At 38.2% G+C, this 137,136-nt stretch overlaps 2 long non-coding RNA genes across 2 annotated transcripts; both read right to left on the bottom strand.

Annotated features, from left to right (window-relative positions):
- Positions 1–39,961: 39,961 nt before the first annotated feature.
- On the bottom strand, positions 39,962–93,735 carry LOC123626355. Its single transcript, XR_006730819.1, has 3 exons — positions 93,684–93,735; positions 41,919–42,028; positions 39,962–40,025 (listed from the first exon to the last, which is right to left on the bottom strand). It is a non-coding gene; the product is annotated as an uncharacterized LOC123626355 (long non-coding RNA).
- Positions 93,736–93,778: 43 nt separating this feature from the next.
- Positions 93,779–98,629, bottom strand: LOC123626354. The gene is made up of 3 exons (XR_006730818.1): positions 98,342–98,629; positions 94,264–94,445; positions 93,779–93,830 (listed from the first exon to the last, which is right to left on the bottom strand). It is a non-coding gene; the product is annotated as an uncharacterized LOC123626354 (long non-coding RNA).
- Between the last annotated feature and the right edge of the window lie 38,507 nt (positions 98,630–137,136).

Below are 137,136 nucleotides of genomic sequence, written 5' to 3'. Positions count from 1 at the left end.
AGTTGTGTGTCACACTCCTGCACGCCAGGCTGTCGTGTCAGGCCTGGAATGGAAACAGATCATGCAGCGAACATCAAGTGTGAGTAGTGGGCATTCGTTGTTAATTATCCCACTTTTATTTACTGATTTCTGACTTTCTGAATGGAGGAAATATCCGGGCATGGGGCTATTGCACTAATGGCATTAAAGCCCTAATGAAATATTGATTTAAAGCAGGTTTCTCAGAGGTTAAAATATCCATTGGCTCTGCGTAAATAGCACAGAATGGAACAAAATGCAAAATGCCGCTTGATAAGAATCTCAATCCACAAACTACTTAAATTCAGAGTCTTTGGAAGAAGCATACCTGAATGTATCAACTCATTACAGCAAAATATCTTTAACACCCACTGAACAAAGGCAGCGGTTCTGCGTCTTTCATCTGTCAGCTCCTTGTGTATCGCATCTCCATTTCTCAGTCACAAATGTCACAGGTTTTTTTTTTTTTTTCCACTTCTGTTGCAATGAATTCAGAACTTTGATACTCTGCGTCTTGACATTTGGCCCACTGAGAAAATGTACGGAACCTCGTGGCTTCCATGGGCATCACGTCAGGAGCTGCTTGTATGGGCAGATGCCTCGCAATGTTGTGCTAGTTGCCGTCTTAATTATCACAGAAAAGTCTTCAAGCACAAAAGGGAACATCACATCTCGCCCCGAAGAGCCCTTGGCGGCACAGGCAAGAAGAGAATCACCTTAAAGAGCCTCGAGTCACAGCCTGCCTCAGCTGCTCGGGGCTTTGGGCAGGGCCCTGTGCTCATAGGCAGTTCATTTCCTGACATGAGCGGGATGAGGGTCTAGACACGAGACAAGCACATCACCACGGTTTATCTCGCCCGGGATCCTGCGGGAACCCCTGCCATCTGAAGCACACTTCTACCCGTGTGCCCTTTCAAGTCACACTTTTGAAATATTCTCAAGATAATAATTTAATTTCCTTAGAAAGCAATCCCTTGCTTCTTTCTGTCTTTTACTGATGATTGCATCTGACAGATGGAGGCTCAGATATCAGATTATTATGTCACAGCTTAGTTATTTGTCAAAATATATTCTTTCCTACCCTTCATATTACCTTTAAATTGCACCATATGGGGCACGGGCAAGATACAAACCCTGCATACAAGAAAAGTTATAAAGATAAAGGCAAATATTTTCAATGACACAAATGTCACATCCACAGATTACAAAAGCAATTCAATAAAACAATGGAACACATGTGCATGTGAGCGCGCACGCGTGTGTGTGCGTGTGTGTGTGTGTGTGTGTGTGAGAGCATGTGTATGTACGTGTGCACACTCAACTTGCAGGAAGCTAGAGCAGGAAGAAATAGGAAGAAACGGTGAGACCATGCTTTTCTCTGCATGTTAAAGCAAACAAACACTCAAAAATAAACAAAAATGACAGCGGTTATTTCTGCACTAGAAGGACAAATCACGTTAGTTTTGTAAAGACAAGCCCAGATGCATTTCTTATGGCTAAAAACATGGTGCATATTTTAAAAAATACATGAAATTTTACTAAATTTCAGGATAGGTGTTGCTTTGCATAACACTTTAAAAATACTGTGTCATTTTTGAAGCAACGTTCACCATGTTAAAATGTATTACTCAGACAGTATTTCATCAGTGTGACCACCTGTACAAAACCATGGGCTTCGGGGGTGCCGTGTGGGACTAGCCCGGGGGGAGAGACGGCAGAGTCGGGATCAGCTGTGTAATTTGCAGATCCCGGCGAAAAATGAAAATCAGGAGTCCCTTGTTCAAATTATTGTGAACTTCAATACGGGGACAGCAGAGGGGTAAGAGGAGCCTGGGGCCCTTCTGACAAGGGGCCTGTGCTGCTCCCTGGGAAGCAGGCACAGAACTTTCCCAGAACAGAGCCCAGTTCTGTAGAACGGACCGGGCTGCCAGATCGAAGGCAACCTCGAAGGTGAGGACCAGGAAATAACTGCAGAGACTTTGCTTTGTAAGAGAGAGTGGCGCAATTTTCATCACCAGTCATGTTAATGAATAAAAAAAACAGCTGGAGAAAGAAACTACAGGTTGAGTGTCCCGAATATGAACATGCAAAATCCAAAATGCTAAAAAAGGCAAACTTTTTCTGAGTGATAACTTGAGGCTCAGATGACAGGCTCATTGGAGCATTTCAGATTTTGGATTTTCAGATGAGGGATGTTCAACTGGGTAAGCATATTAGCCAATATTTCAAAATATGAAAAAAAAAATCCAAAATTTGAAACACTTCTGGTCCTAAACATTTCAGATAAAGGATATTCAACCTGTACTTAACCAGCCTCATGTGCCAGACATCACTCTTCTTCTCATTAAATTTTCACACGTACTACCAAAATCCAAGAGGACAGTTTCCTTTCTAATTAAATCTACAATAATTTCTGGAGACTCTAGGCACAACTCCCATAACTTATACCTCCTTTTAGCTAATTTTCATTTACTAAATTATTGAATATCTAATCACATTTAATAATGTTCTGAGTTAATCCACTCATTATAAAATGCACTATGATTTATAATTTTGTATAGAACCAAGATGTATCAACGTAGCATTTTGTTAGTTATATACATAGTTGATCTACCTTGGTTTTAAACAGACTTGTGACTGTTCTAACTTCTTAGGTATGTTATTGGACTTCCATTAAACACCAGCTGAGAAGTTTGTATTGAATGACGTCCATAGATCCTAGGAAGTTTATCTGTTTATCTAATATACACACACACACACACACACACACACACACACACACACACACACACTTTAGTTGCACTGAAGGTTCAGCAAGATTCTTCATTAAAATAGATCAATTTTTTTCTTGGGAAGATAAAAGTAATTAGTGATCACTAATGATTTTATTAACAATGGACTGCACATGGATATGGAAGTGCATTAACCCCTTTATGGGGTCCTAACGTACCTAGTCCCTGTGGATGTAGCGTTGGAGAAGCATTGAACGACCTTTCTCATCCACTTGCTGGAATGAACTGGCTGCTGCAGGCAACCTGCTCTTGCAGGAAGGAGTTGATGAGCCGCAGGCTGGGAGCCGGCCGTGTGGGAGCAGGCTCAGGGCATCCTGGGGCAGGTGCCTTATGCTTGGGCCCCGTGTCCCCCGTCCTTGATCGCGTGCATTGCTCTCTCAGTTCTTCCTTCTCCCCACCCCTTCTGTGTTTACTGAGAGTGGGCTGGATAGTTTTGTTCTCTGCTGTCTCTTTCATCTACTGTACAACCGTGGTTGGGGAAAAGACACAGGACATAGAAAGCTATGCTTTGTCATGTTTCCTAAAAATTCTCCCCCACATTAGCTGGAGAGAAGCACAGCACTGTGAACCACGTCGAGCTCGCTCACCCTGCATTTCTTTCAGTCCAACTTCCACAGTCCTGCTAACGTCACCAGCTGCCACCTTGAAGGTTTTCAGTGCCTTCCACTGGGAATTAAGAACACAGACAGTTGGAAAACCCTGGCACAATATTCTTTATATCTCTGTCGAGAGAGGCTGGCAGAGCCGGAGGTTTGGACCGGAAGTGGTGATGAGGAGAACCTGGGACAACTAAATGACCACTGAGCTTCTAAGGCAAGAGAGGCTCATCCTGCATGTTTAAGCATCCTCCCGATGCAAACGCCTGGTAGCTAGTTCAGCTCTAAATATGTCGTAAAGGAAATGTTCATGCCACCAAATAAAGTGAGAAGGACGGATTTTTAAAATATGTTCACATGTTTGTCAAATTTTGAAATGGTCATAGATTCCTTGGTGAAATAACCTTGAGGAATAGTTAGTATTGTGACTCCCTCGGTGGTTTGCCATGCGTGTATGTCAGAAGTTTTAAGGAACTCACCAATAAATAGCCCTGTTTAACTTTGTTTAACCTAGCACTTACCAAATTCATTAACCAGAAATCCCTTTGCTGGCTTAATGCTTATTAATACATTCTGTGCACCACTGGCAGAAAGAATGGGGATGTGATTTTTGTCTTAGACACTGAACAGGGAGAATGAGATAAAAATGGTATTAATTGCATAGAGACAGATGATTAGTTTTGACAGAGACGACCCTGAGTGCAATGCTAATAAGAGCTGACACCCATTAGAGGAAGCATTTTGGAAAGCTCTTCTTTCATTTTCCATATCCTTTAAAACGATATGGGCAGGACCTGATACCATCCAGGTCTGGCCCATCGTCCTGATGATTCTGGAGGTGCTAATTTCTATCATGATTTATTTTCAGAAGTCAGAACTGAAGGATAATATGGAAACGCTAGTTGATAAGACATTAAAAAGAGAAAAAGAAAGAAAGAAAAAAGAGAACCAGGGTCCGCAGCCGTGATTCTGTTCAGACATGAGAGCAGGCTTCTGAGCAGGCTCAGCGAGGGCTGGGCCGCCTTTGCACCAACAGCTCACTCCCTCGCACGAGCGCCTGGGCTCCCAGGCCGCCAAGCTACACTCACTTCCCACCCAGACACCGGCAATTTCAAGTTTATCCATCACCCCAGGAACTGTGTGATTGGGGGTTCAAATAGGGTTTATTTTCAGGATAAGCCACTCCCTCTGGCTTTTGTCACGACCTCCAGGGCAGGATCTTGATTCTGCCAAAGTACCTTCCACAAATTTGAAGAAGTTGAAATAAATCCTGTCATCAGCATAGTTAGTTACAGCAGGTGCCGTTTCTTTTTTTCTTCTTGTGTTTACCCATCCTCTGTTCACCCACGAATCCACCAGGCATCACTCCCACTCTGCCAAGTGCTGCCACCTGGCATAACTGACACAGCTATCCCTGGATAGCTAGTAATTTAACACCCCTCTATAGCCATGTTCCTTAGATATCAGTGCAGCTTTTGTTGGGTATGTGAGAATATGACTTCCCCTTTAAAAATTCACGTACTTCTCACATCATTTTCAAAATCAAGGGTCTCTGGTGTACTTTTGTTACATTTATCCATGTCTTGGGAAGAATCATAAAATGTAGAATAAGACAAATCACCTGGCTTTGATAGACCCCTCTATGCTGTGTGCCATTCTGTTAAGATCCTGCCGGTCGGGCTTGCTGATTTCAACTCACCGACGGCCACTGGCCCCGGGGGGACAATCTGCCCCACACTTGACGGATGCAAAGTCTCCATGTGCTGCACCAAGAACAAAAACAAAACCAGTAAGGTAATACCAAAGAGGAGGGTGGTGAGTTGTTTGTGTTTCCGCTCAAGAGCACAGGTGTGTGTCTGAGGATGGTAAAAATGCACATTTTGCCACCTACGTAAGAAATCAAGTCCAAATCTTGGTGAATACTCACCAAGATATCAGTTTGCTCCTGGGATGTTTTAGAACAGTCATTGTCATCCTGGACTGAATATTGAGGGGTTTTAACATATGCTGAGACCTTGGCTTCACTTCCCAGAGGTTCTGAATCAATTGTTGATTTAAGTTAATTGAGTGCTATACAGGTGTCGGGATTTTTATAGTATCTCCGGGTCATTCTAAGGTGCGTCAAGGCTGAGCCCTGCTGCAGAAACTCTCGGATTCCGGTCGTGCACAGGACCGGCCCCTTATCCAGGCAGGTTTCCCACCTCGGCTGAAGCAGGAGGGCCCGGGTGCGTCTCAGGTTAGCTGTGTTCAGTCGTTAATTACGGGGCGGGCTGGTCCCTTCTCTATAGTAGACCCTTGAGGCCGTCCCCTGGTGGTGCCGACTCTCTCCAACGCCTTCCACACCTTCACGCTACGAATCAGCTCTTCACATTTTATTTTCAGTCTGTCAACCACCTTTTCCAGCTTGGTCGTAGCAGGAAGACCAACATTCAATACCAGCCAGACTTAATTTAAAAAGCCTTGTTTTGAACTTCTTGTTTCTGGTCTGAAATACACACAGCTTGGAAGTTGTCACTCCCTGCAGCTGCACAAACTGAAAATCAACAGATCTTTACAAATCCCTCAGGGAAGTGAGGTCACCGGACAGACCACCCCCATGAGAACTGGAGAGACAGGCGGGGGGTTACAGAAAACCACAGACCAGGAAGAGAAAAACAGTGCCTTGGCCCACCAGGGATGACTTAGAGGGTCTTGACCGATTGAGGGAGTCTGAACGTGGGCTGTATTGGAAGATTAAAACCTACAGCCCCACACCTGCGTATTCTCCAGCAAGCGGCCTCACCACGTGCTCAGGGTGAAAATCAGAGAAAAATAACTTAAGAGGGAAAGTAATCATTTTGTTATCTGCCCAGAACACTTCGTCATCATTAGCAAAAAAATTGTCCTCCCAGAAAGCCTACAAAAATCTGAGAAAATATTTTGAGATTATACTAAAATATGAAATAGCAGTTTAGTCACATGGAATTTATTTTAACAGAAATATCTCTTGTTGCAAATAGCATCAAGGGAGTGTTTGTAAACAACTGGGTTGGTAGTGAAATAGGAGCTTCTGAAAATTCATTCTAATTAGCATGAGCATTTTATTATTGGGCACTTTTTTAAGGTTCTTAACTTTTTAAATAAGTAAAATTAGAGACAATATCACTATCACCCTATGCTTTCTAAAATATCCATAATTTATAAATATTTGGCCCTGGTAATAAAACACATTTTATTGGTGTGAAACGGCAACAGTGAGACTTGCAGAGGATTTAAACTAAGTGACAGGAGGAGCTACGGGTTTTCCTGCAGCTGCTGAGCACACAGTGGACACTGGGAAAGGGATTCCTTCCCAGATCGTTCACGATGGGTCAAACAGGGAAATTCTGCAAAATAACAGAACTTATGTACGGTTCAAAACAGCCTTGCAGGGCGTCAGGTGAAGGCTCAGTGAGGCACCCCCACATCCAAGCCCGGTAAGCTCTCCTCGTGCAGGTCTCAAAGGTATGATATGGGAACGGGACAAGGTTTATTCCAACTCAGTGTAAGATAATTAGGACCTGATGCATCCAGAGTAAAGAGACCTGGATACACAAAAAGCAGGAGTACTATTTTGGGTAAATAAAATGGAGAGTAGATTATATCTGGGCCTGGTCAAGGTGTTATCTCCTCCACTGGACTGTAACATTTTCCAGACAAGATCATAACACCTGCGCTCACTGCTTCTCAGGCGTTGTTGTGAATGCAGAGTGCAGCCGTGTGTGTGTGTGTACCTGGTAGAGGGAACAGTACGCTAGAGATTTAAATGCTTTTTCTTTTATTACTCTATTTAATGTTCTACACAGGGCTCGAGGTCCTGTGTTTGACACTGTTTTTGGAACAGGTAAAATCAAGTTATAAAAGGCCTACAGGACTGATTGAACACGAAGTCCAACGTGGGCAGACTCAAGGGGGATTTTTGTTCCAGGCCTTTCTTAGTTGATCCACAATTCAGATCTGAGGACCTTTGTCGACTGTGCTTGGTGGGAGAGAGCGGGTCTCATGAAAAGAGCGGGGATTTGGAATTAAAAATAGGGCCTTGAGTTTCTGTTGGATTTCTGCTGTTCCCCTCAGACCAGGCCCTTGACGTAGGCAAGAGCGGTTTCCTTAGGTCAAATGAGGAAAATAACGTCATAATGTCTTGGCTTGTGTGAGGATGGGCTGAGGTAACATAACATAAATGAAACTGGATTCTGAATTGAAAAGTGCTAATGACAATCATTCTAACCTTTTGTAAAGTCCGTCCCACTTAAAGGTTGATAAAATGACCCTATTATTTTGGAGTTCTGTCCTGTTCAATACACTGATACATTATTATTAAAGAGCTTTTAAAATACCTATAATGGATTCTTGGCTGTTAAGACTTAGTTAACACAACAAAAATGTTGCATTGCTTTTCTTTCTTTTTATGTGTTTTATGTAGGAAAACATTCTGGGATTCAGCAAGATCCAAAGAAATGATCATGCTCATGTGTTTCATCATATGTAAATCAGCATCATGGCCAACTATTCCTAGATTTCCAACTCTTGCTTTAATTTAGCCTCGTTTATCATTACTTTTTAGATCAGTCTCTCGTTGTGCTTCAGCCCACAAGCTGGTGAGCTAATGTATGAAGTAATCTGAATTAATGTAGGAAAACATTAGAGCTGTTCATTGTTCAGGTGTGAATGATTTCCCAAAATACGGACATCTGCCACCTTCCTTTTACTTGGCAATTGTGTAAATCTGCAAAGCCATCGTGTTGCTCGGCGCAATTTTGATATTGGGTTTTCAGACATGTATGACTCTATTTCTCTCCAGATGTCTGCACATTGTCATCGTGTCACCTACAGCTGAGTGTGTTTGCCAAAGTAGCGTATTTTCTCGTGTGTGGGTTATTTGGAGTCTTTTCCATCCCTTTCTCCTCCGAAGCCTGTCTTTTATAGAAACTCTACCAGAAAGAAGAGAGGCACGAAGAGAAACAAATCATTTTGTCTCTCATTCACCACTTTGAAAATATCCGACAGTGTTGGCTAAAGTAATCTTTTAAATTATTTATGAACTTGAATTATGACTCATTTCCCAGGCACACATTTGAAAAGTAAGTTAGATAGGTAGGAATATATCAATAAAAACTGAAAATATAATTTAAATAGCATGTATCACAAGCAGAAAAACTCACTATTATCTGTTATTTATTAAGAATCTGAAATTTCCTTGAAAATAGGGATTTCTCCTATTTTTTCTTTTTTAAAAATTTTTCTGTATTTAAAAGACTAGACTCATTTTTAATTGCTAATAAATGGAGACATAAAAATCCTCGATCAAGCTACCCTGCACCTTGGCTGGCACACAGGCAAGCACGGACACAAACACACGCACACACACAGCCACATTCTAACTTCTAGGTCTCGGTTTTTAGATATTTCAGACTCAGTGCCTGGGGTGGTCAGTAAAATGGGATCTAAAGAGAATGGAAAGCACGTGCCCAGTCTGATAAAGTTTGGTCTTTATTAATATTTAGCAATGGCTCTGAGATTATACAAACCCATGGAGATGGATGGTAGATTTTTTTTTTTCCAGAACATCTGAAAAATACAGCATTTTATTTTAAACTAATTTTTTCCCAAATATATATATATATTTTAAATATTCACAAAATGAGCCACAAAAACATGCCTGTCGGCTGCAGTGCTCACGGTCTGTGTGTAAGTTCCAGTTTGCTGGTCAGGGGCACAGTTTTCCTGCCCAGTCTCTGACATCCATGCTCTCCCTGCCTGCACACGTTTCTCTATGAACTCAAGCAATAAAATCACTGTTTAACTAAAAAAAACATCTGGGCTGATATTGGCATCGGCAGGTTTCTCATCTATTCCACACTCACTGCTATGCTTTGCCTGTCTTTTTGCTCTTAATCATTTAACTCACTTTGCCTGTCCCATTTGTATTCCCGCATGGCATTTTAAGCCAACCTGAGTCCTTTTTCCTTTTAATATCTACCTATGTATCTGTCTATCTATATCCATGTATATTTCTTATAAAGTGATGTGCTTGGTTTTAATTGTTTCTTTCCATGATTTTAGCATCACTTCATTTTGTCACTTTTCCTATAAAGATTATACTTTCTATTCTCTGTTTCGAAGCATATGTTCAGAGCCACACATTTTCCTGCTGGCAATTTGGAAAGATAATAGCCTAATTTTTTACAATAATAAGCTTTATGGATATAAACATTTTACCCCAAATCTTAGCACTTTAGAAAATAGGTATAATTTCATACTATTGAAGAGGAGAGCATTTGTTATTAACTTCCTCACAAGGCCCCTTCCCTTCCATCTCCGATTTGTTTTTAAATTATACTTAGTTTTAGTTATTATAGAGATTGCCTTTATTATTTAAAATGCTAAATTTAGTCTTTAATTCTTTGATATCTAGGCTTAGGTAATGTCATCTAATTTCTACAAACAGGAAGAATTAATACACTCACATTTTCTCTGATCTTTTCTGCCCACCAGAGCGTTTTGCTAGGAGGACTCTCCACCCTCCTCGTTTTCCTTAGCGCTTTAACAGACACTATTTCATTGTCTTCTACCATTAGTTGCTACTAACCCGAAACCTGAATCCAGCTTAATTTTTTTTTCAAAATTCTGAAATTGCTTTTCTACCCAAATACCTGGAAGAATTTTCTTAAAGTACTACTTAACCAGATAACTGGCCACTTCTAAACTATTTTTGTTCTATTTTTCTCCCTAGTCCTTATTTCTGCCCCCCATTACAATCAATCCCCAAATCATATAAATTCCACTTTGCTGTGTCTACCTCTGGAACCCAAACGCCTTGAATTCCTCGGCTACACCACCCCTGCAACCAATAGAGCAACAAGCGTCAAACAACTTACTGGTGTGAAGATCTGTATTAACTTTTCTGATCGTCCCAAACGTCTTCAGACGGTCACAGACATTGTGAACCCTTCCTCAGCCACCGAGGGCTGCCCCAGTTTGTTCTCACTATGGACAATCTATCTGCGTTTTAAGGGGGAACTTTAAGTTTTTAAGGGGATCCAGGCTCCCTCTGGGGTGGTGGTTTGAGTTTGTTCCCCGACGTTTTCCCCCTTTCTTCTATTAGAACATTTTAGCTACCAAACACCTTTCTTTCTTAGATCTAGTGAAATAAAATATTCCCATTTTTATGAACCTAACTTTGTAATTACTTAGGCCTGGACATAGAGTTTATACCTATTCATATCTGTCCAGTGAAATCTTTTAGACCACAAGGCTTTTGATCCAAGACCCTCTCCTCATTCCTTCCACTGTCTTCCTCTCGGGTGTCCACTACTCTTTCTAGAGGGAAAACCATTTTCTAAGCCACAGCCCTCGGCTCTCTTTACCTAAAACTATACTCCATGATCCTAGCTGCAAATTAAGTTCACCTGAGAAATTTCCCTTAAAAAAATCTGAACCCCACCCCAAGCTCCCTAAGGGAGCCTCGTTAAAGGTGTGGCCGGGATGTCAATGGTGTTTTAGGTTCTCTAGACGGTTCCAGCGTGTAGCGAGGCCACAGTCCACAGACGACCACTGCTCCGTGGGGTCTGCTCTCACTCGAATTGGACAACAGAAGAGATATATACAAAAAAAAATATTATAAAATAAAGACAATACAAATTTTAAAATACAACAAAAGCTAGCTATAAAATTTAAAACTACTTCTGAAATGGTGGAGTGAAGACCTCTGTAAATGCTCTTCTCTATAAAAACAGTGAGAATGGTGGCAGAATGGTCAAAGGCAACTTTTCAGAATCTTGGATACCCACCGAAGGCTTGCAGCCCCCTGAGCGCTGTTCCCTGAGGAGAGATGGCGGGCTGTTGGTGAACTGACGAGTGTTGGGGCGCTTTACTCTGCCCTTTTATATCCTTCCTCACCGTTCCGGGGTTAACTACAAAATCCTGAAAACCATCAGCTGCTGGAGGAGGCAGGACGGGTGTGGAGCTGCCCAGACGCCTCATTCCCAGACAATGCTCACGTTTTGACCCTCCCGGAAGCTCCCAGGAACGCCCCGCTCACAGGGCCTGTCTGTGCTTGACCTCACACGGTGTGCACTTACCGAGAAGCCCTAAGCCCAGGACGACTGTCATAAAGAAACAATAGGCCGAGGAGCACAGGACTTGCGTATTGAAACCTGCAAAAACTGCTGAAAGGAATCGAAGGAAACCTGAAGGAGTGGAAAGACAGCCCGGGTTCACGGCGTGGGCGACTTAGTGTTGTCGAGACGGCGGCACATCCCCCGGGCCCTAACGATTCCGCACAGTCCCTCTACAGTCCTCAGATTCGCGTTTTGCAGAAACCGACAGTTTGATTCTAAAGATTACATGGAAATGTACAGAGCCCAGGAGTGCCTGCTACGGTCCTACAGATGTATAAACAAAACGGACAAACTTTCCGATGTCGAATACTTTACATTCAAGCAAAATGTATGGAATATTAGATAAATACTACGGAGAAAAATGAGAAGTCAAGAAAGTGTGCAATAGGGTTTCCCCGTCAGGGCAGGTGGAGCTGGTACTCACCTAGTTGTCCATAAGCCTTAGGCTGAAAGGGGAAAAGAGTCTTTTCCTAAACCAGAAAATTCAGGGAAATAGGCAACTGAGTTATTAATATTTAGTGTGAAAGGGCTAACATCTCAACATATGCATACCATAGCATCCGATAATTTACTATTTGCTATAGGAAATACATCATTAAAAAGTAGATTAATAATGATTGAGTACCTACTATGTGCTAGATATTCTGCTAAATAACTTACATATACTAAATCACTTAATACTCACAAAACCCAGGAGTATAGGCACTACCATTATTTGCATTTTCTAGCAGAGGGGATTGAGTTTTGGAGAAGTAGCACGACTTGCCCAGGACAAACGGCTATCCAGGTGTAGGGATGGGATTTTAACCAGGTGGCCACTTCGAAGACAAAACCCCCAACCGCTAACAAAGAGTCATTTATTAATATTTTTTCTACACATCTTCTTATGATGTTCTTATGATTGAAAAGCCTTTTCTCTTAGTTGATCCACTAACAAAAGGTGACAATTTAGTAAATTTACCAGCTACTCTTTTGATGTTCTAGTTATCACCAAAATATCCCAATTACTTACCTATGAGACATTTCCATCCTCAAAGGATGGCGATTGAACATTAGAAGTTCCTCCATCCTCAAAGTCCCCTCGCTGTGTTGATCAGAAAAATCTTGATCTCTCTAAAATTAAAAGATTAAACAGGTATAAGTATTTAATTGGAGAACATCAAAGAAATAGTTTCTGAAGACTTCATCATTCTCTCAACATTAGACTAACAAGCCCTTTTAACTTTTTTTGAAAGAAAAAAAACCTCCTGAAATAAACAAAGTGTTTGCTTTGTGTTGTTCTTGTTAGTTTTTTTTTTTTTTAATATTTTTTTAAGCAGGGGATAGGATTAAACCAGTCTGTGCATTTTAAATGGAAATAAAGCTGCCATCACTGGGGAATTCTGACTTGATCTCCTTTCTGGAGAAATTGCCTTACCTCCAAAATCCTTTACTGGTCTGGCATTCAATTCTAGATATTTATCAGTTACATCTCTGTCTCAAACATACACACACACGCAAACACATACATCCTCTGCATACAAAGAACTTTAAAAAATTGTATTTTCAATTACATAAAAATAACCATTCTTAGTTTAGGTTCATTGAGGAAGAGTTAAAACTTTCACATAATAATTATTTACCACAAAATTTCATTTGTGTATTTCTCAACTCAGAAACATCTAGTCATTTGATTTGTTAATTTTAAAAAATTTATGGTATTGTCATGCTGGGCTGTCACCTAGTTTTGTTTAGGGATGCCACTTTTCATTTTATTTTTCAGTTATTTAAACTGAGTTATGTAAAACTGAAATATTAACTCAGTTTTCCTGACCTGAATTTCTTTACCCTTAACTTTATGATTTTTCTATAAAAAGAAGCAGATTTTAAAACTGTTTAATTTTGAAATAATTACAGGTTCACGGGAGGTTGCAAAAATAGTACACAGAGGCTCACAGACTCTTCATTCAGCTTCTGTTAATGGTAACAAAAGAAGTGAAGTTTAACATTGCATGTTATCTGTCATTTTTATCGCTCTAGAAATTTGCTCCTGAGTTTCCTGACTTTTAGGCAAGTTATAAATACGGTACCTGAGGACTAATGTGTGAATGCAACATGGTAATAAGAAACATTTTTAAAGGTATCTAATTAAAATATGTCCTCCAGTTCTTCCAAATATAACTCTAATTAAAGCCTATGCAAGTTATAGACACACAGGCTTTCAGATGCACAAGGCAGTTTAAAAAGTATAGCTATTTTATCCTGAAAAGTAGCTCCTACATCAATGTATTATCACAGTAGCAGAGAAATTGTTTCCAGCTGTCTGTGGCTGAGTGCAACTAACAGAGACCTCTGCAACTTTGGAAAGGGCTTTGTGAGGCTAATTCTATTCAATACAGAATAGTTGAGGGCAATGTTTAAGACAGAGAAATAATGTAGACAGGAGTAAAATGCAGAGTGATCATGCACATTTGCAACCAACCAAATAAACAAAAGTAACCAGCAGTTACCATGGAAAACGTGATTCAGCAATGTGGTTAAATACAGAAATTTGCTTAAGAATTAAAAAAAAAGAAAGAAAGAAAGGAAGAAAAAGGAAGGAAGGAAGGAAGGAAGGAAGGAAGGAAGGAAGGAAGGAAGGAAGGAAGGAAGGAAGGAAGGAAGGAAGAGAAAATAAAAGTAGTGTTGACCACTGAGCATGGCAAGGCAACCCTCAACGTTGCAATGTTCTTTCTTATCCCAGAGCGCTCCAGTGTGCTGGCTGCCAGCTGGGGCTTTGGACGTGGACGGGTCTGGTGCACTCCATACCCCTCTCTTTTCATCACTGTGCGAACTTGGCCACGTGGCTGCATCCTCTAAGCCTCACTGTTCTCACCTGGAAAATGGGACCCTGTGTTAGGACGTATGCATACGTTTGTGGTGGGCAAGAAGAGGCACAGGGCAAAGACTATTTAGTGTAACTCCTGAGGTACCATAAGCCCCTCGTCAATGCAGCTGCTCTTACCGTTTACAGTGATTCTATTTATAATCTGGATGTTAGTCCTAAGGGCTCCGTGACTCTTAGGAGGATCCTGTTGCTGTGGATTTGTTTAAATGAATGTCATGAAACAATATCTTTGCTTAAATTCCGTATGTTTAACATGAAAACAAATTTATGCTGGAGTGCGATGAATAGGAAGGACACGATGGTTTTCAGCCTGGCCCTGGCAGGGTCTCCGTGGGGTTTGGCACAACCCCTTCCCCCGTGGCTCCAACGTCCTTGTCTGTGAATAACAGCGGAGCCCACTCTCCTCCTCTGTCTTTCTCGTTTTCTCTCTGATTGGAATTTACAACTGATGTTCGAACTGATATTGAAAGAGGTTGATTCACGGGGCATTTGAATCTATTAAATTACCTAAATTGCCTGGAAATCTGAGACAGTATTTCTGTTGTTTGTGTTTCTTATAATCCCATATCTAGTCCCAAATGTCTGTGAATATTACATCTGCGTGGGAATAGTTGTTGAAACTTTGTAATAATCACAATGAAGCAAATTTGTGGAAAAAAAATCAGGTCTGCACAAGAGTAGAGGGAATCGAATAATGAACCTCAGGTGCCCTAGCACTGATTTAAATTTTTTTTCAAAATTTTGAATAAATGACTTCAATTTTTTTTTTACATTTGACTCATGTATTCACTTAAAATTTTATCAAGTATTTTTAATTGTTATTTTCAACTGACACATAATAATTGTACATATGTATGGGTACAGTGTGATATTCTGATACATGTGTGCAACCTGTAATGATCAAATCAGGATAATTAGCAAATCTATCACCTCAAACACTTATCATTACTTTGTGTTGGGAAACATTCAAAATACTCTCTTCTGCTTATTTGAAAATATGCAGTAATTTGTTGTTAACTATATTCACCCCATAGTGCTGCAGAGCACTAGGATTGTTCCTCCTTTCTGTCTATGGCTTGGTACCTGTTAACCAGCCTCTCACGATCCCACCTCTTCCCTGTGCCCTTCCCAGCCTCTGGTAACCACTATTCTACCCTCTACCTCTGTGGAAGCAACTTTTTAAGATAATTTTTCATAAGGTATTTAAAGCAAATACCAGATATCATAACATTCTACTCTTGCATGTACCCACATGTATATTTAGAAATTGGACATTTCTTACATGAACATAATATACTTATTAAATTAATAAAATTAACAATAATTCGTTGTTATACATTCCATAATCACATTTTTTTAACATTTCTAATATTATGCTACTTTAACATTGGTTTGTTTGAATCAGGATCCAAATTAGTCTACCACAATACCAAAATTTTTTTAAAATAAAGGAAGTACCTGAACATAAACAAGATATTAACAGAAAATCACGACTACAAATACAGGCTAGAAGCTCTGCTACACAGCTTCACGGCAGAAAGACCTCAGGGTGTAATATGGCATTCAGCCAGGAGGGGGAGCAGAGAGCCGAATAGCTTTCTTTCCACCGCGTCCTCCCGCCTTGGTGGTCACTGAATTTGGGGATGAGAGAAGGTATCTGTTGGGGGTAAAGCTCTGGAAAAATGTAATAATATAATTCCTGTTGGTTAAAATAACAAAAAAAAGAGAATTTAAAAATGGTAAATGAGTGGAAATTAATATTGATCAGCAATAAAATTAATTAAAAATCATACCTTGTGTAGTTATGTGTAGATAAAAATTAAATTCCTGGCACAGGCATATCTCCCTGTGTTGTGCTTTGCTTTATCGCGCTTTGCAGATATTGCATTTTTTGTGCATTGAAGGTTTGTGGTGACCCTGATTAGCAGTTCTGTTGGTACCACTTTCCAGCAACATGGGCTCATTTCTGTCTCTGCATCACATTTTGATAATTCTCACAATATTTTAAACTTTTTCATTACTATTGTATCTGTTATGGCGACCTGTGATCAGTGGCCTCTGAAGTTACTGTTTCGGGAGCCGAGAACGGCCCCCCACGGAAAGCAGCAAACCTCATGGATAAATGCTGTGCGCGTTCTCACTGCTCCACTGACCGGCCCCCTCCCCACCCCCTCCCTCTCCATAGTCCTCCCTAGTCCCTCTGACACAACAACATTAAATTAGGCCAATTACTGACCCTACAATGGCCTCTGAGTGTTCAAGGGAAAAAAGTCACATGACTCTCATTTAAATCAAAAGCTAGACGTGATTAGCTCAGGGAGGAAGGCATGTTGAAGGACAAGACAGGCTGAAAGCTGAGACTTTCACACCAAACAGTTAGCCAAGCTGTCGGTTCAAAGGAAAAGCTCATGAAAGAAATCAAGAGCACCACTCCAGTGAACACAAGAATGATAAGAAAGTGAAACAGCCTTGTTGCTGATATGGAGAAAGCTCTCATGGTCTTGATAGTCAATCAAAGCAGCCACAACATTCCCTGAAGCCAAAACCTAATCCAGGGAAGGGCTCTAACTCTCTTCAAACCTACGAAGCCTGAAAGAAGTGAGGAAGTGGCAGAAAAGTTGGCAGCTGGCAGAGGCTGGTTCATGAGGTTTAAGGAAAGAAGTTGTCTCCGTACTGTAAAGTGCAAGATGAAGCAGCAGGTGCTGGTGGAGAAGCTGCAACAAGTTTCCCAGAAGCCCTAGCTCAGGCCACTGATGAAAGAGGTTACAGTAAACAACAGGTTTTCCGTGCAGGCAAAACAGCTTTCCGTGGGAAGGAGATGCCATCTAGGACTTTCATAGCTAGAGGGAAGAAGTCAAAGCCTGGCTTCAAGCTTCGAAGGACAAGCTAAATCTCTTGTTAGGAACTAATGCAGGTGGTCACTTTAGTTGAAACTAATGCTCATTTGACATTTCAGAAATCTTAGGGCCCTTAAGAATGATGCTAAATCTATTTTGCCCGTGCTCTAAAAGTGGAAAAACAAAGCCTGGATGACAGCACATTTGTTTACAGCAGGGTTTATTGGATACTTTAAGCCCACTGTTGAGACCTACTGCTCAGAATAAAAGATTTTTGTTTCAAAACAGTACTGCTCATTGACAGTGCAACTGTGCATGCAAGAGCCCTGATGGAGACGTACAAGAGATGCATGTTGTTTTCATGCCTGCTAACAAAGCATCCATTCTGCAGCCCATAAATCAAGGAGGAATTCCAACTTTCATGTCTTATCCTTTAAGAAATACATTTTGTGAGGCTATAGCTGCCAGAGATAGTGATTCCTCCCAGGGAGCTGGGCAAAGTCATTGAAAACCTTCTGGAAAGGATTCACCACTCTAGATGCCACTAAGAACATTTATGATTCACGGGAGAATGTAAAAATGTCAATTTTTACAGGAGTTTGGAAGAATTTGGTTACGACCCTCATGGATGCCTCTAAAGGGTTCAAGACTTCAGTGGAGGAAGTAACTGCAGATGTGATGGAAAGAGCAGGACAACTGGAATTAGCAGTGGAGCCTGAAGATGTGACCGAACTGCCACAATCTCATGGTAAAACTTGAACAAATGAGGAGTTGCTTCTTATGGTGAGCAAAGAAAGAGGATTCTTGAGGAGGAAGCTATTCCTCCTGCAGATGCTGAGAACACTGTTGAAATGACAATAAAGGACTTAAAATATCACATGAACTGAGTTGATAAATCAGTGACAGGATTTAAGAGGATTGGCTCTGATTCTGAAAGCAGTCTTGATAAAATCCTATCAAATGCACCGTACAGAAAATTCTTTCATGAAAGGAAGAACCAAAGCCGCAAACTTCAGTGTTGACTTATTTTAAGAAGTTGCTACAGCCACCCCAACCTTCAGGAACCACCAGCCTGGTCCATCAGCAGCGTCCACATCCAAGCAAGACCCTCTGTCAACAACAAATTATGACTCACTGAAGGCTCAGGTGATCATAGCATCTTTTAGCAATAAAGCATATTAAGATATATATTATACATTTTCTGAAGATATAATGTGATTGCACACTTAATAGACTATAGTATAGTGTAAACATAATTTTTATATGCATTAGGAAACCAAAAAATTAGTGTGATTCACTTTACTGTGACGTTCACATTATTGTGGTGGTCTGGAACAGACCCTGCAATATTTCTGAGGTTTGCCTGTATCGCCTTCATTCCAAAAGATATCAATTACTTTAAGATTTTGAACTCTCTTTGATCATCTGTTATTTAATAGATATTTATCTGATGTTTGCTCCATCATTTCTAGAACTAAGTATTTTGAAACTTGTTAGAAAAAATTTAGATAAAATAGTTATAAATGACAGTAATTTTGACCTTATCAACTTACTAGATTTTTGCACTGCTCATTTAAAATAAAGTCATGTTCATTGAAATCCTAATGGTTTTTAAAACACCCAGATGCTGGAATAAAAAAGATAATTGTGTTGATATATTTACCTAAGTTTCTTGGATTTTGTCAAAAGTTGGACTAACTTTTTATCTTTTTCTAAACTCACACAGTGGAACCTGGCAAATTTCCTGGGTTGACTGACATTTGAAATCCTGAACCATTTTTTTGTTAACACCACATTCTGAGAATATGCAACAACACAAGTTGTTTTGAAACGATCATGTTGTAACTCAACAGAGACAGCAGTATTAAACCTAGATAGTTATCATAATGACACGTAATTCAAACAATCGGGGTAAAGCATTATTATTTTCCGCGTCAAGATCTGCAACCCCTTAAAGAATAGTATAAATACTGTGAATGTGTATAGTTTATGTTATCTCTCACTTACTAAAAATCCATCACAATCTACCTAAAACATGATTAGATGATCACAAGGGACTTTGGTTTTACCTTGTTATGTTTAAATAAATGAAAATAATTAGTAATAAAAATCTACACAGAGAAAAAAGCATCACTGGAATATGTTCTTCCCTGCAACAGAATTATTGCTGTGCAGTATACAAGTAGCAGGCACTCCATAAATGTTCACCATAATCTCCATGTGAATAAGATTTTGCTTTGTTTAGTGTAGTGCCCTTGCAGCTAGAATAATATCTGGTACCTAGTAGGTGCTGCATAAACTTCTCTTGAAATGAATAAATCTTAGCATAAATACCTAAGTTGCTAGAGTTGAGATGGAGAGAATTCAGTCATGTTGAAATATCTTTTGGTGGCAGAACTGCCAGAATTTTTGATATATATTTGGAAGAGAAAGGTAAATAAAAAGGAACCAAATAGGTTTCTATAACAAGATATGAATTTTGTGACTAAGTTGATAGGCACATTAACTGAAATGGAGAACAGATTTGGGTAGGGCTTGATATATTCAGTTAAAAAAAAAGAGACAGCCATTCAAGTGTAAAGGATAGTTGTAAAATAAAATGTGTCTTTTTGGAACCCCAAGGCAAGGTTTTGATTGGCATTATGGACTGGAGAGCTCTATGCCTACGGATACTGTGTCAATCTGGCAGAACTGATGGAATCTGTTTGTAGCGAGTGTGTGTAAAAACAGAGAGAGAGAGAGAGAACTCCCCATACGACTCCTAGAGATTGAATTAAAAGTGTGGATGTTCTTTATTCAGGCAAGCTAAGAGAGATCCTTAAATTTTCTACATCAGGGTTACTTAAAGTTGTCCACAGAATTCACAAGACCTGTGAACTTGAAATGGGGAAGTAATTGCATATTTATGTTTGCTCACCTTTGACTGGCAGGCACCATTCCTTCCAATTGTGTACACAACAAGCTTCAGACATATTACCAGTATCTGTGTAGGGTACCAATAAAATTCAAAGATATTTTCATATTATGCTGTAGGTATTTTAAAATAATGTTTACACTCATCATTACTCTGAAATTCAGGTATTATCTCCAGGCTATGAATTTGGATGAAAAGCCTGCAACCTCAGTGTTTATTTATAAGGTATTAACAACTTCAACCTTGAGAATTAAAGAATAAAAATGGGAAAGTTTCTGTGCTAAGAGACTGAACTATTTTTGCTCTCAGGTCAAGTGTCACTAACACAGGAAAGATGTCTGGGATGGGATGGGATGCCCCAGCCAGGGCTGCACCACCAAGCACTTCCGGGTCAAGTTTGTCCCCTGCTCTCACTTTACTAAAATTACTCCCTTCAGGGTTCGGTCTCAGTTTGAAATTAATTACATGTCCATTACTGTGACTATTTTTCCCTCACCCCTGCCAAATCAGCAAATCCCTAGGGCACAAAGACTATAGAATTTTGCTCTACATTGTATCTCGTAATATAGTGCAGTACCAGAAGTAAACACAGATATGTAATTTAAAACATTAAATACATTTGGCAAATTAGTAAATAATTCATTACCCACCACCCAACAAAAAGAAAGAGAAAACCCAGGCAAACAAAAGAACAGCATTCAGAGCTTCAAAATGGACCAAAATATCTTCAGGAAAATTCACTGAGGAAGAAAAACAAAATTATATATACATACGCATACATACACATGTACGTGTGTGTGTGTGTGTGTGTGTGTGTAGTCACTAACAGAAATGAAGACAAAATTTCAAGGGTAAATAGTTTTTCTGACATTGAACAAAACAAATGGGAAGTTTTATCACAGTGTCAAAGCACAAAGCATACGAATCAGTGTTGCTCAGCTACCTGTAACCCAGACCACCTCTGACTGACATCAGATCAAATCCCTCCCTTTCCCAGTTGAAAACTGCTGATTTGTAGACGCTAGAGTGTATCTTTCAAGTATCTCCAGCAGCCAAGAGCATTTTAAGATGATCATTTTGTATGGAATCAGTTTCACTTTTTACTTTCCAAATAGGCTTTATAAAATTGACCCCAAATTTTCATTCTATTTCTTCCCCTCACTAATTCCAATGCGACCCTTGTCAGGAAGCACTACTCTCAGCATCACCATAAAAACAGAGAGGAACGTCGCTGCAGCGGTGAGTGTTTGAAGCATCTCAACAGGGTTGAAAAAGTGAGTAATAACCAATGACAAACAAACAAAGTCATTTACCGTCTCCAGATTTTATTTTTCATAACTACAAATGAAGGAGGTGGGGGAAATGATTTCAACAGTCGATCTGGGGGTTTCGAGAGGGGGTTTCTCTCCTACACCATGTTAGAGAATCAGTTGTTATTTATTTGGTCTGCAATCATTCCTTCCCATATCTGTGCTGAAGGCAATCTGTAAATTTCAAGTCTCTTATTGCTTTTCTACAAATTTTGAGGGATCACTAAAACTTTAACGTAAACTCCTATTTCTGGTATTGAATATTAGCTATACATAACCTTTAATAGCAGACTAACATAGTTTTGGAATTTGGAAGAAATAATGCTACAATTTTATAGCTCTAAAACAAAGCAAGCAACCAAGAAAGGAAAGCCTGAATACGTTTTGGGTTTGGGAATGTTTTCAATCTCCCTTTATTCTCAGGAATAATTTCCAAACATGGAATTAAATGGATGAACTGAGACATAGAATAAGCTTTTATGGAGATTGGTTATGAAACTCATGTAGAGTCTAATCATTCTTTCTAATACTCATTTTTCCACCCACTAAATCATTACCTTCATTAACAGTGATTAAAACTAAGCCTCAAAGCTGGCAGAGTTGGACGAATTCTCACATCTTTCTAATGACTATAGTCTAAAGCACCCTCCTGGGAAAATGAGCTCTTCTTAGAGCCTGTGGACACAGTGTGGAGCGTGGAGGATGACTCACAGTGCATGTGGACGTAAAATAGGGAAAACATTCAAGTCTAGTATGCGGTGTTCCAAGTTCAGTTTTTTAAAAATGCAACGCCTAATGTATGTTTATTCATAGATCCTAATTTCAGGTGTAAAAATCAATTGATATGTTCAGGTTTACCAGAAAACATGATGTAGAAGATAAAAATGGCAATCATCACTCATTTCTTTTGGCTGAAGTTAAGATCCTGTATGTAGCTGCAAAATTAATCACCACTGTATTTGAGAGATTGTTGGCAAATCTTGAATGAAGTGACAAAAGTGGCTGCTCAAACGTTTTAATAAATTGTGGGGAAATAGTCACTGGTCCTATGATGTAATATTATGTGTGATTTTTTTTTAAATAAAATGTGGAGGCTAAAACATACTTGCTAAAAGAACAGTGAATGTAGAGAGATTCTGTTCAATTGTTAATGATAGGACGCAGGGACTAGTTTGGAACGATAAAATTGTAAGTTGACTTTTTTAATCTCGGAAATTTTACAAATGTCTTAAAAGACATGACAGAAGAATTTGCTTCTTTAGTAAGTCTTCTTAAAATAGCTGAACTATTCTGAATTACCTCTTTATTTGAGAAAACTGACTTAATGTAGCTGTCATCAAATAGTGATCAGTGAACTTGGAACTGGTAATGATAATTGGAGTTAAGAGGAATCTTAAAAATAAACACATCAAAAGGGAATAAAAATCAATATTAAAGAAGCAAGAATAAAGTAACTAAATTTTGGAAAATGTTTCTGATTGAATATATATGTATTTTATCTTCACATATCTGTTTGAGTATCTATAAAGGATTGAATATGGCATGGCTATTAGAAAAAATCTCGTATGATATTTAAAACATAGCTTTTTACTTGTCCTTTGTATCTTGTCCCTAAAAACTAATTTCTAGAAGTTATGTCCCAGAAAGAGTGAACAGCTTCCCTGAGCAGTTATCATATGATTGCTCCTCATCATGATCCCAGTTTGCTGAAATATCAGGCTTGGAAAACAGATGTGAAAGAAAACTCTAGCATGTGTTTTCTCTTTTACATGAAATGCTAATTTGGAAATACTACTGCTTGACCCAATTGATGCCATAGCCACAGGGATTAAACAGAAGTTTGTCAAGGGAGGGAGAATTTACGACTCAGTCTGCACGTTTGCCAATTCCATTATACAAATTTAAAGACGTGAAGAAATCTGTGGCATCCTGGGCTTTGTATTCAAACAAATTGCAAATAAAATAATTTCTTAGGTTCGCCATGGTTGGAACGTTTGCTTAGCTTTTAAACTGTAATCCTGTAGACCAGAGAACAAAATGCAAAGCACCACTGTCTAGTTTCCACTTCTTTAAAATGGTGCAACACTCCTGGGCCCACCTCGGTCAAAGAACCGGTGTGCAGGCCTGGAGGCTGGGCAGAGCAGCCTAGGAAGGGAAGGTTTGCGGGAGCTCTGGAATGCAGGTAAGTACTGAGAGAGTGGAAGGGGGAATTTGGGTGAGACAGGGCACAAGACAGGCAGGAAGGAGACCCGAGCAAGCCAGACCAGCAGGAAAAGTCCTGGAGAAGGTCAGATGTGTAAAATCAAATCCTTTTCCCCCAGGCTTTGGTTTTTGCCTGAAAATGAAAGCTTTGGAGAACAGGAAGACACAGGACAAGTTGAAAAGAAATAGATAAAGAGAGGAAATAGGAGGGAACAGAAGAGAGGAAAATGAAAGAAGAGATACTGATGATTAATCCAGATCTTCCCTCAGGCTAGAGAAAGAAGGAGGCTTAACAAACAACGGAACATGCATAGCTTCTCCGGTCGGAGGAGGGCAACTAGGGGACTGTTTTTAAGCAATGGTGTTTGGCATCATCTGGTGATCAAAAGGCGGGAATAGCTGCAAAGCAGAATTTGTCCAGGAAGTAAATGGTGGGGGGTGGACAGTGGATTTCAAGGAGTGTGGCTGCGTGCAGGAATTTGGAGGAGGCATCACGGGGTGGAGAGAGCAGCTGAGGAAGAAAGAGCGAACAGGGGGGTCCATGTGTGGAAAAGAAGCCTGTGAGGAAAGATTCCAAGGCTGTAGGAAGCAATGAGAGAAGGCAACGCACCCAGATGGAGGGGTCTTTATTTTAGGCATAAGTAGATGTTTAGAAGTTGTGCTTTTTGAAGATCTAATAGATATATGCTTATAGGACTATTTCATGCTAAAGATTAGATTTGGATGATACATATTTTTTACCTAAGAAACACACCTGTATCTAATTCCATCCCTAATGCCTTTCTGATAGAATAAGTGTTTCTTTGAGGACATTTTTTCTTTCCCTCAGCAGCAGGAAGGGGATTTCGGTCTAAGGTAGTGAGATGATGACTAGGAAGCCTATTCTTGGACTTGTAAAGTCCTAGATTTGGGGGATATTGTTTGAGTTACAAAGCAGATGGCCCAGGGTGGACTCACGAAACAAAGAAGGACAAACGATACCACTGTGTGATTAGAAGAGCAGTTCACTGCTAAGAACACTCCCTTAAAACGGGATACTTTGGAAAACCTAGGAAGTCAGCATGAGTTTAGGGATAAAATTTGAAATACGGACATGATGACTGAGAAAGAGGGTGGCACTTCTAAGATGCCAGGAAAGGACATAGACGTTAGACATTTTATAACTGTCAAAAAACATATGACAGCTTGCTGTGGTTACCTAGGCCACAGAATGGGTGCTGAAGACGTTCTTTTTGTTGTAAATGCTCTGACTGTGTGAAATATTAATAAAATGGCCATGAGAAAGAACTTGGAAGGGATAGAAATAAGTCCGCCAATTTTACAAAGCAAAGTATCTGTTACCCTCCACAGAATTAAATAATGAAGGCCATGGAATGGATGAAAGTGAACACGGACTGAAAAATCACAAACTCAAGGAAAGTTCCTGAAGGGACTGTGAGCGAAGGAGCGAGGGCCAAGTAGGAGTGAGGTCTACACTAATCCGTGAGGGGCTCGCCCGGCAGGAGAGGACCAGAGCAGGGGGAAGGCAGCGACCTGGGGGGGGGGACGCTCTGACGACTGTCTCAGGATTAAGAGAGAAAAGGGGTAGAAATAGGCCATCATGGTGAAACACCAAGCAAAATAAAAAGATCTATTTAATGCCAGGTGTCGCAACTAAAGGACGGTGCGTAGCATGTTAAGTAGCTCAGGAAGGGAAGATGCCTTTGAACAGCAACAGGGAGGCTCTGAGGACACTTCTGCTCCTGACACAATTCAAAGAGAACAGATTTTTTTAAACAGAAAGACTTGGGCTCACATTCTAAACTTTTGTTTATTAGTGGCTTGAAATTGACCAAAGCTCTTCTCTTTGCTCAACTGTTAGTGTATTAATGGGAAAATGGAATCACTGTAACTAGACTAAAAGACTCTTGCTAGAGACAGTCGTCCAGAGGTTTGCAGTGATTAGTTTCACGGACACATGTGTAATGTGGCTGGTCACTGGACTATGAATTGAGAAATAAGTATGACAAAATCTGTGCCTTATAGCACTTAAAATCTAGTACTGGAGGCAGAAGTGTTTAATGTGGAAGGAGTGGTAAGTGCTGTTAAGCAAAAAACAAGAGGAAAAGGAAAACTGAAGAAAGATGCTATTTTAGCTAGCTCTTCTAGGAATTTGCTGTAAGGAAGTTCTGGAAAACTATGTGTGTTTGTATGTATGTATATTTCCAGATTTGAAATCAATGAGGGACTCTTAGGCACAATATATACAATAATACTATATAAGGCTAGAAAACTGGTAGACTGAATTGAAGAGAAGTTTTAGAACAAACTAAAGGAAATAGGAATAATTATTTTATTAGAATAAGAAAAAAATAATTTCATCAGATGAACAATGATTGCTGTTTTAAAAGTCATCCCAGATGAATGGAGGGTGAAATACACTGATGCACTCACAAGGTTAAGACGTGGTATTGCGACCAAGTGAGAGAAAAATTCGGGTCCTCAGAGTTGCGCGGGGGGCGGGGGGGGGGTTGGTGAGCACCGGGGGGGCTTCCAGTTGGTCTGAGCAGCCCTGGACATGCTGACAAGACAAGCTCAGTGCCTTTAAGTGAAGTGAGGGCAAAGATGAGCCCATTGTGATATTTTAAGCCACTGTGGTTAAATCAAATGAAATGGGTGATTGTGGAATACAAGAAAACAGAGCAAAGATGTAAACTTAGTAGAAGTTGGTTTGGGTTTTGGAGTCAGACCTAAGATGGAATCAGTATTCTACCATCTGAGAGACCTTAGAGAACTCAGTTAAACCCCACCCCCAAGACTCAATTTATTCACCAGTGAAATATGAATTTAACAACTACTCAAAGGTGTTCTGATGAAAACATGGACTTCTCAACATAAAGTTATGAAAGTCTTGGGAATGAAGCTTTTTTTATTGTCACTGTATGCTGGGGAGCAGGGGTTGAGAGTGGTGTATGGGAAGGTGGGTGGATTGTTGGTAATTGTGATGATTACTTGAGCAGTAGAAGGATCTGTGAACATAATACAAAGACGTGCCCATGAGAACGTCTTGGTTAGGGTCCCTGTTTGACCAGTGTTTCCAGGTACCAGCCACGGTGCCCACAGGCGGACATTTCACCTATTAATTTTTTTGTCGGTACAATATGGAACATCCATGATCATTGTGATGTTCTTTGAAATCCTTAGAGAACTAGACTTCAAACTTTGTTCTGTCATTTTTACTGTCTAATTTCTGCCCTTAATCAGGCATTTATTTCCTAGGTCAGAAGCCAGAGGAGGGGTAGAAGACAAAATGGATCCATGTCAGTTGGTGTTTTATCTTAAAGAACTTTCCCCAAAACTCCCCTCATCTACATAATTAGAATGCATTGGATGCCCTTTGTTGCAAGGGAGATTAAAAAATGTACTCTTGGCTGGATGTGGTGGGTCATGCCTACAATCCCAGCACTTTGGGAGGCTGAGGCATGAGGATTGCTTGAGCCCAGGAGTTTGAGGCTGCAGTGAGCTCTGATTGCACCACTGCAGTCCACTTTCTCTAAAAAATTAAGTAAACAAAAAAATAAATGCTGCAGTCTTTAAAGGGCTGCATTACGACCAGGAATGAGGCCAGAGCCAGGGTTCTCCTGCTGAGGATGAGTGAATGAATGGAGAGAGAAGTCACCCGAGGCTGTGCCTCAGAGCTTTGTCCAACTGTGTTGAAGATGAACAATTGAAGAACAAGGGAGTGAAAGGTTTGGGCACACTTTTATAAAGGATGACAGCACCAAAAATGTGGGAACTCATGGGAAAAATAAATGCTTGGGGGGTGAAGCATGGCTATTATAAGGCTGGTTACACAGGTTCTGCTCAGAGTCACCTGGGATCCCCCCAAGAAAACTCAGCTCCCTGAAATGGGCTATTTGGTCACCAGTCAATGAGGAGAGAAGTAAAACACAGGACCACTCAGGAATATAGGTCAGAGATGGTCCATAAACTTTTTATCAGTGTGCTATTTTTGTTTATTAAGAAAATAGGGGATAAAAGCAATGGACCATCAAACTTCAAACTATATCTTTCTGAGTTTGCAGAGGAGGAAAATGCACTTCAGAGGAGACAGTATGTTCAAACAGACAGGAAGTCGCACACAAGCAACAAGATCCTAAATAAAGAAACCAAAGCACTTATTATTCAAGGAAGATTTATAAACATACAATGGAATGGAATTGATAAGAAGATACAATATTTTAGAGGCTGAAGGAAACAGCTAGGATAAAGTAAATAGTATAGAAAATGTTTATACAAAGTCCTAGTTAGAGCCATTTTAGAGTTTTAGAAAAATAGAGAGTATTTGTATATAAAAAGTGTAGAAAGAATAAAACATATGACACCCCAACCATATACTCACACATTGTTAGTGTGAAGAGTTTGAACACAATGCATAATGATTTTGAGAAAAAAATGACCATACTATTAATGTAATTATAAAGAATGTTGTGGCCGGGCGCGGTGGCTCACGCCTGTAATCCTAGCCCTCTGGGAGGCCGAGGCAGGTGGATCGCTCAAGGTCAGAAGTTCGAGACCAGCCTGAGCGAGACCCCGTCTCTACTAAAAATAGAAATAAATTATCTGGACAACTAAAATATATATAGAAAAAATTAGCTGGGCGTGGTGGTGCATGCCTGTAGTCCCAGCTACTCGGGAGGCTGAGGCAGTAGGATCGCTTAAGCCCAGGAGTTTGAGGTTGCTGTGAGCTAGGCTGATGCCACAGCACTCACTCTAGCCTGGGCAACAAAGTGAGACTCTGTCTCAAAAAAAAAAAAAAAAAAGAATGTTGTCATCTTAAAAGAATAAAGGATCATAATTTTGGAGATCAGTGGGATTCTGGAACGTATGCCTTCAGATAAGTATGTGGAGGAAGGACGTACACCCCTACATTCATTCTACAAGTTTTAGTTCTAACTTAGTGATGTGTATACATACACACATATAAAACATTGTCACAAATTAATAATAATGAAACAAATGACCCAGTAAAAAATGGCTACTTTTAGCAGACACCTTATACAAAGATATATGGATGATAAATAGGTGCATAAGAGCATACTCAGCATAATTAACCATTGTGATGGAAATTAAAACCATATTGGGATATTACCACTCATCAATTAGAATGGGTAAAGTTAATGAAAACCTAGTCACAACAAGTATTTGGAAACATAGGAAGGAACAGGAACCCTAATACAACGCTGGTGGAAATATATAATAAAATGGCACAACTACTTTTAAAAATAGTTTTGCAGCTCTTTAAATTTTAAACTTAAAATTATAAACACAAGTATCACACAATGTATCATATAGCTATTCTACCTCTAGTAATTACCCAAAGCAAAGAAAATCACACGTCCATTTGAAGGCTTCTACATTAATGTTCATAACATCTTTATTTGTAATAGTCAAAACCTAGAAATGTCATTCAACACGTTACACACAGATGGTGGTATGCATATGGAATAGAATCAAACTCAGCAATAAAAAGAAGGAACAATGAATATACACAACATGAATAAATCTTAAAATAATTATGTTTTGTGAGAGGAGAAAAGAATGATATTAAGTGGTTTTATTTATTAAACTTCCAGGTAATGCAAACTAATTTAAAGTGACAGAAAATAAGTCAGTGATTCGGCAAGAGGTGGGGGAAGATTTGGAGGGAGGGGTTCCAGAGGGACACAAGGAAACTTTTGGGGGTTATATAAATGTTCATTGTCTTGATTGTGGTAATGGTGTCAAGAGTACATTATGTCTCAAAAATTATGAGATTAGACATGTACACTACATACAGTTTCTTATAGATCAATCACACTTGAATAAAGCTGTTTAAAATAATCTATTTGCCAACAAAATAGACTCACTGTGCATAATGTGAAAGCCAGTTTTTTGCTGAGCCTGCAGACTGAGGTTTGAACCTTGAATTATGTCAACTTTTTAAATATATTAACAGACACTGGATTTTACCAGGTTCATTGGCACCATCTTTGTGCTATCTACTCATCTCTAAATCCTGGTTTTTAAGTGTAAGATATAATTTTCTTTTATATTTGAACTTTTACAAAGCCTAAGAAGGAACTCTGAAGTTCTACACAGCTGGGAGGTGGTGTTAATTAGACAAAACCTGGCACTTATTTATAGTCTGAAAGACTGTCACTTCTAATCAGGTTCTTAAGCAAAAGTTGTTAATTGACTATAATAGGTCACATGTTCCTTGGGTGTTGTTTTCCTTTAAACAGTTGTCGCCTCATTTTGCACAAATAATATGGCCAGGGTGACGGATTGAGTTAAGCAATAGTCTAATCGTATAGCACTTACTGCATGTTAGGTGCATCTAATATATTTAGAATCCCCAAGGAGGAGCTGCCATAACCTCCTTTTATATTTCCTTCATAGAACCATATTGTGGGGTCTGAAAGCAGCAACAACAACAAAACAACGCTTCACAGGTTTCTACACGGAGTAATTTCTGATTCTGCTAGAATTTTAAGTTGAAAAGATGTGCTCTCAAGTCAATACAGACTTGCAAACTTTGCAAGCATGCACATAATACCTATACGTCTTGGATTTTCTCTGTTTACACCCTCAATTAATCACGATAATTTTGATAATTTGATGTTACTTCTATAACAAATTTCCATCAGTTTGTAAGAATTTTAAGCTATAGACCATCCACTGAGTGGCAGGGACTGGACAGATGGCGATCACTACCCTTATCTCTTGCAGGTCTCCAGTGGAGTGTTTATTTCACAGTCTCTTTGCAGTTTGATTGGCACCAGGTGCCGGGAAAGGCCACTGGGATGTGAAGAGACGTGGTGCATGCCACCTTCAGGCTGCCGATCAAAATCTGAAACCAGATACCAGGCTCTTTGTCTTCCCTTGAGCTGCTGAAGCAACAAAATGCAAGCAAACCAAAGCCTCAGTTTGTGGCTTGCAGGAGAGCTGCTGCACCTCTCAGAATGTTTTGTGAGCAAGAAATACACTTTACTACTGTGGCCCCACCTCCAAATACCAGCACGTCGAGGATCAGAGCTTTAACATATGAATTTGGAGGGAGCACAGTTCAGTCCATAGCAGTCTATTCCTGATGCTCCCACCCCCAAAATGTCCTGTCATTCTTCCATGTGAAATGCATTCATTCCATCCCAATGGCCTTTACCTATATTAACTGATCTTGGCACCCTGGTTGAAACTCAGCTGACCACATGTACGAGGGTTTATTCCAGGATCTCTGTTCTGTTCCATTCCTCTGTATGTCTGTTCTTATGCCAATACCACACTGTTTGAATAACTGTAGCTTGGTGGTAAGTTCTGAAATTGAGGAATTTGAGTCCATCCTCCAACTGTGTTCTCTTTCAAGATTGTTTTGGCTATTTGGGGGTCCCTTGAGACTTCATATTAATTTTAAATGAGTTTTTCTATTTCTGCAAAAAAGGTCCTAGAAACTTTGACAGGAATTTCATGGAATCTGGAGATTGCTTTGGGTAGTATGGACATTTCAAAAATATTGTCTGCCAATCCACGAACAAGGGATATCTTTGTATTTTCTTTAATTTCTTTCAGCAACATTTTGTAGTCTTCACTGTAAAGCGATTATTGATATAGGTGGGTTAACATCTAGTGTATTTGTTATTGTTTTCTATTTGTTGTCCTTATTTTTGTTTGTTTGTTTTGCCTTCCACAATTATTTCTGCCTTTTTGGGTTTTAGTTGAGCGTTTTATATGACTCCATTTTCTTCTCTGTTTGCATATCAATTATACGTCCACGTTTCCTTTTTATTATTTCAAAATATTAAGGGGGTACGAGCATTTTTGTTACATGGATGCACTCTTTAATGTTGAAGTGAGGCTTGCAGTGTGCCCTCCACCAGGAGAGTGTGCATTTTAACCAATAGGTAAGTTTTTAACCCCCACCCCTCTCCCATGCTCCTACCAGGATCTAGTCACTGAATTTGGGTTTCTAAGGCCAGGAACTGTGTGAGATGCTGCTGAGTTATGACTGGCTGAATTTGCCTGCAGTGTTATTGCTGCATTTATTCACTGATGTAAAAGATTTCAGTTGCCATACACACACTTGAAGGAATATAGTTCATAACTTTTATGTTCTGTGTACCGCATCATACATCCAGCTCAATACCTTCTGCCTTAACGTTCACTCTCCTTATAAAAAAATATGATGCACGTTATACTAGAGCACACACAACCTAACTTGGGTAATTGAGGTTGAAACATATGGCAAGCAGTGCTGATGAAGCGCTCAATCGTTCCCCAGGTAGTCATGGAGAGTATTTAATGGGGTCACGTTCTAGCTCTTCTATCATTGGTACCCAAATGCTGCCAGAGAGTTATCTACAAGTGACCACTGCATCACCTACAAATATCTGTAATGGAATCATTTGCCTCGAAATAATGGAGCTTAGATGAGTCTAACAATCTGCACAAACCGTTGGATAGACCATTTGGGATGATTTTCTGATATTTTTTGTAAACATGGTTTCAATCATTTTATTTACCTATGGTGGTGTCAGCTACTGCGTTGTCTTCGTTTGACTGAATAATACAAGCAGCCTAACTGCCGAGAGCGAGCGTGCCTGCTAGGTCAGGCCCCGTCCTGGCAAATGAGACACCTTCTAATCACGTAGGAGTCCTGGGCACTCTTCCTTCATTCAATTTCTTCACCGCTCTAACTTGACCTCCCCCGCCTCATGCCTTCTCCTTCCTCTCAGCAATCCCTTTTACTTTTAATTTGTCACTCCCCTTTCTCTGACCTGTCCCTATTATCGACGCATTTTCATTTTCTAAAGAGACGTTGAAAGCAACATCGGTGTCAGTGAGTTTATTTATTTCTTTGGCTGTTTTGTATCGACGTTACTACAATAACCTCCAAAATATGACTTCCAGATCCCTCTGGGAAAATGTCCCTCTCCCACAGTCATATCTAAGGCTACATATATCTGATGAGAAGGTTTATTGGATGATTTACAAATGATAGAACAGGGGCAAGGTATGTTCTAATGAAATTCCATGTCAGTTTACGAGTAAAACAAAGGAAAAGTAGAAAGTCTTCACATGGAATGTGTCTTATTTTGTTCTTCAGTAAGGCAGTTGTGTGATGCTTTTTGGACCAAATACAGACTGATCACTAGCCTTCAGAGGATGTTTATCTCGGTGAGCTGGCATTTCCTTCCAGTTAGATTATGATGTGTGTTTAAACACATCAGTTTACCGACAAAAACATTAGTCCAATCATAAAATAACTCCAAAATCTAACAAAATATGAGAAAGAAATATTAGTCTACTTAGTTAAAAATAATTGTAGTGTGGAAGAAGAATATACACATGTATAAAATTGGGTGTAATTAAGGATGGGTTAATAACCACAAATATAGAAAAATAAAGGCTTATGACCTTTTTCAATTTTGTGTTCATGAATTTGAAAACCTGGATGAAATGGATGACTTTTCAAGACACTTAAATTAATATTTTATGTTCCTGAGAAATCATTAAAACTCTAAAGAAATATTACTTGGGAATAAATTGAAATAGTTTACAAAAATCTATCTCCCTGCCTTGCCCCCCAATCAATATGCTTCTTATCCCTCTTGCAGTTAGGCAGCACAGCATGAGCCTACGAAGGAGTGAGGAATTTGGGCAGGCTGGCAGCAGAGTGTGCAGGAGAAGCACCGGGGAGCTTCCGGGCAGAGGGGAGAAGGACCTTGCTTTTCATCCATCCTGAAGCGTAGGAGAACTGGCATGAAACCCTGAGGCTCTGTCCTCACCTTCCCTGGCACCCCAAAAGCCACCTGTTCCAGCAGGCGCCCCCATCAGTCTGTGTCCCAGAGCAGAGCCGCCCCTGGACCATGTGCCTTAGGCATGAAGGTGAGTAATAAACGAACTTCTCTCTCCTACAGCTCCTGAGATCGTGGCGTTGGTATCACCTGGTCCCTTCGGGCCAGTACATGGGTTTTTCACACGTTTGCCCCACGTCCAGCAAGAAATGCCTTGGCAGAGCACTTCCGCATGTCGGAGTCGGTAATGACGGCCTCGGTCGTGCCTCTCAACACACGCAGCTTACAAATCACGTGGGGAAGTGGCTTCTGAAGCTGCTCACGAGCTGTACGTGGTCACTTCCCCCCAGAACACCCCGCCACCTACTCTCGCTCAATAGAGCCCACCCAATGGTGCTTTCTCCTTTGTCACCCCTTAGTCACCTTATTTTCCCCTATTATTTGAGAGGATTGTCATAAGATCTAATCCAGCAGCTGAAGCTTCTCCTGCCGATCGTAACTTCGGTTCTCTTGAATCCTCTGAAAGCCGCGGGACTAGACAGATATAACAAGTGAATTTGCCCTGGGGTGTTCATATTGGGGAAAAACATTCCCAATTTCAAAATTAGCCTGTATTATAATAAGACATTCATCCTGTGAACAAATACAAAAGTCTCCCCCAGAGGTAACTGATTAGGCCCCCTGGGAGGAGAAACGCAGCAGGGTGGGCTGGAGGGAAATGGTGGGTGTCCAGCGAGGAGTTACGAAGGTCCCCTGTAGATGCCTCTTCCGTGAGTGACGCCTTCTTTCAGAGAAGTGACTCTAACTGCTTCCACTGACTTCTGCCGGTCAAAACATTTCGCTCCTCTGGCTGCGATGAATTGCCCAAGAATGGGCCTGTGATCCATCTCATCAGCGTCCATCCCTGGAATGAGGAACCTCACTTGGATCTGCAGCTTATGAACCTGGGACCCTCCGGACAGCAAGTGCCCTGGCAAGCTGTCTGCAGGGGAGAAAATGAAGCGCGTTCATGCACGGGGAGAAGAGGCCCGACTATGGAGAGTGTTCAGGCCCATTCTCTGCACACCTGGAGCTGCTCTGGTCCCTGTTCCATTACAGGTGGCTTTGACAGGTCTTCATCTCTGTGAGTTTTCTTGTTGTATTTTTGATAACTTTTTCTCAGCTTATTTTTCTTGTGTTGCTTTTTATTTAGAATTGGTCTCTGGTGTTTAAAATGGGTTTTCTGACTAATGTGGGCCATGTGCAACAATATTTGAAAATGGAATAAAGAAAGCTGAAATAAGGTTTGGGGATGGGTTACAGCTCTGAACTTGTCACTGTCATTATGGAGCATTTGAGTGAAAGTTGCAGATGCCGCAATACTGGGAGAACCATCCAAACTGGGTTCTGTGCTCTTCACAGCGGAATCTCTGGGATAGCACGGGATGCAGAGAAACCAAGTCTCCTATTTCTCTAGACTCATTCCAGCCTCCCTAATTTACTCTCTCACAGCTCTCTGTTTTTGTTACACAAAACCCTAAATTTTTTTTTGTGTATTTATCTGTTTAATATTTTCCCTTATTCCTAGAGTAAAAGGTTAATGAAGGAACAGGCTCCAAGTTTTCCCACGATTGTGTTGTTTGGTCTACTCATGTAGCACAGGGCACAGAGAAGGTGCACAGCACATTTTTGCCTTAGGAATTAATCACAGACATTAATATGAGCAGGCACTGGAAGCACAAAGAGCAAACGCAAAAGGGAACTGAGCCCTGACAGCAAATAGGTGAGAGATCCTCAGATGTCAGAGTCTCCGTATGCGCTATCGGCGTGGAGAAGCACAGGACCAGAATCGACAGGCAGCCTCCCGGAGAACCGTCCAAACTCATTATAAAGGACAACATCCCATGTCTCTGATTTTGTCTTCAGATGATATAAAATATCTTGGACCTCATCACAGAATATGACCAAAAAGAGACGGGGTCATGGCAAACTGGAGATACATAGGTTAAGTTAAGGTGATAAGTTAGTTAGTACTACTTAATTATAGTTCATAAAATAACTACAGATGTAGAAGTCTCAGCAAAATTACTGGATAGAAAGAGAAAGAAAAACAGGGAATTGAAACCGGTGACTTTGGAATTCTGTATAGCTTTCAGCAGGGTCAGATTTTCTTTAACTGTGAAGGAGTCATTTGGAACAACAAGCACCTGTCTGAGGACTGACGTCACCTGTGCAGGGACATCGGGGCCCCGTCTAGAAGTGGGCATCGTGGGCTCTGTTCTGCGCTCCATCATCCGTTAGTTATATGCCTTTGGGTAAGTGATTTTACCCCGCTGGGTCCATATTTCCTTACCTCTAAGATTAAATAATAAATCTAGATGACTTTCCTCTCTTTGTGATTTAATACCTCATGACAAATAGTTGACTCAGCACCGCAGATACTGCCTTCCCCTCTACAGCCGGGGCTGTACTCGTCACAGCCGGGATTACGGGAGGGAGACTTGGTGGAGAGAAGCAGAGTCTAGTGAAGAAAGAAAAATGTTTCCTGTTTCCCAGACATTACAGACGTCACAGGAAAATGGCTACATGTATTCGCTGCCTTAATGTAGCAAGTGGGGACTGTGATGCCACTTTCTCAAAATTTATTGAGGTTTATTATTTAATTTAAATTATTTCAGTTAAACTAACAAGCCAAAGTAAGAGTTTTGTGAATAGGTGCTTCCTCAGGGTGGAACCTGTAGCTTAGGTTGTGCAATGAATATTAAGAAATAGAAAGTAATAAAACTCAGGGGAAAGCATAGCACATTGGTTCTCAGAGTTCTGAAAATTTCCCTGTTCCTAAATACTAGATCACCTCCGTTTTTTGATGCACTTAGACCACACAGAAAGTAAATGTAGAATATTTTTAGATTTGGCGGGAATCTGAGTTTAAAGTATGCTAATTTTTATATTTTTCTAAGATGTACAACATCTCTTGCGATTGATGGGAAGGTTTAGGGGTCAAAGTTACCAGCAGAAAGTAGCAGTTTTATTTGCAACCGTGGAGAATAAACAAGAGTTGACTAAGGAGGCACAGTAGGATTACCTGGGATTACCTGGTGCCTTTTCAGTGCTCTGTGGAGGTTGATGAATTTACGGTTTGCGTGGTATCGTATGCAAGAAAGTTTATCTCTTGAAACTTCTAGTACAGGTCGGAACAAGGTGGGGAACTGGATTATTAGATTCAGCTGAGACTGGAATTTCTCTGCTCTGTCCCTGCTACGCAAGGACAGTGAATAAGGAAGTCGGAGGTGCTGGCCAGAGAGTATGTCAGGAAAAGCCTCACAGAGCCCACACTGCCCCCAGGTGCGCGTGGAGGAAAGTGGAGACGGGAATCTGCTAACAGACGTGCATGAAGGATGGCATCTGTGGGCTGATGGCACAGAGACAATTTTTAACAAGGATGGGTATAGATTTTGAGTCATAAAGGAGGAAGAATAAATGGTTGTGGCCACAAAGGCAGCTCTAAATATAATAATTCACAAAAGATATCAGTCTAAATGATCAGAGAGAGAGAGTACGAATTGGGGTCCTGGCTGAAACCACTGGTTTATATTTAAGCAAGCTGAGGAAAAAATAGAATCTAAACGATATCCTCAAAGCTAGGATGGATCATAGCTGAGACTTAGTACCAGAAATACCTGCTCAACATTAAACTTTCTCCTATTACATACTACTTAGATTTTGTTACTCAATATAAACTTTAAAGAAGTATCTGCATCGCTCTTGGCTCTTACACACAGAAAGGGATCTTTTACTCTTTTCAAAAGCGCATTCTCAGTAGAATTAGTAAAATATATGTTTTTTGTAACAAAATGAACCTGTTTTGGTTTTGAAATATTATCCATTTCGGTGCTGATATGGTGTAATCTGCCTCAGCAGCAATGGGCACTAAGGATGCCAAGGTGAGACACCCCACAGCGGGCAAGATTTTACCAACAAACTGAGTTTGCACATCATCATTTGTGTTTTGCATTTTTACCAAACAAATCAAATTGCCGGTTTGAATGTCTTACTAGTATAGTATCACCTTATTTAGTTTATATAATTTAGGCAAAAGGAAAACTATCATTTATAACTAGGGAAGCCTTATCAAGGACACACAATACTTCTGTATGTATATACTCAAAGAATCATCACTCTTACTTGAATTTATCTGTCAGTAATAAAGACACCTGTTTGAGAATTGTGGCCATAACCTAAAAAAGAATATGAAATAAGAAGCAGGAAGCAGTACAATGGGGAAAGAAAAACCACAAACTGACTAGTCTTTTCAATAAGACGCCTGAATTAAGTTTTGCAAATCCTGCCTCACCTACCTGCCAATTTATGATCCCAAATTAATAAATGTATAGTAATAAGGGTTTTTTTATTAAAAAAATCTTGATATTCTTTATATATCTTCTTAAACCTTGCTCCTGATCCCAGCACTAGTTTTAATTTGGCTGAAGCTGCCTTGAAGATGAAAAAAGCATCCAGTTTTCTGAACCTGTAAAGTTTGTCCTGAGCTTTATTTCTAGTTCTGAATGACTCAGCACAATCTCTTCTCTGGCTTAGCACTTGAATGGCATTTTCAAAGGAATGATTCACTTGATGTCATTACTTTTTATTTTCAAGGAAATTCTGATGACTGACTATTCCACAAAGTGAGACTCTGGTTCTGTGCCATGTATTTGTAAAGTCTGAGTATACTTAAAAAAAGAAAAAAAAAAAAAAAAAAAAAAGGAAACAGAGAGTGTCCCTGGTGTTGTAATCAGCAAGAAGGACAAAGTCAAGCTTGGATTAAACACTTTGTTTCCTGGCATTTTAAGCCACAGAAAATGTTTCCACTGGTGTTCTATGAATTTTGGGGGGGAGGGTTGGGGCTTTGGGAGGGGAACATATTAATAGGAACTTCTCTTTGGTTTCTCCAAAGGGGACATGTGATCTTATGCTTGCTGGTAATGTCATAGGAAAGTTAAGCAACTCTTGGATACTTTAATACAGTTTTCATCTTCGTTAGGTTCCAGGCTGGCAGATTGTTTTCAAGCTCTTTCCTTTTATATTGAGATGATGGCAATCGAAGCAGAAGGGGCAAATCAACTACGGATGACAGATAAGAATGAACTGAGAGACCCACAGGACGCACAGGCTCCGGGGCTGCACTGCCAGGGAGAGAGCCCATTGCCTGAGACTTAGCTCATCTCCACTGTGAGTTGTGCAGATTGACCTCAGTTTTGCCCTTTGGTCTATTTCCAGATTTTAACATGCATGATTGAAAGGTAACTGCGAGGCCAGCCCTTTGTAAGGCATCTCCTTTTAAACCAAACATTTATGTTCATTTTACCATTTGGTAACCCATCACCATCTTGGCGTGCTCAGCCTTTAATTTTTTCATGGTCCTTTATGTGTTGATTTTTATGTTAGTTTAAACCCAGTGGCAACTAAGGCAAGCTAAGTTTTGGTGGCATTTAGTTCAAACAGTTGACTCAGGATTCTAGTCACTTAAAATTCCTGAGGCTTTTTTTTTTTTTTTTTAAATTAACTTTCATTAAGCCTGATTTATTCCCTCCCTGTTTGCATCTACCCACAGTGAGATGGGTGGGAGCTGGTGTGGGAAAAATCGAGGCCTAGAAGTCAATGCGTTCCCTCAAAATGTTACCTGAAGGAAAGGGGCATTTAACAGAGCACAGTGCATGGATTCAGTCAAATTAATCTACACACTGCGGTGAACCGAAAGTCCTTAATAAACAGATTACGCACACCTTTCACGACTTTCCAGAAGCCACTACATCTCTTTCTTGTAGCCCAAATAACTCAGTCTCCATAGATGTAATTCCAATAATGAAACATATTAGAATGTGTGTACATAATAGGATAGAATATAAAAGGAATTCTATCTTTTAGAATTAATATTTTCAATAAATTTAATTTTGGAAATCCATGCAAGTCTTTAATTTCTTTACCCAAACAGTAAGTACGCCACTTAGGAACCCAGAAAACAGTCTTAGTAAAAGTTGGTATTATCCTGTTTAGACTTAAATAATCACTTAAGTTTTACTTATTTCACATATACAAATCAAATATTTTTTATCATCAGAGAAGATTGCTGAATAATGAAATTAAGTTGGATTTAATTTTTTACCTTAGTTTAAAATTTCAAAAAAGAAACTCTCAGTCAAAACCTTTATGTGCAAAAATGCCTCTAAATTATGCATGATAATTTACTTATTTCTTGATAAGCCTTCATCATAAATAATCTAAAGTTTCAGCAGATGAGATTGTGAAAATTTTACAGGTAACAGTAATCAGATAGAAAAAGAGATGTGATGCTTCCAACCAGCATAGCTGAAAAGTAGACTTTTTCTTTTTTGAAAAGCACAGTCCAATGTGGAGTCCCCCAAAGCCTGGCATTTGCAAGCTTTATAAAATAATGATAACAGGTTTGAAAACCAGTGATTGTAAACTTTCTTACCTGTTTCTCCTTATGAAAAAGTTTCTGATTTCATGGTTGAAAAGTAGTAATGTTTTCTTGTAGAAAATCTGAAGAACATAGAAAACACACACATGAAGAAGGCAGGTCTCCCATGACCCTTACTTAGAAATCCTTTTGGCACCCTCGTCAAAAACCGTTGTCCAACTTTGTGAGTCTATTTCTTCAGTTGCACAATCGGTTTTTGGATGCCAAGGCACGTCACTGGGGCAAATGAGCCCATCAAATGTGCCTACTATGACATTAGGAAAATGCAAATTAAGACCACAAAATACTACTATACATCCATTAGAATAGCAAAAATTTAAAAGACCAACAATATCAACTATTGCCAAAGTTGTGGAACAATTGGAACTCTCATACACTACTGATGAGAATTTAAACTACTGCCAGGCCTTTGGAAAACAGTTTGGCAATTTCTTAAAAAATTAAATGTACACTCACCATTTGCCTTAGCAATTCACTTCTCTGTATTTATCCAAGAGAAATAAAAACTTACGTCTACAAACTATTTGTATACAAATATTTATTCATAATAGCCCAAACTGGAAACAAATAGAATATGTATCAATGAGTGAATGGATACACAAATGTAGTGTATCTATGCAATAGAATACTATGTAGTAATGGAAAGAACGAACTGCTGACACTTCTAACAACTGGATCAGTCTCAAAATCGGTTTGCTAGTGAAGGAAGCTGCTGAAAAGAGGGTAAAAAGAGTATATAAATTCCATGTATATACAATATTAGAAAATGCAAACTAATTATTGGTGAAATAAGGCAGATCTTTAGTTGCCTGGGACTAAGTGGAGAGAGGTTTGGACCACAAAAGGGCCCACGGAATCTTTTGGTTGGCGGAAGGGATGTCAATGTCTTGTACCCTGTGTATGGTTGGTGGTTTCCTGTGAGTGCATGACTCAGACTCAATAAACTATACACTATTATAATTGATGCACACTATTATAAATTATATTTCAATAAAATAAAATTTTTAAAAAGCAATGCCAAGGGGAAAAAAATCAAGATACAAAATTGAATGTAATCTCAAATAATAACCATGCAAAAAACCCGGGTCTGTGAGTGGGTAGATAAGGAATTAATCAAAATGAAGACAGTAATTCTGTAACATTAAGAATGATTTTTTTTCTCTGTGTTCCAACATTTAAAAATATTTTATAATTTTAATAGATATTAATAGTAATGCAGTTGAGAACATCATGGCAGAACATTTAGTCCTCAGCGCTCTGATGGAAACAGTGTTTGTTCCCGCACTGAGGTGGTGGGGAGATAATTTGGCTGAATTTAGATTGCTTGTGATCCTGGTACTAGAGGGCTCTGTCACAATTTGTCTCATGGATAGTAGAACGGATAGGACTTTTGTCTCACATTCATGCATCCTTAAACTAAATGTTTTCCCCTGCTAGTTTTCTCAGGATCTCTGAGACCCATAGCTGCTATGATGTGCTTTCCTGATCCTTTGTTCTAGACAGAAGCCTTAATTTCTGCAGCTGAGGACAGATGCTGAAGGCTCACAGCTGACCTCACATGGACATCACCTGGCCTTTCTTCAGGAATCGACCTCAGCCAAAAAGCACTTCTTTGCTCAAGGTTATGTTTTCTCTCTGGGAGCAGCCTGCAGCCAAAGACTTTTTCCGGGATAGGGTATATGATGCCTCAGTTTTGGGCAAATTCCAAGAGCGATTCAAGCTCTGGATTCCTCCGTGAGACTGGCTGGGTCATTTCTTACAACGGCATGGCAGTTTACCTCTATGTGACCAGCCTGGCCCTTTTGCTATCACTGGAGTGTTCCTCAATGGATTTCCTGCCAGAGTATCCCAACCTCAAGTACTGATTCCCAGAGAGTCTCACCTAAGACTATACCAAAATGGTCTGACCAAGAAGACTTCATAATGAGATTTTAAAGACGTATCATATCTCTTACCTATTGTCTGGCTATCACTGGTACGAAGTGGACTTTGGGCCCCTCTGCAGCCATGCGGTTGTTAGAACTTCCATTGGGAGAGACCACAATTTCCTCTGCACCTGAGAGCTCTGTGGGGAGTAGTAATTAAAGGAATAATGGCATCAGGTGATTCTTGATAAATGCTATGGATGTGCTGGCAAAAGGAAAGAGTGATTAATCACCAATTTAAGGAAAAAGTGACAGTCATTTGGACACCTCTGCTAACATATAAATAGAACTCCTGTCCCCTGTAGTTGGATGGATCAGGACAAAGCCTTAATTATAAGGGTAGTGAAGCTCTGGACACAGTTGATTTGTCAACTGTGGCAATGCTCTATACCTAAGCCAGGGCCCTGGATGGGAAGAAGTAGGATTCTGGGACATGGAATGGGGACATCTGGGTCAATGCTCTAGAGAACTTTGAACCTCCAGATCCCACTGGATTTCATGAGCCTGCAGAACGGCCCCACTTCTACCTATTAAAGTCCTGTGGTCCACGCCTCACAGGTTTGAAGACAGTGCAGACAGCGTGTGCTCCCTCAGGACCTGCCCCCCCTCCCCTCATCTCCATCGGAGAATAATGAGGGTCAAATTACAAACCAATCTCTGGGGAATGTATTGACCCCGGAGGGGGAAAGATGCTGGGAGGAGCTTCAGAATATAGCTGATATGGACCCACAAAAGCCAGATTGTTAGATAGTTCCAACACTTGGAGCTGTTTTGGGCAAAAGCAGCCATTATTGCTTATACTAGTCATCTGGGGTTGCTGTTAAAAAATACCACAAACCAGGTGGCATAAACGGAAATCTATTTTCTCACAGTTGTGGAGTCTCCTGATCAAGTGTCAGGGGGGTTGGTTTCTTCTGAGGTCTGGGGTCTCTTGGCTTGTAGCTGGTCACCTGCAATCTCTCGCTAGCTGTTCTCTGCACATGGCTGTGCCTAATTTCCTCTTATTATAAGGACAACAAATCAGGTTGGATTGGTGCCCACCCAGGTGCTTCACTTTAATTACCTCTTTAGAAACCCTATCTGCAAATACAGTCACATTCTGAGGTACTGGTGGGTAGGGCTTCAAGGTATGAATTTTGGAAGGAACATAATTCATAACCATGCCAAAGTGAGGCATATTTTGCACAGACAACAGACAGTGTTAAAATCTTTGATATCAGTGTTGTCCACATTAGGGATCCAAGCAAATAAACCAAAATCAGTCTGGATTGGATGAGTCGCTAAGACACAGAACGCTTCTAATACGACTCATGGGGATCTATGCTGGGCGTCACGGTGGACCCCTGAGAAAGGACAGCAACAGTCGACACAAGGCCACCGACTAAAGCAAGATGCACAAGGTGGTGAACCGTCTAGGTCATGGCAGCCCTTCTCAAGCTCATGTTAAAATGCAGAGGTTTAGGATTTTCAAAATTGGGGAGGGGATGAAGTGAGATGCAGAAAAAAATTAGTAAACTCCCTTAGTGATGGGGAAAATACAGTACTATAGAAGACACATTTCATTAAGTGTCAGAATGAACAGCTATAATAGACTTGTTAAGGATATTGAAATCCTAGTTTAAATGATTATATTAAAATGTTTTAATGATATGTCTGGTAGTATTAAATTAAACTAGTTGGTGTTGGATTCATGGATTCATACTTCTTAAGTTGGAAAGAAGAAAGGGAGAGGATTTATCAGCTGTAATTAATCAGCATAAGCAATGAATAAACATAAAGCTTTTGTCTTATTTGAATGTACCTGTTATTCACTAATATTTAAAACATTTCAACAGTGATAAAGTATCACTTGATAAACCACAGTGAAGGCAATTTTCTGTTTCAGAAATTCCTAACTTCAGGTAAACACAAGAAAAAACATTTTGAAGTCCTTTTAAGAGACAACTTGAGAAAATTAACTTAACTGGAGTGATTTTCTTTAGCAAGTCTCAAGATTTAAAACATTCTGTGGCAAGTTTACAAACCAGCCAGATTAAGCAAGCTCATAGTGTTGGCTTTTGGTTAAGGAAGAATATAGTTTCACAACAGACTTTGCCAACTCCTACCTGTGATACCTGGGTTGAGTTATTTAATTTCCTAAGCCTTAGCATTTTCCGTTTAAAAAATGGGCATCACTCAGTGTTATTTTGATAATTGAATAAATTGAAATACAGCACCTCGTGGGATGTGCCTGATTGAAGTGCAACTGCTTTTATTATTAAAGTGTATTAAATAAACATGACTTCCAATCTTTTTAGTGTATGATCTTAAATATCTATGTTTGTTTAAAGCTGATCTAATAGGTGCCTACTGAAGTTTGTGTGTCTCTTTTTGTAAAATGTGATCTTAATATGTAAATGAGAAAATCCTAATTCCTCGGTGAGGAAGATAAAAGTGAAGAACACAAGGTTGAGAATCTTCAATGTTTGGAAAATTCTGCTACTGAGATACAGGCTTTTTATCCATGTCCCTCAGGTCTTATTCCTCGTAGAACATACCAGTTAACACATAAAAAATACACAGGTGCTTTGAGTTAACAGCTGGGACCAGGTAAGACACGTGGACACATTCCCCTGAATGCTTCCTCCCTGCACCTGTAAGTTCCTTTCCTGGAGGGTGATGTGTAAGCCACGGGTCGCAAGGGTAAAACTTAAATAAGGGAGGAAGCATTTGCTCACAGCAATGTTCATCAACATATTCTTATATTTAATAGGGAAATACTGTAAATTAGAAATAATGTTGAATATATTGTTGTAAGTTCACTTAATATAAGAAATCTCCTAAAGCTATTGTAGAAGGAATTGATATTTTCACAAAATCACATTTACACATGAAATACCATCAAAAGAAATATGCAACTACATGTTTGAAATTTTCTAGAAGGTTATCTATCCAAACGTTGAGTGAGTTTTTAAAATTCATGCAGTTATGTCTTCCTGTTATCTAATTTTTCCATCCTAAAACATATTCTTCTCTAAGATAGTATATTATTACTAATAAGGACATAAAAAAGATATATTTATGTACTGTCTTTATGAAGTTTCTCCCTTTTTGAACACTCTGAGATTTAAAAATTGCTCTTGCATGAAAAAAAAAACTTTCTTTTCCAATAAAAAATTTATAAGGTTTCTCTTCTCACAGAGTCTCTGGTGACCCAGCATAAAGTTGTTCACAAAGACATAAACACTAAATGCAGTTCTTGCCACAATCATCATCTTTTGCAGAATTTGTCTCTGGTGTGAGTTCTTTGAACTTGAGGGTGTAAGCTCAAACGGAACCTTTTATCCCACTTTCATATATATAAGCTTTTTTCCCTCCATGGGATCACAGTTCCTGACCTAATCCTGATCTTTAAATATGCTTTTTTTTTTCTCTATGGGTGAAGCATTTATGGAATATAGTTCTCAAGATTTATTTCATGGTTTCATGGGTGACATGAAAATGCTCACTTCTCCATTGCGGATTGTATTACAGTTGCTAGACCCAGGGGGTTGCTGTCCTACTGTGCATCGAGACTGTCCATTATGACTGATGTGAGCACCTTTGTGTGAGGGAGGAGTTTGCTTTGCATGTGGAAAAGGGCCGACCTGTGAGTGCTTCTGTGCCTTCCCTCCTCCAAACATGTTCTAATTAGTAAAATGGCAACTGGTTTTTGCACATCCGTTTGCATAGCCTTTATTCCCAAAGCCTTTTACAGTATAAATCCTTGAGATTTTCAATTTCTGGAGTCTCCTTTGTGGAGACGCATTCCATTCCTCTAATTTCTAAATACATGATTTGTATTGATTGTTGGAGAATCCTTGTCGAAGTATCAAAATGCAGTTCTGGCTCTGAGACATCTTTGGCTTTTAGAGGTCTCAGTGGTCATTTTTAGACAGTCTTGCCGACAATACAGATCAGCGTGTTCCAAACAGTCAAATCCTGGTCCCAGGTGATTTGATTTCCAGGGAGGTTTTCACTCCATTTTTTATAATTGCCAGACCTCATTGTCATCCTCTTTTCTAAGTTTACTCTGCACTGCTTTCTGAGAACTCTACATCTCCCTATTCCTCCTCAGTAAAATGGATGGTGTGATCTGTAAATTTTACTAATATTTGGGTGGCAGGCAAATCCACAGGAGCATAAACTCTTGTGGGGGAAAAAAGCCAATTAAAAGAAATCTAATAGGTATTTTCTATAGAAAACACTCTACTAGCATATCCCTCAAAATTGAAAATATTCAGAAATCAAAAAAAAGGAAAACATTTTTGCTGTTTTAAGGTAATTCAGCCAATTACAGTTTACAATAGGAAAAGTATTTAGCTAAACTCAAAATTCAGATTCCGTAACTGATGATTCTGGCTGTCCTCCCCGTCTTCCTCTTCCTAAGCTTTTATGACCTCACTTTTATGAGGCAGAATAGGGAGTTCAGCTGCACATCCTGGCCTTGCCCTGGGAACCTGTCCCTGTTCTGTCTTGAGGTCCTGCCTGGAGCCCACTGAAGTGTCTCAGGGTCTTTAAACATTTCCCTCCATCCTCACTGACTCCCTGCTGAAGGGTCCACAGCTGAAGCAACCGGAGTCTGCTGGCTCCACTGAGGCCTCGCAGGGCCAGGCCCACCTGCACTGCCACAGCCCCGTCCCTGGGAAGGTGCAGGCGTCTCTACCCCTTCTCACCGGGTTTTCCACCTCATGCTTTTGGCTGTGGTGTCCCCTGGGCCTATATTACAGCACTTCCCTGGCGATAGGGTAATTCCCAGTTCTCAGTCACCTTCTGTGCCTCCTTTGAGGGCCATGAGAGCTCTAGCTGGCGAGCTCTCTCTGCTCTGGAGACAGAGGGAGTGCTGGGGCTGAGCGTGCGCTCTGGGGTCTCTCAGGTCCCCTGTCCAGAAACATCACGTGGCCATTTCTGTTCTGCAGGTGGGTGGTCTCCCCACAGAATCCCAGCAGAGAGTGCAGGCAATGTGCTCCTGACCTTGAACCCACAAACTTACCCAAGTTTCTAATCCCCCTGAAACCCACTGAGGCTTTTCAACCAGGAGCGAGTCACAGGAGGCAGGTCCCACCCGACCTCTTTGCCTTCTTGCTTTCTTCTGCCAGGATTTCCACACTTCTCCACACCCAGCCTGCCACCCAGAAAGGGCTTTCTATGAAACTTCCTCAGAAACCTGAGGAAGCTGGTCTTTTTTCCCCATATTTTTCATCTTACTGATGCAGTGATTACAGGAAAAACTCTATGACCAGTTCACCAAACTTCTCTCTTGATGTGTAAAGTCCGGCATGGACCATTCCTTTCTCACGAGTTTTATAAGATGATAGCCCTTTTCAGAGTGTGTAAAAATCCGCTTTAAAAGTTAAAGAGGCAACATGACTTCTTTGCTCTTGGCAGGGTGCTGTCCTTCTCAAGAACTAATGAAGATTGATAACACTTTGTGAATTCTACCCATATAGCTTAAATTTGTCCAGAAAGTCCCCGTTCACAAATTCTGATCTGCTTCTCTCACTACTGACATCTATTCATTAAACAGCAAATATGTACAAGAGCCCATGTTCCACGGCTTTCTGGATTCTGGGCTATGACAGAGAACAACAGACAGAAAATATAAAATACTAAAAAATCCCCCAAAACTACTCAAGCAATAAAAATGTACACAGAACCAAAAAGCCCCAAAGATTTTAAGCAAGTAAGAGTCCACATATTAAGACAAACTAATCTTTGTCTTGTAATCATGAATAATTGCAACCCTGAATTATAAAATTCCATGATTTCAGAGTCTTATATAGACATGATCCAAAGAGACCTACAATCTATGTGATATGCTAATCGTTGCCAGAGTTATTAGACCATCTCTAACTATCTTTATTTCCCAAGCTCTTATAGGTTTGTGTATAACTTTCTGTTTCCATCATCTTGCTTCATATGCACAAATATTTCCATAAATAATGGTTGATTTTCCTTTATGTGTGATATTTCCTGGTTACACTGAATTTTGTATAAAAGTTTCATAATAGAATCAATAAATGTCAGTCTTTTCACATATTTCATATATATTACTAATATAGATCTATCTAGGCAATTCATTTTTTTCACCCTCTTTACGAAACTGCCACAATGAACAATTACTTGTTCACGATGAATACATATATTTGATCATTAAGTGCTTCCCGAAGTCTATTGTTGTGAATTATTTCTTAATTTGCACCAAGACTCCCATGTTTTTAATTAACACCATACTCAGAAAATATACCACAGAAAAATACCAAACAAAATTAAATGCAGTTTCAGAAAAGATCTCCTAGGATTACTTTTGTTATTTTTAACCATTTGTGGAAGCCTCTAGCTTATTATAAGAACAATGATGAAAGGCTGAGTAAAATGTAGTTTTATTTCAAAGATAAAATTCTAAGAATGAGGAGTCATGAGCTAAAATGACCTTTTCATTTCCCATTAATGACTATTCTTTATGTTATATCTAAATACCATTCCACATTTCCCAAGGAATTTTACAAAACCCTGAATTCTAAAACAGAAACAATATTTTTTCCTTTTTTCATAGATTTTATCAAAGTATAAACTTTATGTCTGAATAACTCTCCTAAAATCGAGAAGCTGCCCAAACTTTCTATTTAGTAGTGAATGGAGCTTGTCTGTCATTATCCTAGTAATTATTTCATGTATTTCATTAACTATTTGAGGTAGACAGTTGGGGTTACAGGGGAAGGAGAGACTTGATAACAGAAAAAAAAAAAAATCTCAGAAGCAGTTATTCTTGGATTTTCCTTACAGAAATTCTGTGTTATTATGTCTGATTTTTACTTAAGTATGTGTAGATCAGTGATAAAATGTGTCATGAATCTTAATTACCTTAGTAGAGAAAAATAGCCGCTCGGTACCTGTTTAACCTGTCACTCCTAAAGGCAGATTCTCTGGAAACTATTGTTTAATGTGGCAGAGGGACTCTGAGCTGCATTGAAATGACAGGGAAAGGCTGGCTCTCATTGAGAACGAGACCTCGATGGTTACCTTTGGAAATAAAATCACCAGGCTCAACCGGTCTGAACCTTACAAAAAAGGCCAATGCACATTACCCTTTGGCTGAGTTAAGTTTTACGAGTCAACACAACAATTTTACTTAGGAAGCCTTTTCTTAACACTGACTCTAGAAAAGGTGCTCATTTGCATAAACGTTTGGAGCAGCATATATTAAATTGTCCCTACAGACAGTTCTCCACCTCAGAGATATGAGACGTTGAAAAGTTGTGGATTTTCTTCACAATCATGTGAGTTAACAGGCTTAAATCTTTAGCTATGAAGAGTTTTCTGCTACTTAATATAAAGGGATACATATAAGTCATATGCATAATGTTGTTGACTCAGATGATTTCTAAATGTAAGAGGTATGTATTTCTGATTCATGTCATTGCAATCATTTTCTGGAATTGCAATTGGAAGCAGCTCTCTTATTCTTTACTTTTGATGGCTAAAACTGAATGAAATTCCATTATCACAAAAATAGTGTTTCAATTTTTCGTGTCCTGGTACTTTTCAAATTTGAACTGTTGCCCTACCACTCTCAAGCTATTGTGTTGTCTAAATCCATTGCGCTGAGAGGCTCACACAATTGGGAAGCGTTTTCATGAATATGTAATGAGCCGTGTGCCCCAGCTGAGCACTCAGAAACAGGGGGGCAAAATTAAAGTTGGGTTATTGCTCATCTCTTGCCAAACATCCTCTCCCCTGTTTGTTTGGTTTCCTTTGAGATTTGGGGATGAACAGAAAACACATCACCTGTTGCCAGAGAGAACAGGCCTCCCCCAAATCCTTCCTTTTCTCGTAGCTGTTTAAGAAGATGTATTGTGGAAGAAAAATTAATGAGTAGAATGTAACAAGAATTTTAATAAATATGTCTCTCTTAAACTTACATACATTATTTTTAAGTAGTGATTTGCAGAGGCTTTTTATTTTACTAATTGGTTTTGATTTGTCTGTTGCATTTATAATCTTGCTAGTGGCTGTTTGTGTGTGGTTTATTCTACAAATTGAATAGTGATGCCCATCTATAAATGGAAAGGGTTATCATATACATACTCCAGTCATATTGTTTATACTTATGCATTTAAGTTTGACATTCTGCAAAATTGACCTTGCTAAGCCCTTCACAAATATATTTTTTTCCTGAATATGTTCCATTTATCTCAGAGATGGAGAAAATGACTTCTGAGAACCCAGCAAACTTTAAACCACTGACTTTGCCAAATGATAATCACTTTTGAATTTTTAAAAAAAATTCCTTCTGGAATAGTGTGTCTGAATTATATTGTTATTGGCAAAAATAATTTTAGTAGTGTCGAAGAAAGATTAACCAATTCAGAGTGTATATATAATCTGTGCCACAACTTCCATGGGAAATAAGTTAGCTCTTTCTACAAAGACTTCATCGTACATTGCTGCAACAAAGGAAGAAGCACCAATAGCATTTTGGCACTGGCTACCGTGGGCACCTCTTTTTTTCTTAATTTATTTTTGCATGTTACATGTGGGTATAAAACTCCGAAATTTAGCAAATTGATGGAAATACACTCAAAGTACCTTAAATTGTTTACTGGAACATTTAAAATGGATACCAAATATCTTACTGAGAATGTGACATTTCTTCCAAATGACAGGTAGAGGACACGATTGTTTATTTATTCAACAATTATTTATTGATTACTTATGCTAGGGGTTATGGATACAAAAGTGAAAGTAGGACACAATCACTGCCTGCAGAAGACCTCAAACCAGGTCACACAGATCGACACAGCAGAAGGTGATAAATTATTCTAAGGGCATCATTAGAGAGGTGCCCAGGTTTTCATGGGAACACAGACAGCCAGAGAACACAATTCAGGCTGAGGAATGGAGGGCAAGGGAGGAATTTCTGAAAGCGATGCCAGAACTAAGTCCTTACAAAAAGGGTGAGTGGGTGTTGTGTAGACCAAAAACAGGTGGGTTAGCATTCCAGTAACAGGGGGCAACTTCAGCAAAGTCCTATAGTAGGGTCCCTCACAATCGATGTAGAAAATCTATGCAGAAAGTCACTTATGAATGGAGACAGGAGCAGTGGCCGGATCACTGAGCACAAGGCTTTTAACTTTTATACAAAACTGTTTTGTTTTATTTTCATTTAACTTTGATAGTGACATGGGCAGGTGCATATTTTCGGCAGATGGTTCCAGTGGTTGGCTACACAGAAAGCGTGACTGGATGCAGCAGGTCCACCTGTTTCTGTAGGTGCTGTGCCAATAGAACTAGAAACAAGCACGAGGCCCTGAGCTTGGGCACTAAACGTGGAGATAAAGAACAAAGGGTGGAGCTGAGATATATTTAGAATGTTGTACTGTGAAAGCTCATAAATGATTAAAAATAGCTTGTGGGCAGGGCAGGTTTCCTGAAGGCAAATGTGTCAAAGTTAGTGACTTGTATTATGGTTAGGAAGTGGGGTGTAGTGATCTCAGCCCCTCCTGAGGCCATACCACACTCTCTGCCGAAGGAAAATTGACGAAGACTATGGGACCATACACTTTGGATGAGGAATGACTGATTCTCAACACGCAAGATCCAGTGGGTACTAGTGATTCCTTTGATGAAGGAACTGGTAGTTTATGGACAGAAGCTACCCTAGGAATGTTTTGTGTAAGTTCAAGCCCATTTCAATTCGTCTCTTCAGTCTTCATGGCGTAACTCAAAGGCACCTAATCTCCCCAAGCCCTGGAGGCGTGGAGAAAGTGATCGAGCCAACGTTGCATGGTCGGCAGTGTTGAAAGAATCCCTCATGTTGCCAACTGTCAAGTCATCTGCCCTCTTCATGCCCCCAACACAACGTCTGCTGTAACCACACAGTTCCTGAATCTCTAACCACATCATTCACAAAGCATCACATACATCATTCTCTTTCATCTTCTTATTCTTTTATGCCTCTTTTTTCTCACAAAAAGCCAACCCTCATAGTTTCCTTCCCGAGATGAACAGCATTCAGCCTTCAGTCTTCCTTCAAAGACTTTATCACTTCAGTCAGTTCACTGCATCATGGTTCTGACTTCGTTTAAGAATTTCTGGAATAACTTGTTTTCTCGTCTATGGAGCAAGCCCTACTTAGTGTTTAATAACAATTACTGTACATGTGATGTGTATTTATACCTTGAAGAGTTTATTTTTTAAATAAGTCTATAATTTGAAATGATTGGACAAATTAGTTGAATGGTTTAGATGCATTCACTCAGCAAATTTCAATTAATTATTTCAGTATGATTCGTTGATTTGATATATATCAAATAAATATCTTATCTAAGCAGCTATTCAGTCTGCTTAATTGGATACCTTGAATTATGTCCAGAGCAGGAGAAAGGATAAAACTCCACACGAGGGTTAAAACGGAGAATTGATTGTATGCATTTACATTTGTTATTCCATAAATCTCCTTAAAATACATTAAGTGAATTTTTCAAAAGGCAAAACTCAACAAAGACATATAAGTGGAGAGGAGACGATAGCAAAAAAAAAAAAAAAAAGAATCAAATAGAGAAAAGAGATGGAAGAGTAATAATTGTTTCAGTAGATTCCAGAAAGCAGAGTCAGAGCTGGCATTGGGAAAGGCTGGGTAGCAACCGTGTTTTTCTGAAGAACTACCAATTCTCTGGAAGTTGGAATAGGAGGCAGGGCTATGAACAAAGATTGAGTGAAAGTTTGAGCAGCAGTTAGGCAGCTCTCCCTCCCCTCAGCTCATCATGCCAATCTCTGTCCTCGATGTCAGCAGACGAGCAGAGCATTATTTTCTGGGCAAGTCGAATCTTAGGATTCCCAGACTTCAAGATACCAGGACTCATGAGTGGTAGTAAAAATACTTTCATTTTAAAAGTAGAGGAATTAAGTAAAAAGTGTCCTCATTAAATGTTGAGATTCCCCAAATCCTTTCTCTAATAGGATCCTAAACTTTGACTGTTATATTTTTGAATCGTGAGTCTGAGATTAGCAGAGTCTTATTCACATATAAGTGATGGCAAATTATGAAGGCACAGACATCAAAATGAAAGACTCAACATTTATATTCTTTAATTTAATTCAAGATATAAGATGGTTTTCATTTGGTACAACTCAATGTACCAATCTGCCTTCATTTTCATGATTGCACTAAATGATTTCACAAGTACTTAAATGAAATAACTTCTTCGCAACTGCTGGAATTTGGAAGCCGTTTCCAAAGACCAAAGAAACTCTTGGATTTTGAATGAGTTCTCAGGGGTCTCAGTGAGTACTTGGAAGTCACCTTAGTGGTGTCCATGGGATGTCTTTCATAAGCAAGTGTGGGGCAATCTTGAGTGTTGTCTAGAACTATTCCAGCCCTACAGCAATTCCACAGCAAAGCTGTGTTCACATCAATTCTCGATAGGGACAGCCAGTGACACTGTTCACTCACCCTGATTTTTTAGATGCAGGTGAAATAATGAGGATCACTAGACTTCATCTAACTGAAAATCAACAGGGATGAAGTGTTGGTGACACTGTACACAGTTGTCTTTCTGAAGCGAAAATCACCTTGCATTTGAAAAGCAAAGTCACAAAGTGAATGGAATCTTTAGTTTTTTAAAGACGAATTCTAATATACAACATATTAATTATGGAAACTTACTAATTCAGGTGAGATGTCATCTCACATCTGTTCAAATGGCTTTTATCAAGAAGATATAAGATACGTGTTGGCAAGGATGCAGAGAAAACGGAACCCTAGTTCACTTTTCATGGGAATATAAAGTAGTACAGCCGTTATGGAGAACAGTTTGGAGGTTCTTCACCAAACTAAAAATAGAACTGCCATAGGTTCCAGCAATCCCACAGCTGGGAATATATCCAAAGGAATGGAAATCAATGTGTTAAAAGGCTATCTGTACTCCCCTGCCCACTGCAGCATTATTCACATTAGTCAAGATATGGAATCAACCGAAGTGTCCATCAACAGATGAATGGATAAAGAAATGTGTCACAGATACAAAATGGAATACTATTCACTGTTAAAAAAAACAGCAACAAAATTTTGTCAATCCAATTTGGAAGATTTGAGTCCAAAACAGCAGGGCATCAGTCTGACAGTCCAATCTACCCCCATGTTTGTAGTGAAACCATTTTCAGAAAATTGACTTAGGACTAAAAAGAAAGAAGTCGAGTACACAAATCATTAGACAGCATCACTATGGAAACCTGTGCTGATGAACCTGAGTCTTCACCTCTGATTGAGAAGGAAGTTCCAACACCTACCCTTCCACCCCAATCTTTTTCCTATTTGCTTTTGTAAAAATTTTCATTAAAATTATTTTAATTGACAAATCATAATTGCATTACATTTACAGAGTACAATATGTTTTGTTATATGTATATAATGTGGAATAATTAAATCAAGGTAATGAAGATATTCATAACCTTCCTTAACATTTTTGTGACAACACATGTGAAATTTACCCTTAGTTATTTTAAAACAATATATTAATGTTGACTATAATCACCCTGCTCTGCAATAGATTCCAAAACTGATTCCTTCTGTCTAGGTGAAACTTTGCACTCCTTGACCAGCAGTTCCCCAGTCCCCCATCCCCCACCTAGTCTATGGCAATCATCATTCGACATTCCATTTCTATAATTTCAACTTTTAAAAAATTAGCTTCCACATACAAGTAAGATTACACAGCACTTCTCTTTCTGTGCCTGGCTTATTTGACTAGGCACAATGTGCTCTAGATACATCCATGTTGTCCCAAATGACAGAATTTTGCTCTTTTTTAGGCTTAATAGTGTTCCGTTTTGCTTATACACAACATTTTCTTTATTCATCTGTTGATAGACACTTAGGTTGATTCCACAGCTTGGCCAGTGCGAATAGTACTGCAATGAACAAGGGAGTGCAGATATCCCTCTGACATACTGGTTTCCACTCCTTTGGGTATATTCCCAGCAGTGGGGTTGCTGGATCATATGGTAATTCTTTTTTTAATTCTGTGAGGAACCTCCATGCTGTTCTCCATAATGTCTGTAGCAATTTACATGCCCACCAACAATGTGCAAGAGTTCCCTCTCCTATGCATTCTTGCCACCAACTGTTATCTTTCTACATTTTGATAAAAGCCATTCTAACAGGTGTGAGGTGATATCTCACTAAAGTTTTAATTTGCATTTTTCTAATGATGAGCAATACTGAACATTTTTTATGAACTTTTTTGGCCATTTGTATGTCTTCTTTTGAGCAGTATCTGTCTGTTCGGGTCCTTTGCTCATTTTTTTCTTCCTTTTTTTTTTAGTTATTTATTCTCTTTCTATTGTGATGAGTTTCTAATATATTTAAGATACTAACTCTTTATCAGATGTATGATTTGCAAATATTTTTTTCTTATTCTGTGGGGTTTCTCTTCACTTTTTAGAATGTTTTGTTTGTTGTGCAAAAGCTTTTTAGTCTGATTCAAACCAATTTGTCTATTTTTGTTTTATCTATCTAAGCATGTAGGATTATATCCAAAAATCCTTGCCAGACCAATGCCATGAAGTTTTCCTCTAAGTTTTCTCCCAGCAATTTCACAGTTTTAGATCTTACATACATGTTTTTAATCCATTTTGAGTTAATTTTTGTGTATGGTATAAGGTAAGGATCTCAGTTTATTCTTCTGCATGTGGATGTCCCGTTTTTCTTGCACCATTTGCTGGAGACACTGTCCTTTCTCCACTGTGTGTTCTTGACACCTTTGTCAAAAATCAATTGACTATAAATACACGGGCTTATTTCTGCACATTCTGTCCTGTTCTATCAGTCAGTATGTCTGTTTTTATGCCATTTCCTTGCTGTTTTTTAAATAATCACTTTGTAATATATTTTGAAGTCTGGTATTCTGATGCCTCCAGGTTTGCTCTTTTGGGTCCAGATTGTTTAAGCTATTTGTTGTCTTTTGTGGTTCCATACTAATTTAAGTATTGTTTTTTCTCATTTCTGTGAAAAATGGCACTGGAATTGTGATAGGGGTTGCACTGAATATGCATATGGCTTTGGGTAGTATAAACATTTTAAAACTGTTAATTCTTCTAAGCCACAAACACAGGATATCTTTCCATTTATTTGTGTTTTCTTAATTTTTTATCAGCGTTTTATCATTTTCAGTATCGAGTCTTTTACTTCTGAAATTTATACCGAAGTATTTAGTTTTTTGTTGCTATTGTAAATGGGATTGTTTTCTTAATTTCATTTACTGATAGCTTTTTATTAATCATAGAAATGCTGCTTATTTTTGCATGTCAATTTTGTATACTGCAACATTACCAAATTCATTCATCAATTCTAACAATTTTTTGATAAAATCTTTAGGGTTTTTTCTGCATAATACCATGTTGTCAGCAAACACATAATTTCACTTTTTCCTTTCCTATTGAAATGCTTGCTATTTCTTTCTCTTGCCTAATTGCACTGGACTTAAGAACTATGTGGAAAAGAAGTAGTGAAAGTGGGCATCCTTGCCTTGCCCCTGAATTTGAGAAAAGTTTCCAACTTGCCGCTGTTGAGTATGATGTTAGCTGTGGGTTTGCCATGGGTAGCTTTTATCATGTTAAAAGACAGTCCCTCTATAGCTATTCCATTGAGAGGTTTTATATGAAAGGGTGGTAAATTTTGCCAAATGCTTTTCTCTTTCCTATTTCTATCACAGTGAGTGATCACAAATTCTGGCTTCTGGCTTAGTGTGGGTAGGTAAATACGCAGTAAAGATAATTATCTCAGTATTTGAAGTCACTTTTGATTGGATACCAAGATTTAGTGTGTCTTTGTGTGTACGTGTGTATGAGCATGTTATGGGTGTTTGTTTATTGACTTAGCTGCAAAAACGCTCCATCTCTCCACTTTCAAACGGCAATCTGGCAGGTTGTGTATTCCAAAGATGGCCACAGCCACAACTCTCATCTGCATGCTCCTTGGCAATGTGACATTACCGCTCTGCCTTTTGAATCTGGGAAGACCTGTGATCAATGGAATATGGTGGAAGTGACGCTGTCCAAATTCAAGAGGAGTCCTTTAGAGAATGGGAGGCTTCTTCATAGTCCTGCCTCACACACACTCATCCCCTGTTTTCTGTTAAATTTACCCATGGTGCCATGAGAAGCCCATACATCATGGAAACACGTTTGTAAGCACCTGGGTCAGAAGTTCCCAGTGACTCTCAGCTGACAGCCAGTATTGGCGGCATTCATGCAGGGAAACAGCTAGGACACCCAGCCTCATCCAGCCTCCAGGTGACACCGCTCCAGTCCTGACTGCAAATACATCAGTGACCGTAAGCAAGCACTGCCTGGTTCAATCCAGTCTACTCACAGAACTAAGAGAGAGATGATAAATTGTTGTCTTACGTCATGACGTTTCAGCACCATTTGTTACACAAAAATAAACCAGAACAACCACTGAAAAGGCCATCTGACATTTTTGGAACATTTCTCCTAAATTTAGATAGACCCTGCATTCTGAGTAGTGCCTTTTCATGGTAGACTCTAAAAACACACAGTTCTCCATTTGCTTGTGGTTAGGATACAAGCTTATAAATTAGCTTCATAGATAACCTCCAGACCTCGACACAGACATGAGCAACCATAGGAAAAAGGCTCAGTGTGGAGAATCCACTCTGCTGGTAGGGGCTGCAGCCGTGGATGTACCGAACCTTTCAAAGGCAGGCGAATGATGCACTACGGTTCTAGATTGACAATACTCTGCACATCCGGCCACATGGACGGGACATAGCACAAAGCCAGTTTGGCGTTCTGTCCTTGAGAATCTTCTCTGCAAGCTTATCTTCGAGTACATTCCTTTGGCCGTCCCAACAACTCTGTGATTCACTTAATAACCTCTAACTAATGTATTTTCTACTTAAACTACATCTTGTCTCTATCATTCTTTCCTGTTTTATCATCAATAAAAAGACTTGTATACTCTTCAGGATGCTTTCAGTTGCAAGACACAAACACCCCATTTGCACTGACTTAAGAAAGGAAAAGAAAAAGGGAAATGTGTATTCTGAAGATCAACGCCTTTCTTCCTCTCTGTCTTTGTCTTCTTTTCTCGGGGTGGACTTATTGGTGGCAGGTTCTTTCTATGCTGCCCTGAGCAGCTCTGTGCATACACTGTATCGGCTAGCAACTGGAGCAGAAAGGATCATCTTTCTTAATATTTCAAGTGAGTTTATAGATATTTCTCCTTGGTTCAAGATGCCCATGTAACCTCTGTGTGGTCGGTTAACCTCTGTGTCCAACTTCTGAGTCATTCATTCCCCCGAGGACTGGAGGGACGAGATCAAACCCATGCAAACGCCATCGCCCGAAAGTGGGAAAAGGTGGTTTTCAGAGAAAAATTGGTAGTGTTAACAGAAAAAGAGGGAATGACGGATGAGCAGGCAAAAACAGCAGCTGTCCAGTGTGTTGTGAATTATAACTTACCTGGACTGATAAATAAATAATGGCCGGAGTCATTATGAGTGACAGCATTCTTGTTCTGCAGACACCATAAATCTGGATAAAATAAGCAATTCTTTGCTGAGATGATATAAGAATCCATCTTCTCTCACTTCACCAGCTCAGCGAGAGCAGCAGCCTCTGAATCCTTGATTTTTCTGGCTGCGTTGTGGAGAGTGTCTACCGAAACCATCAGCCGTGTTATACATAAATAGTCAGAAAATGGTGGGACGTGGAAACTCTTGCTTCAAATGGTCCTCCTCCCCACGGTTGTGATTAGCATTCCTGCTGTAAGGAGTGTCTTTTTCATTAACCTTTAAAAGTATGCTCTTCTTAACATAACGGATGACTGAAATTTTTAATTTTATTTAACTCACAAAAAAATGTGAATGCAATCTCTGGAGGAGAGGAAATTGGTCAAACACTAAGATGTGTAGATAATTTCTTCTGCAACTTGGCCATGAACAACAGATGGTTTTAAACGACAGTTTAAATAGAAAGGTTTCTTTATGTCTGGAAAGTAGAAGGAAGCTATACATCAACCCTCTGTCTGTTGCATCCTTAACTATTTTTGATGACGGGAATACAGAAACAAGGAGAGTTCTCATGACTATACCTACAGTTTTAATAACAAGAAAATTAAACCACAAAAAGGTATCTTTTTTAAAAAAAATATTTTCTAATGACCAGATTAACAATAAAATGTTCTTCCCTATTTGTGGTCAAAGAGAAGATAAGCATAAGCCCACAGTCTTCTCAGTAGTAGCAGAATCTATTATATATATCATCTGCATTTATTGGAGTAGCTGCATCTCACCAACACTCTAGCCACGCCACTTTCTTACTCTCAAACCTTTCACATAATTGCTGCACTTTTGGCTTTTCATAAAACTCTAAGTGCCTGCTCAATTATGGTAAAGGAAGAGGAATAGGCTCTAGCAGATTAATTCTTTTGGATGACTAGGTGGCTATAGTTTTATTAGCAAAGGATGAATGAATGTTATGCAAAAACATCCTTCCCTCTCCCCAACACTGCAGAACAAAAGTACTTTTTAATCTTACTATTTCTACACACATTTCCCAACACGAAAAACCCCGGTTACATAATAAGAGGTTTCCATGCTTCACCTGGCTTTACCAAGCTCCAAACATTTGTAAAAATATATCATAGCAAATGAACTGCGCATGTTTCACCTTTTCCGGACACCTTCTTACACAGGCATCAGGGATGACACCAAGCCCTTTAGGCTGTACTAGAGAATAATATTAACCCAGCATTTTGCAGGAATGAAAATCAAAACAGAATAAGTTAAAGATAAAAGATGGAGAGGGAGACATTATTGTGTTTTGTCTTCTGAGACTAGAATAGAAAGACTGTCCTTGGCCATTTCTTTGGCTCAGGAAGTCCATCATTCAGGAAGAACAAACAGCAAAATGGTAGGGTTCTTTGGGAAAAAGAAAAGGTCAACTAATATTCACCTTTAATCTGTCCCAGGCTTTGTAGGAGGAGGGTAATATGGAGATGTTGCTGTCCAGGTCAGCACAGCAAGGTAGGGTTAAGGGAAGGGATTTGAGGAAGAAATTCAAGTGAGGTAAAAAGAAATATCACCTGCCTAATACCTTATATATCTTTTCATATATATCAAAGGTTGGCCTGTCAGATAGCAATATGACTTCTGTATAGGGAATGAAATCTCAGTCTGTAGCTCAGAATTAATAACTGCAAACAACTCAACACTGTATACTGGTGGACAAAGTGCTTCAAGTCTGCATTGAGAAAAAAAAGTGAAAATATGCATATTTCCTGCATCCATGGATGTATCATACAGTGAGTCCCCAGAGAGTAGTAGCCTCAGATCACATGAAAATATTAAGTAGGAGATGGGGAATATTTCTCAAATTAGAAGGGATCTTACCCATATTCCAGGAGACTTACGTTTCAGTGAAACAAATGAGGATGTGTTAATAAATCTAGTTATACCCTAAAGGTATTAGCTGCGCACTTATAGGTAACACATAGAAAATGAGTTATTGTCAATGACTAATAATACAATTTTTCTCTGTATTTGTATATTGTCATCTTATATATATGATATTATTTCAAAACATAATTCATATAAAATATCTGCAAACTAGGAAGAATGTAAGTAATTATATACATTTCAAAGTTGTAGAAACATGTAATCAAATAAGTTTTTTGTGGAAATACAGATAATAAATAGCAATGTTTTGTAACATCAAGGTCTTCTGAGTTTAAATCCAATTTACAATTTGGGGAAAGATTTAGATAATTTTTAAAATCATGTGTATACCATATTAAAAATATTAAGAAGGAGAAAGCACAGCAGTAAACATGACATGAGATCAGTGAAGGCAGATAAGACAAAAGAGGTCTTCATTTGCCCACATTCCCAAAGCGGAGCCTGAGACAAGGATGTGGACGCATGCAGTTCATTTCTGAGCTGAGCTCAAGCGCTGAAAGTAAGGGAGGAAGGAGGAGAAGATCTACTGAAGGGCAATATAATATGTAATGCCAATCCCAGGGAAAACGAAAGCTGAATGCTGTGATTTTAACACCGTTTTTTACTGTGCTAACTTTACTGTTCCCTTAGCATCAGATGCACCATTGTGTACTTCTTTCAGCACAATACTGAACTGTGTACACTTTCAGATGAACTGATCTGCCACAGTCTTTCCTTTGATGTACATATTTTTCAGTAACTGTTTTTTTGTTGTTACTGCCAGTGGCGTTAAATTTACTTATTTGACTTATCTTGAAGTCAGATACTGGAAGACTAAAATATAGTAGTTTGATTCCTGGGAGGTTTTGAACTCACAGAAACTCAGTACATTTTAGATTTGTTCTTATAGCTATTTAATCACACAGAAGTTTAACAGGATATAATTTAAACATTTATATAGTAGAGAAAATTTTATAGTTAGGGTAGAGAATGCAGAGATTCTAATTTTCTAATGGCTTTGCAGAAAAAAAAAAAAAAGAAGTTACTTTGATTTTAGAGCGAGGGAGGATTTCAGATACACTTAGTTCAAAATCGTCATTTTTCCTGCTAGGAGAATACAGGTACAGATGTGGAGTAACTTGTACGGTGTCCTGCCTTTTCCATGTGGCTGAATCAAGGTGAGAGCATAGGTCTTCTCATTCCCTTATCGGTTTTCTTTCTACCCAACAGGCTACTTCCACAAAGTAAATATATCTCAATACAGCTGAGAATCTCACCTGAGGGATGGGGCAGTTTTTGATATTCTATTAGAAGAAAGGTAACAGGAGAAAGTCTAAGCCACTGAGGAGAGCAATTAGAATGCAAACAGGTTTGATCTGTCCAAAAGAAGGCACTTTAAAGGGAGCGTGTGCTCATTAAGCACATCACTTGCTATCCCGCCCGGCAGAGCCCCGTCTCCACTGTGCCAGCCCCGAGCTGGCTGCCAACTGCCGCCCCTCTGATGATGAAAGCGGCCGAGCCCTGGCAGGCCCTTGGCTGTCTCACTGTCTGGGATCTGGCGATGGAAGAGAGATGCGGACGTTCCATCATCTTAAAATGCAGTTGGAATATTTTTGAGAAACAATTGTTCAGGAGTTGAACTTCTAAATCTCCAGGGCTGTGCCACAGAGGGGAACTTTTCCATCAAAGAAAAGCGTACGCGGAGGGGATGGGGAATGGCAAACTTGGGAGAAAATTACAGCATTTTCTGAGATATGTCTTCGAGAAAATCGTTTCCACAGAGAGGGCTTTGCCACACAGGGAGACTCTTTGTTGCAAAGTGCAAGATTTAGCATGCAGTTGAAAATTTTTTCAATGTGCATTGGGAGTTTACAATGCTACCTGCAGAAGCATGGTTACTTTTGGGGAAGAAAATAGTTTTCTTCCTGTTATTGTAAATAAAAACACTTTAGCTTAGCTACTAAAATCACAAATATTTTCACATATAGTATATAGATGTAATTTTACTTATATATCATTCTATAACTGTAACAAAATTACATACTATGTTATCAACAATAATATAAGTAACACAGTTTTAGCTTGTTTTCCTTAATTTTTTTTTTACTTTTACAATCTAACTTAATGTATACTCTGTAGAGCAATTATTGTAGCCTAAATTTTACAGATGACAGAACAGGGGCCAATCAGATCTTGTTTATCTTGGAAACCTCATCCTGTGTTTTATCTTTGATCTGCTCCATATACAAGTGTTCTTTTAAAAAGTCAATAGCTTCACTCCTGCAGGCACAGAAACAGGGCTACGTCCAGTTTATTTTGAGTGATCACGAAGCTGCATGGATTTGAGGTATCCTGCTAATGATGCAGAATGTTAGAACTGAAGGACATGTTATGGAGAAAATAACTCCAAATCTTATATTCTATTCCATTTATTGTCCTGACTTACGGTTGATTCAAAGTTTATTTTTTGTAAGCCTAATATATTCTTATACTGAGCAACTAATGTAGAACTGATATATCAGGACTATTAGTACAATGTATTGATATGACATGTTTCATAAAATCATTATAATAAGAGTTCACAGGTTCTGTAGTTTTTATAACATCTATAAATACGTGCATATATTTTAAGTCTATTTACATAATGGTCACACGATTATAAATCAGAATGTTCTACTAGTAATAAGACTTAAAAACTGTGTTAATACTTTAACACTATGTGGAATAAGGCACGTGTACTAATTTCTATATATTTCATTTCTGTTAGACGATAAAGACATATGTCCTTGCCTAGTATTTAAAAAACGAAGGAAGTGAGGTTGAAATTGAATAACACTTTAAGACTTCATGGTTGGAAAGTGTCAAAGCCAAGCATTCAACCTGAGTCTTTTTGTTCCTCTTACAGGGCTCTCTGCACCATACAACACTGCCTTTCATCAGCACAATGTAACACAGTTTGAGTTCTGTTATGGACCGGTGACTAAATCTCTCATGTTGGCTTAGAGGTAAAATACGCTATACTGAAATAATGTTACTGGGCTGCAGATGTCGTTTTACTAGGAGTAAAATAATCCTGTGCAATGTATGTTTCTCGTCCAATCCCAAGTGTTCAAGTACCAGATACCCATATCTCATAAGCAATGAGGCATTGTCTCACATTTTATATATTAATAGGTTTAAGGTCCTTTTTCCAAATGGAATTCAGTTGTATTAGGGAAACAGTAGCTAATATAAAAAATAAACTCAAAAGCAGATTTGTGAGATAATAGAGATGTTTCTTGTTCAAGTCAGAGTACGACACAGTGTCCTGGAGACCCTGGCTACAGGGAGCTTTCACCACTATGGTGGCACAGTGCCCGGGTTCTTTCCATTTTCGGGCTCTGCCATCCCTAAATCCTCATCACCTTCACATCCTGTGTCTGGAAGAAGAGAAGGAAGACAAGAGAGAAGAGGAGAAAGCCTTTCTTAAAAACTTTGACTCAGAAAAGAAACTTGTCAATTTGATTCTTACTTTCCACTAGTGAGAGCTGGTCTCCCAAGTATGACAGAATGCAGGAGCCGAGGAAATACAGGTTCAAGCGCTCTCTGGAAATAGCATTATTTTAAAAAGGAGAACACCCATTTTCCTGGGCTTCTGGTTTTGTCAGCCCTGTCAGTGTTCCATTGCATTTGATCAGATCACAAATCATCCCCAAGTTCCCAAAATCTTATTTTGTGCAGAGAAATAAAATTATTTTGGGCTATAACAGAATGATAGGTGAGAAGTGTGGTGTACAACAAAACCTTAGAAGCCCAGGATTCAAACTATAGTTTGTCTTAAGAGTTGTGTCACCTTGGACATGCCAATAAAATCTGAACCTTGATTCCTCTAAGAATAGAATTATTTAACACCAGGATTAATGCACGGAAGGAGGAGTAGACATAATGTCTGATAGCAGCCCACTTGTGGGACAACATACAAAATATTTTTTCATTCATTAATCTCCTTTGTTCCTCACAACACTAGTAAGAGTGATTGATGAGAAAATGTTGTGTAAAAAGTAATGCTCTATCAACACGTAGAGAAATTGTGTGTGTGTGTGGGTGGTGATTATTCAGATATTGCCTGAGTTTCTGTTAAGGAAAAAAATTCTATGCAATCCAGAGCCTTTTTGACAGATATTTTGGGGAACCACATGATGTGATCATTTTTATCAAAAATCATTTGTGCAATAGGCTCACTGCTTGTCATTTTGTATGTTGCAACTTAGTTTTCCTGATAGCTCTGTGAAACGGGAATGTCATTCCCATGTTATCAATAAAGAACTTAAAACTCAAGAGAAAATAATAACACCATGAATCAAAACCCAGTTTCTCTGAGCAAAACTACTATTCTCTATTATGCCACAAACCTCTCCTTGAACCATCTTCTTCTGATGCACGCTGGTGCTAATGTTTGGTAGAACCAGATCTCAAAAGCAACTGCCTGCCGTTGATGGCAGCCCAGATATTAAGTTGTGTGTATCCCTCTCCTCCAGCTTTTACCCATCAAGAATTTCTCTTGGTCAAAGTGGTACAGATACCAGCAAGCTGAACAAACTCACTTCCATTGCTCAATATTCCCCTTGCATAGGATGTGTTCTTTATGAAAATATATAACTCTTAATTTGATATCACTTCTCACTTCTATAATCCTCTGAGTCTTGTCATCTATTTATACTTGGGGGGTGGAGTAAGGCTGAATACAAGCATGAATGTATGTTTTTTATTTAATCTAACGAAAAGAATGCATTTCAGGACATAGCACGTATTACAGTGACCCAAATTGCTTATGCTATTTCATGTTTTTGTAAGATACCATCTAATTTGCCATTATAACTCAAAGTAACTTCATTTTCCGTGGTGGAGGACTGAAAATTACTGTAACTTATAATTTTATGGCAATTATAGTGAGAACTCACGTAATTAGTATAGCAAGATCACTGTTATAGTTATTTTTCCAAATGAATCATGTCCCTTGGGAGGAAAACTCCCCATGTCGTGTAGGTTTCGAGTTTTGAGTGCTGTCTGCAGGTTGCATAATATCTCAATGATCATAACCTGGTCTCCTCTCCATTTCTCCTCTCAAATATACTCTCTGGCCAAATTAAGGAAAGAACTAAGTTTCAAACAGATTAATTTTAGGAGTTTAGGTATGCCTAGAACACCCAGGCTCTATTTACGTGGGATGAAAAGGAGCTTATGGGACCCAAAGCACTTGCATGTATTTGTTCTCAAGTTTTCACGCAAAGTATATACTCACTCAACAAACAACTTCCACGCATAGCACAGGACCCCCCCTGGCTCCTTCCCGCCATCCGCCATCCTAATTGGTGATTCCGTTGCCCACTTAAGCTTCCTAGTCACGAAATTTGGTGTCCACCTTCTGTTGTACTCTTTAAAAGTGACTGACTACCTTCTCTCTCTTAGCGTGCTTTTAATAAGAACTGTGGATTATTCCTTATTACTGCTTCAAGTTCTCTCCATTCTCGTGGTTACTGCCACAGTGCAGGTGCTCATTATTTCTGGCTTTATTAAAAGTCTCCTTGAAAACATGCAGACCTATAGCGATAATCACTTCATTCTTCCTGCCCCAGGGCAAACTTGTGCATAACTTTACAATAACAAAGCCCGAAAATGTGTTGGCAAGGATTTAGAGCAACGGGAACTTTCATACTCTTGCCAGTGTGGACCTGAATTATGACTGGCATTTTGGAGAAAAAAATTGGCAATATTGAGTAAAGTTGAAGATGATTATTTCCCACAGCCAGGATATTCCATTTGTAGGTTATATTATTAAGAGTAATTCTCAGGAAGAAAAGTCCATTGCACAAGGAAAATATATATAGAGACAAGTCCATTGCACTACTGTTTATAATATCAAAAATAAGAAACAATTCAAGGTCCTTGAACAGGAGAATGCAGGCATAACTAAATGGATATTTTATGTGAAGTAATAGTGAACACATTACAAGATATAAACTATAAACTACTATGGCAACAGTGATAATCTCAAAAACATAACATGGAGGAAGAAAAAGTGAGTTGCAAAGACTATTCAAATACTTCTAAAAAAATCAAGTAATATTCTGAATAAATATGTACTAAAATATCCAGAACATTTACTACACACTCTGCATTGTTCTAATAACTTTGCTCTTAGAAAGGAAAAACATGAAATTTGTGAGGATATTTGCCTATGGTGAGGGAGTTTATGATGGAGAGGGAGGGAATTGGGTCCTGAAAGGTTCCTCAGCTTTATTTGTGGGGCTTATTTTCTCTCTAAAGTTGTCTGAAGCAAGAAGGGAATTTTCTGCCATGTTGTCCCCAGTGCTGTCAACCCTTCTTATCTAAAGTCTCTGCAGCCTCAAAATTCACACTTCTGCCACTGCTGCCTGAGAAAACCATCAGAGATTAATCTTTTCTGAGTTTAAAGGGTACTCCCTGAGTAAAAAATAATACTTGTACTACGATGCACAAATCTAAATAATCAAGAAAAATTAAGAAACAATAATTCTCATGTTTACTTTTAATTCAACTAGCACCAAAATGCAAAAATACATAAACAGGCAAGTACACTATTGGCCACTGGTGAATTTTCAGACCATTGATTATATATAAATAGTAAGTGAAATTTCTGATCATATCTTTCTTTTCAAATTAAAAAAAACAAGTTCCTCAACTTTGCCAATTTCTTTTTAAAAATAAAGTCTCTAAAACTCCACTCTAAACTCTAAGCGCATACTGAGTTATAAAACAATAACAGCTAATTGGTGTTAACGATATATGTCAAATCAAAATACAGAATCACAGACTTTGCATTTCATAAACAATGACACTTATGCAAATAACTTTCCTGTAGTAAACAACTAGACAACTAGGCAGAACATATGAAATGACTATTTTCATAAATTGGGTGACAGGCAAAACAGAGTTGTGATTCTTAAGAGAAAGAGAATCAATGAGAAAAGTTTTATGACAGTCCGGGCTTAAGGTTGGAGACAATTTCCAAGCCAAAGGGCATGGAAGGGGAACTAAAATTAGTAGGGCCCATTAGTCTCCCAGAGTGAACGAGACAGAGATTAGCAGTCACCGCTGCTGAGCTGGTTAGACTTTATGAGGCAGAACACTAGGTAGGAGACCTGCCCAGAGAGAGAACTTTAAGGGTCTATAGAAAGGTCCCTTGAATCTTGGGCCGAATACTGGATTCTGCATGTATGAGGTGCAACACAAAGATAATAAGAAAAGAGCTGTGAAAAGAACTAGACTGAACAACTTTCAGAGCCCACAGGCAACTGGAAATAGTTGACAGACACTCCTACCAGACAGAATGTAGGGACATGAAAATGCACAAAGCGTTTGGTATAGTCCTCCCCAAAATAGTAGTGAGCAGCACTGAATGGGTCAGACTGATTCTAAGTAACCAAATGGAATACCAGAACAAAGCTCAATACTATTAATATCAAGGAATGGAATAAAACTTGAAACCCAGCAATATAAAATAACAGTGTCTATCATCAAGTAAGATATTAACAGGCATGCTAAGAAACAGAAATGTATGTTCTATAACACGGAGACAAATCAGAAATAAAAACAGACATGGAAATGACAGAGATGATAAAGTCAGTAGACATGGTAGTTTATACAGCTACTACAAATGTATTCCATGTGATCACAAATGCAGAAGAAAAAGCATGATGAGGACAAAAATATTTTAAAAATCTAAGTGGAACTCTTATTGATGAAACATAGTATCTAAAATTTAAAAATGCATTAGATGTGATGAACTCCAATTAGAAACCCAGAATAAAATATGAATGAACTTGAAGAAATTGCAATAGAAACTCTCAAAAATAAAACACATAGTGGGGAGAAAAAGGATTGAAGAAAATTAAAGTGTCATTGACCCAGTGGGAAATATCAATTAGTCAAAAATATATGCAATTTTAACCCCCAAAGGAGAAAATAAAGAACTCAAAACAGAAAAATTAATATTAAAAAAAAAATGATGGGTGAAAACCTTCCATAGTTGATAAATAGTATAACTGTACAGATCCTAGAATTTCAACAACCCCCAAGCACAAGAAATATAATCATACAAAGAGAAACCACAGACTGGGAGAATATGTTCACAAAACAAATATCAACAAATATTTTGTATACAGAGCGTTACAAAATTCTCAAAATTCAATTATATGAAAATAAATCAATCCAATAAAAGATAACAGAGAAAATTAAAAGGACTTGGTATCAAAAAAGATATACAAACATCAAAGGATTATGTGAAAAGATGTTCAGTAAGATTAATTACAAGGGAAACGTAAATTAAAATGCAATGAGATACCACTGTACACATATAGTGTACAGAAAGGTTTTAACCCATCATTTTGTTATGATATAAACTCTTCTCTAACACAACTATACGGAGCTAATCAGTCTTTCCTCTGTTAGAGGATAACACGGATTCCTCATCCTCCTTGTAATACTTAGCATCTTACATCTGATTACTGATCCGAGCCACTGTTTCTCCCGCCAGACGTGAGCTTCCCTGGGGAACAGGTGTGAACCCGCCTCTCCTGCACCAGTACCCTCAGCACAGCATGTGGCACTTGGAGGACACTCAGGAGTCTGCTTCAAAAAAGGAATAGATGAACCCATGACTAAAAATCGTTTGCTTATGATGCCATCTTTATTCTCAGCGTGACTTTCATAGGACAAGAAAGAGAACACACTGCGAGATTTTTGAGAATCCTGTGTATTTCATCATACCACAGGTAATTAATTTGAAGATCTCTGCTGCTAAAGCATAATGTTAAAGATTTCCACTTCTACCCTCACAACTGAGACTTTTTGGCTGAGCGACTAATGTGCTGTTGTGGCTACCCTAAATGCCAAAAAATGATGATTGATTTTTTTTTAATAATCGAGTCTAAAAATTACATTTAAGAAATGTTTAATACATATATTTCAAGCACTTATTGTATGAAGTAACATTTTTATTTCATCATGGCTTATTAACAAATACAAATGTAATGTACCTGTAGTTCCAGATTTCAGGATTTTTATTTTTTTATGGGATTGTGAAAGTTATCAATGACAAAGTGGAGTCACTAACGTCAAACCCTAACAAATGGAACAGGGTGGCCGTAAAGGAGGGGCCTCATGCAGGTGTGCCAGGGAGGGAACTACATGAGGGATTCTTCAAAACCGCAGTGTTCTAGTGAGCTGTTTGCACAAAGTACCTGCTGAAGGAGAAAGGCTGTCTCCATCCGTGAGTTCAGGCCAGCTCCGGCAACAGGCCCCTGTAGTCAAAGGCCTTTGTTTCAAAATAGCTTATGGGGACTTTCCTTTGTCTTTAAATGCTTCCCCTTTGCCCCAACAGCCCCGACTATGCCCATGGTCCTCTGTAGCACACATATTCCGAGTTGCAATCCCTGCTTTCCTGCATAAACTCCTTGTTTTGAAGAATCAGTCTCCCTGCGGCTCCTTTTAGGTTGGCAGGAACCCACAATAAATTTAATTTTGGGCCCAGGTAATGGGAGGAAAGCACATCTCCTGGCAGCTCAGAAGATGGTAAGTGAGGAAAACACAGCTCAGAGTCTGGGTCAGTATGTCCTGAGCAAGAAAGCCCTGCTTGTTTTTCTGTCGGTGCAAGAATGTTTTAGTGTGAACAATGACAGAGCACGTCACATGCTGCCGCGCTGGCTTTTAGAATTCACTCTGCAGTTTAACAATTGATGGGGGATCTGGCAGTCTGAACGGAGCCGAACAAAGGCAGATTCACTGCTCGCTCCATTTTCAAAGCTCAAGCAGTTGGAACGGTTTTCACACCGTTCTTGTGTGCAGGCCAGCTGGGGAGATCCAGGAATCCACCCTGTGGAAGTGAAATGGCATTTTCTGTGACACACTTAGAAGGCAGTTGTCGCAGCTGGCCCAAAGCTTAGGCAAAGACTCCAGGAAACGGCTTTCACGTGAGCCGTTTGCTGTGCAGGGCGCTCCTGGGAAAGAGAATAAAGGACGCCTTGTAGATGGTGGGCCCTGCCTTCAGCCCACCGAGCACACCGCGTCTCCGAGACCCCGCGGCGCTCGTTGCTGGGCCGATCCGATGACCTGGCTGGCCCCGTGCCTTGAATAAAAATAGGAGGATCAACCTCAGGCTATAAAACGTAAACCTGGGATGTGATTTTTGCATTTGTAAAAGTAGATAATGTAGGGGAGGGAGAAACGGCTTTCCTCCACCCTCCTGGGTTCTTTGGCTGAGTCATGAATTTAATTAACTTTAAGGCAGATTAATAAGAGAGAAACAATTTTAATTACATCCATAAGCATGGGAGTCCCACAAAAATATGAGATTCAAAGAAGGACTAGACGGTTGAATCTTATACACGTAACATCCTGAGCTACAGGAAGGAGCGGGGGCTCAGGGCTTCTCCGGGCGGTGGAGGCGTCACAGGCGGATGAGGGAGACACGTGCAGGAATGGAGGTCGCCTGCAGATGCGCAGATAAAAGCCTCTCAGGTAACAACACTTGTCTTAGAACAGCTGTCTTCCTGGCGGGGACACCTTTACTAATGAAAGTGTCCTTTAAAGATGTAAACATTTTTCCAAAGGCAGGGTTTTATACCTTATTTTCTGTAGTTGAGTGGGATGTGAGGAGCTTTTCCTCCGATGGCTGGATCTCAATTTCTTCAAAGTAATCAATGCGCCAGACTGGTACATTTTGGGGTGGCATGTTCTGGTCTCTTGCAGTCACATTTTGGGGTGGTGTTACAACTCAACCAGTTTTATTGCCCGCTGCTCAAGAGGAAGCTGATACAGAGACAGCAGCATTTACAGCAGAGAAAGAGTCTAACATCACAGGTGCCATGCAAGGAGATGGAGGAATTCTCAAGTCCATTTCCTCCAAATTTGGGAGATAGGGCTTTTAAAGGTAGTTTGGCGGGGAAAAGTCCAGGCAGTTGGGTCTGCTAATTGGCCGGGTTCGCAGAGGAACCACAGAGGTATAGAAATTGTCTTCTTCGCTAAGTCAGTTCCTGGGTTGGGGTCGCAATACCAGTTGAGTCAGTTCCTCGGTGTGGGCTGTAGGTCTGGGTGGGTCAGCTGTTCCACCCGGAAAGCAGAGGCAGGAAGAGATCTCAAAAGCTAGCCTTAGTTTTCACAAAGGTGATGTTATCCATGGGTAAGAATCTTTATGACTGACAGCTCTGTCACTCCTGAGTAGCACTTATAGAAAAGCCAACTAGGATGCTGATTGTTATCACGATTCTCAGCTCTCCCTGGGCCTTTGCAAAGTTTGGGCCGTTGCCACGGTTCTCACCTTGCACCCCTTTTTTAATTTGTGAAGGGTAGTTTCAGGGGTGTGTCCTAAGCCCTGATAATAACAAGGATGAGAATATATTTTGTAGCATGGAGAAGGTAAACATTTTGATGTGACTAACATCCCTCCAATTTTGTCTCCATTGGTTGGTGTGGGAAAGCCATCCTGAGATGTTTGACTGGAGCCTCGTACCAGCGGTAAGAGAATTTACACAAAGTCACAGGTACCTGTCACATCTAGTTCACGTCCAAGAAAACTGACATCTTCACCACTTTTTGTTAGTGTCCTTGTTAGGAAGAGGAAACATACAGCATTGGAAACATAGCCCTGTATTAAGTCCTGTAATGTATCTTTACACTCTACTAAGAAATAAAAAGAATAAAGATACAAAGGGAAAATATAAAAACAAAACCTTTACCTTCTAAATTGCTCTCCTGAGTAACGAAAAGCAGAGTCCACTCTCATCATGTAGAAGTTTGCATTTTTCCTTCTCATTTCTCACGTTTATAGCTCAGTGAGGGAATCGTGTCCTACAATTAGTGTAAACGTAGGGACAGGCTAACCTTCTGTTCTCCAAATATTTTCCCATAATTTCTATAAATGGTAAGATGTCTCGTCAATGCTTAAGGTTCGCGGTTCAGAAAGGACTACTTAGTTCCCCAGACACAGGTCTGCTCATAAACACACTTGCACTTAAGAGCATTTTCCGAGAGGTCACATGACTGATGTGGCTTTTTCAATTTATAGAAGAACAGGGACTAAAATCCAACTAATTAAATGCCAGATAGAAGAGCAGAATGTCTAGGTAGCCACTGCCACTTCATTTCAGACGAAATGCCACCATGTCTCAAAGGGCAAAGCTTGAATTCCAGAGCAGGCAGGGGAAGGGCCAGCTTCCTGGGGACAAAGGGGGCTCATGCCAGCTCTCCAGCTTGTCTCTGGACCCGGACTTGAGGAGACAACTTTGCTACTTGACAAAATTTCTGAATTCCTCAGGGCTGTGGCGTTGGTGGACACTTTGACAGCCCGGCCTGGCCCTTCCTCATGATGGACGTTCAAGCCAAACCTTCCGTGAAGACCAGAGGAGAGTGGTGGTGGATTTTTGTCCATTAATTCATAGAGGATGGTTTAAAATAAAGCGGTCCATTCTGGAAAGGTTATTTTTAAACTGTTGTGCCTCTCTACTCAAAGTAGGAGCAACCTGTTATTACTTCTGCTATCAAATCAGGCTCCTTAATTTAGAAAATGACCCTCTAAGAAGACACAAAAATAATGCAAAAAATAAAACAATACAAAAACCATCAGAATCGTATGTCTCTCTTAGGATAAGCAGCTTAATGCCCGTCAAACCGCATGGCCACTGCAGGATCACACTTGGCAAACTCGGCTCTAGCCGGCCCTGTGGCCGCGGATCAGAGAAGGGGAACCAGGAGTCGTGGCCAGAGAGATCTGGGTTCAAAGCGTCATTCCAAGGTTCCAGCACTTCCTGAGTAAGTGACTTTGAACAAGTAATTTAGCTTTTTCATACCTCAGTTCCCTCATTTGTTAACTAATACAAAGTCATTATCCTTTGGTTCTGATAGTGAAAGTTAAATTAATGTTCACATTCTCTGGCCATCGTTCACTCTCAGTAAATAGTTTCTCTCTTGCCATGAAACCTTGTCATTTCCATAATGTGTGCAGAAAACGAACTAATGTGGGTGAGCAGCAAAGGGACTGAAATGGTCTTTATCTCACGGAATAGCTGAGCTGATACCACACGGAATATTAGGGTCATCGGACCAGTGCATCTTAGAAATGAAATGGTTTTGCTGAGGGACAGCATTGAGGTTCCCTCTTTCGAAAGAGCTCTGGGCACACACCACTGCTGGGGCTCAGAACACGCACTGCAAGTACGGTGCCTGGGCGTGCTCAGTGCTTCGAACTGAAGGAGAGCGAAAGGCCTTGAGGTGTGAACTGAGATAAAATCTCAAGCCCCTCAGAGGACTGAATGGACCCCCCTCCACCCCACCCCACCTTGGCACAGGGGGCTGCAGAAAACCTTAAAGCTGAGTTGCCAGCCCAGAGGGGAAGGGAGGTCAGACACCTCCCTTGTGGACTTACTCTTTGTAACAATAAGGTACTAAATCTTTAACAGCCCTAAGGCCGTACAAGACTAAACTCAAACCACAAGTGCAGGCCATCAATTTACTTAACAGACTCACTTGCGTTTTGGTAAATGCCCCCTGGCTTGTCTCTGTTTAACAGACATCCTTATCTTTTTTTTTTTCAGCATATTATGAGGGTACAAAAGTTTAGGTTACCTATATTTCCCTTGCCCCCCTCCTCCCCACCCCCGAATCAGAGCATACTCTTTCTCGCTCCCTATCCACTGTTGGGGTCCCTGCTGCCTCCAAACTTCCCATGGGGTCCAGTCAGCACCCACAACCTCTCTGGGATCTCTGAGTAATAAATTTCTTCTACTCCATTGTTCGTTTGCCTCACACACTCATGACCTCTCCCCACCCCTACACCCCAGGCCAAGGTTCTCTTTCATCTCTGTCTTGGCCTTTGTCTACTCTTGACAAAGAGCCCTCAAGACCAAACTAGAAAAGAAAGACGCATAAGAAGAAAGTCATAACAGGATATGTACAAACAGGCAGAAGATCCAATTATAGTCAAAGCAGACATTGCCTGCTAGAAGGAAATCCTTAGTCATTCAGTGTATCAATGATGCCTGCACGTGGCTGATGGAATGACTAGCCCTTCACACCTCTCTGTGTCCACACATGTGCTTTGCTCTCATTACAGGCGAACGTCCCTTCTCTGCCCCTTCACTGCTCACAGGCTCATGCCCTGGACCCGCCCCTTTGACCCAGAACCCCAGCGACAAGCAGAGTTGCCCCAGCTGTCTCGCTGAGCTGACCCAGAAGAGCCAAATGCAGCCAACCTGTAGATCCATGAGAATGAACAATTTTTATCCAAGCCACTGAGTCTGATAATAATTTTGTCATGCAGTAGGATTATGACAGTAGTGAAATTGCAATATGATCACTCTATATTTTAATAGAAACTCAACTCTTTTAATGGCATACTATTTATCAGCATTGAAATGTCTGAGGATGCTGGAGTTGAAGCAAAGGCTACTGAATGTAAAGTTGACTGTTTCGTGTATCCAGGCATCCATGATAAATTTTGACCAATAACAGTAGAGGAGAGACTAAATAATCTTTCTAGTTTTTCAATAAAAAATGTAACGGAATCAGTACCATACAAAACTTTCAAAGAAATTATAAAAATATAGAAAAGATAGTATTAATATGCACCAGAAATTATATATATATGTGTATATTTTATTTATGAAAATGTCAACTTCTTTACATTTACAGTTTTTGAATTTTTAAACTGCTTTATTGAGAAGTAATTGCCATAAAATGAACTGCACGAGTTTGAAGTGTATAATTGGTATGTTTTGATATGTGCAAACATCTGTGAAACCATCAACACAATCCAAATAATGAATACGTGTGTCCCATCCAAAGTTCACCCTCACCTCCCTGTGCCCCTGACTCCCGTCCCTGCCTGCTCAGGAACCTTTCCCTGAGCAACCACAGGATAAAGGTTTTGCATAATGTTTGAGCGACTTATCTCAAAGTATTTCATATTTTACTAATACTATATACTATAATTTTAAATTCAAATCTTATTTGTTTATTGTTAGCACAATTGAGTGTTGTATACTGATAATGTGTCTTATAAAGTTGTTCAGCCCATTTATTCATTCTAGTAGCCTTTTTTGTAAAATTCTTACAGTTTTCTATGTAGAATAGTTCACGGACTGTTTCTGACCTCTTATTTTTTACTTCATTTCTTTTTCATGCCTTATTGCACTGGTTAGATCCTCTAACACAATGTTGAATTGATGTGAGTGTGTACCTTCTTGTTCTGTTACTGATGTGAAGGGAAAATCATTCAGCCTTTTGCCATAAAAGATGTTAGCTGTTTTTATAAAATTTATGCCCTTTATCAGTTTGACAAATTTCCCTTTCATTTCTACTTTGTTAAAAACTTTTACCACAAATGAATACTGAATTTTGTCACAATATTTTCCTTCTTATATAGATAAGACCCTATTTGTTTTCATTTTTACTCTATTAATATGATGTATTACCTTGATTAAATTTAAAATGTTAAGCACACTTGCATTATTGTGATTAACTCTCCCTTTACTCACTATGTATTATATTCTCTATACATGTTATTGAATTATATTTTGCTAGAAATTTGTTAAAAATATTTTGCATCTATTTTGTAAGGGATGATGTAAATCCATAGTTTTCTTGTAATATCTTCATCTGGTTTTGACTTGAGTGTAGTGCAGTCTTCGTAAAATGAACTGTGTAGTGTCCCTTCTTTTCAGTTCTCTGGAAGATTTTGTGTAGCATTGATATAATTTCTTCCTTAATTGTTTGGTGGAATTCACCAGTGAAGACATCTGGACCTGAAGATTTTTCAGGGGAAGGTTTTTAACTACAAATCCTACGTCTTTAATAGAGTTAGAGCTATTCAGGGTATCTCTTTCTTCTTATGTGAGTTTTGGTAGTTTGTGTCTTTAAAGAAACTTTTCTTCTTCATGTAAGTTATTGGATTTATCTTCTCAAAGTTTTCCAGGTATTCCCTTCTTTTGCTCTCAAGAGTTTGTCATTTGAATGTTTTATTCTATCTATATTTAGAGTATGTTTTATTATAAGTAAATATTCACTTCCAAATATATAATTTTGTTTTCAAAAAAGAGAAACCTCAAATAATTTAATCTTCTGGAAGTACATATTAGGGAACTTCCCTGTTGCTAACTTGCACAGCTTTGCTTGTGGCTGCTTTTCTCAAAGGCACTCTCACTAATCCGAGGACATTTGTGGGTCCCCTCCCGACCTTGCCAGCGTCGGGCCCCTTTCACCTGAGGGTGGCTGGAAACGAACACATGGCTGGAAAACTGTATTTTTAGAGGATAGGTGGCCACTGTGATGAAGTCCTCTGAGTACAAATTCATTCTTTTTTTAGAGTGTTGAGTCTGAAACACTAAAATGACTGCTGATCCAGAATCCCTTCCATCAAGGGTACCAGATATGGTTTAGATTCTGCACAACAGATGCATCCTATTTTATTTATTCAGAACTGAGCATGAGAGAAGAGAGGAAATGGATATTGGCCTGCCAGGGTTGGGTAATGTCAACCTCTTTCTTACAACAATGTTAAGGTAGAATAAAAGAAATCATGAAAACAAAATACAAGGAATGAGAGATGAATAACTAATCCTTTGTTAGAGTTTCTGCCGTGCTAGTCCCTGAGCTTTTGGCCCTTTATAGTGATTTCAAACATATTACTGAACACTATTTCCATTACTAAAAGGAACTTTACTTTTTCCCCCAGTTTTATGAATTATCTGTCAATATTATACCCTTTGACCCATCTCTCCACCTACTTACTCGTGTGCACATAAAGAACCTCTTTCACCATTGAGCCCCAGGGAAAGATAATTTAAATTTGCCCATAACCATTCACTGCTACCCTGAATGTGCTTTGGGAAAATTTTCACCAAATCAAATGCTTAACCATCCATACCACACAAGCTAACTTTGCACATTGTCGTTTGTGTTATGGCATATTCAAAAGTTCCTCTACCTGTGAAAATGTATATTTGATCGTCTTCCAGGTTTCTTTCATTGCAGGATTTTCAGAGGCATTAATAAAACCCGTCATGCATAATATTCCTTTTCAAATCTTTATATTTCTCAGATTTTTCCCTACTTGTCCTAATAATTGTTGACTGTGAAAGGTACAGGATTCAATATGTAACCCAGACTTCACCTTCATATAAAATTCCTTGTATCCACATCACATCAAGGCAAGCATCACAGACCAGGTGGGGAAATTTTCATGAATAAAGCAAAGAACCATGATTTTGAGGACAGGGCCAGCTCCCGAGTGGCATCCAACTGTGATGTGTCTATGTATTCACATATCAAAGCAAATGAATGAAAGCAGAGCCCCAGGGAAAGCTAAGATAAAAAAAGCAGGAAAGGTGGAACATGTTATTGAAGTGAAGGTGCTAAGATCATCAGTGAGCACAGGATGGGTGACCAGACAGGTGGGGAGAAATGCAAACACACTGATCTCTATGGCCTTGGGGGATTTTTTGAATCTCTCTGCAAGTTTGCCTATCTGTGTAGGAGTGACAACAATAGCACTTACCCCGTATGTTTACAAGCCACATTAAATAAGGACTAATGTAGACTCATGCAGTGCCTGGCAAACATTATGGACACAAATGTTAGCACATATTATCTTAACCTGGTTTTGAAACTGAGACCGAGAGAGGTTAAGAATATCGCTCGGTTTCCCACTCCCAGTAAGCAGAAGCCAACACAGTGGGGGCCAGGCCCTGTCATCCAAGGCCCTGCTCTCGAGATGCACACGCGCTCTCTTTGGCTCCTCCCCCCCCATCTCTCCATGTTTATCAAAGCCTTGCGTTTGTTATTATATCCCTGCAGCAGAAGTTCTAACATAAATATTTGTTATATAATGTTTATTAATAGACTCAGTTTTTCTTCTAGTAATTTTGCAGGATTATGACAGGCGTGGGGAGAAACAGGGGTCTACATATGAGCATAAAGGAAAGCTTTTTAGTAATGGGCGCACCAACAGCCTTGACTTAAGCATTATACAAGGTATCCATGTAACAAAAACATTCGTACCGGCTTAATAGCTTGAAAAAAAAAGGTAGCATAAAATTCCCCCCCTCCCAATAAAAAACAAGCAGAGATGGTAGAAAAAGCAATTCTCAAATGATATGTGAGAGAGAGAGATGCTCCTATCTAGACATAAAATATATGTGTGTCTATGTATACACATTTGTGTATGCACTGAAAAAAATTCTGGAGGAATTAACACATCACAGTGGAATTTAGGGAAGTAGAATTCATAAAGAGTCTTCTAACTTTCCAATAAAAAAGTTTTTCAGCTACCATGTAGCATTGTTCTCTTCTGTTATTTCAATTCTATTCTCATCCTCTGAGAATTAGCTTAGCCCTAAAGAAGGGCATTTTGCTTTGCAAAAAAGCCCTTGCCATTGTCACTAGGTGTGTTCAGATTGGTGGGTTTGGCATCTCAGCATCAGGAAGAAGGAAGGAAGGAAAGAAAGAGAGAGAGAAGGAAGGAAGGAAAGAAGGGGAAGGAAGGAAGAGAGGAAGGAAGGAAGGAAGGGAGGGAGGGAGGGAGGAGAAAGGAAAGAAAAGGAAAAGAAAAGAAGAAAGAGCAAGGAAACTTTGGAGGTGATGGATATGTATATTGCCTTGATTATGGTGATAGTTTTGCAGGTATATAATTCTCTCCAAATTCATCAAGTGTGCATGTTAAATATGTACAGCTTTTGTAGGCCAATAATACCTCAATAAAGTGGTTTTTAAAAACCCACTGCTTTAGAATCTTACACTTTTCTGAGGCTTCTCTGCTGGATGAATTCACCAACATGACTGATGACTTTGATACCTGACATTCCATACTTTAGAGCCACACAGTTCTAATGTTTCCCCAAAGTCTAGTGAAATCGTTTCTTTATTTTTGTTGGACAGTTTCTTCCCCTTAGGACTTACAATTCGCCAGAGATTTTTACTGTGTATTTTTGAATCGGATGACTCACTGCTTCCCTTTTCTCTGTTGCTTGTGAAGACCCTTCACAATGTAAATAGTATTGTATCTGGATGCTTTCAGTAAAATAAGGAGAAATTTATTTCCCTGCCCTTGTTTCGGAGAAAAAAAAAAAAGATGTAAGAGAGATGAACCAGAAGCAATTTCAGTATAATGAAATGAAGATGTGAAATTCAATCCAATTAATCCTTGAAGAAATAATGTCAAACATCAATCCAAGTTCAATAACAAGTTTCAAAAGTAGTTCATTTTAAAGAAAGCACTGCTAAAGATGTTCAACAGCATAAACTTTTATGATTTTAAAGTAATTTGCTCTGATAATACTTGAATTTTTACTGAGAATGAAAATCAAATGTGACCATTTCTAATATGACTAAAATATATTTATATGTAGAGTTGCTGAGAACAGAGTGTGCCATTTGTGTTTGCAAAATGAATACAAAATCATAAGTTTGCTTCCCAGTAAATGCAGTGATTATGTTGCAAAATCACTTCAATAAGTGCTGAGCTTCCAGAATCTCACTTTATATAATTATATAATTAATGAAGAAAACATGCTATTATTATATTAGGAGAACAAAAAACTAATGTTTTTATACCAATATATTTCTAGGAGTAAAGAAGATATTTATTTAGAAGAGAGAGGGACTCTTCCGTGTGACATAATTACCCCAGTTTTGTTATGTTTTGAATGGACTTTAGGAAACTACGTGCCATTGGGATTTAATGGATGAGTACACATGTGTCTATTTGCTTTCATCATTACTCAGATACTAAATGTGAACTTGAATAAAACATTTCCTAGGTTTTATTTAAGTAACCTGAAGTTTTACCCTTAGGTGAAGTGTAAAACATATAAACAACATTCAGGTAAACAGCATTATATTTCAGCTACATAACTTTAAAGATGAAAAGTCAACATCCGTCTAATTTATAATTAAAAATAGAATAGATTCTTTATAGATGCATAATAGTGCAAAAATAAGAGTGTTTGACAGCTAATGTTCATCAAATATTGACTGTAAACATGAGTAATGTTAAAATACGAGCTTATTAAAAACTTTATTACATATTAATTTCTCCCTAGTAAAGCAACATTTTTTGTTAAACTCTGTGTTTTGAGATAGGTGTAGATTTACATGCCGTTGTTAGAAATGATACAGAGAGATCCCCTTTATTCTTCACTGGATTATAGCATCTTGTAAAACAACAGCTCGGTATTGCAACCAGAAGACTGACATGAATTCAGGGCACTTTCATTAATGCAAGTATACCCTAACCTGCCCTTTAAAGCCCTTTAAATATTAGACAATATAAGAAATACAGAGTCACACACACACACACACACACACACAAATAGAACATTTAATATGGGGAAATTTATATATTCCTTAGATGCAAGCTAATATAATTTTAAAATAATGTTTTTGTGCTATTAATAAAATTAGCTTTGTATGTGAAAAAAAAAATCTCTGAACGCCAATCATCTTTGGCTACAAATCTAATGCTCATATTCCATGATCTGAACTGCCTATTTGTGGTCTGAAACTCCTTCCTTTTTTTTTTTTTTTTTTTTAGTTTGAAATAATCTACTTTTAATAATGACAGTTCTTCTTTGTACCTAAAGGTAAAATGAAAAGAGAATATATTTCTTCTTCAAGGTCACCAAGATAAGTCTTTAATAATTGAAATCTTAAGAAATACTATTGTAGTTTTTTTTTAAATATAAACACATTTGCATTGGAACCTTCTTCTGCAACTCTGTCTACTTTCATTTCTTAACAAAAGACTGTTTATTCAGTGGCTTCTCCAAGGATGAAAGAAAATTCATTAAATGCTTATGAAAAAGAAAATTCACATGAGCTATGTGTGTTTATAGAACTAACTGTGGTTAAGTCTCTTCTCCAAACCTTATCCCAATGTTGAGTTAAAGGTCATCTACATTCCAAAAATATGAAGGATTGCAGTGGGTGTACTGCAGTGTGATTAAGCTCTAAAAGCCAGAGCCCTTGGGTTTAAATCTCAGTTCTGCCTCATCCATCCTGTCTGTAAAAGGGGAGTAATAATAGCACCTGCTACCTGGAAGGCTTGTCACGAGTGTGAAAGAGCTAATAGCTTTAAAGCAATTAGAAAAGTGCCTGGTACACTTCAGGCACCAGTAAATACTGGCAATGCATGGTTTCCTACAACAAACTGTTATTTACGGCTTCACCTATCTGTCTTTTCATTTGACAGTGTTTTCCTTGAAAGTTGCTTGGGAGTAGTGCCCATTACACTAAATTAATACTGTTGATTTATTTTTAGTCTCACCTTCTAGTTTGTAAGCTTTTTGAGGACAAATAATGCTTATATATAACAGTTTTGTATAATGCTTTATGTAACAATATGTTATATTAAGCTATATATTAACATATTGTATATTATTAGTGCATTGCATGTAATGAGATTTATTTATATTAATTTATTGTTATAAGAGTATGACACTATTATATATTAATATATACTATAATGTATCATTATGCACCAAGATGTTATAATGTTATATACATGCCTGTAAGAATATATATTTAACATAATACTAGTTGTTACTTCATATTATATATGATATGCATGTATTACCGTGTTTTATATAATAAAGTGCATTGACTTTTCTGGATGAGCTGATCCTTGAGTTCTCCTCTACCCTTCCTCTCATGGGCTGTCATGCTTTCTTCTCTCCATCTTTCTGACATCGAAAAGGTCACTCCTATAGATGGTCTTTCATACATTCAATGGATCATGTATCAAGCGTCTATTCTTTTGACAGGCACTGCCACTCTCTGTCATCGCACCCTGTGCAATTCATCATAACCTGCCCAAAGGCTCACACTTGTTGATGGATCTAGAAAATAATTCCTTAAGGGCAGAGATCAGAGATAGCATACCACAGTGCCTAGCACATTCCTAGCAGGAATGGAGGTGTGTGTGTGTGTGTGTGTGTGTGCACGTGTGTGTATGAAATTTGACTGAATGGCTGAATGAGTAATTGACACTCAGTTAATATTGGATAACTGAATAATGCAAGTCAGGGCCCAGGAGGTCAAGAGAAAAATAATAGAGAGGTTGGAGGGTTTTTGATCTACAAATATATCATTATATTTGACATGAAACACATGAGAACTAGTCCCATGGCCTCAACCAAACTGAAGAAGGCCACGAAGTTCAGTCTCCCTTGTGCCAGAGGAGAGAATTACACATCAGTTAAAAAAACAAAAAAGTCCCAATGATGACTACTAAAGCAAATGTCATAATCAATATGCTTGAAACATTTCATTGTGCAAGCTATGTTCAGTGACCTGGGATATGGACTGTATTTATGTGTATATGAGAACTGAAAAATTTGCATCTTTGTTTAAAAAACAACCTGAGGTAAGTTACTATAATGATTGTTGTAAGTTATCCGGGTGATCACGTTATAACCGAGCACTGTCACGTGATTCAATCCCATGCTTTGTTCCATTTGCTGGTTTTATGAGGCCAAACGATCGTTTACAGACAGCATTTAACTTGTTATATCATGGGTGGCATGTTAGCTGCCAGCAAGTTGTCACACCCCAATGTCAAGATGACAACACTGCTGCATATTTATAAACAGTATTCTGGGGGATGGAGTGCAGTGAGACGCAGGGGGGTTAAGCATGCTAAATTTGATGGAATTAATTGAATTAAAAGTTGCCAGTCTTTGGAGCTCCAATTCCCAGACCTCACAGACCATAAAGGGACAGGGCAGGCCATGGAGGACGGATGGCACAGGCTCTTGACGAGATGCACAATGACGGGGCTGCTGTGCAACCTTGTCTTCTAACTTTTTGACTCTGTTTGTTTGCTTATTTGTTTCTCCCTGAATGGTGTAAAAAATACATTGGAACAATGGCTGCCTATAAATTTCAGTAAATACCATTGAAGATATTTGGGTTTTCCAGTAAACTTACTGTAATGGAATTCTACCTCTGTAATTTGTGCTCTCTACTGAGGTTTGAGATATTATTTCCTCAGATCCAAAATTTTACTATTCTGCAGCTATGAATTCAGATGAAAAGATCAGATAACACACACACACACACACACACTCAGGAGTAAAATAGAGACCGTGTTTTCCATATCTGTATGCTATCTGGATTTAATCTAATCTACAAATGTCATATCTGAGTGTTTGTTTTGTGACCTGATTTAAAATTACAAACCAGGAAAGGCTCTGACTCATTAGTTTATACTTCCCATTTTACACAAATGAAATCTTAGGCCCAGTAAAGTTTAAAAAACATGCTCAAAAGTTGCCCAGTTTGCTTGTGGCAGAATTAAGATCAAAATTTAAATCTCTTGGCTATAAGTTCAAACACGCTTAAAAACAAAAAGCATTACATTATGAACAGTATCACGGTTATGAGTGTGTTTATCACATACTCCATTGGGTAATAATAGTTTCTATCTGGTAAGATTGTTGAAGAGATTAAATTCCAGTGAAGATTTCCACATTCAAAGTGTACTTGTAATAGTAAGAGTACAACAAGACTACTTAAATCTCACTGGTATGTAGGGTCATTTAGAAAAGGGACTTGGATTAATTTACTGTTTACTATTACTTTCTTAGCCGGTAAACTGTACCTATGAGGTAGGCACTCAGTAAATGGTAAATGTTCATTGATTGACTGACTGAATGAATGATGATTTGCTGTGTCTATCTACATATCTATGTCTATATCTATCTATGTATATATATCTCATCATCATCTAGCTACAATCTTATCCAAAGTCAGAGAGAGTTAGGTCTTATGAAATTATATTGACTCTAAAACCTAACCTCCCGAAAACAATATAGAAAAGGGCTTTATGCAATCAGTATACTTTGAAGGGCAATCTTAAAAATATATAACCGGATCCAGGACGGGACATATTTCACAGGAAACACAGGATCTGTCTTAGACTGAATGATGGCCCCAGAAAGATAGTCTACATACAAACTCCTGATAATTGTGATGTGACCTTATTTGGAAATAGGGTCTTTGCAGATGTAATTAAGTTAAGGATCTTGACAATATAACATCATGGAATAGTAGATGGGCCTTAAATCCAATGACAAGTGTTCTTATAAGATGGCGGTCCCCAACCTTTATGACACCAGGGACTGGTTTCATGGAAGGTGACTTTTCCACCGACTGGTGGTGGGGGATGGCTTAGAGATGATGCAAACACATTGCATTTATTATGCCCTTTGTTTCTAGTATTATTTTAATCACATCCTGCAAAACGCTGTTTAGTTCAGGTGACATTTTTCGGCTAGCCAGCATTTCTCTGTGGATAACACAGTGTGTAGACTCATGTTCAGAAGTGACCTCTTTGGCCCGAGTAGTGAAACCAGAAAGCCGTCCATTCATGGCAGCCACTCTGTCCATGCAAACACTAACACAAAACGACCAGTTCAGTTTTCCTGATACATAAGCATTCAAAGACTTGAACAGTTCTGCAGCTGTGGTGCAGGTTGGCAACAAAAGTGCACATAACATAGACTCCTGCACATCCTCCTGAAAAATATTTCGTACAAACACATTGTTGCCTTGTTGTCAACATCAGTAGACTCCTCAACCTGGATTGCATACCATGGTGACTCATTAATTAATCTTCTCTAACAATTGTGCCTCAATATCCTCTGCTATTTCATAAATTGGGCTAGTTATGGTGCTGGCCAAGAGAGGAATATGTGCCACATTTTGAACTGCAGCCTCTCCTGAAAGTGCACAGCAAATGTCCTTAGCAGCAGGCAGGATCAACCCTTCACCAATGGTAAAGGGCTTCTTAGCTTCAGCAACGAGGTTAGTCGCTAAGAATGATGCTCTCTGTTGAGGAAGATTTGATGAAGTGGTGGCCTTCAGTAATTGCTTCTGTTCTTTGTGTTCATGTTCTTTTGCTTTTGAAAAACTCCACAGGTTAGTCTTTTAATGCAGGGTGCTTGGTCTCCCTGTGGTGAAGCAGTTTTGAAGATTTCCTGGCTTCCTTGGATAGTGGGTCACAACATACTACACAAAGCGGGCTTGGAGAACGTGAATCACCTGTTGCAATGAACCTGTAATTTAAGTAGGACCCTTGGTATTTTCTTTCAAATGCAGCTTTCATTTTGTTGGCAGTCTTAGAGTCTTCTGCTGTCTCATCATTGAGTCTTTCCCTCTTTTCAAAGAAGCTCTCTAGCAACATTTGTTTTTAACCCATTTTTGCTATGGTTAGCTTGTGGGCTTTCCAAAAGTGTGACTGTGATAAGTGTGTAGTGCAGGAAAGAGGTGTGGATGGAAGTGGTAAATAAAATAATGGGTGGGCCACGAGCAGACTAAAAGCCTGCCACCAGATGCAGCTTAATTTTCACTTTCCCTGCACTGGTAGGGTTTTGATATGAGTCTGCCAGCAATTGATTTATTATCATCTCTGCAGTCAAACCTCTCTGCTAATGATAATCTGTGTTTGCAGCTGCTCCCCAGTGCTAGCATCACCGCCTCGGATCCACCTCAGATCATCAGACATTAGATTCTCATAAGGAGCCACAGCCCTCACACTCACAGTTTACAGTAGGGTTCATGCTCCTATGAGAATCTAAGGCCCTTGCTGATCTGACAGGAGGTGGAGCTTATGCGGTGATGCCAATGATGGGGAGCAGCTGCAAATACAGAAGGAGCTTTGCTGGCTCACTACCACTCACCTCCTGCTGTGTGGCCTTGTTCCTAACAGACTGTGGACTGGTACTGCTCTGCAGCCCAGGGGTTGGGGATCGCAGTTACAAGGGACAGGAGAGATGGCATACACAAAAGAGAAGGCCATGTGGTGATGGAGGCAAAGATTGGATAGATGTGGCCACAAAGAGCAATGACAGCACCAGAAAGTGGAAGAAGCTTTTCCTCTGGAGTGTTCTGAAACACTGTAGCCCTGCTGACACCATGACTTTGATCTTCAGTGAAAATATAAATTTCTGCTGTTTTGAGCGATTCATTTTATGGTAATTTGTTTTGTCAGTCATGGGAAACTAATACCATTTCCAAAACCAAAACCCAAACACAGTTGAAGGAGTGGGGCTCTCTGAGCAGTAAGCAGAAAGAGTGGGAACCAGGGGTAGACAGAGGGTCCCCTGGGGACAGACACCGGAGCCAACGCTTTCACTCACCAGATTGCATCTGGGATCCGTTGTAAATCTAGGGAGCTGGATTTGAAATTTTTGACTTAAGACCTGATTTTTGAAAGGGGCTATGTCAACAATATTCTACAGACAAAAATCAAGCAACTGTAATTTCACCATCAAAAATTACCAGTGCACAATAAAAAAACCAGCATCAACGAGAGCACAACAATTAATTTAGACTTTGAAGGAACTCAGGTAGAAGATACTAGTTATAGCTGTAAATAAAAATTAAGACAATGTCTAATTGTCTAAAGAAATAAGGTGTCTAAAGAAATGAAAAAAATGGAAACTAAAAATAACTAGCAAGGAACATGAGACTCTCAAAAGTGAACATAAAAATGAGTAAAGAAACAAATAAACATTTATATATTAAATTTGTACTATTTTAAATTTTAAAGTGGATGGATGAGTTAAACGCTGGATTAGACACAGCTTAATGGAAATAATGAGCTCAAAGCTGTAGCTGAAAAAATTACCCAGAAATTGGCATAAAGAGAAATGAAGACAGAAAATATGAAAGCAGGTAAGAGTGTAGGACAATATAATCTACTTTATGGCTAAGTGAAAGTCCAGAAAGAGATAGTAGGATGAGAAAAGGAGAATTATTATTCCAAGGGATAAAAAATGGATATATCAGGGAAAGCAAAAATAAGTTCACTTTTAGATATAATGAATTTGTAGACTATCAAAGGCAATGAAGGAGAAGAAATAGCTTAGAAACAGATCCACAATTATATGCAAACATAAAAATCATGACATTGCATATCAGTGGCAAAATTATTGATTATTTAACAATGGTCCCAGAACAATTAGTTATTTTCATGGGAAAATTAAATTGGATTTTTATATCATGCCATAACTTAAAATACATAGGTATTTTAAAGACTTAAATATAAAAAGCAAAACTTTAAAACTTCTAAAATAAAATATAGAAAAATACTTTTGTGAATTTAGGGGAGAAAGGAGGTTCTTCAGCATTACCTAGTCTTAACCACAATCCAATTAATTACATTCAAATTAAGACCCCCAATCTTCAAAAATCACCATAGGGAAGATGTAAGAATAATTCCTCAATTAGAAGAAAATATTAGCGATAATTTTCACTGATACATGCTATTCCTTTGTGAATGTGCCACAATGATATCTGTTTATGTCCCTTAATAGGGGAACAAATAAATAGTGTTATATTTATAAATAAAGAGCATATACATGAATAAAAATTATTGAATATTAGATACAAAATACTAAATGGAAGTACTGCAGAAGTCTATACAAGCTATATTATTTTTATACAATTCCAAATTGAATTAAACTAAATAATGCTAATTATATACTGCAAAAAATATAATAAGCCCTAAGTCTAGTTGGGTGGTAACTTCCAAATTGAGAGCAGGTTGGGGACGAGTTTGAGAGAAATGCATTTATTGCATTCATGAAAAATTAAGTTAAACAAATTTACTTCTGAACTATGATTTTTAAATATATTTTCTTATTTAAAAATTAACTGAAATCATATTTAAATAAATTTAATTTATTTTAATTCTATCTTCAACTATACAAGGAGGAGTAAGAGGCAGAGGGGGAGGAAGCAGAGAGACAGTGTGTGAAGTAAAATTGTACAATTTAATTCATGAGTCAAACATTTCTGGCCTTAGGTAGGGCCCATGTAATAACCTGCAAATGGATGGATTTTGAAGATTATCTATGTCATTCTATTTAACAAATTTCACTCTCCTCCGGGAATATTATTGGTATTGTTGCCAATTTAAACGAATGTATGCCAAGACATGTGTTAAGTTCATGTAGCTTTATCTGAAACACACTTGTACCATTTAGTATGTATTCAAATAAAATTACAGTTGTACACTTTTTTCTGTACAATCAACATCAAAAAAATCAAGCCACAAATCTATTTAAAGATTAGCATAAATGTGAATTAAAGTCAAGGAAATTATCCCATCACATGTTTAAACTCTCAGAGTAGCTGTTTCCACCATGTATATGATTGTCTATCTTGAAAACATAGAATTTAAGTAATAAATCAAGTACGGTGCTTCACGCACACACACATACACACACACACAAAGATTAATTTGTATTATTGATGTATTAGCAGATTATATTGCCATTCTGGCACAATGACTCCATATTTCAGAAATTGTCCCTCCAAGTGAAAACTTAGGACATTGGACCATCTATTTCACACAGCTTTTAAAATCATCAACATATTAATGACAACCTTGGCCTTGATTTCTACACCCTGAAAGTCTTGGTCATAAGCAGGAGAACTTAGTATGGTACAAAAGGCATAAGACAAGGGTAAATGGTTTGAGGGCTGCCCAGGTAGCAGTGCTAGTGAATTCGAAAAAGAGATACGGGAGGGACCTTTAGAATTAAAGAAAACTTTAAAGTAGATGGAGTTGTATTTTTTCCTTATTAAATTTTGATATGCTGACCTCTGGCTCTTTGGATGATATTCCTTGCTGGCCTGGTACTCTGCTGGCAGCCGAATGAAAGACCTTTGGCCTCCCCCCTCTAATCTTTGTAGAATGTTCTTTTAAAATCAGGAGGAGTTTTTCAGAATTCCCAAACAGGCTCTAAAATTGAATCTTGTCACCTTGCAGAAGGGCTTTGTTTAGAAGATGTAATCATCCACATAATCAAATCAGATTTTTTTGGTAACATTGAGATTTGTAGGGGGGGAATGTCCAGACTTTGCACGGTTTAGCAGGTTTTGCCATTCTAGTAAAAAAAAGGCAAAGACTTCATATTCAAATATGAGGAATTTGCACGTCATGGGGAATATCAGCATCTAGGTTAGTGTGCAACCACGGAGAGGCATCTGTCCACAAGAGTCTATGAGCAACTGGAGGAAAGGGATATCCTTCTAAACGCAGCGATGATAAATTCTTATTTAGTGAGTGAATACATGCATGGCCAAAATAGTGGGTTTTGAAATAAACTGTGGCTCTTTTTTTGAATAGTCTTGGATAAATACGTCTAAGTAACATCTTTTTTTTTTCTGCAAGACTCAATTGAAAACACTAGCATTGTCCTTTTATTGAAAACATCCTGTATACCTTAAATATACACAAAAAATAAACAAATATGTAAATATTAATAACTTATGATATTAATTCTTAAATACTTAGTTTAAATTTAGGACATCTTTACCTCATCAATGTTACGTTTTATTTTGTGCCCAAATTATGGCAATTCACCACACATTGAGGTTACAGTTCTATATGGACTAAGCATAATAAAAATATTTTTAAAAATATTTATTGAAACCCTGATTTCTATTATTAATACTGAAAAACCTGAAACCTTGAAACCCTGATTTCTATTATTAATACTGAGGTTGAGCTATGAAAAGACATATTTATCAAAATACACATAACTGGATATGGTAAAATGCTGTGAGTTCCAAATACATGACCATGACAGTGCAGTGCAAGTGAATGGACCAGAGTTATTCCTATGGTGTGGGTCTGGGGTTTTCCACACATTAAAAAATAAAATTGAACAAAGCCTTGATGGATGGATGGAATATGTAAACTGAAGTGGCAGAGTAAACATTTTCTAAATACATAAGCAATGCGAACAAAGGCAATGGGTAGGATTCAGGATGTTCCGTGATGGAAACAGCTAATGGGAATACCATATGTGTACGATTATACATCTTGGCATCTCCTACAGCAGAGGATGTTTGATTTATTTTCAATCACTTAATGCTATTTTGAAAAGTCACATTAGCATGACAGCACCTAAATCAATTCTAACTTTTATTAAATCAAATGCTTATAGAAATCATCTGGTGGAATTTCTGAGAATAAACAAAAAGGGAGGCAAATAATTTAATGCAATTTGGGAATGGAGGTAATTGATCACACAATTGCATTTGTGGGTGTCATAGTAAATAAGTTAAAAATATATAGATGATTCTGGAAAAGTCAAAATTACTAGATTCAGTAAAGGAAAAGGCAGTGGCTGTCAGGGATTTGGGGGGTTGTGGAGGAGGAGGGATGAATAAGTGGAACACAGAGGATACCTTTATACATTTTTGGATTTTGTTCTAGTAAAATATTATAGAGAATTTTTGCACATATATTTATGAGATATATTGCTTTTTACTTTTCTTGTGTTATTTATATATGTATGTGTATCTATATAGGCCTTGCTGCACCCTGTGCTGTTTATTAATTACATCATATTATTTTTGTCCAATCATACTACTACATGTATATTTGTGAGCTATATTAGTCTATACTTTTCTTTTCTTGTAATTCATTTATCTTTTTTTGCCATAAAGATAAGTGTTTCCTCAGAATGAGTGAGGATATATTGTCTGTGTGCCTTTTACTGGAAGAGATGTGAAAAATTGGTAAAAAAAAAAAAAAAAAAAAAAATTCTCCCTAAAAGTTTGCAGAATTCACCAGTGAAACCATCTGGGCTTGGTGCTTTATATTTTAGGAAGCTAATAATCATTGATTCATTTTCATTAATAGATATAAGCCTATTCCAATTATTTTCATTGTCTGTTAGTTAAAAAAAATTTTAATTTCTCTCAAATTTAAAATATCTTATTTGTCTCATGTGTTATTTAGAAGTGTGTTGTTTTAATTCTAAATGTTTGAAGATTTTTCAACCATTATGGATTTCTAGTTTAATTGCATTTGGATCTAAAAGCATACTTTGTATGATTTTTATATAATTTTTTTGTGTTTTACAGCCCAGAATATGGACCATCTTGGAGAATGTCCCATCTGAGTTGAGAAGAAGGTGAATTCTGTCTGCTTGCTATTGTTGGACATTTATTCTGCAAATGTATTAGATCTAGTTGACAGATAGTGCTGCTCAGATCAACTGTATCTTTATGGCTTTTCTACATGCCTGATCTATCATTCATTGAAATACGGATGATGAAATCTCCAGCTATGATAGTCGATTATTTTATCTCTTTTTTCAATGCTATCAGCTTTTGCATCACATATTCTGATGCTATTTTGTTAGATACATACCCATTAAAATTGTATGTCTTGGAGAATAAACCCTTTTATCATTATGTAATTGGCTTCCTCATTCCTGATAATTTTCCTTGTCTGAAGTCTACTTTGCCTGAAATTAATATAGCTACTCAATCTTTTGATTATTGTCAGCATGGTATATCTTTTTACTTCTAACCTATCTTTGCATTTATATTTAAAGTGAGTTTATTGCACACAACATATTGGTGGGTCCTGCTATTTTTATTTTCCTTTATTCAACTTGACAATCTTCATCTTTTAATGGTTGTATTTGGAATTACCCCATTTTAAATCATTATTGATACAGTTGAATTAATATCTACCATGTCTGTAACTGTTTTCTACTTGTTGAATTTGTTGTTTCTTTTTTTGAATATTTTGTGCCTTCTCTGATATTAATTGAACTTTTTCATATTATTATTTTCTTTCATCTCTTAGCATACCGATTATATTTCTTTTAAAAAATTTAGTAGTGCTGTCTTAGTCATTAGTGATTAGGGAAATATAAGTCAAAACCACATTGAGACACTGCCCCTCAACTATTAGGATAATTACTAACAAAAAAGAAAAAAAAGCAGAAAATAACAAATGTTGACGAGAATGGGGAGAAATCAGACCCTTTGGCACTGCTGGTAGGAATGTAAAATGATGCAGCCACTGTGGAAAACGTTATGATGGTTCTTGAAAAAATTAAAAATAAAATCACCATATGATCCAATAATCCCACTTGTAGGTATATACTTGAAACATTTGAAAGGAAGACCTAGAAAAGATCCACCCAAATGCATGGCAGCATTATTCATACTAGCTAGTAGGTAGAAGCAAGACAAATGTTGACCAGCAGATGAATATGTTAATATTAATATAAGCACTGGATGCACACAGATGTTCTGCTCTGTTTTTTGACCTTTATTCTTCATGTGTTCAAATGTGGGACGTTTCTATTGACTGGTCCCCAAACTCACTGATTTTTATGCCGTCTTGTCTGCTGAGTGGGCCTATCGAGGGCATTCTTAGCTTACATTACAGGGATTCTGATTTCTAGCATTTCCTTTTGATTTTTTCTTAGATTGTCTATCTCTGTTCTCACTTAAGTTTGTCTGCACTTTCATGCTGTCTACATTTTTTTCCATGATAAACCTTAACATATTAATCACGGTCATTTTAAATCTCCTGCCTGAGAATTTCAACAGCTGTGCCATATCTGAGTTTGTTTCCGATGCTACTTTGTGTCTTCAGACTATTTTTCTTTCATTTCTGCACGCCTTGTCATATTTTAGTTTGAAAACTGGATACTATGGATCAAGTGATAGGAGCAGAGGTGAAGACACCACTGATAAGACTTATGTTTCTACGACCTGGGATGAGTTTACAGTTTGTGGCTGTAGGTACCCAGGCCATCAGATTCCTCCAGCGTCCCCGTTGCTGTCCTCACTGCTGACTTTGGTCCCCCCTGAACTGTCCTCCTCAGGGAGAGTCTGTGTCTTGCAGTTAGCTGGGCTGTAATTCACCGTCGTGACACTGGACCCAGGCCAGCGTGGTGGCAAATGTGGGGAGAGGGAGTGTTTGTCACTGTGTGATTAAATGTTAAGTCTTTCACTGAGCCTGTGTCTCTGGCCAGCGACCCTCACAACTGCTTCTCAGTGTCAGAGCTTCTCCCTCAGCCCCCTTGGGTTAAAGCGGAAAACTAGAGGGAGCTGCGGTGAGAACAAAGCCCCTTCTCCAGTTAGGGTAAAGTTCTGGTTAAGTCTCTGGCCTTGGAGGGTAAGTTTGGTTATAAAGACCACTCTCTGTGTGCTCGACAAAAGTTACTTCCTCTCCTTCTGGTGCCCACGCAAAGCTTTCTCGGCTCTTTCTTGGAACACTCTGGTGGGGTTCCTCGAGGTAAAACCCACAGAAGTGTGGGCCATCCCCCAAGACCGTGACCCCCCAGAAGTTTTTCACTCTTATTCTAGTCCATGCTCAGCCTCCAACAATCCACCAAATTCACCATGCGAGTGTTCTTACTGTGTGTGGCTGCAGCGGCTTCTGCTCCAGTAAACATGTCACGGTTCTAACCCTTGCACTCACCTGTGCCCTTGGATTTCCAGGTGGAGGATCCCTTTGCAACCTCAGTTCTCTGACGTGTCCAGGAAAAGCCATCCTTTTTAAATTTAGTCAGCATTTTTTCGTTGTGTGGATGTACGTGATGGCTTCTAAGCTTTTTAGATGTTTGAGCTGAAAATGGAAGAATAGAGAAACCTTATGGGAGGCATATATGTAAAAATATACACAGAAAACAAGTATTGCAATTCAGCAGTGGCTTCTGATAGTGGGTTAGAGAAATAATTCTAGCCAAATTTCACTGCCTGATTAGCATTAATTTACTCTCAATTTGAAGAAACAGCCATTAGCTTAGGAGTATCAGACTTTAGTAGCAGTAAGCCAAGTAGCAGTCCTTGCCAACTTCTTCCTCTGCCAAGATTAGGATGCCTGCCTGGATACAGTAGCATGCAATTGCTGGCCACTGTTTTAGCCACAGCCATCTGTCCTGCTTCCCACATAAATCCTTTCCTTTGCTGATTGATATATACAGCATCCTGTACGAGGCATTTCCAGGCAAGGGTGTTCTTTGTAATTTAAGTCTTCCCAGGTTTCTGACATGACTTACCCATGTCCTGATTTGCAAGGCAGCTTTCACTGCAGCTCCTTGTGAATCCTTTTAGGGTCTGGTTTATTTACTGCTTCCTCCTGCAGCTGGGTCTCACCCGCTCTGCAATTCTACCCAGTCGGATTCACAAACTGGGCTTAACACAGCATGCATGGTATTTTGGTATCACTGACCGTGAGACACTGTGAAGAAAAACCCAGATATATCACATCCTCTAACACAAGACCATAGCTGTGTCTGTCAGTGTACGCTTGTCTAATACCCTTTCCTTTTTGGGGGGTTTCCCAGTGGTTACAATTACAGAAATAAAGACATCTATGTATTAGCCTATGGTAGAAGTAGGTTTCCAGGGAGCTAAAGAGAATGGTCGCTCATGGTGATTGGCCATTATTGTCAAAGACTTAGTTGGAAATAAGCCCAGAACTTTCTATTTATCTGTATTCAATTCAACACTGAGTGCTGTGCCAGGGTTAAATGAATAATAAATCTATAACTAACTTTACCCATGATGAATTTATCTTTTAAGGAACTGCAAGTTTCACTATTTGGTTCTCCAGTAAAGGGACAATATGTTCATCTAATGCTGCCTTTAATTCACGTTTCAGATTAACATAATATGTTTTTGAGAAATGTGTGACTCAGTGACATTTCAACTCTCCTTATGTTACTGAAACAAAATTCATTATAACCACTCTGAAAAGCACAAATAAAGATCATATTAAATTTCTAGAATTTGAATTTCGGTAACTGTCCATCATCCTTCTCTTTCCATCTGCTTTCAACTCTTAGAACAAAAAAAAAAAAAAGAAGAAGAGAGAAGGGGAGAGAGGCAGAGAGAGAGAGAAAGAGAGAGGGAGAGAGCACTATGTGTGGTTCATCTCAATGAAAGGTCTTAACAGTAGTCTATCATGTTAAAAAATAAAACATATCCACTGTAACCTCTATCCCTCTCTCAAAATAGTTTTCATTATAGCATTTATCTCCTTCTTTAACTATGAAACTGCTTTGTAAAAATAGAAATATTTTAGGGAAAACTCTAAGCTAAATCTAACTTCTAACTAAATGCTAACATTATATTGATTTAAACAAATGACGTGTTTTTACTTGGAAAACCACATATTCTATCATTAAAAAAAACCTAATTCAACCTTAAACATCATATTGATAATGGCAAAACACTTGACTGAACAGAATATTGAATTAAGTAATTGATGTCAGAAAAGTTGTGGGTTTTTTTTGTAACTTATTCACTCTGAATGGCCCCAAATAATTTTATATTTGAGCAAGTCCCATTCATGTTGAGTATGCATTACATACAATTTGTATTCAAACCTTATTAATCCTGATTTTTGTTTATTATTCCATGTATTTATATCAATTTTGATTTAGGTTACCATGACATTTTAGAACTGTTATAATGATCTAAAAGTGGACCAATTCTTCAATATTCTGTATTATAATTTAAGGCAAAGCATCCATTATATTCAATTATTCATTAAAAATTAATACTGAAGAAAACTAAATAGCAATCCAAATATAATCTTTTCATCATTAAGAACAACAAAGGCAAATTATGCATGAATGCTAACAATGTAAGATCTTAAGTGCATCTGATGGCTTTGTAAAATATTGATATTATAGAAGAGGTTTCCTTTATATTTGAAAAGTCTTACTGGAAGATACTGATATAAAAACACTATAATATTTACGGTGAAAGAGATGATATATTGACAGCAAGATCTACATTTGTAAGTGGGGTCAAAAATATCTTAGTGCCTATACTAAACTTTAAGATAGGAGTCTTTAGGGAAAAATAATTACTGTTAAAGCTAAGTTCTACGTACACTTATTCCAAACATGCACATTTGAGATACTCTCTAAGTCCAACTTCTCCTAGAAACATGCACAGTGGAAAGAAAAAAAGCCAGAAAAAATACTCTGCAATTTAAAAATAGCCACCTGAGTCAGCAGCCATGTCTAGTACCATTTTCTTAGAGCAACTCATTGCCTTCCATTCCATCAATGTTAGAACATCAATATGTCTGGGTGGGTCTAGCATACTATCTAAATTACTGGAAGGAAACTCATCATTGCAATGCAAGACTAAAGCTGTTGTACAAAAAAAAAAGAGGAGGAGGAGGAAGAGGGTGAGTTATGAATGGTTTTCTCAAAGACATTTCTCTTGCCCATTTTTATAATTCTTTCTCTGTCATAGTGAAACCTTTAAATATTTAATCTTAGAGCATCATGCAGTTACGTAATCTACACTAATGCTGGGAAAAATCCTTTAGGTCAAGATTCTTAACTGGAAACTCACAGTTAATACATGGGCTTCATAGAGTCTTCCAACACTTAGAATTTTTTGTGTATTAACATTTGCATTTTTTTTTTTTTAGAAAGAACATTCATGGAATTACAAGTGATTCTTAAGATGTCCTACAAAATGAAATTAGATAATTACTTCTTTAGGAGCTAGATTCAAATAAAGTTATTTTGGGGGAAAGTAATTATGTTTCAGGGGGACAATTCTCCCTGGATTGCTTGTGTTTCTACGCTCTTGAAGGCGGAGGTTCTGACGGTCTTTGTTCTGGACTATCTCGACAAGGATGTCTGTGTAGAGAAAGCAGAGAAAGCAGAGACATGGCCTTCCTCTGGAAGAAAGAGCATATCTGCATAAAGCCTTAGACAATACAGAGAGTGTCTCTCTTAGGAGCCCAGGGTTAATTTGCTTACTGCAGTCATTGTAAAAGATTTGTGCTCATTAAATTCTAGGTTCCTTTCTGGTCATGAGGGTCACCAAGTGTGCCGATGTGACCCAGATCTCCTGGTGTCATCCTGCAGGGGCTGGAACTCGGGGAACTGAGCGAGAAAACACTGACCCTCTGGCACATGTACCACTGTGAGCAACCACGCCCTTGCCGCATGTCTTCAGTCCAGCCAGCTCCCCCAACACCATGGTGGAATTGAGGTGTTGTGTGCTTGTACTCCCTGCCACATAAATCCCAGAGGGATTCTTCCAATTAAGAGATTATTCTTTGCACATACAGAGACGTGCTGGTACCTATGGGACCCTCAAATAATCTCTTTGAGCTGTAAGTTTCTCTGACTGATGCTTTTGCCAAATGGAGTATCTGGCAAAGGGAGGCAGCTTTCGCTTAGAGACACGCTGTGGGGTTTTGGACTTGTCACCCCCTGACACAGCTGCAAGATACACCCTGTTGGAAAAGCAGCAATTATCTTACTAATGGGACTAATGGGTTTTTGCTCAAACCAAACACCTCACTCTGGGAGGCCTCCTGACTGATATACCCGTCTTGGAGTGGATCAACTCAGAGTCGAGAACTAACAGTGTGGGAAAAACCCGATGACCCGCACTTGTCAGAGGGAAATGGCACAGTCAAGAGCGTGGCAGACTCTGCTTGACAAAACTCAGGGCCGCAGCCTTGGCCCGCGAGGACTGCAGACGCCCAGCACAGTGGATTTCCTCGTCCGCCACGCCGCCACTGAGAGACGGAACAAACACCAGCACGCTTTCTAACAGCTCAAGGCCACATCCCCAGGATAATGAAGCAGCCTCCTGAAGTTCCTGCCTGGGAAAGTTCAATGCTGCCAGGAGAGTTTATTGTTCGTTCCAGCCAAAACCTGATGTTAGGCAGACAGGCCCCCGAGTCCCCTCCTAAAGCAGTTACCTTGAAAAGCTTGCACTGCACAGACCTTTTCTGCTCCTTCGAGACGACAATCCTGTACCACCTAGAGCTGTCTTCTTAAGGATCCGACAGCCCTCTGCTTGGAGTGGAAATATTCATGCAGGTAGCTGAGCTCCCAGTTCCTGCTGGAGCGCAGGAGCCTAACTTCGGTAGGCCAGTTAGCAAACCCAGATGGGTCGTATTAACCAATCGCCTTCTTGCTTTGGTCAATTTTCACTTCCCTGACTCCGCTCCAGCCCCCATGGACCCTTCCTCCTTCCTCATTTTCCCTTCCCAGTCACTTCTGTGCAAACTGAAGTTGAGTTTAGTTCACACTGGACCCTGTCCTCTACTGTAATAAATAGTTATTGCTGAATAAAATCGATGCTTACCGCTTTGACCAGTTAGCGTCTGGCTTTGTTTATCTTTGATACACGCTGCTGGGCCGGACCTGGTGGAAACTCAGCCGTCCATGTGGGGGAACCTTTACATTTTTGCTTCGCTCCGCAGCCTGAAGCAAACCCGCGTGCTGTCCTGGGTCCCGGGCTGACGGAGACTCCCCTTACTGCCTGACTGGTTAACTGGTGGTCCACGGGCTGCGGCAGCCTCAGCTGTGCCAAATGGACTGTGCGTGGCTGGGTGTGGTCGCTCTGCTCCGTGAGCAGACCTCATGGGACTTGTCACAGCCGGCACTCCCCTCAATGAACCGTGTCACACGTTTACTGACGCGTAGGCTGTTGCCAGTAGCCTAGCTGTTTGGAGTGTCACATAGAAAACTGGGGAGCAGAAGATTAAAATCCTCTTCTTTGGGTCCATGAACTGCAGAGACAAAGCACAGTGATTGGACAGTCAGAGTGACGCATGTCAATGCCTGGCAAGGGCTTATGCTTTGGGACAGCTCCCGGATTCAAGCTGCTGATGGAGCCTGCACTGCCCAGACAGCCACCCTGATGCCTGGGTCTGTCCTTGTACCAGGAGGGGGGCATCGTCTTCCTCGTGCACTGGACACAGAAGAACGGCCTGTTTCTGAAGGGGGCGGGTGGCCACTGTGCGTCAGTCTGGGGCTTCTACAATATCTATCCTATTGTACTCGTCCTTGCCACCTGAGGATCCAACATCCTAAATGGCAATGGAGTGAGTAACAGGCCTGTGGTATCTACAGAGTAGACATTCTAGACTAAGGGATGATTCACATCTCAGGAGGGACAGAGCAGGAGGATAGGAGATGACTTCACGCTACTCAGAGCAGCATGAAACTTAAAACTTATCAACGTTTATTTCCGGAATTTTCTATTTAATATTTTCAGGTCACAAAAATTAAATTGACTGTGGGTAACTGAAACTGTGGGAAAGCAAAATTGTAGATAAGAAGGAACTTATGTGTTCAACAGTGGAAGACTATGTTTTTTTTTTTTTTTTTTTGCCTTAGAGTATTACAAACTCTTTACAAGTAATTTTTATGGAAAAACACCTTAACAAAAATGATGCAATAACCAATTCTGCTTTAATGCTTGTTTTCTGCCATGTATTTTCATGGCTTGAAAGCCCATTCCTTTTAGCCTTAAATAATATTTCATTGCGTGGTGTCTCAGATTTGTCCATTCACCAACTGAAGAACATCTTAGTTGCTTCCACATTTGGGCAATTATGCATCAAGGTGCTATAAACATCTACACGCAGGTGTTTGTGTGGACATAAGGTTTAAAGTCCTTTAAGTAAACACCAAAGAGCAAGATGGATGGATCATATGATAAAAGTAGGTTTAGTTTCGTAAGAAACTGCTGATCTATCATCCAAAGTGGCTGTAGCATTTTGCATTACTACCAGGAATGAATGAGAGTTCCTGGCCAGCATGTGCTGTTCTAAATCCAGTGCCCTGGACTTTGCTCATCCTAGTAGCTGTATAGTGGTATTTGATTGTTGTTTTAATTTGCATTTCCCTGAAGACATGTGATGTAGAGTGTCTTTTCATGTATGTATTTTCCACCTGTATATCTTCTTTGGTGAGTATCTGTCAAAGACTTTGCACCATCTTTTAGTCTTGGTGCTTATTTTTTTGTTATTGAGTTTTAAGAGTTCTTTGCATATTTTGGATAACAGCCCATTATCAAATGCTTCTTTAGCAAATAAGTTTAGGTATTGTTAAAGTGTCACATTTATTGTAGTATTTATGAATCATTTCATCATTTAACATGTGCAAAACTCTGCCACCATTTTAATGAGATTACTATCTTTTCTTTAACAGGTCATTATCAAGGTTGTGGAGTGGTGTCCCCCCTAACCCCAGTTTTCCCTTAATCCTTGTGTGTGTGTGTGTTTTTTTTTATCTGTATGATTTTGCATAGCACAATGATTTTTAGGCTCATGTGTTGTATGATAGCTGAACTGACTGTACAATGTAAATGGGAGGAAGGATATCGAACTCTATGTATATAGTGTATTAAGTCTCTGCATTTACTGTAAAACACTGGACAAAATTACAGCAAAATGTGAAGTGAGTATTTCTTGCTATTCACGTTTTCATAAGATTTCACTGTCAGTGGTATTTGTAGTGTTTCCTCTCAGGACCAAATTGTCTGTCTGTCTGTCTGTCTTTTTTTTTTTTCTGGTCAAATCAAGCAGTGGGAGTGGAGAAGGAACAAAGGAATCTGTAACTTGTGATCCATCCAAATATATTTGTACGATGCTATTTAATTCCTTTTTTTTCCTGCCTTTTTTCTTTCTGTGTTAAGTTTGCATTATTTTCATTCTAAAACAAAAATTAAAAAAGTTTAAAATAGTATGCTTAAATTAAATGACCTTTTGTTTTGTTTCCTAGTAACAAAAGTGGAATGCTGAGTCACTGCCTACATGTTTGGTTAAAAAAAAATATTGCTGAATTCTCAGGTATAATAATTATAAGATTTCTGACATTATATTCTAAAACTTGAGATTTAAAGTTTGTTCTTTTTTTTTTCTATATTGGTTACTCACAAGTTACTCTGTAGGGACAGCCTAGCCTACCATAATTTGGACAAAAATATTTTATGGTAAAATTTTCATTTGAACATTTAAAAGTGAGTATGTGTCTATGTGTGTGTGTGTGTGTGTGTGTGTGTGTGTGTGTGTTTGTTTAGAAGTAATAACCACTGAGGATGGGGTCTGCTTACAGATCAAATAATATAAGGTAAGGCAATAAAGCTCAATGGTCTCCTGAGAATTTTCACCTAACTAAAAATCCAGCGCTGTAACCACACTATGGTGCCACTCTGCTTTGCATATTGCTGTGAAATGATTTTACCATGGGCCAGTGCCTATTATCTCAGGCTTTGATGATCTTCAGACGGATGGTGTGATTCAGAAAATGTGATGCATTCAGGGTAAAATGTTGAAGCCCTCACTTCACAAACTTACTTTAGAAGATGAAGTGTCTCTAAAAATGCATTTTATTCAAGGTGCTGTCAGTAGCCCTTTAAAAGATTGATCTTTAGAGTCAGTTCTCTTCTTTTATATGATGTCAAAAAAATCTTATTCACATCAGTTTCTCTTTACTTCATTTACAGGTAGTGGGTTATAACCTTGATCCAACCTCTCTGTGAATTTAACGACATTAAGATCACATAGAATTGTTATGACCAGGTTTTACTTTTATGCTTCCTTACGCAGTGCATTAAAGGTGATCGTCACCTTCCCAGACAGCGCCCTCTTGGTGTCAGATGTGTGCCATCCACCAGGCTTGGGGCGGGCTCATTCATGCCAGTCTTATTTCTGGCTTAGTCAAGTCAAGACAAACAAATGTTAAGTTTAACCCAAATCAACCGTACTCGGGTTAATCAAAAATAATTCTACTGGGCTCTAAAAACTCATAAAGTGAAACCACTGTTATCAAGTGTAGGAGGGAAACAAGTCAGAGCCAAGGTAACCATTAGAACAAGCCAGTTGAATAGGAACTGCAAAGAAGTTTAGACACAGCTGGGTGCTGTGCACTAGAGGTTTTTGAATATCAGTTGTGGCATGAACTGGTGTTAGCAAATTAATTCCTTGTTTGTAAAATGGGATAAAATGGGATATATTTTTGAATTTATTCCAATGTTTTATTTTCTCTCTCTCTCAGAGAGAGAGAAATCATTTCTCAAAGCTCCACCTCTTACAACTGTCACATTGGGTATTAGGTTCCAACATGTGAATGTGGGGAGGACACCAACATTCAGACTATAGCAAAGACCAACCATAAATATTATTAAGGAGACGAATTGATCTCCGTGGAAACAACTAAAGCTGTGGCTATTATCCTAGTATCCAGGAGTGCACCTTGAATCTTAACAGGCTATGTGATATAGAACTATCAACATTTGAATGGGTTGTGAAGCTGCATAGCGTAAATCCAAAAGAATGAAGGTGAACTCTAGCACGTGGGCCATGGCAGAGGCATTGAGTCCATCGAACACCGGCCCCTGTTGTGTTAATTATATGCATTGGTCAATTACCTGCACTAATGATCCCATTTAGTGCAGCAGAACATCGAAAATTTCAATATTTTACTCTGCTCACATACAAATCAGATTGTTCTTGAGTAATAAATCCTTGCATATGAAGGACAAAAAAATAACCCTTTAATTGCCATGTTTATGTCTCCTTTTTTAGTTACCCATAGAAAGTAAACATGCTGAAGAGCATCTTGGCAATTACAGCCTGCTTTTCAGGCTCTGTTTAATTATGAGTGGATCAATCAATACGGCTCTATTCGCCGCCTCATTCCAGTGCTTTAAACCTGTTTTAAAGGTGAATGTCTCCCATATATCTGGGCTTGTATTTCCCTCTCATGCAATTATCCTAACCCTATAACAATGATTCAATATAAAAATGCATCCTTCCCTTGTTCCTTACCTGGCATTGACTTTTTCTCAAGCCTTTTAATGAGTGCCTTTTGTTTGCACCCTCACCAAAGCCGTCCTGATACGTAGATGACGCATTGTCACCTGTCTCCTCCAAATGGCTTTCTGACATCTGCCTCCACAAGGAGGCAGACATTTTCATTTTTTTCCTCCTTAAAGCTGAGATTTTAAAAACTAAATACTTCAGAGCACAATGGCATTGTCTGTAGCTCAGGGGAGCTACTGGCGACCTTGTGCGGAGAGCATGCCAGTCTTTTCTGGGATTTAACAGGCAGTGTTTGCCTGCTCACAGCTTTCCTGTATAGCAACTCACTTCCCCATTATGTTTAAAATCCTATTTTCCATCCACACTCTTCTCCCCCCAAATAAGCTGGGTTAACAATGCTCCATTGGACACTAGGTTTGGGGTAGTTTGTTATTAGAGGTGAGTTCTACTGATGAGGTAGAGCTTTCAGCCTCTCTCTTTCCAGTTTGGTCTATAATGTAGTGCCAGCCAGTGCTGCTGTGCTCTTACAGTGACCTCTCTACAATTGTGTAGTTATCACCTCAAAATGCAAAGGGTTGATAGTAAGATAAATACAACATAAATTTCATATTTAGTCAAATGAAAACATTTGTTTGTTGAGAGAATGTGGCCAAGATATGATTTTCCCACTATATTCAGTGAGTCTACAGGTAACTTTCAGGTGTATTTTTGAATTATTATCGATTAACCACAGTAGTAATAGACTTCCACTTGACTTATTTGATTAATATTTAACTCCTCAAGTTTTTTTCTTTGTTTTGTTTTGCTTTTGTCCAGGATCTGCTGTATTAATTCTCCAAGAAATGTAAACGGTAAGAAGCACCTTGCCCTGTTGTCTTATTTTAAACGAAAATAAGAAGCTTTAGACATTGTCCTAGGTCATTATTTAGTAGATTTTTTGAGCTTGAACAATGCTGTCTTATTATGTTGCTACTACACTGTCCAGCATTTACGCCATACAGATGGTGTTTCTTTTATTTATTTCCATGTGATTGTGCATTGAAAATTGAGAGAAACATTGGACAAAGCATCACGAGATAATCTGCACACAGTGCTTCTGCAGGAAGATGTATTCTCCGCCTCACTTTAGGCAAATGGTGCATGATTGTGTTTTATGAGAGCCCCGGGGACACTCGCATCCGCTAGTCAGGGCAAACCAGAGGGCCTCAGAATTGCTTGAGGTTGTCCAGGAGTACGGCTTTAAAATCTCAGAAATTCAAGCAAAATCTACGTTTTCTTGAAAAATTTTATCATGACATTTCAGAATGGAATTGCCGTGAAACTGTGGCTTTCTTGCATGGTGATCAAAGCAACCACACAAGTGGGGGCCTACTTTGCATAGTCTATACCTACGCACAAGGGGCCACAGAAAAAAATTAAATCTTTTTTTTTTTTTTTTGGCTAGTGTTTTGGGGGAAAAAAGAGAGAAAGGAAATATAGCACTTACAACTTGCGATTATGTAACATGTAAAAGGGTGATACAACTGCAAGATTTAACTTTTTCTACATCATGTGGAATTTAAATGGCAGCAACATGCAGTGTGAGGACATGATGCTGCTGAGATAAAACAAATCCCTCGTGTAGGGGGATTTATGTCAAAAAGAATATATCTGCTAGACAAAGTCTGGAGAAAATGAATACAAAGCAGAAACTGGAACAATGCAAAATATAAGCAACGAAAATATGATGCAAGAGAGTAAATATGTCTCTGTAAAGTTAATTTCATACACACAGTTGAGATTTTAGACTTGCAAAATTAAAAGTAAAAAATGTTTTATTGCAAAATGTAGGCTACAAACAATATGTGACATGAATTGGCATCATGTGAAGCCTGGTTTTCTTATTTGATTGATTTTACTGATTTCATCAAAGTAGTTCACAGTGCTGAGGAGAAATTTAGGGGATAAATAATTTGTAACTTTGCTCTAAAATTGCTTTTAGCATTTTCCCCACTAATTGGTGTCTCTTATTTATTATGAGAATTTATTATAATGCTCTGAATTTGAAAAGTGTACCATAAGATAATGTGCTTCTGGGAAGTGCCAAGAAATAATGTTGATTTCAAACTCTACTGTCTTCTGTTCTCATGTTATATCTTCCTTCAATTAGTAAGTGGAATAATGTGTGATTGCCTAGAGCCGTTACCTGAAAAAAGCTGTCATAACTGATAATTGAATACTCTTTTCTTTAAAATCTGTAGTTTTCAAGGAAGAGAAAAACACTATTTTGTGGAAAGTGAGGACATTTTTGAAGGTATTCAGGTATCTCAAAAATCAAAGAGAAAGACCTGTTGAACTAATCCTTAGGAAGAACAGGCACTAGGGTCTCTGCAAACGATTTGGCAGCAGAAATCCATAGACTTTTATAACAGGGCTCTATCATTAAAGTGACTTCATAAATTCTTTACCCAAAGGACGTTTGTAGGTATTTGTCAGGTAGCATCAGGATGAAATAATCCACCCTAGTCAGACTCATATAATAGAGACATAAAGCGGCATCTTACCTTGGAGCTGAGATGGTGGATCTCAGAGAGGGGGGTTGGGCTGGACTGTGACCCAGAGGTTTTCTACCACACTGCGTGAGCAAACATTTTACATCTCATGGCCCGGGCAGAAAGTCAGGTGTCTCTCTGTCTCTGCCTCTGTCTCCTTCTCTGTAGGAAAAGCATATTCTTTTGTAAATGGATCAAAATCCTTCCAAATTTCAATAAGATAATTACTTGAAATTTCATTTGTCGTACTAAAGTAGAAAGATTGTGGATCAGAAATGTATTTCTTACAAACCCTATCTAATTTTATATGCAGTTTACTGAAACTAAAAAAGAGAGAGAGAGAGAGAGAGAGAGAGAGAGGTAATTTTCTTATTGTGATTTTAAATATCCATTTTCAAGTGAGAAATGTGAAATGAAGTATGTTCATAAATTAGCGAAAGTGGATGGCAGTCATTTTGAATAGTGGTAATTAAGCCTTTTAGTTTTTTTATTTCAGAATATTACGGGGGTACAAGCGGTTTGGTTGCATATAATGCCTTTGCCTCGCCCAAGCCAGGGCTACAAGCCTGCCCTTCCCTCACACAGTGCCTTTTAGTGTTCAACAGTGGTTCGCCCTCAGTCTGTAAGTTGATTCCAGAATTACTCATACCTCAGGGGTTATTCAAAATATGATTTGAGGGTAGTCAAAATAAGGTAGCAGTTTTTTAAAAAAATATGTTTGCTTAGTGTGATACCAGATCTGCCATGTTACCACCACGAAATGTGTTCAGTTTAGACAGAAATTCACACGTACGCCAAAGTTTGTGTCAAATGCTTAATCAGACCAACCTACTCATTAATCATCAATCACTGCCAATAAAAGGTAATGGATTTTAACACTTATGAAGAAACATACTGAACACATGTGAAAAGGGTTCTTCATCCATTTTTGAACCAGCACTTTAAATTACATATTTCTATATAAAGGTGACATTTAAAATTTACTCTAATATGAAAACAGCAAAAAAAATTATAATTCTGCAGGTATAAAGGAGCTCAACTGTAAAACATAACTGAGTTATTTTCATATTTTATTTTAGAAGTGCATAAGTTTATTTTAAATGTACCCGTGCTTGGGTTGGGGGACAGGTGTCTAATAACTTTGCGCTTCATACATTTTTCTGAAACGGATATGAAAGGATTCCCTAGCAGTCATCCAGCCCAAGAAAATAAATCATTAAAAAATCCAGTACAAATACAGAAAAAAGTTGATTTAATTGGCACAAATACCACTCTCCCATAACAGATATAGTATGCCACTTTCTGTAGGGGCTAGAAGTTATTCAGGTTTGCTCTAGAACTAATTTCATTGTACGAGTTTGAGAATGTGGACATTTTGCCACCATTTCTCTGGACACATATGTATTATACACTCAGTTCAGTGGCCTAAATGTCCAAGTTTGTGGATTAGTCACTAATAATTTGGTCACTAGGAAAATCAAATCTGTAAGGAAAGAATCCACTCTTTGAAATGCTGCGTTATCGTCTGAAAGAAGCATGTGCTGCATAGCAGAATATGCACAAATGATTTATTTTCAGTATAACATTTTACTTCAGTATGATGTGTCTAGTTAAGTCAAGAATGACCACCTGCACCAGGATAAAATTTTTGCTTCCACAGTTTAGTTTTATTTTTTCCCCCGGTATTTCTGATTCATGGACTAGCTCAGGCCAACAGTCGTTGCTCCCACAAAAATGTAATCACATGATTTGTGCTTCTGTGAAGGCTGCTTTTCCACTGACTTCTATGCTAGTGGATTTCTATGTCAAATATAAATCTATAGCCTCATTTTAGTTGATGAATAGTATTTCATTGTATAGATCTAGTACAATTTAACAATCAACTATCATTGAGTTGTTTCCAGTTTCTAACAATACACACACATGCACACACACAAATTCAAATTGTCCATGCAAAAGTACATATATTATATATTACATATCACATATCTTAGATTCCTCTGTGTCTTAGATTGCTTTTAAAAATTAATACTAAAAAGTAAGATTACTGTAAATATACACCATTAAAGGCTTCTGTATGCCGTTACATTTTTACTGAAATATTACATCAATTCATGCTCCCATGGGAGTGGATCTGGGAGACTGTGGCACCTCTCCCACGTCAACATTGAACATCGCCATTTAACCATATTTAAATTAAGTGGTGGGATTCTTTCTTCCCAAACAGGCCTTGCACTTTATCACCTCCCTCTCTCTCAGCTACACTTACTAAAACCTGACAAGGTGCTAAAGAGTGCCGCAGTTCCTGACACAGAAGGAAGTGACAGACTAAAGGCACTTCATCTTTTACAAGCTTTGCATTTACTTTGGATTAAAATTCAACTAAATGGGGTAAAATAAACTGATCTAACACCATCATCATATACAAAGGAAAAGATTAATATTACTTATTTCTGCATCTCTTTTAAAGTCTTATATATAAAAAAAGATGAAAACATTAAATTGAATGTCATTTATAAATGCATACATATCGTGTAATATTGTTATCTTTTTGCATGAGAATTTTCCTGGCAAAATTTATGTTACCTTTTTTTATGTCTTATTCTTCATTTTTTTCCTCTGAGTTCCTTTTTTATTTTCAGTCTACTCCTGGAATAGTTATTTAAAGAATAATTTTCAAAAAATATGGTAACGTAATAGAGTTTTCTGTGGGGGAGAGTGTGAGTTGTGAAAATCTGCTTTATTTTCCCTCTACACAGATTTTAAAATAAAGTTCGTCTCAAAAATGAGATCCTTGCAGTGATGTCAGCAAAATGGCAGGGCAGATTAAGGTGACTCCAGGCTCATTCTCCTACGGAAACCTTGACAAAACAGGCAAAGCCACCTACGCAGGAGCTCTGAAAAAAGTCAAAGGTTTACAGCGACCAAGCAAAACCCAAATGGGGGCTGGGGAGGAAACTCCTTCAAAATGGTAGAAAGATTTGTGTCATTTTACTTGCCCAAGACACAACTCCTTCCCGGTGTGCTAGTGGTCTTGTTCTTGCAGGAGTGGCAAACCACTTTCCTGGTACTTCCCTTGAACCAGAGGGAGCAGAACAGTTCAATGTGCAAGTTATTGTGCCCATCTGTTCTAACCTGTCTGCAGGATATACTTGAACCAGTGATGCAAGGTGCACATCTCTATTTGGAACTTGGAAGTCAAGTGGGAAAAGTGGTGGCACTGTTCACTAAAGCATAAAAGCTCATAAAAGATAAAATAGACTGCAAATCAAATAAAGGTACAAGAGATGAAGGACATTATATATTAATACAAGATTCAATACAGCAAGAAGATAGAAGAATTATAAACATTCACTCACCTAACAACAGACGCACATCATACAAAGCAAGGATTGACAGAATTAAAGGGAGACAGTTCTACAATAATACAGCCACCAGCCCCAGAACCACACCATTTGTTTATCTTTCAAATCATGACACCACATAATCCAGTTCTAAATGAAGAACCTGAATAAAACAGGCAGTCTGTAAAGGGCTTTGAGAATGTAGTTTTTTTCTCTTTCCATTATTTTCTCGAAAAGGAGGAGCATGGATGTGAGATTAAACACATTCCACCATGGTCCTTTGGCTACTCGACATCCAGAAATATGTTTCTTTCCATACTGATCCTCAATGCAACATAGCAATAGTTTGCTCTTCTCTAAACATTGAAAATGAATGTTACAAATAAAAATAAACTCTCTCCCCAAAGGGGAAGAGCCCGGATCCTAAAATTGCTACATCAATCTCCATTGTATTCATTTTCCTCCATTTCTACCTGGATGCAGTGAAATCTACGAAGTTAACCACTCACAACACTCACCATATACCATTATATAGAAAAGTAAAGAGAAAAGAGTAAATCTTTAATTTGTATAAAGAAGAAAATGTGGGTAATTAAAATTTCATTTTCTGTAATTGAGACCATTGTTATTATTTATAACTTTCTTTATCCACTGCTCATTCTGTATTCACTTTCCCATAAGCAAATGGATAATTCAGTTCATTAAAGCTTTTATTCATTATTTAGTATTATTATTTATTTATTATTGATATAAATTCTTTACATGAATGATTCAAAACTTTATCCCTATAGCCTAATCCCAAGATAATACTTCTTATGTTGTTTTGCTGTAGTCATCCATTAATTTTCACTATTGGATTTAAAATCTAAGATGATAACCGTGGTTTGAATTGTATTTTTCCAAAAGACATATTGAAGTCTCTAACTCCCAATACCTATGAATGTGACCTTATGTAAAAATAAGGTCTTTCCAGGTGTAATCAGTACAGATGAAGTTATAGTGAATTAGGGTGGACCCTAATCCAATGCCCGGTGTCCTCAAAAAGAGAAGACAGAGTGTCAACAAGATGGTGGAATAGAAGACCCTTGGTATTACTCCCCCTTTCCCTCAAAAGTAAAACTAGCAACTATTCAAAGAAAATAATATCATTCTTAATTCACAATAACTCAGGGAAAAAGCAGAAAAACCCACTAAGCCTGGAGAAATGAGACAAAAGCCAATACCAGTAAGAAGAATGGGCATTTTAGACCCTGCCACCCCCTCCTCAGGAAGGTACACCCCTGGCTGGGTTTCCCACACAGCCCAGTCGCCCCTCTGTAACAATGCATGTCTACAATGCATGTCTACACAGACATGACTACAGGATTATGGAGAATGCATTAAGCATTGCATTAAACAAAGTTTAGGATAAAAAAAAAAAGAAAGTAAAAGAAAGAAAACTCCAATAAAAATCAGAGATGAAAAAGGAGACATCACAACTGATGCTACAGAAATACAAAGGATCCTAAGAGACTATTTTCAGCAACTGTATGCCAACAAATTGGAAAATCTAGAAGAAATGCATACATTCCTGGACACATAAAACCTATCAAGATTGAACTGTAAATAAATGGAAAACATAAATAGATGACACTCATTGGGGAAAAGACAGTCTTTTCAATAAATGGTGCTGAGAAAACTGGATGTCCACATGCATAAGCATGAAACTAGAACCCTCATTCTCACAATATAAAAATCAACTAAAAATGGATTAAAGCATTAAAGGTAATATCCCAAACTACAAAAATACTAGAATAAAATACAGGTAAAATGTTTCATGATACTGGTTTGGGCAGGGAATATTTGGATAAGAACTCAAAAGCACAGGTAACATAAGCAAACATGAACAACTGGGATTACATCAAACTAAAAAGCTTCTGCACAGCAAAGGAAACAATCAACAGAGTGAGGAGACAACCTATGGAATGGGAGAAAATATTTGCAAAGCATGCAACTCACAAGAGGTTAATATCCAGAATATATAAGGAACTCAAACAACTCAAGAGCAAAAGAAACCAATAGTAATAATTTGATTAAAAAAATGGGTGAAAGACCTGAATTGACATTTCTCAAAGAAGACATACAAATGACTAACAGGTATATGACAAAATACTCAACATCACTAATCGTCAGGGAAATGCAAATCAAAACCACAATGAGATAGCACTTCACCCCATTTAGAATGGCTATTACCAAAAAGACAAAAAATAACAAATTCTGATGAGCATGCAGACAAAGGGACACTTTTATACATTATTGGTGGGAATGTATCTTAGTACAACCATTATGGACAGACATAGTATGGTGGTTCCTCAAAAAATGAAAAATAGAACTACCATATGATACAGCAATTCCACTACTAGAAGTATATGCAAAGGAATTGAAATAAGTATGTTGAACAGATATCTGTACTCCCATGTTTATTACAGCACTATTCACAATAGCCAAGGGATGGAATCAACCTAAGTGCCTATCAACAGATGTATGGATAAGCAAATTTTATATATATATACTTATGTGTATATATTATATATACTTATATATATTGTCTTATATATATAAATGAATATACACACATATACACATGCATACACATAATGAAATACTATTCAGCTCTAAAAAAGAATGAATCCTTTCATTTTAGGCAACACAGATGAACCTTGAAGAGATAATGTTAAATGAAACAAGCCAGACACGGAAAGATAAACATTGCATGACCTCACTCATACGTGGAATCTAGAGAATTTGACCTAATAGAAGAAGAGAGGTTACTCCAGGCTGGGGAAGGGAAAAGGGGAATTGGGATTTGGGGAGAGTTTAGTCAATGGTACAAAGTTACAACTAGGTAAGAAGAATTAGTCCTAGTGTTACATTATCTAGTAGGGTGACTGCAACTAATAATGATGTATTTTATTTTTCAAGATAGCTAGAAAAGAGGATCATGAAAGTTATAAGCACAAAGAAATGATAGGGGTTTGAGGTGGTAGACATGGTAACTACCTTGATTTGATTTTTTTATAATGTATACCTGTACTGAAATATCACACTATACCCCACAAATATGTATAATTATTATGTATCAATTATAAACACACAAAAATAACCAAAAGAAAGTTAAAGAGTAAATTCTGTGCATTAGTAAACATATGCAGTTACTAAACTTGTATTTGATTACAAACTGTAATCTCTTTTCTATTAAAAAACAAAAAGAGAGAGACAGAGAACAGAGACTCAGGGACACACAGGGGAGACTTTCACGTGACCTGGAGACAGATACGGGAGCTCCTTATCCATAAGCCAAGGAATGCCAGGGATTGCTGGCAGCCACCAAATGCAAATGCAAAGGATCATCCTCCTCCGGAGCCCTCAGAGAGAGCGTGGCTCTGCCCACACCTTCATGTCAGACTTTCTGCCCCAAAAACTATGAGAGAAGAAATGTCTGTTCTTTTAAAGCCCCCCGGTCTGTGGTACTCTGCTACAGCAGCCCTAGGAAACTGACACCGCCGGTGTTCTGGGCAGAAGGTTGCTGTGTCCATTGTGCAGCACTATTTTTCTTTCCGGCGTAGTAGCCAAGGTTAATAATGAAGACAGAGGAATGCCTTTTTATCCCTATCTTTTCAGTGACACAGGGAGCTCAAGTTGACTAGATTATGATCTCAGTCACTTGTTCACTGAAACTATTTGCACATCCCCTGGTGGAAGTTTCTCCTTAGGGGGCCCCTTATGTTTCCAAGATCTAAAAACCACTAGCACTCAGAGTCACACAGACTCAAAATGAAACATTTTGCAGAGTGCATCGTTTGGTAAAATAGGGAGAAGTACTACTCCCACTTTGTTTCCCAGAATCACGTATTTAGAACCTCGGTGATGCAGCCCCATACAATTACCACTGGCTTAGAGACTATATTTCACCAGCAAAAAAAGCAACTCAATCTTGTAAGGTATTATATGCAGCTAGCATGACTAAGTATTTAATAAAACATGCTACCATTCTGCAAATCCAGCTATTTATGGGTTGTGTGATACTTGCTAAGACAAGTAAATCCCCAGAGGTTTTTACCGCATAGCTCCTCCATTTTGCTTTAAATAAGCTGCGTGCTCAAAAACAATGTGTTATATACCGTGGTGGGGAATGTCAAGTAGGTCCCTGGGTGAATTTCCTGGCAACAAGCATGACAGACAGGGAAAGAATAGTCACGATAACGATAACAATGACTCTCTGGTCTAGGTAGGACAAATCACTATTCCCATCATGACGAAATGGAACTCATTTAGTCAACTTCCCACCGGTTTAGCCAGTTCTGCCATTCTACCGCGCTGCGCTGCCGTGGAGATGGGGCGTAGGTTTCTGCTCCTGCGAGAGCAGTCAGCAGTGGTGGTAGCCAGCGCAGGCTTGATGAGGGTTAATCAATTAGTTAGTTAATTCCCTGCCTTCTAGGCATTTAATTGATTAGCCTATTAAACGTGCTCTGATGTGGTTGTGGAAAGCAACAGATTGGTATCTATAAGATGTGATCATGTGTACACCTATTTATTTAGCGTTCACATTTGGGTCAGCGTTCACAAGGAAACACAAATCTATTGGCTCTCAGAGCCCATTCAAAGGCCCATTTACATAGCTCTTCCTCAGCCCTCATCACCAACCCTCTATTTTTGGCTCCTCAAAATATCAGATAATCTGGCAAAGCTACTGGGTAATGCTCATGAATTAGTGCATGTCTCTACTTTTGGTCATTCAAGGCAGAATAGGCTACAGTTGTACCCCTCCAAGTTCAGCCCATCAGAGCTATAACAAATCACTTTCATTTGGAGTGAGATATCGTAAGGAACTATCTATGGATCTCTCCTCCTCTTCCTTCTTTATGCTGTTAACGCATGGTAGGGAATTCTTCATAAGGCCATAGGTGAAAGGTGAGGGAGAATTGCCATTGCATCAGGAGCAGGTACCCTGGAAGTATGAGTGGCCTTATCTGGTAATTACTTCTTGCTTCCAAATTCTGATCTGGCCTGATCTGACTCATATATGCTTCCTTAGTGGAAGATAAACTGTGATGGTCCATCTTGAATTTATGGGAGGCAGATCAGTCTACAACTGGAAAACAGTCCAGGATGGTCTGCTGGGTTCATCCAGTCATTGGGAGTCCTGAGATGATATATTCTGCCTTTACTAGGGCCCAGTAGAAAGCTACAAGCAGCTTTTAAAATGAAGAATAGTTATTGGCAGATGAGCCATGGCCTTATGCCAACATTGTGGGGGTCTGTGCTCCAATTTCCTCATTAGGGCTGGCCCGAAGCTCAGCACAGCATCTGTACTTCAGATGACACTGGACCTGCCGGGCAGTCAGGTGCAAATGGTGGGGAAATTTATAATGTGGCCTGGACTTTTTGCATAACCCTTGCTGGAACTAAGCCCCATTCATACTTGGCAGATTGATGGGCTACCCAAGAAATGAGTGGATGCAGCACCTCAAATCCATACGTGTTTCTTCCAAAATCACAAGGTGCTCAAAAATAATGATTTCCATTTCTTATTGAAAACAGTGTCTCTTACATTGACTCTATTTGGACGTGGATCCTGAGATAAGGATTTAAGAGCAAGCCGTTTGTTTGGGATGTGATTCTAGGGTGCTCTAGCTGCGGAAGAAGGAGTGACACATGCAAGGGCACTCAAAGCAAAATGAGGTGATTAACATGGGCATCAATTCTTCCTGGGGCCCTTCAATGATCCCATAAAAAGGGCAAGGGCATTGCTATCTGTAGTAGCTAATCTCCAATCTGTCACCAGCAGAGGGCTGCTCCCAAGCACATAGTCTCTTCACACATCTAGCCTAATCCACACATGGTAGAAAATCTCTTGCAGTTAGAGAAATGCGCCAGGCAGAGAGTCTCTGATGATTGCCAAAGAAACCATTTAGCAAGTAGGGGCATAAGGAGTGTTAAGGGAACATCAGTGGGGGCTGGGGATGCCTGCGGCAACCTGCATCAGGCACCACTTACAACTACGCAAGCCCCGTGTCAGCTTTACTAGGTCCTGTCATTGAGGTGTCAAGATGGTGGCTGGTGCAAATTAAATAAACAAACAAAAAATTCAAGCCAGAATTTCATTTATCTCTAGTTTATATAGCCCCACAGTAATGTGGGTTATGATGAAGTTTTAAGTTCTCTGCTGTCAATATCAGCTCAGAACCTGCATTAAACACACTCAACAGAGCTGGATAGGTTTCATTTCCCCAGTGAACAATGACTGCAATAGAGGATCATTGGCTCATCTGGGGAACGAGTGGGGATACAGGTACTTTATGTTCTTGCTGCAGCATCCATAGGACCAAGCCTCTCCTTCACTCAATCAGCTGCAGGTCACAGAACCAGCTCAGTTCTTGAAACTGGGTAAGAGATTGTGGCTTTCCAGAAATGTGATGTGGCCAATGTCAGCCTTCTTTAGCAGATCTCAGTGATTTTTTTGTTCATATACATTAAACTATATCCGTGTTGACTGCTTACTTCTTTTGTCCCTAGCAACACCATGATCAGTCATCACCAGCAATAAGAAGTGTTAATAGGATGGTTAAGATCTGTGAGGAGGAAAAACACATCTTGCGAGGCATCCTGCCCAGTGCGACCTTTGCACAATCTTCAGGAAACGTGAAGCTGCTTTGCTCAGGCAGATGGGAGGGAGGCACTCCCGTCAGTACAGAGGGTGTGGGGAATCTGAGAACTTAAACTCCTTGAAGAAAGGTGTTCATCGCAATGTCCCATCTCAGATCTCAAGGTCTTGCAACTTCCCTATCAGGGCCCTGGCTTCAGCATGGGTACTGTGTCAGTGGGATTGCATCAACCTTGCTTGTGACTCTGCCACCTTTAAAATAAAATTGTAGACAATTTTCAACACAATCTGCCCTCTGGTTGCCAAAGGCGCTAACATAGAATTTGTTTGACTTTCACATTATGCCTTGAGTTGAGAGTCGGCTGATATAAACTGATCACTCTCTTCCTTCCATATTTCTATGGCCATCGACATGTCAGGTATCTTCTGTATGGTAACTCTTACTCATCTGTGCAGTGACTCTCACTCCCACAGAAATTTCACTAAAGATGTAGGCAGGGTTATCTTTCTTAGTGCACACGTGGCTTAGGAAGGCATCCAAGATACCTTCTACTTCTCTTTTACCGGGTGCCTGAGGCCATCGATACTATGGACCAGCATATATCCTATGAGAAATTGACAACATCAAGGTCCCTAGGTATCAAATGTGGGCACAGATCTGGAGTGCTTACATAGATCTCAAGTAAACAAGAGAACATATACTACTGGCCCGGCCAGGTGAAATACAACTGTTTCCAGTCTATCTTATGCATATTTAGACAGAGGTAAAAAAAAAAGAACCTGCACCACCCATAGCCATGTACCAGCTGTCAGGGTCTGTTCACTTACTCTCTGGGTGGGGGAATACATTTATAAAAGCACATGTACTTGGCATCGGCAGTAGATTAACTTTGTGAGAATCCTTTCTCATTATCAAAGACTGGGTTTTTTTTTTTTTTTAACAAAAAACAAACGTGAATTAAGTGGCAATGTGATAGGATTCATCACCCTTGCATCTTTAAGATCATTGATGAGGCACTAATCCTTGAAAATCCCCGGAGATGTAGTAATGTTTTGAATGTATCTATTTTGGAAAAGAACAGCAGTCTAGGGATTTCTTCTTATTCATGCATTTGCTAATTGCTCTCACTCATGGTTCATGGAGCTAAGGCAGGAATTTACCAGGCAAAAAAATTTGTCTCTTTCAAACTATATCTTCAGGGACTTAAAGATTAATTGCAATATGAAATATAGGTTTGTGAATCTTCTTGGCACACTTTTGGATGGGCCCATGCCAGAATTCTACTTTTTGAAACTAATCTCCTCAAGGTCACACTTTAAGCAAATGGTCACGATTTTATACCTGGTTCTCACACCTTAGCATTAGCTCTGATTCAGTGTTGATAATCTTTAGAAAGCTTGCTTATTGACCTATTTGCGCATCATTGATTATCCTCATAAATAGCTACAGGTTCCCATAGAGGAGATTTGAAGGACAGTTTGCCACATAAATGTGTGGTCACAGACAAGATTCTACCTCAAGAATTTCAAGATTCTACCTCAAGAATTTCAAGATTCTCATTCATCCAAGAGTCTCAGTTCTTAGAATTAGGTGAGGATTGAAGAACTATGACTCCCCACCATGGTGATTCAATTCCAGATTTGTAGGTTTATGTTTCCCAATTATCCACTTCACTTATCTCCTTCGTGACCATCCACATAGGTCAGATTAGAGACTCCATGATAGATTAGCCACTATCAAAAGTCCTCCCATAACAACCACTCTAACTAGTACTCAGCTTCCACTCTCGAATTATAACCAAAACCCACCTTTCTCTGATAGTTTGATACTACCACTTTGTCTCTGCTACTCTGGAATTTAATCATCTTCAATGAAATCATGATGCCTATTGTAACAGAAGAATCTTTCATCAAACGACAGGCTTTTAGAGGATATCCTCTACAGAATCTTCATTATGTTTAATTGTTTTTGTTAATACTAATCTATTTCCCAATGCCTTGATGAACAGAATGTTCTCTGTTTCCTCTTAAGGTATATAGTTAGGAAGCTGGTAAGCAGGTACCACATGAAAAATGAAATCCTATATTCATATATCAATAAGTGTATGCATTTTTTCTTCTACATATGAAGACATCTGTGGCATCTCAAACCCATTTAGGCTTATGGTATCAATTACATAAATAAATAGAACTGCTCTCATTTGCTCAAACCAGAATGGTAAATCTAGGGCCTTGGTGAATTGTACAGTACTAATAAATTAGGGCACATCTAAAATGATGTTTCCCCTTCCCTCGTATGCATGGCCACAATGCATCCTTACGCATGTTCTGTAAATGTCTACCGATGCACACTAGCCAAACCTTTAAATTTTTGGTTGTTGTTTTCTTTTCATACTAGGGTAGATTTTTTTCTTTGCCCCCACTAGGAATTGTGGGATCTGTCTCTAGTCATAAACGTGGAGGAAATAAGAATAGTGCTAAGATCATGGGAAACAATGTTATGGTGTGACTGGAAAAAGAAATAACAGAGTCTCAGGAACTATGGAGATTATGACACAGATCTAACGTGGGTGTGATCAACATCCAGGAAAAGGTGGAAAAACATTGGGAGTCTGAAAAATAATCATAGAAACGATGGCTGAATGATGCTGTAAATAACAGATTGACTGATACTGGCTTAAACAACAATGACGATGTTTACTCTTTTGTAAAAATATAGTGTTAAGAAGTGCCAAGGCAAGAGGATCACTTGAGGCCAGGAGTTTGAGACCAGCCTGGGTAACATGGCAAGACCCTATCTCTACAAAGTCAATTTAAAAAAGAAAAAGAAAAATTAGCCAAGCATGGTGTATGCACCTGTAGTCCCAGCTACTCGGGAGGCTGAAGTAGGAGGATCGCTTGAGTCCAGGAGTTTGAGGTTGCTGTGAGCTGTGACTGAGACACTGCACTCCAGCCTGGGTAACAGTGAGATCCTGTCTCTACAAACAAACAAACAAAAACTATTTTAATACTTTAATGGAGAAGTCATTCTCTGAATTCAGATCCAATTTTAAAGGCACTTTTATTCTATGTCATTCATTTTGTCCCCAGAGCCTATCTAGCATGGCACCTGCAGCATAGTAAGCCTTGATGAAATTCGTGTGTAAGAGGGAATGGAATAAAAGTCAGGCACAGATTTGGGTGAAGGTCAAAGGACAGAATGAAGTCAGAAACGTTTATTTTTGCTTACTTATCTTCTGCCCTCCTGTTTGCTGGTATTGCAAAGCCTGTCACTCCTATCTTATGTATTCTTAAATAATTTTATCATGTGGCTCAGCCAATTCAAAACAGTTCTTGCAGTTAACAAGTGCAAGGATACTTCAAAAAGGATTTTGGTTGGTGGATTTTCAGCTAGAGATAAAGGGTGAGGGTGTTTTTAGAGTGTTATTTTTATTTTTAGAGTGTTTTCACAGTCTCAGTTCAATTCAAACTTCTAACTCAACTGCTTTCCTATTAAACCTGAGTGGTTTTAGTTTCCAATTTAGATGATACAGTCAGTCAGCTGGCTCTTGATTTTTATTTATTTTTTTATTTAAGCATATTATGGGGGTACAAATGTTTAGCTACATAAATTACCTTGCCCCACCCAAGTCAGAGCTTCACTGTGGAACCCCAATCTAATAACGGATCATCACAAGGAGATAGGATTCCTCTTCTTTCATATATTGAGATTTATAAAAGCAGTCAATATAGTTCACATTAATAAAAATCATTACTCATTTAATATCTGATTTCAATTTGCTCACATTGGAGGCTGCTGTGCGTTTATAGCATGGCCGTCAGGACTGGGGGAGTCACCAAACCTCCTTTAATATCCATCAACAATCAAAATTATTTAAGGATCACTTTTCTTCCCTTTACTGTGATTTCACTGCAATACTTCATTTTCTCTTCTCGTGACTAGTGATCCTCACGACCATCCCACCTGTCGTGTGTGTAGCACTTTCCCAGAAGAATTCTGAGGTGATATTCAGAACCACCGTCTCCATGCATAATATTGTAATGAGATTATTTGGAAGCGGAAACACCTCTAAACCGACAAAGGCAAAAAGCCAGTACCTTTCCCCTCCAGAACATTACTGATTGAACCAGTAGCTTTGTGTTTTATTATCTCTCTACTTCTTAAGACATTTAATTTTAGCTGCCCGGGAGACCTTCTAAGTAAGAGCTCCCTTCCTGCTAAATACAAATGTGTTAATGTTTGTGCACGTTACACGACAACCGCCCTCAGCTCTCCTTGCGGCCCCACAGGCTGTGATCCACCATTCCCCGCCGTTTCTCAGAGCATCTGTATTGCCTTGTCCTTCTCTCCCCTGCCCCACTTTCTTTCCCTTCAGGGAGGACGTGCTTCTCAGGAATCTCACACCTCAATTACTCCTGCCTCCGGATGCCAGTGCCTTGTACATGGATGCATTCATCCTCTAGAATTCCTTTCTACTCCCTTCCTCTTCTGTAATACTTTCCAGCTCCCCTTTTCTTCCTTTTATTATCCTATTTCTTTCTCATTTCTTCTATTAGTGAGTGAACTAACATTATCAGACTTTGATTTATAAAGCAAAATGTTCAAAAATAGCTCCAGTGTAAACAGGATCAACTTGAATTTAAATAGCATATTACTGAATTCAACAAGAAAAATAAATGTTGATTCTTAAAAGTAGTGTAGTAAAATTTTAGTTTTAAGACTGCTATAGTTTTGAAATATGACCTGGAATATTATCAGCAATTTACCAAACAAATAAGCATTTTCTGGCAAGATTGAATGTTAGCCGATGACATTAGGCATTGGTTAAACTCAGTTAGCTATGTCACTTTGAGATTGTAACACTTTGGACAATTCATTTACCCTCAGAATCTTAATTGCAAAAATATGAGATTGTGAGCAATAGTCTCCCTTATTCTTTTAAACTACTAGATATTAAAACTTTTACAATTTTAAAATTATACTCCAAAACCATAACACTATTTTATTATAAAGATATATGTGTGTATATGCATAATAAATATACATATATATTTAACAACTTGGGATCATTTTTTCTGTTTAAATTCAGAAAACATTTACGTTTCATCAATGCACTTTAAAAGAAGACTACTGGAAATATATAGTCCAATGAAAATCAAACTTGACAAAATTATGGTTCATTACAAAATACTTTATGGACTTTAAAACCTTCACCTTGACTCTAAAACGGTGAAATAAAATAGCAATGATTTTTCCTATTGGGATAGTTACTGGCTTACTCTGTTTAGCCTAAGTGACTTTCAATGATCACCAAAGGTATTTGTGCACCTCCAGGTTTGGATCAATATATCTTGGCCACACACAACTGGTAGATTTCAGATTGAAATGTAATAATAGTGTAATGAGGAAAATTAATCCCTAATGGGAAGGAGAAAAAATTATAAATGATCAGCAGCTGATTGTAAGCTGAGAATTTAGTCACAAAATCTTGCCTCATGTGTTTTCATACTAAACATCCTAAACGCAGTTACTGGTAGACATTTCTGCTTATTTTCATTAGACAATCTGTTTTTAATACCACACATACGAAATAACTGTTTATCACTTTGTTTATTCACCACGGCTTGCATCTCTGTATGGCTTGCTTGCGTGCTCTCGGCCCTGCCTAGCTCACTGAGTGGGCACTGAAGTGCAAGAAGGAAGGGGGACCCCCCTCCTTCAGGGATGTCTGGCTGCTGCACGTAGAAAATGTCGGCACAGCCAAAGTAGAGGGACTCTGTTTAATTTGTATACCTCATTTTTCAAATGGTGAGGATAACTGATCTTTAAAAAATTATTCTGGAAGATTTTTAAAGTAGAACACATTTTTTTTTCAAACTGGGAAACTTTGATCTTTCAATTGATAAACGTAAGTTCAACATGAATTAGATGTGTACATCAGAATTCAATTTGGTTCAGATAAAAATCACTCTCGTAAAATACTTATTGCCTTAAATTAATGCATAAAATGCTCATTAATTAATAAACAAATATTTACTTTTACCTTAGTACAGCGAATATTAATGATATTTGTCTCCTTTGAAACATGTATGTGATTGGATGTTGAAGGGCCCCTTCCTACATGATTCCTACATGAGCACAGGAATAACCTGTGCTCAAGTTATTCCTTTGTCATCTCTTGTGATTAGAAGGGTAGTGTGCCTCAATTTAGAATTTTCCAATGAAAATTTTGCTTATTATTAATTTTTAAGTGGGAAATATAGTGAAATAGTTTCAAAGTTCATCATTTAAGGAAGATTTACAGGATTCAAGAGTAAGGAAGAAAAACATTGATTTTAATGTATTACCAGTACTTGGGTCCTTCTTTTATAGTTTCCTAGAGGCATAGCCTTGTACTATTCAACTAACCTTCTAAAAATCTCAATTTATTCATTAATAGAAGAGAGGTAAATTATTGATAGGGAAGTTACCAATGAGGAATAATAATACTGCAAATATTACATGTTAAATTAAAAGCTTCATTCATTCCCACTTTATAGTAGCACCAAGAGCTGGTAATTTGTCCAGATGTAGTAGGAATATAGGCCCCAAAAGGACAACATTTTTATCAAGCCACCTTGGTTAAGATCTAAGACTTTCTAGATTACGGAATGGCAATATAGTCAGTCTCATCAAGAACCTGTTAATTATAGTATTTAATTAATTATTTATGGATTACATAGTCTATATTTAGGATACATTTTAATTATAGGGAAATAGGAACTATAATGGTTTGGACAAAATGGCCAGATAATGCAGAAAAGGCCCATCCAAAAAGACACTCAAAGAATAATATAAATCATATAATACAAATGTAACAAATATTAGATTTGTTCCCTTCTTTTATTTTTCCCTATACCTCAATGTAATGTAATTATTTAAATAGTTTTAAAGGTGTCCAGGTGTGTGACAGGAGATGAATATCGGATCTTGCTCATAGTCATAGAAAAATATGCAATAATCTGGAGGTAAGGCAATATTAAGTTGTTTTAAAATTTTTCAGTGCATTTTTACGGGCTTTCTCATTGTGTTCTCACAGTAACTCTGAGAAAGATGGGACCAGATTTTATGCACCATGTTTTTAGTTGAGCAAAATGGACCCATGAACTTGCAGTCAAGGCAGAGTTGGAAACTAAATCCCAGCAGCAATGTTACTTAAAAACATTGAGAAGGATGGACTCCTAGTTAGTTTACGTTTGCCAGCTCTTGCTTTTGCATTTATAAATCATTTAGTGTAAGTGGGTGCACACAAAGCTGTTCTCTATTGATTTCCTCAGCAATATTGTTTCCTCTTGCCAGGCCTATTCCTTCATTCTGAGCATTTATTATATATAGGTTGTAATGCCGGCTTCCAAGGGCCAAGTGGCAACTCGTGGAAGAAGTAGTTACCAATATTTCAGAATCATGATTACTACATACAGGAGAGAATTCACAGAGGTATTATTTCCCAATTCATCTTTTTTAATGTTGATAAATTAATAAAATAGTTAAAACTAAGCCTCAGTATTCATTTTTGAAATTAGATTACCATGATTTTAACACACAGGAGAAGAGATGAAGATTTCTGGTGTGAGGACAGGGTTTATTGATGCTTTTCTTTCTCTTTCATGGTCCTCAGTCACTGATTCTTTTATTCTTCTGCTCATTCATGTATTTTAAGACACCATTGTTTATTTGCTTAAGACACAATTGTTTTATGTGTGTAAGAAAAAACTTGGACCACGCATGACTTAGGAATCTTTAATTTTTCATTTGTGCTAGCTATTTCTCTTTATTTAACATTTTATATTTCATTTCCTGTTAAACAATTTCATAATTTTGGTGATTCTTCATTGTGAACATAGCTCTTGTACTGATATTATGTGTTGATATTTTGTATGTCTCCTTTAGGCAAATCCCAGAATTTCTCTGAGCTTCATTTCCTTATTTTTTAACCAAACTTTTTGTCAAATGGGTAGTTTGCACATATTTTCTCCCATCCTGTGGGCTGTCTCTTCCCTTTCTTGGTTGCTTCCTTTGCTGTGCAGAAGCTTTTTAGCTTGATGTGATCCCATTTGTTCAATTTTGCTTTGGTTGCTTGGGCTTTGGGGGTGTTATTCAAGAAGTTCTTACCCAAACCAATGTGCTGGAGTGTTTCCCCAATGTTTTTTTTTAGTAGTGTCATAGTTTCAAGTCCTAGATTTAAGTCTTTAATCCATTTCTATTTGATTGTTATATATGGCAAGAGATAACAGTCTAGTTTCATTCTTCTGCATATGGATATCCAGTTTTTCCAGCAAAATTTATTGAAGGGATTGTCTTTTCCCTGCTGCATATTTTTGGCAACTTTGTCCAAGATAAGTTCACTATAGATGTGTGGATTTATTTCTGGGTTCTCCGTTCTGCTCCATTGGTCTGCATGTCTGTTTTTATTCCAGTCCCATGCTGTTTTGGTTACTACAGCTCTGTAGTGTAATTTGAAGTCAGGTAATATGGTTTTCCTAGTTTTGTTCTTTTTCATGAGAATAGCTTTAGCTATTCTGGGTCTCTTGTGGTTCCATGTAACTTTTAGGATTATTTTTTCTATTTCTGTGAAGAATGTCATTGGTATTTTGATGGAGATTGTACTGAATATGTGGGTTGCTTTGGGAAGTACAGACATTTTAACACTATTAATTCTTCCAATCAACAAGCATGGAATATCTTTCTATTTGTTTTGTTTTGTTTTGTTTTGTTTTTTGGTGCCCTCTTCAATTTCTTTCATCAGTGTTTTGTAGTTTTCTTTGTAGAGATCTTTCACTTCTTTGTTTAACTTTATTCCTAAGTATTTTCTTCTATTTGTAGCTCTTGTAAATGGGAATACTTTCTTGCTTTCTTTTTCAGATTGGTTGCTATTATATATAAATGCTACTGATTTTTATATGTTGATTTTGTATCCTGCAACATTACTCATTTTGTTCATCAGTTCTAACAGTTTTTTTGTGTGTAGGTGTGTGCATAGTCCTTTGGTTTCTCTAGATATAAGATCATATCATCTACAAACAAGGATAATTTGACTTCTTCATTCCAATTTGGATGCCCTTTATTTCTTTTTCTTGTCTGATTGCTCCAGTTAAAACTTCCAGTACTATGTTGAAAATAGTTGTGAAAGTCGGCATCTTTCTCTTGTTCCAAATCTTAGAGGAAAGGCTGTCAGTTTTTCCCCATTCAGTATGATACTCCCTGAGGGTCTGTCATATATGGCTTTTATCATGTTGAGGTAAGTTCCTTCCACACTTAGTTTTTTGAGAGTTTTTATCATGAAAGGATGCTGAATTTTACTGAATGCTTTTTCAGCATCAGTTGAAATTATCATATTTTTTTCTTTTGTTCTGCTGATATGATGCATCATTGAATTTTCAATGTTGAATCATCCTTGCATCCCTGGGATGAATCCCACTTGATCACAATGAATAATCTTTCTAGTGTGTTCTTGAATTCAGTTTGTTAGTATTTTGCTGAGGAGATTTGCATTTATGTTAATCAGAGATAATGGTCTATAGTTTTCTTTTGTTGTCGTTGTGTCTTTGTGTGGTTTTGGTATCAGGGTGACATAGGCCTTGTAGAATGTGTTTGGGGATAGTCCCTCCTCCTTGATTTTTTTGAATAGTTTAAATAGGATTGGTATTAGTTCATCTTTGAATGCTTGGTAGAATTCAGCAGTAAAGTCATTAGATCTTAGGCTTTTCTTTGATGGTAGACTTTTTATTACTGCTTTTAAAGGTGGTGCATACCTGTAGTCCTAGCTACTTTGGAAGCTGAGGTGGGAGGATTGCTTGAGCCTAGGAGTTCCAGGGTGCAGTGAGCTATGATCCTGCCACTGCACTTCATTCAGCCTGGGCAACAGAGCTAGAGTCTATCTCAAAAAAAAAAACAAACAAACAAACATAGATGTGTGTGTGTGTGTGTGTGTGTGTGTGTGTGTGTGTGTGTGTGTGTGTATAATCTCTATTGAGCACTTATATTTTGGACATTATGCTAGTTTTCTTCAAGTGAATGACATAATTTAATTAAGAGTCAATTATTCTTTAGCTGGGAATATTTAGCTTTTTAATGGCTTTTCAGTATTGATACACTCACTGTAGTCTGAAATATCACTTGCCATTGTGAAATTAGGTTTCCCATTAAAAGATATGTTAGGATATTCACATGTTAGTTACAAGAATGTGATTTTAGTGGCCTGATTTCTTCAATATTGTAGAGCTTTACATAGAGAGGTATATATATTCTTTTAGCTATTCTAATAATCCAAGAATTTACGAATGATGTTTTACACAGTAATGCAGCAAGAATATTGGATTTTATGTCAATTGAGTTTTCTTTATAATAAAAGGTCTGAAACAGTATATATTTTCCAATAATGTTTCGATTTTTATGCCATTATAATGTAATGTCATGAGCAAACATCACAATCACCCCTGTGGGAGGGGCTCCTTGGCATGCATTCAGGTCCACAGAGGCATTCTTCTATGTCCACCCACTGGCTTCACTTCTTAATATGTGCTTACGTTTTTAGGAAGTTAAAATCTATTTGGCCATAATTTCAGATTCTGCTGGTAGGTGAATAGGAAACTACCAATGTATAGGATAGGATTTGTTGATGATTTTTCAAATGAAGAAGCAAAACTTGAGTGATCTTTACGTAAGTCATGTTACCTTTCAAAAATCAGCATCTCAAAATGTCTTGATTAGAAAAATTTACTTAATTCACAGAAGATTTTGTCACTTTATGTATGAAAATCTTGAATGTAGTCCTGAGAGCATGAAACTTTTCTATTTGATTTCATAACATGCAGGCAGATTGAATATTTTAAAATATCATTTACTTTATGAATTTATACATGTATATGAGACTATTTTGTAACACAGATTGAAAGTAAATGAATAATGAAAAAAAGCAATAAAGCCCAAATTCTATATTTTTGAAGTTTGCTATTGTTAGTGATTTTGTCCCATTTTAACTACTTGATAAATATCATTAATTTTATGGTTAGTTGAATGAATTAAAGAAATATGGAGTTCTTTCTATCATGTGGATTAAGATAAAGCCAAATTCGTTTCATCTGCTATGGAGAGGAAAATTTAGGGAGTAGTCTGACTTCAGAAATTGTATTAATGGAAGATAAAATGTTCTGTGTTTCAAGATTTTAAAAACACTGTGGAATGGTGCAAATTTGATCTTGAGAGCACAAAGGTTCAGTTTTTTCCATCCTTACTATTGGGCTGAGGATGCCTCACTGTGATGTTTTCCTATTACTCTCATTCCAGGATACAATTCAGCCTAAATTTTATGTGACAAAAATATGACCCACGGTGAACTCTGCTAATCTATGAGTTTGATATTCATAGGAATACACTTACTTAGACTCATGCCACTTATGTGTCTCTGACCTGGCATTCATTATACACACAGAACAGGGATCACGCATTGAGTTTACCCTAAGACAATGCTGACTAATGATAGTAATAGAGTGAAAACATTTTAGTGTTCCCTTGATAAACTTACTGTTATTTTCAGAAGAGTAAAACATGTTACAGTAGAATGTTATACCAGTTAACCTGCTACTTACACAATAAGTATTTATTTTAAACACAGAGATCTTACGAGATAATTTGATTTGCAAAACAAATGTGACATGATATTATACAGGAAGAGATTTGTTTTCTAATTAGAATAAGTGGCATTTTAAACCCAGCATTTATAAAATCCTGAAGAACAGTGGTTCTCTTATTCATAGGATCCTCAGACTGGAACTTACATTTTTACTGTGTTTCTGCCAATATTACAGAAGGGCCTCGGGTTGTGATCCAAAGGGCATTCTGATGATCTTTATACGACAAGATGAAAGATGAGAAAAATCAATTTCTATGCCCTGAAGACATAACTACCAGCACCGGATTTCACCAGACCTTGGTTGCCTCATAGCAACTTAAATAAGAATCCAAAACTGTTAAGTGGGTTGTGGGATTTATTACAGAGATATTTGATACTATATTTTTTGAAAATAGTAAAAGTAAAATGTCACAAAAATGTATACAAAGGAAAGAATTTAGAAGAACTCAAAGAAGCAAAATCATTTTTGCTGTTCTTATTGCGGACTATTTACAGATTTCTTTCAGTAAAGTGTACATAGAACATACGATATTCTTTTATCATCTAGAGCAGATGTGCTTGGATTTTGGATGTTTATAATTATGCATGAGTCTATTTTTTCTGGACAGTTTTATAAATACAGTCAAATTATCAAGTAGCCCTTAAGAACTTGAGATCATTGCTTAATGTTAAAAGGGAAGGAAGCTAACATTTCTTAAGGATCTACAACATATCACTAAATTGAGAGACCAAGCCTTATTTAATTTTCATAATACCCTTATGAGGAAGATGTTTTCAACTTAACTTTACAGATAAGGATACTGATTCTTGGTAACCTGAATCAAGGCTCATAGCAAGCAAATATTAGCTCTAGACTTTATCCTAGATCTTGCAAAATGTAATGTTCTATTTTTTAATATCTTCTCAGAAGCTATATGAAGTTGATCATTTCCTGTTTGTGTTATTTTTTCTTTCTTTCCTGCTTATATTCATGAATCAAATCTCAGCTCAGTGCCCAGCTCATGCTACATGCTGAACATTTGTTTCTGCAGTAGATTTGCACATATAAGCGTGTGTGTTCCATGAGTGTATATATCCATACAGAGAGACTATCTGTATCTTTTCTCATTTGATAGTTTCTCAGAGACATAGATAGTATTGATTTACATGATTCCAAAAAATAATTTCTTTTTTAAAAAAAGAGATGGATGTTATGGAGAGTTGGAGCTTTTAACATTTGAAAAGCACTAATGGATCACATAAAATCGACAATATATCATGACATTCATAGAACTAAGAATTCCCTCTAAGCATTTATATACACTGTTCTGAGTAGCACCAGCCAGTGAAGTGTGAAAGTACTTTTATACCATTTAGCACTTTATACTTTTGAAATCCTTTTTAATCACTTTATTATTTATATCAGACCAAGCCTAAGCACATTAAGGAATATTAGTCTGAAGAGTTTTTTTTTTTTTCCTAATCCATTAATGACTATACCTATAAAATAGAATGCTGTGGATAGTATTTATGGGATTTAAAAATTAGCTCATTTGGGAGCATCTGCTCCAATGGTGTAACTCCCCTTTGGAAATAAATTATATATCCATGTGGGAAACATTTACCCATCTGAGCCACAGGGGCCTGTTTTTAGATACCAATGTGTGATTCATGTATCTTGCTGTATGCCTACAGAGACCCAGAATGAGCAACATCACATTGTGAAAAGAGGTGTTCATGACTTTCTCACACTTACATGGATGGGATGAGCAACATATTAAACCCTCCTGTTGAAATGTGAATAATTAGATCTTAGAGAAATTGTCATTTAAAAAATCAAAACCATTAAACACACTGCACCTGCATAGGTATGACCAAAATTTAGCTCTGAGTGAAATGATTCCAACCTTTTGCAATTGTACAGGAAATTTTCTAGAGAGTTTTTAATTTCTGGAGACTAGTGACTTCTAAGAAGTTCCCACTCACTTTCTGTTTGACTTGATATTATTTGAATCTATTCTCAAAGGTCCCATGATTTCAGGAGCTTCTCTGGGCAATGCTAGGGAATACATTTGGAACACACACACACACACACACACACACACACACGTACACCCCAACTCTATTTCTATAGACTAACCAGATTCATAGATGAATTTTTATCTCTTCATATCCCAATTAGCAGCTAGACAAAGAAAGTACTTTTAAAATAGGATTAGGGGGTATCTATATCTGGATAAGTCCAGAATGTCTCAGGAAGCTCAAAGTTATACAAAGAAAAAAATGTTAAATAAGAAAAACTTGTACATATTTATATTATTGTTTTTATAATTCAGTGCTCTGATGGTTAAATTCATGTGTCAGCTTGGTTAGGCTATGGTGAGCAGGATTTGGGTTAAATATCAGTCTAGATGTTGCTGTGAAGGTATTTTTTAGACATAGTTTACATAAATTAATAGACTTGGAATAAAGATTACCTTCCATAATATGGCTGGATTTCATCCAATCAGTTGTAGGCCCTAAGAGAAAAGATTGAAGCCTCCAGAAGAAGGAGGAATTCCTCTTCCAAGCTGCTTTGAAGCATGAATTCCTGCTGGAATTTTCAGCCTACCAGCCTGTCCAGAGAATTTTGGACTTGCCAGCCCCTCCACAACATGTAACTAACTCAATTCCTTAAAATCTCTCTCTCTCTCTCTCTCTCTCTCTCTCTCTCTCTTTCTCTCCATCCCCTCCTTTTGTTTCTGTTTATCTGCAGACCCCTGACTAATACACGTGGGATATGAATCTGGAAGTAAAAAATCACATGCTAACATTCTTGAAGACATCTTTACTCCCTAATATTCAAGCTACTACAAACATCTCAGCTCTTCCAGGAAGTAAATGATTTAGTTTTTTTACTGCAAAATTGTAAGTTGAGATTACATCTTCTCAACTTCAGGTCCAAATTGAAACAAAATACAATAAAACTATAGAGAATACACTGTACCCATGTCTACATTTCAAAGGAATCAGACATGATTAATTAGAATTAATCATGAGTTAGAGGGAAAGATTGCTCTGGAGAGAGGACACCCCATGCATGGATGCCTGTAACGGGAGAATAGAGGTTTGAACAGGAACACTGGCAAGCTAGCCGGCTGGAGCCCACGCAGGACCCTGAGGTAGTCAGGGCGGCTTCAGCAGTCACTGGGGCCGTACCATGCAGGGCCTTAGGGATATGACAAGAGTTTGCCTTTATTAAAGGGCAGTGTGCAGACATTTTGACTTTCTAAATAGAGGATTAAAAATATTAGATTTGAGTGTGAAAATGTTTACTTGAGCTGCATTGTGGGGAATTAATTGGAAATGTTGGGAAACAGGATGCTATTTCAGGAGCTCACATAAGAGTTGCTATGAGGAGGAGGAGGAGGAGGAGGAGAAGGTGGGGATGGAGGCAGAGTGTGGAGGTGAGGTTTTCAGAAGGTCTAGTTATGTAGACTTCACGGTGGATGTGACACAGATCAGGGGCTCTTCCAGGGGAAGGAGGAGAAGGTGCCAGCCCTGACCTTTGGCTCCTGGTTTGAACAACTGAATGGAACATACTGCCTTTTACAGAAATAAACAAAACCAGACAAGGCCAGGGAAGAACAGGAGCCTTGAGGCCACAGGTTCCCCACCCATAACTGGGGAATATAGCTAAGGTTATATGAGAATTTTTTATACTATTTTTACAACGTTTTTGCATCTGAATTTATTTAAAAATAGAAAGCCAAGTGAATGAACAAGGAATGATGCTAATAACTGATTGATATCATGGCATTTCTAGATTTATGTAGTTGTCATAAATCCCTTGAATTCAAAAGTGTTATTTTTTTGTTAATTTTTGGAATAGATAGTGTATCAAAAGAAATTTGTTTACAGGTATAAAAATATTATTTACAAACTCACACAGTGTGCTACATAACTCTACGTTCTATGAAGATGTACCACCAAGCCCCCATTCGTGCATAAACATTTTCTGCTATGCACACGTCAGAAATATGAGCTAGAAAAGATAATTCAATTAGTGATTATACTTGGAACATAACAAAATAATGTATGTTAAATATGAGTTACATACTTCAGTGCTTTATGTGCATATTTCTGGCATTTTATAAAATATTCTATATTGCATACACTTTACATCCTCTCTAAATTTAAATCACCATAAACAATAGTGAGAGAGAATTGCAGTCTCTACTATAATTTATTAGGGTATGATTGGATAAAATAAGATGTAGTTAGGATGAAAATGAGCACAAACAGCCTATGTAAAGTGATGTTAATAAAATCATAGGACTATATTTGATGTTGGCATGCAAATTATGTACAGCTTGATGATTCTCTAGTTAGACTCATAAAGAGAGGATGATTAAAGAAGATGATAATATGCAACTTTGCCACTTGATAGTGCATTAACCTAAAGTCCTCAAACATACATTTATTTTAGATCTCATCAAATAATAATTGTCAGTTCTCAGTTTCAAACTCTTGTTCCCTGGAGAGAGAATACCCATTAAAGAAAGATGAAAATGCCTTGAAGCAAAATAGCTCACAGATTCAAGGGCAATGTTAGGGGCTATAAGGTAATTTCATTTATTTTTTCTATATCAATAATAAGCCTCATTTGCATATCAGAGTTTTCAAAGCTGATTCAATCTGTTATCTCATGTGAAACATCCATGGAAGTGCTTTGAAAACTCAGTAAAGTTCTGTGGATTTGTCAGGAGATACTGTTATCCTCATTTAACTGAAAAGGCAACACATAAGACTGAGAAACAAATGGCTTTCTAAAATTAACATAACTAAAGGAACGGAAGACAAATCTCAAAATATGAGAAACATCAACACTGTTTATGGCATCCACGTAATACAAAAATCTTAAAAAAAATCCAATATAAATGAATCATTAGTTGGATAAAATAGATAGGCAGGTAGATATAGTTGTGGGTATGGATATGGATATATACAAATAGACAAAGATATGGATGTGGACATAGATATAAATCCATGGTAAACTTTTATTCAGAGAATCACCTTGGGGATACAAGTGTATGCAAAAATTTCTCCTGATAGAATGTAACTAAAAAGTTTTCTGTATTTTAAAAATATGGACAAAATTGTGAAGCATTATCATCTAGAAGTAAAGTGTGATTAATTTTCTGATGGTTAAATTAATGAGAAGCATGACCCTGTGGGGACAAACAAGCTGTGGCTATACACCTATGCCCAATTCTGAGTGAAACAAATAATGAGCAATTTTCCCTTAAGAATTTATAATCACAAACCCAAATCTACATGATTTTGAAGCTAGACTCAAAATATCCATGTAACATGATAAAACACAAGATGAAAGCCAATTTAAAAGAGCCTGTCTCATGAAAAAATGTTGAATTTTATCAATAATGCTTTTCTGGCATATATTGAGATGATTAAATAGTTTTTGTCCTTCATTCTGCTTTATGAAGTATATGTCATTTATTGACTGGCATATATTGAACCATCCTTGCACCCCTGGGATAAATTTCACCTGATCATGGTGTATAATCTTTCTGATTTGCTGGTCCAAAGCAATTTTGAAATCCAGCTTAGAAAACTGTACTGTATTTCAAGGCCTGGGAGTAATTAATCTCCCATGCCTTTCAGCTGTCTTCTGGGATTTCAGCTCCCCTCTGAGTCACACTTCTTGTTTCACTGCATCCCTTTTTTCACTACTAGATATATATTTATTATTCATAATTGCAGATGTGCACCAAAAGACATGTACTAGAATATCGCGCTAATCAAAACTGAAACAATTAATGTCCATTAACAGTAGACTGGATAAATACATTGTGTTATATCTTTACAATGATGTATACACAGCAGTGGGAATTTATAAACTACAGCCTGATGCAACAATATGTACGAATGTCACAAAGAAAACATTGAGTAAAGAAGACAAAGATAAAACATACTATATGACTCCACTTATGTAGTGTATAAAACTTAGCAAAATTCTGCTGTTAGAATTCAGATAGTGGTTCCCCTTAAAGGGCTACTGGCTGAAATAGGGCAGAAGGAAGGGCTTTTTGGGATACTAGTAGGGTTGTTTCCAGATCTGGGTGCTAATTGCATGAATAAGTTCAATTAATGAAAATCCATCCAATGCAGGCATTTGTAATATGTACTTTCATGCATGAATATCATATTTTAATAAAAATGTTTGAAATGTTAAAATTAAGTTGAAATACTAGACAGACACTACATATAAATTCAGGCAAAGAAAGTGGAAGGTAAAGCATTCTGGATTTATTCTATTTTGTGGGAGGTGTCTAAAAATACTGATTCATTTCAGGATTTAAGCATAGATTTCAGAATTTTAAGAGTAACCAGGAAAATAATGGACTATCTCTGGGGCACCTGAATCCATGGAAGTTGATTTTTTCCCATTAGGTAAGATTTAATAGGTTTTTCATAGATTCTTTTTCACTCCAACAACTTACATCATTATTGCGGACTGTTTACATGTGCAGGTATGATTTTGTCATGCCACAGCTAAAGAAAAAACCTATAATCCTTAATACACTTTCCAAGTTGCTATGCAATACTTCCCTTAGCTACTGCCCCAACTTCATTTCTAGCCATTGTGGGCTTGCTTGCTTTGTTTATGGACACTGAGAATTCCTCTTTCAACTCTTAGAGGTTCCATAATGTCTTGGGGTGAAAACCTGCTCTTCCTGTTCTCTGGCTGCTCTTCCGCTAAATCGCTGGGCAGACAGACAAATCTAACTGATGCTGCAAGTTTCGACTGAAATGTATGTTGCTTGCACATGCTTTTCCTGACACTCCAAACTGAGTTTACCCCTTTCATTCATGCTTTAGTAATAATCCATATTTCTTTCTTAATAGCACATGTTAAACTTGTTCACCATCTTTCTTCTCTGTTAGACCAAAACTCCACAAAGCCTCAGATTAAGACCCTATAGATAATTGTTGTATATCAGTCATATTAAAAAATTAACACATATTATGAATAAGTCCAAAGGTTATACAGCTATGATGATACATTCCTCTTTATACAAACAGAAAACATGCAACTTTTCATTTAAATCTGAAATTATGAAGGCATTCAGATCTGAAAGTATTTTAGATTTAAATTAAAACTTATATTTTAATGATGAGCAAAAGCATAATAAAATATGGTAAAATGGGGTTAAATTAATGTAAAATTGAAACATGGTAGTTGCTTTGATATATTATTGCAAATAAAATTACAAGTAATTGTAAAGGATGTGGATATACAGACATTTCCTACTTAACTTACTTAAAATAACAACAGAGAAGTTGACTTTGAATCAATATCTTCTATAACATAATTTTCTAAAAAGAATTTAACATTGAACAATGAAAACTTAGTATCTTTGCCAAAAATTTCATTTAGAAAGTATTTTTATTTTCCTTCATATTTAAATGGTCTTAGAAATGCTTCATTGCTGCAAAATGCATGTGCATTGATCTATTCTCTCAAAAATTCTATCTTAGTTGTAAATTGGACCCATATGTATCCTTAATATAACATTTATCTGATTTTTTTGCATTAGCCTCTTTTTTCTTGGTTTTAAATTGTGTCCCTTAGAAGCGCACATTAAAAGTGTTTTACTATTTCTTATGTGTTTATGGAACTAAAGAGATTTTAAAACTAAACTTTCTTGGTTTCACTTCCTGGCTTTCTTTTAAATATGTTTATTTAAAAGTAGACTACCAATTGCTCTACCTCTATGTAGCTTTGTTAACTTGCACATACTCTGCCATTCAACTTTAAATATTTCATGCTACATCAGCTTAAGACAAAGAGTTTACTCTGATATTTTCCATGATACAAGTACTACAATGTGGCAGGGATCTTTTTTATCTGGATAACTGAACTTGTAAGGAGGGGAGATAATGCAAAAAACTCAAACCATATTATTCTAACCTAGTTTTGGTCCCTTGGAACAAGATCAGTAAAGTCAACTGTGCAGCGGAAATTGTTCATGTCTTCAAAACACAAGAAACAAAAAAGCCACAGTTAGAAGGGCTTTTACTGTCTTATTCATTTACTCCAACTTCCCACTAAAAGTTCTGGTGCACTTTGAAGTTGAAGAATATTTTATACAGTTAAAGAAGTAACCCTAACAGGAAATGAGATATTCTTCCTCATTCATAAATGAGTTTACGGAGATTTTAGGGAAAAGAAGTAGCCAAGCACATAGAATAGGACCAGAAGGACAAAAGCAGAAAAGAGACCAAAGACAGCTGATTCCTAGTGAGATGAAATGCTTACCAATATTGCCAAAAATTCAGAGAAATAGGACAAAGAGGTGACAAATGCAGTGGGAACACATTGCAGGCTACACATGACTTTTTTTTTTCTATAGGAAAGAATAAATCAAGTAGAATTTAAAAGTAGTCAAATATATGAAGAAGAAAATCTTTTGAATTAAAAAAAAAGACTTAAAATCTGAAGACTTCTCACCAGTGATGTATGAGTGTTCCTATCTCTCCATATCCACACCAACATTTATTGTTTTGGGACTTTTTGATAAAGACCATTCTCACTGGAGATAAGTGACATCACATTGTGGTTTTGATTTGCATTTCCCTGACGATTAGAGATGTTGAGCATTTTTTTTCATATCTTTGTTGGCCATTAGTCGATCTTCTTTTGAAAAGTTTCTGTTCACGCCCTATGCCCACTTTTTGATAGGGTTCTTTGATTTTTTTTCTTGCTGATTTTCCTGAGTTCTATATAAATTCTCTTGTTTTATCCTGGATGGAGCTGGAGCCCATTCTACTAAGTGAAGTATCACAAGAATGGAAAAACAAGCACCACGTGTACTCACCATCAAATTGGTATTAACTGAGTGCACATACAGTAGTAACATTCATCAGGTGTCGGACAGAGGGGAGCGGGGAGGAGGGGATGGTATATTCACACCTAATGGGTGTGGTGCGCACCGTCTGGGGGATGGACACGCTTGAAGTTCTGACTCAGGTGGGGCAAAGGCAACATATGTAACCTAAAAGTTTGTACCCCCATAATATGCTGAAATAAAAAAAGAAAAAAAATCTGAAGATGTCTCAAACTTGCTTTGTTTGAGGTCCCACTTGATATAGCAAAAAACAAAAAAATACGTTTGAATGAAAATAAATATTTTTTTCAAATGACCAGGTGAAGGCACCATTAGGAGAAAAACAAACGGATTTCCACTTTGCTGAGTAACAATAAAACTTTTGGCTCCAGATTTAATAATAACTCTCTTAACTCTAAATGAGCTTCAAAACCCACAAACTTACCAGTTTCTGTTTGTATTTTTATTAAGAAAGGATTTATACCAAGCAACACAGCAGAAGTACCAAGAGCAAAGTGGAAGTCTCATGACTCCCAGGTGAGGCTCCTGAATCCATCTACACTTGAGATGCAGCTGGTCATCACAGGTGTGACGAGGACGTGTGGACCACCTTTATTCAGGGACACCCTGGGATTCCCTCAGGTTCCACATGTTCTAGACGTGCAGCAGCCCCCTCAGGCTACGTGGATAGCTCCCACTTCCCAGTAGGTGCTCGTGACATCAAACACACTGACTTACCAATTGCAGCTGCACGTTGGTCAACCAGCAATCTCTACCACGAGCTACAGATGCTTTATTCTCTATTCCTCTTAAAACTTTAATAGAATTTAGTGAGTTAATCAGGCAGGGATGATTAAACCAAGACTCAAACCCTCAAGTCTCTGATCACAGAGGGGAAGGACTATGTGACACATGTTCCTTCTATTCTAAAATTACCAATCAAATGCCAACAAAACTGAAGCTGGGAATGCAATATTAATATGAAGAAAAAGAAAAAGAATTGTATTTAAAAATAATTATGCAAAAATTGTCACCCTTTACAGATGAATCATTTACTCTACAGCAAATGTAGAGCTGTCACAATTTCTCACATACCAAGTAATAGAGTAGAAACTAAAACAAAAATTGTTAATGATAAGAATTGAAAGGAGAAATTGTTATTGACAAATGCTAACAGGAAACTCTAGTGTATGTTCATGTGTAAACATGTCAAACCAATACTATGGAGGCTTTGTATAATATTATTATTAAATTTTGCTTTATATAC

This window comes from Lemur catta, chromosome 22 (genome assembly GCF_020740605.2).
Source record: "Lemur catta isolate mLemCat1 chromosome 22, mLemCat1.pri, whole genome shotgun sequence".
Lineage (NCBI taxonomy): Eukaryota > Metazoa > Chordata > Mammalia > Primates > Lemuridae > Lemur > Lemur catta.
Note: the sequence above shows the minus strand (reverse complement) of the source record. Positions and strands in the feature narration are given on the sequence as shown.